This window comes from Engystomops pustulosus, chromosome 1 (genome assembly GCF_040894005.1).
Source record: "Engystomops pustulosus chromosome 1, aEngPut4.maternal, whole genome shotgun sequence".
NCBI classification, from domain to species: domain Eukaryota; kingdom Metazoa; phylum Chordata; class Amphibia; order Anura; family Leptodactylidae; genus Engystomops; species Engystomops pustulosus.
Window position 1 is genome coordinate 222340627 of NC_092411.1, and position 144179 is coordinate 222484805.

The window sequence follows — 144179 nt, forward strand, 5'->3', positions numbered from 1 at the left end:
AGCCGAAATTCAGAAAGACTGTGTCAACATTCCACCAGTAGTCTTGTACTGATGGCCCAGATTGTAAGGTAAAGATCAACTAAGGGCATGGAACATTATGGACATGCTGTGATCCTGTCCGGTGGGGAATCTGACGCTGGGAGGTCGCATTAGTAAAATAAAATTCAGACTTTAACCCCTAAACAACCTGGCCTTTTTTTGTTTTTTCATTTCCTTTTTTCACTCTCCACCTTCAGAAATCTATAACTTTTTATTTTTACACATAAAAGAGCTCTGTGATTACTTGTTTTCTGCGTAACAAATTGCACTTTGTAACAAATTCCAAATACAGAGAAAATGGTAAAAGAAATGCATTTGCACCGTTTTCTTGTGGGCTTGGATTTTATGGCCTTCACTGAGCATGTCTACTTTATTCTTTGGGTCGGTATGATCACAGGGATATTAAATATGTATAGGTTTTATAATGTTTTCATACACTTACAAAAATTAAAACCTCCTATACAAATTCTTTTTTTTTTATTTTGCCATATTCTAGCGCTAATAACTTTTTCATATTTCGGTGTACGGAGCTGTGGGTGATGTCAATTTTTCGACTTTTGATGAGGTTTTCAATGCTACCATTTTTAGGACTGTACAACCTTTTGATCACTTTTTATAGACTTTTATAGATATTTTTCAAAATGGCAAAAAGTGCCATTTTTTAATTTCGGGTGCTATTTTCCATTACGGGGTTAAACGCAGTGAAAAAACGTTAATATATTTTGATGTATGGGGCATCTTCAGACACCTACTGAGTATGATTTTTTACAGTTTATTTATATGAGATCCAGGAAGTTCTAGAAGGGGGGGGGGGGGGGTTTATAATTTTTTTTTTTTAATTTTTACTTTGACTATTTTTCAGACCCCCTAGAGTATTTTAACCCTAGGTTGTCTGATCGATCCTACCATATACTGCCATACTACGATATGGGGATTTCCCACCTCATTCATGAAAATGTGCAAATCGCACATTGTAATGAATGGGGTAAATCAAGACAGCCTCGGGTCTTTGGAAGACCCGAGGCTGTGATGGCAATGATTGACTCCCATGCACCACCATCTTTTTGAAGCCACCGGCAGCTTTGCCGATCGACTGGATAAAACCCGTGAGCTAGTGCCAATCGCGGGTGTTTCCGGTAAGTCTTTGCTGCATATTGCAGCAAAGACTTACTGGCTATGGAGAGGCCTCAGCCCATGAGCCCTCTCCATGCAGCAGGACCCAATGTCGGGAAGGGGTTAAAAGCATTGATAAATTTCCCCAGTTGTGTAAAGTAATGTTAAAGCATAAACAGAAATAGAAACCTTAGATTTCTGGTACTTGCTGTAAAGGGTCACTGAAGTAGGAAACAACCTGTGTAGCATAATCCAGTGATATCTATTGTACTAATAAACACAGTCCTCAGATATCCAAGCGACTTCACACAAATATAATGGAGAATTTATTAAAGGGTTTATTTTGAGTGCTGAACAGTTTATACAAGAATCCATCACAATAGGAAAGTTTTAGCATCCATCTGAAAGAAGAAGAAAAAAAAATTAAATAAATAATACATATAATTAACAAACACAAAAATATCAGGTTCGCTGGCTTCTTTATTATTATGATTTTTTTTTTGTGTATTTCACTCCCCAAACAATTTTAGACTCTCACAATGTTTAAAAGGCTGCAGTTTTTTGGGAAAAAGAGTGATATATTAAAAGCCAAGAAAAAAACTGTGCCTTTTTATATAATTTATGCAAAGTTCAGGGGATTTGTAAAAATCTATAATTTCACTTGTGCCTTTTTCATAAATAAACACCAGCAATCTACCAGTGCCAAGAAATCATGGAAACAGGGACAACATGAAAACGGTACAAAACAAAAGTTGCTAACAGTCGGTACAGTCTGGCTCAGCAAACATACGCCAGTGAAATATTGGAAATCTAATATATAAATCCGAGTGTATGTATGCATGCATGTATGTCCGCTAAAGGAATCTGCAGCATCGCTTTTACAATCACCAAATTTTGCACAGCCGCTCTCTAATGACTACAATGCATTAGAGCAATAGGAAGAGTATTTTTTTTACTTACAATATTATGATCACACTGATTTATTCTATCCCATTTCTCTTTTTATACTCTGCCACATCTTCATTGTGTTGTTTAATAAGCTGTAAAAAGAAACAGACATATAACAATATCAATCTACAGGAAAAGAACAGGTGCTAACTTCACTAAAATGGTCACTGACTCCCAAATCCTGTTTTCCCGGTCACTCTAGCAGTGCTGAAATAAATACAGACATTCCTTCCCAGTGCCTTATTCCTCTAATCTGTAGTGGAGAGCATATACATAAAGTGCAGCCACATTCATCTTAACTAAACGCCTAGAAGAGGCTGCAAAACCTGCTCCACCAGGCCCCTAACAGTCCAAGTCTAATGAGATGCTTACTGCTAAGGCTCATTTGTCACTTGCGTGTGTTTCCACTACACTCTTCGTTTTAGCAGAGTGTAAGGGAAACTAAAAAGAGAAGGTTTCCATTCACCTTCCATTCTCCATAGACTTAACTTTCACTAACATAATACCTAACAAAACTATCCTGTACGTAACCCAGGGACTGTTTGTACACGAATGACAATGTTGGTCCTGGCCTGAACTACAAATACAGCTTAAAGGGAACCTATCACCAGGGACCTCATTTGCCCATAACCTGTCTTTAGTGAAAATGAGGTCCGTGCTGACAGGTTCCCTTTCATCCATTATTGCTAGAGGATCATTGCATATAAAAATCAATATATACCTTATCCAATAGTGTTTGCAGGCAGGCTCAGCCATAAATTTGCAATATATTACCACCAGAGGCCATACTGTCCAACATCCCAACGTACGTTTCGCACCTTGTTTTGTCAATGAATGTTCACACACCTGCTAGAACTAAAACTGAACCACAGTAGAAAAGCAGCTTACTGGAGAATAGACTGGTGGGAGGGGTGTAATAAATCAACCCAACCCAACCGAACCTCCGACCCTTCCCTGCCTGCTCAATGCACATGACAAGAAGTGGGGAGGGGAGATGGGAGGTAGTTGGATAAGTGTGGAGGAGAGGAGACTGACAAGGGCACACACAGGCTGTAGTTGCCCCTCCCTGGGACTCATCACATTCTGCTGGTAGGGAGCCAGGTAATGTGAATTAAACTTATATAAACTAATGAAATTATTTAGAATGCTGACAAAGACATGTCAACAGGTTCGCTTTAAGGGAGGAAATAGTAGCCAATGGGAGACAAATGCTACTTTATGGCATCCATCATCAACCCTTGTTATCAAAGGTCATGGGAGTACTTAACTGTCTAAATATGGTCAATTACAGCAGAGACCCTCAAGACCACACTTGAGTACTGTCAATTTACAGTCCTCCCCCTGCTGTCCAAAGGAGAGAGGCTGGATAAGAAGATATATCTGACTGTATGTCTACACACAGGACAATTTGTACCCTTTTGATGCAAGTATAGGTCAGGAATAAACCCAACGTATACTTACAACAGAAGTAAGGAAATAGCTACCTCTATGATTTTGTCTCTGTATAATACTCACCAAACCCCAGAGAGCTGCAGAAGTTCCAAATGCAAGTGTGACTACTAACCAGTTCGGCTGTGTAGGATCACGAGGTCTTGCTGTAAACATAGACCGTGAAAGAACTGAAATGACAAAAGGAATACTATGACTTAAGTGTTCTAGCTGTGCAAACAATTTATGTGGACTGACCAAAAGAGATGAGTGGACCGGACATTCCGGTTCAGGGTTTGGCCACTGGACGCAAAATTATTGCCGGGCTGGTGGCTGAACAGCCAATGTGGCACATTAACCCCTTATCACCGACACTAGTTTTCAGCTCAATGACCAGACTCGATTTTTCAAATCTGACATGTCTCACGATAATTGGTTATAACTTCGGAACGCTTTAACATATCCTGGTGATTTTGAGAATGTTTTCTCGTGACACATTGTACTTCATGTTAGTTATAAAATTTAAGTGATAAGTTTTGCGTTTCGTTCTGAAAAAAAGTGAAAATTTGGCAAAAGTTTGTAAAAATTCTTCATTTTCCAAGTTTGAAATGTTCTGGTTTCCAGACAGGAAGTAAAACTACCCAAAAAGTTTGATAATTAACATTTACAGAATATCTGCTTTATGTTGGGATGATATTTTATGCTTCCGGTCATTTTTCTAGGATGTTATGAGGTGCAGAACTTTAGGTGCGATTTTTCTTATTTTCATGAAAATTGCCATAACTCACATTTTGAGGGACAACTCAGCTTTCAAGTGACTTTGAGAGGCCTAAATAATAGTAAAACCTCATAAATTACCCCACTATAGAAAGTTCACCCCTCAACATATGTAAAACAACTTCTATTAAGTCCATTAACCCTTTAAGTGTTTCACATGGGTTAAAAAATATGGACCTGCGATTTAGAAACTATGGAATTTTTTTGGAAATACATTCATTTAGGCCAAAACTGACATTTTCAGAATAAATTAAATGATGAAACGCACTGCAACGCTTGATGCCCAATTCCTCCCGAGTGTACTGATACCACATATGTGGTGGTAAACTGCTGTACGGGCGCACGGCCGAGCATAGAATGAATGGAGGCGCCGTCCACAGCAGATTTGTATTGTCACATTGTACGACCTATAAATTTTTATTTTTTTTGGTAATGCGATCATATGAGGGCTTATTTTTTATGGGATGAGATACAATGTATAAATAATTTATTTTGGGAGTTTAAAGCTTATTCATGAGATTTTATTAACTATTTCAAGGGGGACACAAACAAAATCATCAATTTTTATTTTGGATTGTGAGCATTTCCGCCCCCCGCCCCCCCCCCCCCCGCTCACCGTAACGTAAAAATAATATTTTATCTTTATTCTCTGGTTCACTACGATTGCGGTGATACCTCATTTATATAGTTTTTCTTATTTTGCTCAATTTTCCTGAGCAAAACCAATATTGGAGAAAATCGCATTGTTTTTACTATTGACAACTTTTCAGGGCCATAACTTCTGTATTTTTCTGTTGTCAGATCTGGTTGAGGGCTTATTTTTTGCGAAAACAGTTGTTCTTTTCAGTCGTATCATATTAGGTACCGTAACTTTTTTTGATCACTTTTTAGAACATTTTTTGTGATGGTGTTTGATGAAAAATTGTATATTATGGGAAGTTTTTCGAGTTTTTTTTTTACGTAGTTCACCGAGCGGGTTCAATATTGATTTAGATTTATTGTACAGATTAATATGGACGCGGTGATACCAAATATGTACGTGTTTTGTGTTTTATATACTTTATTTGCATTTTATGTGTTACTGGGGAGATTATGGGACTTTTATTTTATTTATTTATTTAATTATATTATAAAAAGATTTAATTTTTTTTTTTTTACTTTTTTACATTTTCTACTTCTTGGCTTGAATAAGCGATCATCCGATCGCTTATTCAAGCCTTTACACTGCAATACACTTGTATTGCAGTGTATAGTGAAAGTAACTGAGCATGCTGCGCATGCTCAGTTACTTACAGCCGGGTCCTGCCAGGAAGGCAGGACCCGGTGAAAAGAGGAGCCGACAGCCCCGGGTCACTCGTCGGAACCCGGGGCAGCGGCAGGAGGGATCGGATCCCCCGGTAAGCACACCGGGGGGGTCCGATCCACGGGGGACACACTTGCACGCCGCGGTCATGCTTGACCGCGGCGTGCAAGGGGTTAAACACCCGGGATCGGAGTTTTTCCGATCCCGGGTGTTAGTGCCGGGTCTGGGCTGTGATATCACAGCCCGACACCGGCACCAGCGAGACCCGGTGTCCCGAAAACTTCTTCTGATGCGCCGCCGTAGAAAGGCGTCGCATCAGAAGAAGTACCCTTAATGACCGCCGTAAAAACCCGATAGGGCGGTCATTAAGGGGTTAATGCCCTAGCTACTAGCAATGGCTTTGATTGGCCAGGGAAAGTTCCCAAACCAGAACATCAGGTCCATTAATCTCTACTGAACAACAACAAAAAAAACATGTTTGTACATACTCCCACAGTGTAGGACAGTGATGGCCAACCTATGACACGCGTGTCAGTGCTGACACGCATAGCCATTTTCAGTGACACGCGGCCGCCGGAGAGTTGAGTTTCATCCTCTGCTCCTACACTGCCAGGTGCAGTAGCCGGAGGCTGAGAGATTGTCCAGCACATTGTAATAAATAGAGGTAGTATGGCAGTACATGGTAGGATCAATCACACAACCTTGGATTAAAGTACCCTAGAAGTTAAATAATTATACATATTTGTTATTTAAACTATAAATATCACAAAATTATGTTTCTTTGTCAAGGTGACACACCACCCGAGTTATGCTTGGTTTTTTGGCGAATTTTGACACACCAAGCTCATAAGGTTGCCCATCACTGGTGTAGGACATGTAGTATGTGCAATACGTCAGGCCCAGATAAGATGTTACTCACAGCTTGTAAGCCTAAATCCTCATGACAGTCAAAGTGGTTCTACTTCTGTGTTAATGGTTCCATCTACTTTAGAGCACATCAAAAGTCATGACTAAGACAGCCCAAAATAATAGGACAGGACACTGTGTATATCCCCTCCATGCTGAGAGTAACATAACAAGGACAAATACCATCTGTCCCTGTGTGTCTATACCCCGTGTAACATGGAGCAGTGTGCACGGACACCCCCATAGAATAAAGCCGCATATACACCTCAGCCATTCACACTCTGACCTCTGCTAGCGGGGATCCTCAACATTGCGGTTACCGGGGACACCAACATGGCGCAGACAGGAGGGTAAGATCCAACTACTCGGCAATCTCTTCTCCAGTGACCAGACCTAAGTCATAGAGCGCCGACCTACACAGAAGATCGATCCGCCGAGCTGTAGAGTCTGGTCTAATTGATTGAGGACTGAAACAAGGCACTGATAGGGTTTCTATCTCTACATAGTCTAGTGGCAGTATTTGTGTCATTTATTACATTTTATTTCATTTTGTAAAATAAACCATTTTAACTGTAGCAGAATCATTCGTTTTTAACCTTCCAAGATTTACATTAGCGGTACATGGGGTGGGATTAATACAAATACCATCCACATACTGCAAAAGAGACATCCACAGGTCAATTATTAGTGTTGTGGATTCAAAGAGCAGAATTCAACTTTTGCATTGTAGAGGTTGAGCTCCTATTCTATGCAGAAGTCCGCTTTCTGTCTTCATCTGGTTTCCGCAATGTACATTCCAGCTGTTCTGCCATATCCTGGGGGAACCTATGGGTAAACAGATTCATAAAATTCTGTGTTTGGCAATTTTCTGGCTTACAAGCCTTGATATAGGCACAATTGTTGGTGCGCGGCCATGAATTGCACCTATTTTCCCTTCTACTCCTCCATAACTATAGCCTGCGAAGGCTTTAGTGCAATTCTACACCAGGGTGGACAGGCGTTGGACTGCCGCTCCAGCCACCAGATATATTAAGAGACTGGACCTCCTGATAGCTCTGGCGCATGCAGGGGAACTGCGGGTCCCATTTCCATTGGAGGTCTCACTGTATGATGTGACTGGAACTTTCTACATGTTACTGTAATCCACAGAGACTGAAGTCCCAAGCCATAAAGGGGAGAAATGGCACAAAAACTCACAAGTAGACTCCCGGATTTCACTGATCGCAATTTAAAGGCAGTGAGGAAGGGCTTGGCCTAATCGTAGATGCATATCTACTGAAACAATTGCAATCTGCAACAAACATCACTTGTTTTGCATTGTTAACATGTAAGCCGTTAACCCCTTAAGGACACACTTTTTCATTCATTTTTCGCTTTCCATCTTCAGAAATCAATAATGTTTTTATTTTTCTGTGTACGGAGCAATGTGAGGGCTTATTTTCTGTGTAACAAATTTTACTTCTCAGTGACATTATTTATTATTCCAAATGTGAAATAGGCAGAAAAAAAAACGCATTTGCGTCACTTTCTAGTGGGTTCAGTTTTTACAAATTTCATTGTGTGCTCCAAATTATACACTTCTTTATTCTTTGGTTCGGTACGATGATGGGGATAAAGAATTTATTGGTTTTATTGTTTTTTAATACATTTTCAAAAATTAAAATGAGGTGTAATTTTTTTTTTTTTGCAAAATGAGCTGACGTTTTCATTGCTACCATTTTGAGGACTGTGCAACCTTTTGATCACTTTTTATTACATTTTTTATGTGATGTAAAATGGTGTAAAATTAACATTTGGACGCAGGGCTCCCCCTGAATGTAGCATACATACATGTCTTTCTGCTGTACTGTGGATTCACACTGCGCCGCATGCTTCAGAACACCGACGTTCTGCGCACTACCGCGGGCTATGGCAGAGTGCCCTGCTCTGCCTCAGAGTAAAGAAAACTGGTGAATAGCTGGCTAAGGGGATTGCGCACACTTGGTGGGGGGCCCCCTTAAAGGCCAAGTGGCGTGCGCCCCCCCCTTTAATCCATCCCTGTTTGGGCGCTATTTTCTGTTATGGGGTTCACTGCCGGGAATAACTGCGGCAATACTAGCGTTCTGGTTACCGATCGCATGCTTATCCATTGAAACGCAACGGACCAAGGCCTACCCGCGTATGCTAACGCTGAGTTTGAAAAAGCACATAGGTATTACCACACCCTGTGGAGTTTGCAGAATGCACCAGATTCCTGAATTGTGGCGCACGTTATTCATGAATCTGGTGCTCCCTGCACTTCTCCAATAGAGTGCACCAACTTTAACCTAGAGTATACGACTCAATTCTATCAGACACTGCTTGATAAATGAAGTGCACGGTCCGCCTCTTTCAGTGGAGAATTTTGGGTCACATCAGGTATAGTGCAGCCTCTATACAAATGTGTCACTTTATAAATATGTACAAGCAGTTTGCACTAGAAATAATGTGCAAAGTCAGACAGGGCTTTAATAAATGTGGGCCTGCATTGTTGGTTTAGTTTACTCAGTATTCACCTTGACACCCAAGTCTGCACAATATTTAAATTCAGACTCATGAGTTTTCACGATTTATAAGACATATTGATAATTATATGAATATGTCTTGTCTGATAATACTGTTGTGTCAGACATCAGTATACTTTTCTGTGTGTTTCTTCTCATACTTTTTTTTCTGTAACTTCTTGGCCTCATGCACATGAATGTTGTTTTTTATAAGTTGCTTTATTGGTAGCAGGAATGCAGATAAAAGCCAAGAACGCAGTAGTCGTCACATCAAACAATATACATGAGGAAAAATGTACACAATATGTAAAATATGAAACATGAATAACAGCAAACATCATGTAAAGTCAATTTATACCATACACAAGGATCCACATTGCAGCCTCCACTGCCCACCAGCTTATTTTATATTTCAAGGGAATAGGACAATGGGAGAGCCCAGTGACCACCATCTCTAGAAAGTGTAGTGAAAAAAAAAACAGTTAAAAAGAAAACCAAAAAAAGATATGAAAGGCTAGAAATAAAAAAGTAATGGTGGAAGGAAAGAAGGAGAGAGCGGTAAAGAGAGGGAGGGGGTGAAAGAAAGAAAAAAAGAAGGTGGGAGAGAAAGGAGGTGGCCCGACTGGGGAGGGGGGTGAAGTACCCAGAAAAAGGAGGGGGGGTCCCTCAGCAGAGAGTTTGTCTATATCAGTGGGAAACTCAGAGCCCTCTCTATAGGCAACCAGGCCATCTGCCCAGAACGGAGTTTACCAGATAGGACTCAAAGAATCTTCCTGCAATGATAGACACATTTGCCCTCCTCCTTTCAACTGGTTTGGAGGCGCAAATGATTGAAAGTTGTAAAAGAATAGGGAGAAATAAACTACTGCTTAAATTGCTGTGCTGCCACTTTGCGTTTTTGGTTGAAGTTTAGGCACTCAGGCTCTAAAAGGTTTGTCATCACTGGTCTTTATTCAGCAGATTGCTGAAACAGAAGGCGAATGTTGTTTCCTAAGGTGTGCTCCTGTCTCACGGCTCCATGTATTGCTTAAGGGTAATGCCAGATGTCTCGTTTTTGGACCGGTTGAAAACGCATGCGTTTTTTACTGTTTACCATAAACAGAAAACGCATGCTTTAAAATGGTCCAAAAACGGGATGTGTGGCATCACCCTTAGGCTCATACACACTGGTGAGGATTCCTCAGCCCCATGTCTCAGCCTAGTGCCCCTGAGAACACCCCCCCCCCCCCTCCCGAGCAGGTCCTACTCTGCCATAGAAGTCTATGCGTCTGACTGGGGGGGATGTAATAACGCACTTGCGCCACAATTCTGGTGGTTTTGCACCTAAAACACTGTCTAAAATGCCTTGCACCACAGTTATCAAGTCTTTTAGACCATTTTTTGTAAGCTTTGTCTGAATAAGGGGCGTGGTCTCGCAAGAAAGGGACGTGGCTTATGGGAAATCGTTTGTGGGCCCAAAATTCTGGAGCACAGTTTAGACCAACTAAAAGTAGGTCTAAAGTAGGAACCAACAGTCTTATACTGCACCAGAATTCATCATGACTGTGATAAATCTGGCGCAGCAAAAGACGTGTTTTCCAGCTAGAAATTGGTGGAACCTGAGAGACATTGATAAATCCCCCCCACGGTGTATCATTTTTGTGTTGTCCCTTATTTGCGGTGGGTTGCTAGGTAGCCTTCTGTTACCTTTAAGGTTCCGCAAAATAAGCCCCTAAACTAAATATATTTTCATAACCTGCCATTAGAAAGCATTGCCTCTATCCCTTCATTGTCCCTCTACATGCCTGTAAACCTAAGCAATGAGGTCCTAAAGCTGTATGCAAATGACCTGTGAAATGCATGATGAGTCATTAGCATATTCAAGCTGTTCAGCTTATTCATGATTGGGAGGCGCAGCCACACCCCCAGTGCTTGACTGACAGCCTGTGTAATGGTGTGAGGTATAATGGTGTAATGGCTCCTCCATGTGCTTCCTAGTGCTGGCGCCCTCTGCAGCCTGTGTGTATTAGATACTCCTATACACATGACTGACCGTCTGTATAATGGTGTAATGTCTCCTCCATGTGCTTCCTGGTGCTGGCGCCCCCTGCAGCCTGTGTGTGTATGAGATCCTCCTATACACATGACTGACAGCCATGTGCTTCCTGGTGCCCCCTGCAGCCTGTGTGTGTATAAGAGAGATACAACAGCTCCAGGCAGCCATGTTATAGCAGAATATGTCAGGTACTTGTGTAGCTGATGTCTGTGTCTCACATGTGTATTAGGAGGGAGAGCATGTCAGCAGATAAAGCACAGACACCAGCAATGCTTTACTATACATTACACGCAGACATGTGCAGGGGGAGGAGAGGAGTAACAGCGGTGTCATCACTGCCTCTGACCATGTGACCAGCCTCATTTACATAATAAAGAAAGTATGGTTTTAGAATGATTAATGTATGAAATGACAAGATAAAGACTGGGATGGAATCCTTGTGAGCTGCTCCAACAGGTAGTGGTGACAGGACTAGTGACAGGTGTGCTTTAAAGTATTACAATCAAATGTGAAGCTTTTTTAATTTCTCCTCCTCTTTTTGTGCATCGTTTTGAATTGGGCCTAAACAGACAAATAAATACTTTTTAGCTTTTGGAAGGCCAAGAGTAAAGAATAGAAAAGTGAGTTTTTTATTGTGGTATACAAGATACTATTTTCATACAAGATAATTTGGAGTAAACAATAATGTTCTGGTTCTTACTAGTGATATTGTTCCATATACAGTGTCTTGCAAATATATTTGTCCCTACCTTTTTCCACAGTTCAGGCTTTAACCTGTTAACGCTCAGCGTCCGATATATCGGACGCTGAGCTCAATGACTTAGCGCTCAGCGTCCGATATATCGGACGCTGAGCCCATGCCGGTTCAGCTCAAGATCTGAGCCGAACCGGCATCGGGAAACACGGGGTGCCGGCTGTGACTGATAGCCGGCACCCCAGTGTAACACCCGCGATCGGAGTTCACTCCGATCGCGGGTGCTTAACCCGTTAAATGCCGCGGTCAGCGCGACCGCGGCATCTAACATGCCTCTGGGGGGTCTTTCCCCCACGATCGGCCCCCCCGAACCGTTTTCGGGGGGTGCTGATCGTTGCTATAGCAACTCTGGGGTCCGATCTGGACCCCAGAGTTACCTGCAAGAATTGCCGGTAAGATGGCGTCTGTGACGTCATCTTACTGGCACAGTGCCAGCCTATGCAAGTGTATAGGCTGACACTGATAATACTCTGCAATACATCAGTATTGCAGAATATTATCATGAAGAAGCAATCAGAGGATTTCTTGTTCATGTCCCATGGTATAAAAGTGAAAAAGTAAAAAAAAAAATGTTATTCAATAAAAAAATAAAGTAATAAATCACTAAAAATGCCCAAAACCCCCAAAACATATAAAGAGACATATAACTAAAAGAAAAGTCTAAATCATAACACAAACCCCACATATATAGTATCACTGCGTCCGTAACAACCCGTAGAATAAAAGTAAATCATTATTGAACCCCCACGATAAACGCCGTAAAAAAAACTGCTATAAACCTTCCAAAAATTATGATTTTTAGCTATTCAATCCCACAAAAAATGCTATAAAATGTGATCAAAAAACCATGTGTACTCCGACATGATACTGGTGTAAAGTACAACATGTCCCGCAAAAAATAAGCCATCAACCAGCTCCGTAGCTAAAAAAGTAACAATGTTATGCCACTTGGAAGACGGCAATACATAAATGATAGATTTTTCCCCACATTAGGGTTTTGTTTGACAAATTTAGTAAAACGTAAGAAAATATATTCAAGTCTGGTATCCCCGTAATCGTATCAACCCATAGAATAAAGATAACATGATTATTAGTCTATACGGTGAACACCAAAAAAAAAAAGAGTAAAAAATCCAGTACAGAATTGATGCTTTTCTACTCCTGCCCTCAAAAAAAGTTCCTAAATTTTCAACAATAGGTGATACCAACCCCAAAATGGTAACAATGGAAAAAGCATCTCATCGCGCAAAAAAAATGGCATCACATGGCCCAAATAACGAAAAAGCGAAAATTTTATAGCCTTCAAAAGGGGCCAATGAGGAAACTAAAATCCTGGCAGCTGCAGCGCCCTCCTTCCCTTCTGCGTCTCGCTGTGCGCCCATAAAACAAGTAATGGCCACATGTGGGGGGTCTTTGTACTCAGGAGAAATTGCAGAACAAATTGTATGGTGGGTTTTCTCTTTTTATATTTTGGAAATGTGTAAATTTTAGTGCTAAATGAACGTATAAGGGAACAATTTGACCATTCTAAATTTCACCTCCATTTTGATTCAATTACTATGAAGATCTCAAGGGGTTAACAATCTTCGTAAAAGTGGTTTCTGATAGCTTGAGGGGTGCAGATTTGAAAATGGGTTGGTTATATAGGGGGTTTTGATGCCAAATATGTAAAATTTCATTCAAAACTGTATTTATCCCCAAAATAGTCAATTCTGAAAATCCGGAAAAGCGATATTCTTTTTGTAAGCCGCGTGACATCAAAATAAATTATCCAGACATTTCAGAAATTATGAAAATGTAAAGTAGACAAATGGGAAATGTTATTCAGCAACTTATTTAGGTGGTAAATCTATCTGCCTGAAAACGCAATGATTTTGAATTTCGAAAATGGCAAATTTTTCAAAAAATTTATCATATTTTCTTTTTTTTTGTAAATAAACGCAAAACTTATCAGCCAAAATTTACCACTAAAATGAAGTACAACATGTGGGGAAAAAACTATCTCAGAATCGTTTTGATAAGTAACAGTGTTCAAAAGTTATAACCATATAAAGCGACGCAGGTCAGAATCCAAAAAATCGGGCTGAGCCTTAAGCTACAAAATGGCTGTGTCCTTAAGGGGTTAAAGGGGTTATCCGGCTTTTAAAAAATACTTATGGCAGGGCTATTTAAACATAATAAACTTGTACTTACCTCCTCCGGCGCTGCCGACGTCCCGCGCCGCGGTCCCTTCGATCCGTGCCCCTGTTTGTTTACATGGGCACAGAAGCTGCGCACAGGGAACTTCTGGTCCGCGATGTGGCCGGCTCCTCCCATCCGTCCCCATCTCTCAGCATTGTAAGCGCTGGGAGATGGTGTCGGATGGGAGCTTCCGGCTGGCCGGCAGCTACCTGTTCGCCCTTGTAATGAGACCGGCGCACAGAGAAGACCGGCCGCGGCGCGGGACATCGGCAGTACCGGACGAGGTAAGTACATGTTTATTAAGTTTAAATAGCCCTCCCCAGCCCGGCCAGAAGAAATTTTTAAAACCCGGATAACCCCTTTAAACATAAAGATATAAAATTGTAATTTTGGTGAAGAATCAACAAGTGTGACACAATTGTGAAGTGGAAAGAAATTTATTGGATATTTTGAAAATGGAGACTTTTTTTCTGAATTGGCCAAATTTCCATTTTAATAATTAATTTGAATAAATGCAAAACAGATCACTGCAATTTTTCACCTAACTTGAAGTACAAGGTGTACAAAATCACCCGCATATTTTAAAACGTTCCAAAAGTTAGAACCACTTGGCAAGTCAGATTTTAAAAACACGACCGGACATGTGCGGAAGGTAAAATGCGGCTTCGGAACAAGGGGTTTAAAAAAAATAAATAAATCTAGTTCCTAATTCAGAGCCATAATAGGTTTCTGCCCACTTTGACCACAACCACCTGGGGCCACGCCGAAGTGCTGTTGGCCAATGGTCCATGTGTGATTGTGGTGTCATGCTGGGTGCCCATTATATTGTAGCTAATTCTGCCACACTCTGCAATGTCCTGTATTACTGTGGATTTCTCCCCTTGGCCCCAGCACATTTACCTATAAATCACATAAATGACCTGCGAACAACCAGTGTCAGAGAGACGGACAGCCGGGTGTAATCCCCGCAGCGGGCGCTAGAGGTCCCTCCTCCGCGGGCAGTACGGGATGACAGTGACTCCTGGTATAAGTCTCATTGCTGCCCCATAGTCGCTGGTGTAAGCGGGCACCGCACACCACGGCCTCTGCGCGCCCGCAGTGTAGTGTGGGCGTAGTCAGGACTAAGCGGAAGGAGGCCCGCAGCGGGTCATGGCGCAGGCGCACATCTCTCCGTGACCCGGGAAGCCGTCCCTCCTCCTTCCGCCATTTTGGCCTCTGCTTCTTGTCGGGTCTGTTCTGTTACCACGTGAAGCGCCCGGCCGGGGCCCTGACAGGCCAGGGAGGAGGAGAGGAAGCAGTCGGGCGGGTCAAGCTGTGAGTCCTAGTCGCCCATCCTGAGACCCCGGTAGAGAACACGGCGAGTGGACGCGGGGGGAGCGGGTGCCGCAGCTCGTACGAGTCCGTGTGGACGGGTGAGGAGCGGCCGCGAAATGCCGAGTGTCAGCCTCCCGCCCAAGGAGAACGCGCTCTTCAAGAGGATCCTGGTGAGGAGGGGCGGCCATCACACTGGGGAGGGGGCACTGCTCACACTACAATGGAGACCACCAGGAGACATGGGCCGGTGCCGGTACAATGGCGCTGTCATCTGCACCGGCTGTAGCGCTGTGCGGCCACACAGGTCTCACAGAGGTGATAGCCCTGCACTCATCAGCACAGTCTATGGAGGAGGAGGTGTCCTGGCAAATGAATGGAAACTGCAGTACCACAGCGCTGCCACTACCTTGTGTATGGCGCTGCCTGCTCTGCACGCTGCAGTGTCTGACCCTATAGTATTACAGATGTTTATTGGTATTTACATGGCATCCAGTTCCATGTTTGATTTTTGACAAAAAAAGAGTTTGTGACTGGATTAAAGGCTGCCCTGACACCTAATGCTGTAGATGGCAGCTGTGTGCAGAGGAGATGTAGGGCAGATGACACAATGGTAACACTAATTTCCCCTCATCTGACTGCAGTGATCTATTCTAGCAGGTGATATCAGTGGCCTATCCTAAGCAATATTAAAATCCCGGAATACACGTCTCTGGTTCCTGAGATATTGTCTATACGCTAAGGTTTACACATGGCAGTATTGTGTGTCAAAGCTGTTATCTGTCATCCATCTTTGGACATCCACAAAAAAATAAACCCCAAGAGGATGGCAGATTTCACTAGCTTGTTTCAACTTCTTAAAGGGGTATTCCCACGAAGGCAAGATTCTTAAATGTACTCAGGATAACAGAATAACACATTCTCAAATTCACTGTTATTAACAAAAATACAGCATTTCACAGATATTATTCCAAACTGTCCCTGTCAGTTCTCGTGTATATAATTTTGGTTGCCCCTGGATACGTCTGTAAATCTTCTGACTATTGTCAGATTCCTCTGCCCTTCCCCCCTGCCTTCCTTCTGCCCCTACCCCCTGCATTACCAGACCAGATCCAACACAGACACTTCCTGCCAGTAAGCAGTAGTGTGCAGAGACTTATTGTACTAACTATAGACAGAAGTTCTTTTTTTTTTTTTAGCAGAGTTGACTGTATTTTATGGATTAGGAGAGCAGAGCTGAGAATATCATTGTTTTATATCTCCTCTGTCTCATTTCTCTATGTCAATGTTCAGAGGCTAAATAAAAGTGTAGATAAACCCTGTATACTGATAATCTAAGCACATTGTCAGCACAGAGGGACCATGAAGTGTCTGCTTAGAGTTCCCACCCACACTCTGGAATTGTATACTGAGTGATAGGAGCTATTACAGCAATAAAACTGAGTAAAATTGTAAAGTAAGGGGTTGAAATGACATTATTGTGTAAACATCAGTAGGGGATTAAATATGAGAACTTTCTTTCATGGCAAACCCCCTTAAGTCATACGATTGTTACCTAGCAGATGATCCACAAATTGTCTGTTATCTGTGTGGCGTCCGTACTTTACACGTTTTCCATAGATTTCCATAGGGAAACCTGAGGCGCAGACATGCAGGTTAAGAACCTGCATTGATTTCTCATAAGCCACCTCTTCGATCTACAGAAAAAAAGGTGTATGTGTGGGTTCAATGAAATGTGTCACTGTGTCCCCTGTGAAATAAACGGAGATCGCACAAAGTTTGTGTGCATGAGGGCTGAGGCTGACAGATTCATACCCTCATGATCTGCCTGCAGAATACTCCTTCCAATTGTTCCTTACAATAACCATGTTTTTAGTATGAGAATACAGTCCCACAGTCTGGCAGTGAGTCCTAGCATGTGTCCTGTGCCCACACATGAATGCAGGAGATGGTCTTAATGTGAGGCCATCTGTTTGTAATGGCTGTACGTTTTCTAAACTCTTTTAGATAAATAAGGATAAGAAGTTTTAAAGTATTTAGCCTTGAGTGGGATTGTCCCGGGATACTATTGTCAGTGTGTAGACTATGGGGATCATTCCTAATTCCCAGTAAGTAATAAAGTGACTGTAATGACCCAGTTCTGGCTATGGTTGGTATGTATCTGTAATACTACTGGCGCCTCACACACTATGGGGATTGTTCTTTTTATGCACAAGAAAATAAGCTGCTTGAGCGCTGCTTATTTAGAGGAAACTGCCTTGTATGTTTCTCTGCCATGTTCACCCCATCCTATATAACAAGGGTATATTGTGAGCTCAGCATATAACTTGTGCTGCTCGCAGGCTGTGACCTGTATTCATCACAAGTTGGCACTATTCATGAGCCTAAGCACATCATGCTTCCTGTTCATGTAACTCCCATGAGAGGCAGTAACAAGCCTTGTAGTGTTTGTAGAGGCTGGAATAATGCTGGTTCAGCATCTTTTCCCATCCACCCACATAGTAACTTGTATCTCTGCATTATGACATCAGCATGTACAGGTATGGGGTGTGTGAAGCGTTTGGGCCGTGCAGCACCATGCTTACTATACAGAATAAAATGTTATGTTTTGTATGGCCACCGCCAGCTAGGTTTCCTCTCTTCATTTGCTATTCAATAGGTTTAATAATTAAACATTTAGCACAAATTTCTAATCACGTCAGTACTTTGAAGTGATACATTTAGGCCCTGACCATATGACTTGGTCAAGGTTGTTTCTGTGGATCTCCCATCCCCACACCAGGAAATGCTAAGTGTTAAATCGATTTTCCAATTAAGGCCAGATTTACACCACCTACTTTTCCATCTGCCCGTATAAGTCTATAAGTACACTCTTGCAAGTTGAGCATATAAAAAAGGGTGTGAATCCAGTATAAAATGTTTCCCTGAGATTAGTGTCTGACTGCTAGTAGTGTCTCATACATACTCCAAAGTCTTTGGATGATCCCTCTACTACAGATTTAGTTGGACACCCTTTGGTCACGTTCTTAAAGGCAATTTATCCAGATACCTAGGATGAAGGAAGGACATACTGGTGAGTGCACCCCCATAATTTTAAAATCCTCTATTTCTGAAAAAAAATCAAGGAATATGAATCAAAAATAAGTGCAGATCCTGTCAGTGTGCTTAGTTTACAATCTTTGATCTTGTTTGTAGATGTTCTTTAGCTTGCATGGATGAGGTGCTAAAACGGCAACACAGATCGGCATACGTTGTACATTTCACCTTCAGTATATGTACGTAATAGTTTAATGGAAACAAAGTACTGGAGGTGAATGGAAGGTCTCTAGTCCCTTCCGTTCCCCATAAGGTTACTTGTAATGAAGGTTACCTTCTAGCATGCTTCTATTATTTATAGCAGAATAAATTGTGGGCTCCAGTAAGAAGGACAGGATGGATAAACCATAACATTGATGTATAGTTACTTGTAACATTGTATGATAGATATAGAATGTATCCTGGCAGCCTACAATCGTCACATTCACATACTGCTGCTATAGGCTTTTGGTGTTTGTTACTATTCTAGGTGTTCAGAAATCCTTGGGTCAGCACTATGTTTGTTTGGCACCATGTGCTATGATGGTGCGCGTGCCATACTGCCGTAGCACTGATCTCGCAGCACAGATCAGGCTGACTGCCTGATAACTTTTGATAAGGTGCAGTTTAACCAGCGCTGTAGCTCTGCACATATAATATCTGGAGCCAGCACTTGTGCGCTGTATTTTTAACCCTCCACCTGTTTCCTCTGTAAGCACTCACTGGCCATAACCGTCTCCTCTTACCACTTCCATGGCCATCCAACTATGTGTCATCAATTTGTGTAAATGTTAATAAATTTTTGTATTATTAAGATATTCAGTTACTACAATATAAAGATGTGATGTCGCTGAGGCCGAGCAATCATTCAAGGACAACCTGTTCTATGTGACATAGATGTACTGGTGTCCTGTACTGCTGAAGGTGAAATCTCCTTATCTCAAGCAATGTACCTGTGCAGAGCTGTTGTGTGAAGTCTTGTTTTAAGGTTACTAATATCGTCTAGTTTGGGATGGTAATCGTATGGCCACGACACTGAATGCAGTTTTGTAATTGTATAAGATTCTGCTGAATCGTGTGAAGCCTGTGTGCTGCCAGCGTAATAGTATCCCAATGAGCATTTATCTAAAGCTTGACCTATAGTGTTTAATCACTTGAAATGCAGACTAATACAGGATTCTTTTGCATTACTACATTGAAAATACTAATTTCCTCACGTTTACAGAGGAGCCATCAATGGCTTGTCCCAGTAATAGATGAGCTGATATGATTTATCCTTCCAGGTGATGTTTCAGCCGCCACTGTAGCCTTGGATTCATCTCAAGGGTCTGGACATTTATAACCAGAACTGAAAAGCTGAGGGAGCACAGTCTTATAATAGAGCAGGCAGATTATTCATATAAGATGATGAGATGTGTGCATACATTTCATGTAAGTCTGATGTCTTTGTATCTTTCTGTATTTTCAGAGATGTTATGAACACAAGCAATATCGAAATGGGTTGAAATTTTGCAAGCAGATATTGTCCAATCCCAAATTTGCTGAACATGGAGGTAACTATGAGCTGTATAATAAAAAATATACAAGACAGTGGTAGTGTTTCTATTCTGTATCATATCAGTGAATCTAAAAATAAAATTTGCTGATGTGTGCAAGTGAGTGACTCCTAACACATTGCATTGCACTACTATGACACTTCTCTGCCAGATTTTGTTATAGATTAATGGGGTTGTCCAGTTTTGGCATACAAATGTTGTTTGTGCGTCATCAGCCATAGTCTGAAGGTACTGTAGGTCGTAGTTTTGTTTTTTTTTCTCTTCCAAGTTTTTATTAATATCAACACATTTACAAAAAATAAAAAACATATCATAGAATAAGTGTACTTTACTAATACTAAGATTGTAAAAAATCTTACAATATTTTATTGCCTTTGTACATTCATTATCCAAATAATTACATTATACATAGATTTATACTTAGCACCCATCTTGTTTCCTTAAATTTCTTTTGACTTTCCCTGAGACCTATGTAGGCCATACCATTTTGTCCCCCGATAAAATAACATAAACATTTTTTTGATCCCTATTCCTCACCCCTCTCCTCTCTCTCCTAACATATCACGTAAAGTTTCTTCCTGCTCCTTACACCTTTTCTTATGAATCTTCACTAGACCTGTTGAAAAATCTCTTCCTCAGTGAAATATTTATATTTCCAGCTCTTCCAAATGTCTTCCAATATCCTCCTTCTATGCCATCCCAGCATAGTGGTAGGTTATAGTTTCTGATGAGGTGTATAAAGGATGCAAATGTTAATGCAACCCCTGACGACAAGTAAAGATTCTGAAATTATCCCAAGGCCATCAGTATCGGAGAGATGGCATTTGATATTCAGTGAGTTGGGAGCTGCATCTGGTATTGCACATCATAACCCTGATCTTTTGTAAGGGATGGGATTGTAGTAAGCAGCATGACTGGGTACACTGACTATGATCTAGAAGGCAACATACCTATTAAACAATGAGCTGGCCTCTTTACTTGCCATAGCTAATAAAAAGGGTGGCAGGATTCAATATAATGAAAGCCTGCCCAGAAAAATAGGGCTGGACAACCAAAAAGTTTTTTTTCCCTGTACAAGGAATGCTTTTGCCAGTGCTGTGCATATTGGGCTTTCTATGCACATGTGATCTGGTTTTTATCATTTTTTATATACCTGTGTATCCTGCAAAGTCTTTTCCATGATTCCTGAACTACTTCTGGGTGTAGGGACGTTGGTATTGGACTGTTAGACTATCATTGTTCTGTAATGTGTGATTTAAACGCTCTGCTGTAGAATTTATTGGCTGACATTCTTCTAACTAAGCACATATGAAACATCTGCAAGGGCACTAAGATTTAGGAGGATCTTGCTGTGTCATTGTTGACAAGGGCACCCACATTAAATTGTTGTCCTGGAGCTATCCGCATTGTCAGTGACTTCCTACAAGGTCTCACCGTCTCATCCTCTACATTGGATTTTACAAGTAGACAGAGATGCTACACACATACTCTGTAATGGGAATGGTCTTTTATAATTTTTTATAATAGTTTTTTTTTCTTCCATAACATTGGCTTGAAAGCTGCCATTCCTCACCTGCATTGTTAGCCCATTTTTTCCCCTCATTATATTTTCATACAACATTGAAATATTGTGCCAGATCTCATTTTTGTTTGTAAATTAGGTATATCTGTAGGTGGTGTTTCAGGAATCCAGATGAACTGTTTTCCTCTTTTACAGAAACTCTAGCAATGAAAGGACTGACATTAAATTGTCTGGGGAAGAAAGAAGATGCCTACGACCTTGTACGACGAGGACTAAGGAATGACCTCAAAAGTCATGTCTGTATCCTTTAATGCAATAATGTGTTACATTTGTGTCAAATAAATATAAAAAGGTGGTGACATAAATAATGTGTACACCTATATATTTTGTAGCAAAAATATTTTGCTACCAAATTTTTTTTCTGAATTTTGCTGCAGGGAATTTCAAGGCTTCCCTTATTTGACCCCTAAAACTAAATCTTGAAGCCTTCACTAAATTACAATGAAGGTTTTCTTCAGCAGTCTGCATTTATCTGTGTATGGATGGATGTCTTCTAGATTTGACGTGGATAACCTAAAATGGAATGGTAGTTACATTACTGAACTTAGTGACCCAATCGAAGCTAAATATGAGTTATTTTACTGAGAAACTCTCTGCATGGGTAAACCAGAAGCACTGTGATTGTAGTAATCTTATTTATCTATGGCCTCCTTCCCTCTAAAATAAACTTGTAACATTATGCTAATGCACCTGAGTGGTTCTGGTGGTTGTTTCCCTCTCACTGTTCTCTCCCTCTTTCCTCTGTGTATAATCTAGCAGCAACAGGGTAGAGGAGACCTTCTCTGACCAACCAGTGAAAAGACCTTACTGAGGGGCTCTGGAAACACCTCAGACTCATTAGCATAGTTTTAGAATAAGCCACTGATAACACACATAAGAAGATTACCACAGTCATGGTGCCTGGATCTATTAGGGTCCCTGGATAATTATGTTTGAATGAGGGAACCTAACTGTTGAAATAATAAACTACTATCAGAATATTGTGTAACACCTTCGTATTACTGTTTCTTTCATGGCACAGTGTGGTGGCATCAACCAGAATATCAACTTTGAAGTAAGATGTAAATTGGTTGCATAAAGTCAATGAAAATGAAATGCAAATGAAATCATTCATTAAGTTAAAGGGACATTCTGAGCCAGAGAGAGCTTGACTTCAGTGTTAAAATCTCCACATCTTTGACTTTGTAGGTTTTTGGCTACATGACAACATACTGGTAGTGGTTTATTAGGTCAATTTCTGCTGACAGTTTCCCTTTTAAAGGGACATTCGCCAGTTTTTTCTCCACTAAACTGCACCCTCAGGTGGAGTAGGAAATACGCTACTATCATTTCCTCAATTATTTACCTACAAAAAAATGTTGAGAGGTTGAAGGGGGAATAAGACATAAGAATCACAATTTATAGATCGCAAGGGGATTGTGTTATATAAGTGGAAATGCCTGCAGTTAAGACCTCGGATGATAATTGGATCACATTTAAACTACGCTATATACTGTGTGTGTATAACAATTTGTAGAGAACTACACCCTGACTCCTCTCTGCTCATTTGCATATGCCTGCAAATATGATCTGGTTTAATTTTTTCCCTGTGGGAGGTGGGTGACTGTTGTTTTGACAGCAGGATCACACAAATGCAACTTTTCTCTTTACTTGTAAGTCCCTACTTGTTAGTCTGTGTATGAGTCCTATTTGCCTTAACTTTGCTCATTCAGGCTGGCATGTGTACGGCTTATTGCAAAGATCTGATAAAAAATATGATGAAGCCATCAAGTGTTACAGGAATGCTCTGAAATGGGATAAAGACAATTTGCAGATCTTGCGGGACCTTTCTTTACTTCAGATTCAAATGAGGGACCTGGAAGGTTACCGGGTATGTCCAATTTTAATTCCCTACTATCAAGTCGCTTAGTTTCGGCTAGTTAAAGGGGTATATCCATTCTCATAAAATGCCATTTAATTACATGATCTGACCTCTGAGACTCAATAACTTGTGATAATGAAGGGGCCTAAGCGTTACATTCCTCGACTTCCTCCCCCCTTCATGTGCCTGACCTTTATGGTCGTGTCAATAAGGAGGCAGTGCGAGATTGTTTCTGTGGTATGGGTTTCAAAGCCTCTAATTTGTCATCACTTTGAGATGGAAATACCCTGTAAGAATACACCACAAATGAAAAGAATGTGATTAGTCCATTACAGAGGGTTATCTTTACGTCCGTGTTAATAGGGCATCTACACAGTACTATTCTGGCACAGGCTGAGGATCTGTGCTTTCCCCATCATTGCATCCACCAGCATTTTTTGATTAGTACATACATGTAATAAATGCATATATTGTGAGTATATTGTATATTGTATTTTTAAATTGCAAAAAAAATGTTTTCTAGGAAACAAGATACCAGTTGCTGCAGCTGAGGCCTGCACAGAGAGCTTCTTGGATTGGTTATGCTATTGCTTACCATTTGCTGGAAGATTATGAAATGGCAGCAAAGATCCTTGAGGAGTTCCGTAAGACTCAGCAGGTACATCTGTCTGTGCTTCCTATCCAGGTCACGAATCATGGCTGCAAGATTACTGCTAGAGTAAATCCAGCAGCCATTGTGCAACATGCGCAGATACAATACCTGGCTTTAGAGGCCTAAGGCCCTATTGATAAAGTTGCAGAAGGGTGGAGATGCTGTAGTGTGTGTGTATCGATATACTTAGCCTCAGTAACTTTGAGTGTCTGCAGCATATTTTGCATATTTGTCACAGAAATTGCTCTTTTGCCCTGTCCTCATGGCACCAGTAGCAGTCAGTAAAGCTAGATAGAAGATCTGTCGTCTTTCACAGGTGATTTCCAGTTTAGGAAAAGGCTCACTCCTGGCAGATGTGTGTGTGTGTGGTTTCACAAGTCAATAACCATAGTGGCATCCAGTTCCTCTATTCCAGTAATATTTTCCCATTCTTTAAATAAACCCACTATAGTCTGACAGCGGTTTGTGGGGAATGTATTCAATTGTTTCCTGCATGAAGAAACTGTCTACTGACTGTAGACCCTACCGCATTCAGGGATAAGTTTCCATGTTAGGGAGGACATCATTCCCGGAGGATTTTGCATTGTTTATTTATAGCAAAATTTGTTGCAGAGACGAGAGCAGAAAGTGAGTATCGGCAAACGTCACTTCACCCCTTAAAGGGAACCTGTCATCAGGAGCCCTTTTTCTGTTTCCCACGTGTCCCCATAGAGAATAGTGCACACGTTGCCAAAGCGTTTTTGTAGTAAAAATTGCTTTTTTTCCCCCCCAAAAAAAATATATACAGTAAGTTAGATGAAAGTTTACCTTTTTGTGTACAGATCTGTGTCCCTAGTCCCATGGGAGTGGGCAGTAAGGAGGGGCAAGCGATGGGGAGATATGGGAGGTTTTTTTAAATTATTTGAAATCAATGCATAATGGGAAACAAGTCCTCACTGGCCACTCCCACGGGACACTGCTGTACATACAAGGTACACTTTTCGAAAAAAAGATAAGTTAGATCAAAGTGAGTTTAACTATAAATAGTCTATGGCAATGTGTATACTATTCTCTATTTAGGGAGTTTGAATATCTAATTTATGAGATTTTATTAAGTTGTCTGGTTTAGCTTTTTTTTTTTTTTTTTTTTTTTTTGTTGGTCGTACACCATACCATAAAAATATGTTATAAAAATATCTTTATTCTATCGGTCAGCGCGATTATGTGGATACCCCATTTTTATAGCTTTGTCTTTTGGTTGACTTTTTTTGCAGAATATAGAGCTCATTTTTTTGACAAATTAGCTTTCTTTGCATCGCCATGTTCTTGGCATAACCTTTTTATGCAGTCTTGCTGGATGAGTACCCGGTACTGCCCCATAGACGCTGCGGTCACCTTGACAGCAGCCTATAGGGTTAAACAGCCAGTCGGGCTCCTGCAGCGATCGCACAAGCTCTGCTTATGAGCTCAGACGATTGTTGAGACGTAGATGAATTTCGGGAAGCGGCAATGAACTGCATTTGCCTACGAACATGACCGTCCTATTACATGTTCGTCCAAAGGAGACCCACAGATCTCCCTATTAAGGTAGATCCAGTGGCAGCTTCATCTAATGTATAGTAGGATAGCCCTTTTGGGGGCTAATCCTTTACTCTTTCGATCCTCCTTCTAAGTCCTCTTCTGTGTACAGCTCCTTGTAGCTTAATAGGTATGTCTGCAATGGTAGGTTTCCTATAATGTTACTGTTAAATTTATTTCAGGACACAGTATTATTCTAGAACTGTACATGCAGCTGGTAATATTGTATGTTAGTCATTGTTGTTTAAGCTTGCTTGTTTTCATGTACACTAGTCCTGTCATAACTTTCACTATACAGCTTCCAGGAGCAGGACATGTGGGGGTGTATACTGTGTTGGGTATTTAGTTGGAAGGCTGCATTGCTGAGCGCACTCGCTACACAGTGACTGCTTCATATTGATCTAACCACCAGTGTGCTCTGTCTGCCTTAGACCTCGCCAGACAAAGTGGACTATGAGTATAGTGAGCTACTGCTCTATCAGAACCAGGTTCTCCGGGAAGCTGAGCTCTACAAGGAGGCGCTGGATCATCTCTGCACCTATGAAAAACAGATATGTGATAAGCTGGCAGTAGAAGAAACTAAAGGTACTTGTATAGTGAGCAATGTGTCCCCTTCCTTTTCTCCTATAGCGTTGTCTGGCTTTGGATAGAGTAGATATTGGACAATTCAAATAAAAAGGTGACATGAAATCAGTATTGTATTAGTTGCTCCACTACTTTATACTCCAGTTTGTGTCTGATATATATATATATATATATATATATATATATATATATATATATATATATATTTTTTTTTTTCCTTGTTCAGGTGAATTATTGTTGCGCTTGGGCCGCCTTGAAGAGTCTTCAGATGTCTACAAGGCTTTGCTGGACCGGAGCCCAGAGAACTGGGCTTATTACAAGGGTTTGGAGAACGCTCTTAAACCTGGTAAGGCTATATCGGGATATAACTGGGGAAGATAATTTTTAGATGGTGTATATTCGCATACAAGCACTGTTGTCCAATCTAATGTGTGATTCAGATTTCCAGTTTTGAATTGTGATGCGTGTAAAGCCTCTCTAGGTCTTGTCACATCACAAGTTTTCTCTTGCCATCCTTTAGTTGATTTACTTGTCTGCTTTGGGCCATTTACATCTTGTAGTGGCTTGGATTGGAATATTCACTTGAATGTGTACACGTGAAAAGTATATGCCATTCATTTTAAAGTCTAGGATAACAACTAGACATGAAGATTTGGACTCTCAAACTGTTACCCTGCACATGGGATTGCGGTGATGTACATCTATAGTCCAAGGGATTTGGCATTATGGAGGAAAAGAACATGTACCACCTCATGAGCTTCCTTCAGCTGCTGACACTCTCTATGTGTGGTGATGTACCTATACTATGGCACCTTGATTACTCCAGGAGAAGATCTGTTTGTCATTACAGAGTCTCCTAGAATATAGAAGGACGTAATTCTGACCCTTTTCTGGGTAACAGGTTGTCATTTGTGAGCCTTAAAGGAAACCTACCACTGCTAATGGTAGGTATTAGCTATAAACACCGGGCACCAGCTCAGGATTAGCTGGTGCCAGAGCTTACCTTTGCTAGTGTTTTAAACCGATATATCGCTGTTTAAACCCATTTTGATGAACAGACCCGAGGTAACTTCGGCGCTGTGCGCGGCCAAAGCTGCTTCGGGCTGTTCATCAAAATGTGTTTAATGTGTTTAAACAGCGATACAGCGGTTTAAAGCACCAGCAAAGGTAAGCTCTGGCACCTGCTCACCCTGAGCTGGTGCCCGGTGTTTACAGCTAATACCTGCCATTACCAGTAGTAGGTTTCCTTTAATAAACATGACAGGTTCTCTTTAATAGTTTCTCAAAAAAATCCCCTGCTAGGCCAGGGCTAGAGAAAAATAAGAATGAATCGAACTTGTACTGCTCCAGCTCCCAGTCAGTCTGAAGGCAATGTTCTGTTTGTATTCTGTTGGTTCACAGGGTACCATGACTGCGGACTTTACTGGACCAGGGGCCAGAATGCTGCCAGTCATGGGACCCCAGCAGCCAGTTAAGAACTGCAGCAAGGCAATTGGGAGCAGAGTAAGTACTGCAGCCAGGATGTAAGCAATACTGACATTTTCAACTTGCGGTATACATTTTAACACAATAATGATTGGTGTCTTATTCAGCCACAATGGAAGAAAGGTTGAAGATCTACGAGGACAGTTGGACTAAATATCCCAGGGGTTTGGTGCCAAGACGATTGCCTTTAAACTTCTTGACAGGTGACAACAAATTTTTTTTTCTTCAGTTTTCTTTCCTTTTAGTGGTTGTCCGGAAGCTTTCCATGGACCAGACGGGTATTTTTAATTTTGACTATTCACTTCTATAGGAAGGGTCAAACTGATGGTTTAGTAGCGTGCTGTATCAGACGTGTATAAGTCACTTGTCTCCTATCCTGTGTAACTTGTGAGGCATTAATCTTTATGGCATTTTGCTTCAGTACTGGTTCATTGGATTGTAACTTTTGAAGGGGTTTGCCCATAAAAGAAAGTTCTCAAATTTTAATCCCCTTGTGATATCACAATAAAGATCATATTTAACCGTTTACTTTGCAATTTTACTCTTATCACTCAGTGATGGTCATGGTAAGTGTGGGCAGGCACTAGCTCAGTGGACACTTTGATTCCTCTGAGCAATGCTTGTGCATGAGATACTGTGTGCTGACAATGTACTTAGATTATCATGGTACAAGGTTTAGCTTCTGAACATTCTACTAATATCTGACACTTAGAAAAAGAGCAATGAGATATAGGTGTCATGAGATGGATATAAGACACAGTGACGCACTCAGTTCTGCTACCTCATCTAATCAATAAAACGTACAGTGAGCACTGCTATGCTCCCCTCTCCTCGGATGAAGACTTTATCTTGTTTGTAGAGCAGGTCTCATCTGCACGTTGCTAGACAGGAAATGCCTCTGTCTGTAGAGCTCTCTGCCTCATCCCTGGCCCCCTGCAGTACAAGACCAGCTATTCATGTGAGAGTAATGTGGCGCCCATAGTCAGGAATTGATGGTCATATCCAGGGGCAACGAAATGTAAACATCAGGACTAATGGACAAGTTGGAATTATATCTGTAAACTGCTGTACTTCTGTGAATTGGGCAATGTTATTTTGTTGTTCTGAGTATATTTAAAAATTTTGTCTTTGTGGGAATCCCCCTTTAAGTAAATAGTTGATGTTCTCCCTCAGGTGAAAAATTGCGAGTCTGTCTGGATAAGTATTTGAGGATGAATTTTAGTAAAGGATGCCCTCCAGTCTTCAACACTTTGCGATCACTGTACAGTGACAAAGAGAAGGTATGTACTTCATATATAGCCTATATGTTTTCTACTTATGACTTGTTAGAATGTAATTTATTTTACTATATGCAGGATTACTTTTGCTATGGTGTAAGTGTTCTATTATGCAGTCACAATATATAGTGATTTTGCTTCCAATAATCAAAATGTCAATCAAAAGACTAAGTCAGTACAATAGCTATAGTCCAGTCATGGCCAGGATGGAAATAAACGGCTTTTTATCCTTACCACTAAGTTTACAGTTAAAGGGGTTGTCCACTTTATATTTAGTTTTTATATAGCTCTCCTGATCTGTGTGTGTGTGTGTGTGTGTGTGTGTGTGTGTGTGTGTGTGTGTGTGTGTGTGTGTGTGTTTGTTTAGTACATGTATTTTAAATTCTGCTCCCATAAGAGTCTTGTACCAGTTGGTAATCCCAGTTTTGGGATTGCTATAGCTCACCAGTCAGTCTTCTCTAATGCATCCATGAAGTAATTAGATGGGACTACACATGGTGCTGGGTAGAAGACCCTTACATAAACACACATCTTCATCTAGCAGCCTTGTTACCTGATGTCCCTCACCACTACAATAAATGTATATCCATCTTGTAACGTCATTGCCTATCTGTAGCAGTCAAAGTTATCAGTGGAAAAAAAAAAATCACAACTTTCACGATTAGGAGAGGCTGTAGTAATCCTTTATATGTGTGAACACCCTTATTGATTTAGGAGTTGCTGAATCCTCTCAAATAAGACAGTTTGTTAATGGAAGATGTTTTGTACTTGTAGCCTTTTGAGATATACATATTAGTGTTACTAACGTTATACACCTCAAATAATGAAAATCTAATAGCAAGCTAGTTTGCAATTGGACTACTGCAGAAAAGCTACTTGAGATATTTACAGTATATACACTTGGATATATGAGTGTTTATTTTTTTATTTCTTTTATAATATGTTTACATTTGTGTTCCTTAGGTGGAGATAATTGAAGATCTTATTGTAGGATACGATACCTCTTTAAAAAGTTGCCGGCTGTTCAACATCAATGGTTTGTATGGTTCTTTTTTCTGTGCTCGTAAGCATGTACCAGACACGTTGCTATCTGTGTATACATATTTTGTTGCACATATGTACTTCAAGCAGCAAGTATGCTCTACCTATATATTGGCTGAATATTTAGAACAGGCAGTAGCTCTAAAATCTCTTCGAATTGTATGCATTAGTTGTTTCTTTTCTTCCTGGTAGATGATGGAAAAGAGGAACCTCCGACTACATTACTGTGGGTTCAGTACTACATGGCTCAGCACTATGACAAGATAGGACAGCCTTCTTTAGCTCTGGAATACATAAATGCAGCCATAGAGAGCACACCGACCCTAATAGAACTCTTCCTTGTGAAAGCTAAAATCTACAAGGTATGGGAACAAAATGAAAAATTCTAATGGAGTCTAATACAATTTTTATAGATACAATGATTGTTTCCAGCTCTGATGTATTGGCAGAATATGAGGCTTGTAGGTGCTTGCATTTTTCAAACTGTATTGTGGTTTCTCTAATCTTTTTTAGCATGCTGGCAACATCAAAGAGGCCGTACGGTGGATGGATGAAGCGCAGGCTCTGGACACAGCAGATAGGTTTATCAACTCAAAATGTGCAAAGTACATGCTAAAAGCCAACATGATTAAAGAGGCGGAGGAAATGTGCTCAAAGTTTACAAGGGTTTGTATTTTCAGGTGCTCAGAAATATTAATACGGACTGTAAAATGACTGAATATATAATGACCATGAAATAGAGAAGTAAAAATATTCTGCAAAAATCTCCCTTACTTTTGCAGGAGGGGACATCTGCAGTGGAAAATCTGAATGAGATGCAGTGTATGTGGTTCCAGACGGAGTGTGCACAAGCATACAGATCTATGAACAAGTTTGGTGAAGCACTTAAGAAATGCCATGAGATTGAACGAGTGAGTCTTTGTTGTAGTTGTTTTTGTGTGTTTTTTGTTTTGTTTTTAAGTTGGTCAGAATGATTTTAAGTCCCTTTAAGTTTTGACAGCAGTTTATGAAACCTCTGCCAAAATAAAGTGGTTTATTGCATTTTTTAAAATCTTCTGGCTGCAGTCAAATGTCTACTCCCCTGCAGCTCCACAGCTAACAATCTGCATCTGTAGAGCATCGGCAGTTCCTAACATGTACAGGCAGTCCCCGGGTTACATACAAGATAGGGTCTGTAGGTTTGTTCTTAAGTTTGTATGTAAGTCGGAACTGTATATTTATCATTGTAATCCCAGACAGAACTTTTTTGGTCTCTGTGACAATTGGATTTTAAAAATGTTGGGTTGTTATAAGAATCAATATTAACACTAAAGCTTCATTACAGACACCTGTGATAACTGTTATAGCTGATCATTGTAGCCTAGGACTAAAGTACAATAAATTACCAATATCCAGAGGTCCGTTTGTACCTAGGGGTCGTATGTAAGTCGAGTGTTCTTAAGTAGGGGACCGCCTGTATTCAGAGGCTTGCTTCCCGTGTCATGTGACTTGAGACGGTCACCTGTCAGGATGCCGGGAGAGGGAGAACAGTGCAGAGGCTTTTCTCTAAGGTTGATCGGGTGAAATGTTTTGTTAGCGCTTCACCCATCTCCACGATAGTCAGGAGGGTCTGGCAATACTGGATCCTCCTGACCATTGGTGTAAAAGACGCAGGTTTTTTTTGTTTTTTTTCTTGCTTAAAAGTCTATCTTCTAGTCTGAGAAATGTGTCATCATACTGTGCAACCTTCCTAGCATACAGAATTGATATATGCTGCAGGAAAAGGTCTTTCAGCAATATTGATATGTTAATTGCCATGAATGTCCTGCTGATAAATGTTGTCTGTTTTATTTCAGCATTTCGTGGAGATCACGGATGATCAATTTGATTTTCACACTTACTGTATGAGGAAAATTACTCTCAGGTCATACGTGGACTTGCTAAAGTTAGAAGACGTATTAAGACAACATCCATTTTACTTCAAAGCAGCACGGATCGCAATTGAAATTTACCTGAAGCTTCATGATAACCCCTTAGCGGACGAAAACAAGGAGCTGGAGGCAGACACTGGTATGAGCTGCTTACAACTTGTTTCTCTTCCTTAGTAATATTATCTTTACCATTAATTTCTTTCTTTCTTGCTTCGGCTATAATAAGTAGATTGTTCTTGTCGTCGTGGGACCAACTGTATATGACGGATATACAGTATATTATGTTGAACCAACTGTTTTTACCAACTAAGGCCCCTTTCACACAAACTTATGAAAATGGCTGTATGCTACTCATACTGTTTTTGTATGGATGGCCACATTAATTTCAATGGGCAATATGGCCGTACCAAAACGTAGCATGAGCAAGGCATAAAATAATAGAGCATGTCCTATTCTCTAGTAGTAAGTTTATGCCGTATAAACATGCAGTATACAAGGAGACCAGAACCAGTGCATTTTGTCAGCAAGCCATCAACTTGCCATTATTTGCTAGCTCAACATATTTATACTTTACGGCTACAGTGACATACATGCACATATGGAAGAAAATGTCACATTTTATACAGATTCATACAGCACAAATACAGGACAGGAGAAATCATACCTTTGGGTGAAAAGGAACTAAATAAAATTTTACTGTATCTGATGTAAAGAACAGGATTCCACTTCCTGTTTACCAGCCTGTAAAGTATAAACTTCTTTGTAATGGGTCAGTTCACACTGCATAGTGTACGTTGTAAAGACTCCTTGAGTAAGGCACAGATCTGTATAAAACACTTAGTTGTTTTTCTATTTTTATTTACAGCTTATTTTCCCCTTAGCAGACTAAGCTTTAACAATGGGAATTGTGTAATTATGTCTTTAGTTAATTCTGTACCTCAGTTACTTGTGTAATAGATCTGTGGTTATTTATGTCTCCTGTAGCCAATATGTCTGACAAAGAACTGAAGAAACTGCGCAATAAACAACGGAGGGCTCAGAAGAAAGCTCAGCTAGAGGAGGAGAAGAAGAATGCTGAGAAGGAGAAGCAGCAGAGGAACCAGAAGAAGAAAAAGGAGGATGATGATGAGGAAATTGGTGGCCCTAAAGAAGAGCTTATTCCCGAAAAGCTGGCCAAGGTATTTATAGGCTTAGTGGGGGAGGTTTATCCGTTCCGCTTATACGTTCATTTTCTTGGGGTGAAGCCGAGAAAAACTTGCGCAGTGCTTGAAATTGCAATTACAATAGCGAATAAGCCACCTCCACGCCGTGTGTGGCGGACTATTATAAGTCAGGCTAAATTATTGATTTGACTTGGAACAATGCTTACATAGAATTCTACTTCTCTGAACAGGTTGACAATCCATTGGAAGAAGCGATTAAATTTTTAACACCCTTAAAGAACTTGGTGAAGAACAAAATAGAAACCCATCTGTATGCCTTTGAAATTTACTTCAGGAAAGGTATGGAATCTAATCCTTGGCCCACAACTTTTACAACAAACATGAAATTGGATCTGTGGTGATGTAAACTAATTGGCAATTGACTTGTTTCCCTTTTCATACTTTTTAAGAAAAATTCCTTTTGATGTTGCAATCTGTGAAGAGAGCGTTTGCCATTGATCCCAATCATCCTTGGCTTCACCAATGTTTGGTCCGTTTCTTTAGTGCAGGTAATTGTGACACTGAAATTGTTTCACGTACGTTGTTGTAGTTTGTACCGCTGCATCTACTATTTACATGATTCTTCTAGGTCAGGGATGTTCAGCTCTACCCCCAAGGGTCATATCAACTCATTGATTGGGGCTGGTTGTACTTTTTTAGACAAATGTGTAACATTTTCTTCCTAAATTCTCCTTGCCTTGCTCCCAACCAGCCTCCCCCTACCATTGACTAACATTTTGGAGCATGAGGGGAGTACATTAGCTATATGTGCTAGGGCCATTTCAGACGCAGGAGCACTAATAAAATCTAGGTATAGCTGTTAAACATCTAAGCTGAATCCGATTTTTTTTTTTTTTTTCATGCTGAAAAATTAGTCAACTTTGTCTTTTTCCACCCTCTGACAGTATCTGAGAGCAAAGAACTAAATGAATCCGTTAGAACAGTGTTAAAGCAAGAGATGAACAGGCTTTTTGGTGAAACCAGCCCTGCAAACTTTAACAACACTTTCCTGAAAGACAATACTGGCTCTATACCACACAGATTAGCAGGTAGGTTTTCTATATTACAGATGTTCTTACAGGTAACTACGAAAGTTCTATTTAAAGTGGGATTTTTGCTGAAAATTGGAAGATGACAGAGAGCTCCAGAGCTCCAGTTCTTGCATGTCCTCACCCACTCGCTTCCATATGGGTACATTCACACTAACATGTGCTCAGGCGAGCAGACATCAGTGCTACACTAATGCGCTGCAGAGGAGGTGGGATGAGCACTGCTCACTCGTCCCCTCCTTATACTAAATGAGCTGCACGTCCGTTCTTACGGTCCAAGATAGAACCTGCTGTATCATTTTTGCGCCGACGGCACAGTATGAAGAGGATATATTTTGCTTACCATAGCACGCCATAGGCATCTATGTGGATGTATATCGGATAAAGTCCCCACAACATTCGGCTGAATGCAGCCTAAGCCTATTCTGTGTTGTAAGTTAATACTATATTCGGTTATATCTACCAGTATGAGAAGATAACCTGTGTGTACATTTGCAATGTATTAATAGGCTTTTTATGTTATTGAATAGCTGCCAAAATGATGTATTATCTGGAACCTTCAAGTCACAAGCGAGCAGTGGAGCTGGCCACCGCATTGGATGGATCCCTCTCAAACAGAAGCCTCCAGGTAAGAGATCTGACCTCCTGAACAATATGCTGTTATTAATATGGGCAGTCCCCAGGTTACATACAAGATAGGGTCTGTAGGTTTGTTATTAATGTAAGTCGGAACTGTATATTTTATCATTGTAATCGCAGCCAGAACTTTTTTGGTCTCTGGATTTTAAAAATGTTGGATTGTCATAAGAACCAGGATTAACAATAAAGCTTCATTACAGACGCCTCTGATAACTGTTACATCTGTTTATTGTAGCCTAGGACTAAATTACAATAAATTACCAATATCCAGTGGTCCGTTTGTAACTAGGGGTCGTATGTAAGTCGAGGGTTCTTAAGTAGGGGACTGCCTGTACATGGTTTTTGACAGGGATTCCCTTTTTTTTTTTTTTGTTTTTTTTTTTTATAAATACATCCCTAACGTTACATTCCTGGTTTTGCCTTAATAAAAGAAGCAACTGCACCAATTTGTGCAAACCTAACCATACAGCTTTATGCGCAAAACCGTATGCGTGTACTGTGAACCAGCTGCACAAACTGCAGCTAATCCGCAGCACGTTCACTCACTGCACCTGCATGTTTCCTTAATTGCTGACTTATTTATTATTGTATGGGCTCTTCAAATGCATAGCTATTTACAACTTTTATCCTAAAAAATTGTAAAGGTGCAAACACCCCCGCCCCCCCCCCCCCCCCAAACACAAATTTGGCAAGAAAGACTTATTTCACTATAGTCAAAGCCTGACTCATAGGAGCATGTCACGATGAGTCCTATTACTATATTAACTGGCCTAGTAGCAGTGTGTATAGACTTTCAGATTTACATTTTGTTTCCTAGAGATTTTTAAGAGTCTCCATTTTAAGAAGGGGGGAATATGTTTTTGTTATGCAAATTATGTTCTCTGTGCACTAGGGGTGGGAATGTGACAATTGGAACTTGTTTCCTCTAAAATGACTAATTCCTTGGTGCTGGCTCTGAAAGGTGATTAAATGCATTGCACTATGCTGATTTCACATGTAGGGTGCATGAGTAGACTCTATTAAATTTGGATTGTTGGTAACCTTTACACCATTAGAAAGGCTTTTATGCTTTCCTTTGATACGCAGACCTGTTCGGAGGTGCTGGAAGCCTTGCGTGATGGCAGCTTAGGAGACAACAAGGAAGCTGCGGAGTCGTACAGAGCAAGCTGCCACAAGCTGTACCCTTATGCTTTAGCTTTCATGCCGCCTGGATATGAAGACGACTTGAGTATCACCATTAACGGAGATAGTTCTGCCGAACCAGAGGAACTGGCAAATGAAATGTGAACAGCTGATATCGAACAGACATTGGACCATATCAACAATCTAATATTTTTGTCACGCACCTGCTGTATTGCTCTGTAACTTATGTGGAGATTGAAAGGAGTAAAAGAGTTGTTGCCTTTAAAGATTGTTTTACTTTTTTTTTTTTTTCCTTTTTAATGTTGTATATCCTGCTGCAGGAAAAAACCATACCATGTATGACAGGATATGGGTGGAGAGTTCTTAAAATTAACCTTTTGCTGCTAAAATTTGAAGAGGGAATAAAAGATGAATAAAAATACTGTTTTTAAATGAATAATTTATGGGCTGTGTAAGAGGGTGTTACAGTGGTCAGAGCAGGTGTGTGGCAGAAATATTATGTATCATCCCCCACCCCCTTATATAAGAGATGTCTGATCTTGGACAGCGCACTCCCTGCAATGTCAGAGGGGCCTGCAGCAAAGTCTACGCTCTGCAGTCACCTCAGACGTTGCTCAGGGTCATGTTGCTGTTTTAGCACTGGATTTTTTTTTATTATTGGCACAAGACATGGCCTGGGCTTTCCAGGTTATCTGAAATACTCCACATGCAGTTTTCTGATTCATAGGAAGTGTGATCTACATATGGCATATATAATAAAGTGCGAATCTAAGGACTTCCAGAAAAGTACAGTATGGTGACATTCTCTGGATACTTAATTTGTGCTTACACGATTTTTTTACCATTTTTAGAATAACCTATTTGCCAGAAACTTGAGTTTTATGGTTTGAAACGAAATCTAGGCCCAACCCAACAATTTTTTTTTTTTGCCAAACATGTCAGAACTGTATTGCAAGTACCAAAAGAAATCATGCACTGTGTTGTGACACCAACCGAGCAGGTTGTCAAGGACTCTGCCTGGTCTGTGTTTTAAAGGAAAAAAAAAATCTCCACGGGGGATGTGATCCATAGCTGGTGGATTGCCATTGTCTTTCGGAGACATGAACCGCAGAAGGCCTTGGTAATGATATGCAGGTTAAACAAAGTGACTGCAGTTTAGATACCTCTGGATTTTTCCATGGTGGCAGGTTTGTAATACTTGAAGCCCTTTATTTCTAACATGACTTTCTTGCTCAGTTTTCAGAGAGGCTCTTTGCTTTGTATTGGAGCAACAGATACTGAATTCCCTTCTTCCGGCAGCAGATCAGCTTCATATCTCTGCAGATACTTATGTCATTTCCTTTTTGTTGTCAAACATAAGGTACCAAATATAATGCAATAAAACCTTTTAAAAATAAAAAAAAACAATTGAGTTGAACCAATCGGTGCTAATTCTAAAAGTCTAAGGTATTGCTGTGACTATTGAACAATACAAAGTTATGTTTTTTTATGTGGCCACATTACCATAATGGTCACTCTGATTAAAGGGTTTTATTGGAAAGAGTTTAAGGTTTGGGGCTGGGGTATGGAGTGGCATTTAAATCTTAGCAATTCTGGTGCTGCACTCACATTGAAATTTCAGCTATAACCCTCGCTACTGCAGCTTATAATTTGGCCGGCCAATGCGTTCCTGCCCTAGAGCAGCTTGTTCCTTGTTGCAATTTAAAAAAAAAAAAAAACTTGGAACATGTTTACATTACAAAAGTCAATCACTTAAGGACTTTCAGAATAATTCCTACAAGATTGTATTGGAATGTTACATGACACATGCACTGAATGAATCAATGAGAAGTATATGTATACTATGAGTCAGTATCATGCTTATATTCTGCTATGGCTCAATGGAGACAGGTCTCCCACCAGGCCACCATCCATTATTCAGAACTTTCTGCGGAGGAATGTATGATCAAGATTTAGGTAGGTGGTGATGAATTCCGGGAAATCTCTTTTCAGAACAATTTCCATAAACAATTCAGCTGCTGTATGTAGTCTCTCCTGTCTGAGGGGAAAAAAAGCATACTGTAGTTATTTTACACTTGTACTAATGCCTTAACTGCCAATTTCAGAAGTTTTAAAATATATATATTTTTAATTCCCTATTATCATATAGGGCTTCCAACCTCATGTTACTTTTATTAATCTTCTAGCATGGAAAAATATTCTTGACACAGACTATTTGCAATAATCTCCATGTAGCAGCCCAAAATCCAGGTTTTAAAATCAACTGGTATTTTGATACAGAGCTGAACTTCCAAGAAATGGTTAATTTTATTCCAATATACTTTTAACTTCATTTTCATCATGCTGTGTGACTGCATATGATAAAACCCTGGCCCCTGCTGCTACAGTGGATATATCATGAGGTTTATACCTCATAATGTATCTATCGGCCGTGCAAGTGGACAAAACTACACCAAGTCAGATGAAGTAATTTTGAGTAAAAATTTGGAAACCTTCAGCGATTTAATGTTTGCAGGAAGTGTGCAGGCACGGGGCAGTAACGCCCAATACCAGCCTACTCCGCCAGCGGCCTCGCCCCTTCACACTCCCTACACGCCCACATGCCGTAGTCACCACAATACTTCTACAGAAACTGGCATATTAGCACTGATAAATCTCCCACAATGTATTTGTTCCTAGGCGTCTCCATCTAGTTCCTCCACATCTAGTCTCCATCAGGAGAAACATCAAAATTTCTCCTCTGCCATGGAAGATTTATAAGCTGTAGAATAAAGCCCTTCTTTGATTTGTATCCTTTATTTACATAACTATTGAGTGAATAGCCAACATTACACAGACGCAATTGGGATTCAGGGTGTTTAAACCCTAGACCAGTGATGGCAAACCTTTTAGACGCCGAGAGCCCAAACTACAACCAAAATCCACATATTTTTCGCAAAGTGCCGATGTGACAATTTAAGCAGTAACTTATTACTCCCTGCTCTGTCACATGTTTAAATTGTATAGGCACCTGAGGACACCAATACAGTAGAAAGAAGGTGTTTGGATTATCATTGTAGCTTCCTTCCAGGGTCCTTGGTGGCCTGGGATTGCAAGAGGCCTTGAGTCCTGTCTGGTGAACACTGTACTGGGGTGATGGCGCAGGTGCCCATAGTGAGGGCTCAGAGTGCCACCTCTGGCACCTGTGCAACCAGGGTCAGTATATGGCAATGCTATTGAGGAAATAACTGATTTTGTAAGAATTTGTGTATTGGTATATCACAAGTTTCTCTTTCCAGACATGCATATAATTTCCAGAAATAAGAGATAAAGTAAGACAGTTCTATTTTCTGCAAACTGATCACAGCTTGTATCCAGTTATATTTACTTACAGATCAGCGGACTGTGACTCATCCCCCAGCTGGCGCTCCACTTGCTGTACTAGGGCACGGACCAGACCCCTTGTGACCGTTCTGTCATCATCCTCTAATTTCACCTGGTGTCTTATCCACTGCCAGACCTGGAGACCAGGAGGAAACAATGCATGAGCTATCACCACTGCTGGGCTCTGCATGTCCTATCTGGTAAAAACCTGATGAGGATATTTTCTACAACCTTACACATATGAAGTTAGGGAAACGCAAAGCAGCCACATAGGATATAGCTTTCTCTCTGAGCTGCCATGATATTCATATTTCTTTTTTAATAGCATGTCCATTTTCAGATGCTGCAAAAACCTAATGTTTTAATTACTTTTTGTAATCTCTCAAGGGGGATGATTAGAATTTGTTTTTGCATATTTAAATATTTCCATCTGCTATTGAAAGAGCGCCACTTTATTTGTCTGTACTGTAAGCAGTATCTTCTTACTATCATTAACAAACTTACAGTCTTACCCCTTGCTCATACTAATGTGTGATTTGGGTTTTTTCTCCATAGACTCCTGTATAAGCCTAGTTAGGGTTTTTACAAATTCTCTATTTTGAGACTCGTTTGATATATAATATTTATACTCTCATCAAACAGGGTGACGATGGTGATCCTTTTTTTAAGGATTGTTTTTGCAATCATTGGGAAATATTAATGGGCATTTTATTTTGTGGGTGTTTTATTACTTTATATGTCCCCAATACCTTTATAAGAGCCCCAGCTACAGGGGAAAACAACCCCCTGTGGAGGCAGGTGTAGTGATCAGAGTTCTACTGGGTCTGATTAGACCCAACAAGTCTGTTTAACTGTAAGCTACCCAGTATTCACATGCCAAGTCTACAAATTCATCAGCGCGGCCGCCACCTCCTCCAGTCACTGCGGAGGGCTCATTCAGCACTGTGTAGTGAGTAAATGAGAAGGCAGAAGTGGTAATAAACAGCTTTTTACCTTCTCCATAGATTCTCACTTGGTTCTGCGACCTGAGTAGGAGAACCTGCCATGACTGCAAAAGACATGCATGAAATATGCACCTGTATTACACACCTGAGATCGAGATATTTCAGCCGTGGCGGAGTCTTCCACTTTCCCACTATAATAGAAATGGCCTTCCCCTAAAAATGACAATATTATACTGTAAAAGACATCAATATTTTAGGTTGGAGATTTAGGCAGGTTCATGATTATGAAAAAAAACTACCTTTGAGCCAGGCATCAATGAAAAGTATGCCAACAGCAATATTATACTTCAGGCCAAACAGGGTGACACCTCCCTGCACACAAAGCAGTAATAGAGATGAGAAAGCGTGATATTTGGATTAGGATTGTAACATAGAAGTTGCATAAAGAACATGGGATAACACAGCTCATCTATACTTACAGCAGGCATGACAAGCAAGTCAGACTGGGAGATTTTCATAGATGGAATAACATCTAGCTGGTTTGGACCACTTGAATGTTCCTGGAAAAGCTAGAGGACAGGTTTACAGAGTAAATAACTATTTGATCATCTACTTAATCTCCAATATATAAAAAGAAAGTATTTCAATGTTTTACTCACTACATTCAAAAATCTACTGTTTTTTTTGCAAATTATAAATTTAAGATTCCATGCCGTATACTGGGAAATGGGAGAAATTACTTGGAACTCTCAATGGGAGCAGGGGAAGTTGGTAATGTTCGGGATACAGGGGATTTTGTTGGGTCTGATGGCACAGAAACCATAATCCTATGACCTCCCATTGAGAGTTCTGTGAATCTCCTCATCCAAAGCCTTCAGGATAGATTGAGATCCAGGTGTGCGTCCGCCCAGTTGTCTCCATCCCAGAAATGTGCCCAGTATCTTCCTGGGGTACACTATAAATCCATAACTTGCATATTCATCTTACATTTAGTTCTATCTTTTCATCACACTCTCCCCTTTTAGAGGGCACTGAGGGATAGCACTTTTGTGTTTCCCCATGTGCCAGCTTGGAAACGCTCTATGCCTGAATGACCACCAGCTTCAGCATTCTGTCAATTTCCTGGCTCTTGTGCTGTCACACTTCTGAGGAGGCCCAATATGCTGAATGCCAGGTTAGGGTTTGGTCCCCGGGATCCACGCGATGGACTGGCAGCATATTCCTCGGGGGTTGGTTGCTGAGCAACTCCCTTAAAGTGTGTAGGGTTGCCCATAGATGGGACCGTTGGTCCACTCAGAGGTCATGGCAAACCTCAAGATCAGTGATGGATTTCTCTGTTCTGACCAGACAGGATACCATTATCTGTGAGTCCTTGGACCACACTTCTGCTGAACCCTGATGGATCGTCACCTAGTGCAGCTGCCCTCGATCCCGGACCATACCACCTCCTCCTGAAAAGCTTTTAGGCTAGCGTAGAGCCTGACACTGAAACTCCTGACTGGATGTGACGAGAATAGAAGTAACTCCCAAGTCTTCTGTCAGTTGCCCTGGATCTGTCTCCTGGCCTCCGTCAGACCTGGCAGTCTCTTGTTTGGAAGAGAGGAAGTTGCGGGCCCCTGAGGGGTCCTAACGCTCTGACTGCACGTGAGTGTAGTAGCAGTACTATACTTCCTCTCCGCCTCTGACCTAGTCGCCAAGATGGACAGGCCCCATTCTGAGACTGTACCATGATTCTTGGTACTTTGCTGTCCTCACCAGTAGGCAGCTATTTGGCCCCTGTCTCTCTCTACACTGGAAGTCTCAGCAGACACCTATTCAGGATTGTGATTTGCTGTACCGAAGGTTGTGTGGATAACTCTGTCCATATGTTGCAGATTCCATTAAAGGGCATTTACCACCAGGATGAAGGACTATATGCAAATGAGTCTGAGGGGCTCCAGGCTCTATAGGTGTTATTGGAGCCTGGAGCCCCTCAGGCTCATTTACATACAATCTTTCATACTGGTGGTAGATGTCCTTTGTCACATCATCTGATACATTATTTAATCTTCAATTACCTTTTGCATTGGTGCAACCAGATCAACGTCATATACCATAAATCCATCGACTCCAGCATTTATTTCAAACAGTTTTAACCTAAAATTCCAAAAATATAACTGAAATAAAATCTTCTTACCTGGGATATAGAGATGAGATAAAATAATTATCGTTACAGACATTGGTCTACGCTGCAGAGTACTATGTCAACATAGTGAGGATCGATGTGACTGGTATTTGATCAACAAAAAAATGTTAAAAACCAAGGATTATCTACCCGCTAATATGAAGTGGAAGATAAGCTGAAATGTGTGGGCACTCTGCAGCTCTGCCACGTTGGAATATACTAACAGACAGGAACCAAACTCATTTTTTTTCTGAAATAAAAAATCATATATATTGTCTGGAATTTCTTCAAGAACATTGGGGGACATTTACTATGGTGTTTCCTCCAGTTTTGTGGCGCTTTCACCGCATCTTCTGCTCTCCTATCTATTTATTAGCTGTCAGGGACAGAAAAAATGACTTTTTCCGCCTGCTCCGACTCTTCTCCGAAAAGGGGCGTGGCTTTGGCGGAGTGGAAACTCAGACACAATTTATATGTGTCACAGCCCTTTTTGGGCGCTGTAAACTGGCGGAAAGTAGACCAAAAGAAAACTGGTCTAGCAGGGACTGTTGGACACATTTCTGGCGCTCGGGACAGATTTTGGTCCCAGGGACAGAAAATGGTCTCGGGGACAGAAATGTCTCTGCACAGCTCCACAATATTAAATGTGTGTCTTCTTTCCGAGAGCAGGTCGGTAACAAAGCCAATGCAGACACCGACACTTTAAGTAAATGTCCCCCATTATGTTTTATACAGTGTGGCACATATTTTATCAACCCACCTAGTAACAGCTGCAATAACACTTTCATACTCGGTGCTGTTCTTATCTTTCGGAAGAAGGAGGGCAGCCATGCCCCCTGTAGCTAAGGCTTCTCTTCGATGGCATGTTTGCACCAGTAAATCCATGTAACTTTTTAAAAAATGTTTTTCCATATTCACATACTTGCTGCGATCTGGTAACAAAAATTCTGGACGATGGCCTAAAATATTTTTTAAAAAATTACAAAAAAAGCAGCAAGTTCTTAACAGTGATGTATCTCACAATGAAAGATATTGCTTAATTATATAAGGCTACATTCAGACGAATTTCAAATACGTCCCCCATAGACAGCAATGGGCGCACGGCACCCAAACGGAGCGGCAGGGTGCTGCACACATGCGGCTCCGTAGCCCTAGAAAGATAGGACATGTCCTATCTTTCAACGGAATACGGCACCGTGCACCATATATTCCTATGGAGAGGGGCGGGGGTGAGCAGCGCTCACCTCCTCCTTCTTCTCCCCGCACGCTGCCGTGTGTCTGCCGTGCTATGGTATGAGGTTTTTCAACCTCGGGAGATCTCCTTTAAACCTTCATTCAGACAAACATATGAACGAGGAATCTATGGACAGTTATGGGAAGGTAGATATCAATTTGGTCCAACAACCATTTAACATAGCAGCTTTCATGCTATGGAGGATTATGCCATTTAACAAATATTTTTTTTATATATTGGTATATTTCTATAATACTTGTGGACTATTTTTAAGCTATGTTTTTAAATGTTAATCATTGCTTCCAATGATACCAATGCTAACTATTTAAAGGAAAACTATTATAAAAATCAAGCATGATAAACTAGGGACACTTACACATAGATCCAGACACTGTAACATGTTATCCAATGCCTCCTTCCGTCTAAAAGCAACTTTTAAAATTATGCTAGTAAACCCAAAGGGCTACCCTAGTGCCACTGGGATCTGGCTTTACAGGCTGTTATACTTCTCGCTGCACAAGTGCTGAAGAAGCAGGGGGGCTAGGGTAGCCCCCCAGCCTCATTAGCATAATTTTAAAAGCTGATTTTAGGAGAAAGGAGGCAAACATGGGTAACAAATATAAAAACTACCACAGTCACAGTACCTGGATCTATGAGTACGTTTCCTTGGTTTATCATGATTGATTTTTATGGTAAAGTCATGAAAATTTTTAGCCTGTGTTATAGCTAAATTGTAAAGCTGGTAATAGAGGAGGAACCATTTAATGTGTTTGTGCCCAGACAGTAGATGAGTAATGGGCAATTTCTTTCTGATATATATGATATGAAAACGTTAACTTCCCTCATTTCTTGCTATTACTCCATGTTAAAAGAACAAAGCAAGGAAGATTACAGAAATTACACACCATTAGACTATGGTAATTTTTCGCTCTCTTTGGCTTTAATGAAGGTATTGAATGTAAATTTACCAAACTTGTTGACAAATGAGGCAGAGTAATCCCAAATGCCACAGTTCAAACCAGCTGAGTGTTCCTTCAGTTCATAGAGGATTTCTTCCATCTCAAATGATGCCAGCACACTCTCTATCAGCACAGTGGCTTTTATGCTTCCAAGTGGGAGACCCAACTATGTGGTCAATGAAAAACATACAGTCAATAGCCAGCGTACTCACATAATACATACTAAATAATAGGCATCAAGAAGTACTGTCAGATGCCTTGGGACACAGTAGGAAATATTAGTAACTATTTCACAAAATAATTCTGGAGCCCTTTTCTTAGACTTATGTATTGAGAATTGTTCCTAACCAAGAAAAATTATGGAAAATGTCCCTTCAAAGGAAACTGATTGTCAGACAAAGTTTAAAGTAAATCTATAAAAATTAAATAAACCAGGAATACTTGCTTGTAGATCCAGGCACCGTGACTGTGCTAATTTTCTGTGCCATTTGTTATCCATGGCCTTCTTCCTTTTAAAATTAACTTTTACAATTATGCTAATGAGGGGTGTGAACAGGGCCCCTCAGTGCTGAAGATTCACAGGCTGTTACACTGTCTCCCCCCTCAGTGCTTCCTCAGTGCTTCTCCCTCTGCCTGATGTAATCTCACTGCAGCAGAGGAAGTGGTTTCAGCACACAGTGGGAGGGGGAAAGTGCTCCTTGAATACTGTAACAGCCTCTGAACGGAAGGGCTTTGGTAGCACTCAAAGAATTAAGGCATGGATAACAAATGGCACAGAATATTAGAACTGTCACGGTGCCTGGATCTATGAGTAAGTGTCCCTGGTTTATCATGCTGGATTCCGATGATAGATTAACCTCATATTATTAAGGGATTTGTCCGAGACTATAAAAAAAACAGAGGTGGCCGGAAGGGGGCTGCTTAAAAAAATAAACATGTACTTACCTACCGGGGCCCTCTGGGTGTCTCGCGCTGCTATTGCTCTGGTCCGTTCCCCATGTAAACAAACATGGCCGTGGAAGCAGCGATGCATTCAGCCTCCGGCTGCGCCCACCTGTTCCTATTCACAGTATTGTATATGCTGGACAGATGGGTGTCAAGTCCGGCAGGAAGCTGAATGCAGGGTTACGGGAGGTAAGTACATGTTTATTTTTTTAAGCAGCCCCCTCCCGGACACCTTTGTTTTTTTGTAAAGTCTCAGAAAACCCCTTTAATAGCAGGATTTTTCTTACTATTAAAATTACTATCTTTCAGTGCTCACTCTGAACACACAAGCTGATACTCCCGATACACAGCATGTTTACTCTAAAATAGGTTTTCTAATGACATATTCCCTTAAATAAGCCTTCTTGAAATAGGCTTGGATATTCCGGTAAAATGGGTCTTCTTGGATAAGGCTTGGATATTCCGGTAAAATGGTTTTTCTTGGATGAGGTTTTTTTTTTTTGCTTACACAGTGTGAAAGTTTTACTGCCTCCAAGTTAATGACCCAAGTGTCTCCGATGACCCCACTATCTAGGAGTAGATTTGTTCTCTTCTTCTAGTTTTGTTTCTCAACTCTATCTTTTTGCATCTCCACTAATTACATATTCATGGAATATTACCATGGATATTACCAATCCTATGGAAAGTCTATTAATAAACTGGGCAATCCAATGTAAAATAAGTTGCATCATTGTGGAAGGTGTTAATGAGTGCTTTGTTGTCCTCCTTTAACTAAATAGAGATGGGTCCTCTTTCTGTAAGCAGAGACCCCACCAACGAGTAGTGGGCTGATTTTCCTTTGCCAATATTATGCATACAAACTCAATAGAAACTAATTTTAGAACAAAGAACCTAATCTCACCTCTCTCCTGTGTTCTGGTCCGTTGTGGCACCTCTCGTCACCGCTGTATACAGAGGCTCAGCAGTAAAAACATACATCCACCACAGCCTCTGGCTGCGACCTGTATAAGGCTATAATGGTTGCACGTCGATGTGACGCCACCGCTGAGTCTCTGTATGGAAACGGAAACCAGTGGTGATGGCTGGTACTGTACTGGCCCGGAGCGCTGGAGGGATTAGAGCCAATATAAAAAAGCCCCCATCCCGAACAACCCATTTACATGTTTCTGTATCAAGAGAATTTGAACATAACACGATCCTTAAAGACTGGACCACATCACCTTTTCTTCTGTCCAGATAAATATCTGATTCCACAGTCTGGCCTCTATGAAGCTTTCTACCTGCAAGAAAATATGTTTCTATTTATCAGAAATACTATGTCCAATAAATATTGGTTCAAATTTCCAAAGTTTGCTCAGCCTATTGTTATTCACGAAACACAACTATAGCAATGATTTCACATCATCAGAGAATAAGAGAACACATAATGTTTAGGGATCTAGCTGCTGTACAGCTGTCTATACACCAAACAATTAGAGATTTTATAATATGGCACATCTGTTATTAGGGAGATTCATCATGCCTTTTATGCTTAAGAGGTATGACAGTACTACTGTAACCAGAAGGCTCAGCTAACATTAATGTATACATGTTTAGTTTAATGTATACACTTACTTGGGACACAACTAGTTGTACAATGGTACAGTGGTGCAAAAATGTTAATAGTAAACCTAATTTTACATATTATTGTGGCTGGGCATGATATAGATCAGGTCCACTAATTTAACCCCTTAAGGACGCAGCCATTTTGTAGCTTAAAGGACACCTGTCATCAGGTCTGTGTCACTGGTCTTGTCACTACTACCTGTTGGAGCAGCTCACACGGATTCCATCCCAGCCTTTATCTAGTTATTTCATACATTATTCATTGTAAAATCATCTATTTTTTATCATGTAAATGAGGCTGGTCACATGGTCAGAGGCAGTGATGTCACCCCTGTTACTCCTCCCCCTGCTCATGTCTGTGTGTAATGTATAGTAAAGCATGGCTAGTGTGTGTGCTGCATCTGCTGACATGCTGCATCCTCCTAATATACAGGTGAGAGACACAGACATCAGCTACACATGAATCTGACATGTTCTGCTGTAACATGGCTGCAGCCTGGAGCTGTTGTATCTCTCCTATACACACACACATGCCCACACAGGCTGCAGGGGGCGTGGCCACCAGCACCAGGAAGCACATCATTATACAGCCTCACTCCATTATACAGGCTGTCAGTCATGCACTGGGGGTGTGGCTGTGCCTCCCACTCATGAATATGCCGGACAGCTTGAATATGCTAATGACTCATTGGACATTTCACAGGTCATTTGCATACAGCTTTAGGACCTCATTGCTTAGGTTTACAGGCATGTAGAGGGACAATAAAGGGATAGAGGCAATGCTCTCTAATGGCAGTTTATGAAAATATATTTAGTTTAGGGGGGTTATTTTGCCTGACGGGTTCTCTTTAAGGCTCAGCCCGATTTTTTGGATTCTGATCTGCGTCGCTTTATATGGTTATAACTTTTGAACACTGTTACTTATCAAAACGATTCTGAGATTGTTTTTTCCCCACATGTTGTACTTCATTTTAGTGGTAAATTTTGGCTGATAAGTTTTGCATTTATTTACAAAAAAAAAAGAAAATATGATAAATTTTTTGAAAAATTTGCCATTTTCGAAATTCAAAATCATTGTGTTTTCAGGCAGATAGATTTACCACCTAAATAAGTTGCTGAATAACATTTCCCATTTGTCTACTTTACATTTTCATAATTTCTGAAATGTCTGGATAATTTATTTTGATGTCACGCGGCTTACAAATCGAATAGCGCTTTTCCGGATTTTCAGAATTCACTATTTTGGGGATAAATACAGTTTTGAATGAAATTTTACATATTTAGCATCAAAACCCCCTATATAACCAACCCATTTTCAGATCTGCACCCCTCAAGCTATCAGAAACCGCTTTTACGAAGATTGTTAACCCCTTGAGATCTTCATAGTAATTGAATCAAAATGGAGGTGAAATTTAGAATGGTCAAATTGTTCCCTTATACGTTCATTTAGCACTAAAATTTACACATTTCCAAAATATAAAAAGAGAAAACCCACCATACAATTTGTTCTGCAATTTCTCCTGAGTACAAAGACCCCCCACATGTGGCCATTACTTGTTTTATGGGCGCACAGCGAGGTGCAGAAGGGAAGGAGAGCCCTGCAGCTGCCAGGATTTTAGTTTCCTCATTGGCCCCTTTTGAAGGCTATAAAATTTTCGCTTTTTCGTTATTGGGGCCATGTGATGCCATTTTTTTTGCGCGATGAGATGCTTTTTCCATTGTTACCATTTTGGGGTTGGTATCACCTATTGTTGAAAATTTAGGAACTTTTTTTGAGGGCAGGAGTAGAAAAGCATCAATTCTGTACTGGATTTTTTACTCTTTTTTTTTTGGTGTTCACCGTATAGACTAATAATCATGTTATCTTTATTCTATGGGTCGATACGATTACGGGGATACCAGACTTGAATATATTTTCTTACGTTTTACTAAATTTGTCAAACAAAACCCTAATGTGGGGAAAAATCTATCATTTATGTATTGCCGTCTTCCAAGTGGCATAACATTGTTACTTTTTTGGCTACGGAGCTGGTTGATGGCTTGTTTTTTGCGGGACATGTTGTACTTTGCACCAGTATCATGTCGGAGTACACATGGTTTTTTGATCACATTTTATAGCATTTTTTGTGGGATTGAATAGCTAAAAATCATAATTTTTGGAAGGTTTATAGCAGTTTTTTTTTACGGCGTTTATCGTGGGGGTTCAATAATGATTTACTTTTATTCTACGGGTTGTTACGGACGCGGTGATACTATATATGTGGGGTTTGTGTTATGATTTAGACTTTTTTTTTAGTTATATGTCTCTTTATATGTTTTGGGGGTTTTGGGCATTTTTTGTGATTTATTACTTTATTTTTTTATTGAATAACATTTTTTTTTTTACTTTTTCACTTTTATACCATGGGAAATGAACAAGCAATCATCTGATTGCTTGTTCATGATAATATTCTGCAATACTGATGTATTGCAGAGTATTATCAGTGTCAGCCTATACACTTGCATAGGCTGGCACTGTGCCAGTAAGATGACGTCACAGACGCCATCTTACCGGCAATTCTTGCAGGTAACTCTGGGGTCCAGATCGGACCCCAGAGTTGCTATAGCAACGATCGGCGCCCCCCGAAAACAGTTCGGGGGGGCCGATCGTGGGGGAAAGAACCCCCAGAGGCATGTTAGATGCCGCGGTCGCGCTGACCGCGGCAGTTAACGGGTTGAGCACCCGCGATCGGAGTCAACTCCGATCGCGGGTGTTACACTGGGGTGCCGGCTATCAGTCACAGCCGGCACCCCGTGTTTCCCGATGCCGGTTCGGCTCAGATCTTGAGCTGAACCGGCATGGGCTCAGCGTCCGATATATCGGACGCTGAGCGCTAAGTCATTGAGCTCAGCGTCCGATATATCGGACGCTGAGCGTTAAGAGGTTAAAGGGAACCTGTCATCAGAAATTGGCCCAATTAACACTGAAGTCAATCTCCCCCTGCCTTAGAACGCCACCTCCACTGTAATTGATGGTCCTGCACCCAGGGACATCATTGACCATATCTTTTAAAATCCAGCCATTAGTGGGTTATAATATAGGCGGTTTAAGCAGTAGCCAGGGGCCCTAAGCCTTCTAGGGGGCCAATGGCCACCCAACCTACCCACCAAATTTCATACTGAGAAGGACCTTCATTCATAAGATCCTTGTACATCTGTCCACACTCTCAATACATGCCCTCTAAAGGTCCTGAAACTTCAGACTGAAAATAGACATAAGTGATGCATTATCCATTCTCCATGGATTTGAGTACCATATATAGGAAGTGAATTCTTAACTAGGGGGCTATAATATTCATACAGCCCAGGGGCCATGGCACCTTAATCTGCTCCTGAGTCCTGCACATGATGTCAATCACATGATGAGGCATTTAGAGGCAGGGAGAGCTTGACTTCATTGTTAAACTCTCCCCGACTTTATACAATCAATTAACACCTCACTTTAAAGTTGATTTTCTGGTGATGATGCCACAAAATTGGGCCACAAAACAAACAACAAACTAGTAGTGGTCCTAAGTCTCAGAAAAGCCCTTATTGATAGTAAAAGTAACAATTAAACATACCTTAGATAAATAGAAAAATGGTCCAGATTCATTTTCATAAAGTCTTCTTCCAATATGGTACATAAGTAGACCAAAATCAAAGAGAGGACCTGGAATCTCTCTGCCGTTTATCTGTGATAAAAATTAACTTCCAGATTTATCACATTTTTATTGTTAATAGGAACCTGTAACCAGTACATTCGCCACTAAACACATGTCATATGCTAAATAGCTGAAAATTATCAGTTATCTGGGAAGATAAATCATGCTGATCAGGAGAAAAGATCTGTATATGCCTCTATCTATGGCTTCTTAGCATTTAGAATCTTAAAAGCAGTTCTCTGTGCTGTAGTATTGGAAATCAGCACAATTACATACAATGGGGAGCCAAAGCTGCAGAAACGGATTTCATTTTAAATTATGTCTGTAATTGGCAGTATCTTAAGTGCCGCAGAACGCAGAGCCACCTTGCTGATGAGAGTCTCATCTTTAAAGTCTACAATTAACAGCGTTGATTTATAATCATTATAATAGTTTGGTGCTGCTGTTCAGTGGGGAAGCAGGGACTCCTTGCATGATATATTACTATGATGTACATATCCTGGCACATCCTGGCACTGTGTTTGGTCCATTAAAGTCTACTCTTCTGCTTTGTGGTCAGTACATGAAATCGTTCCAGACGAGGGTCTGTTTTTCACAGACAGTCTACAGCCGTGTGCCAACAGCCTAATACTGAAAATTATATACAATATATATTTAATTTGCATTGTTCCTGAAGAAAACATTGCATAAGTATCCACATACATATGTAATCTGTTAGTTCATCAGGATGCATTGCAGCTAAGAAGCGATGTGTCGACTTGCATTCACAGTGATTAAGAAATAGAGTCAGAAACATCACACCACGGTCTACTGTAGTTCACAAAACATCCGAGCTTATATTGAGAACAAAGATTGTGGTATATTACCAGCATATTGTGCTCCACCATATTCCATGCCCTCGGTCTAAGCATTAATATGGGTGCCTGAGAGACTGGAGGTAAACCTGCAAATGATGAGTAAAACATGGCATAGTGTATAAGAGTTATCCTGCATATCATTCTTATTCATTTCACCCCAGCAACTTGCTGTACATTTTCTCTTTATTACCGTGTATTTTTTCATGAACAACTTGGTAGACATTGAAAATCCCTTTGATTTGATTGTAGAATGTTGGACAGTTCCCATCATCAAAATCCACCTATGTGCTCAAAAATGACTTATTAGAGAAGATGAATACTACAATATAGTTATCACACTGTACAAAGTGGTTTATAGGGAAGCCAATACCTGATGTATATAAGAAGTATATTTTCTACCTGTATTCCTTGAGCAGAAGACACCAATGCTTGATGAAATCTCTCAGTTTGGCATGGTGCTGTATCTCCTATATCCACATGTCTGTTCTGAAGTCTGTGGGGTACAGGTGCTACTCTCCAAGTTGTGTCATTTCGAATATGTGCAGTGGCCAGGGAAAAATCCGGATAACTATTAGTTAAGTCAAGATTAACTTTTCTTGCTGTCCGATTCCACAAAATCTGTGAACATGTTCCAAAAATTTACAATGCATAAAATGAATTTGTCGCATTAATTTGAGGCTGCTGCTCTAGATTCAACATCTATGATAGTGAACCCAACCCCCCTTCCATACATACAGTATTTTGTGCTTTATAAAACACCAGGGTTCACATGTCATTGCCGAGCTGCTATAGAGACCAAAAATTGTGACTTCTAAAGTGAAAGCTCTCAGCCTCCACCCATTCCTAATATATTATCCCTGGAAGTTTTTATGTGAATTAGCTCCACTAGTAAAGGGAGTGGAATCCTTTTATTATCATACAACACATAAATAAATAAATTAAAATAAATAAGTAAATAAAAATATTAAAAGTTTATCTCCCCATCATCTAATGTGAACTCTTTTGAAAATAAACTTCCAGGGACTGGAGTGAAACAAACAAACATCACGCTGAGAGAAAGTGACACAGAAGCAAAACCTTTGATAACTTTACCACAAATTACACCAATATATGCTCCAGGAAGCAGATTTAGAAAATTCTACTTATGATGAGTCTCCCTATATGACTCAATATTAAAATGAGGAACTTCAGCAGCTGGGTGCGTCTCTTACTAGACCGTCAACATGGCATGTGGAAAACAATATATTATGATGTGCAATGTCCCAATTATATATTTGAATACTTACAATATATACAATTTTTGATTAGTTTATTAGATTAGTTTGATTAGATATTTCTCACCTTGTCAACATCATTATTGAATGTAGAAGTGAGCAGAGAGAGAAAGTGGATGGCATCAGCAGTGAGTAGTGTATTGAACTCTTTTTCTAGGCCGTATGGAGGGTCGTTTAGTTCCACGTTATCCATTTCCTGAAAAAGATGTATTTTCCTAAATGTCCATAATTGGTTCAAAACCTAGAGAGTATACACCATTATGCACAACTACCCTACTCTCACTGTGAAAACATGTGTGGGGCGTAAAGGGGCGCGAAGGGGGGGGGGGGGCGCGTCCGGCCAGGAATGGGCTGGGGCGTTACTGTCCCCTCAGCGGCGCACTCGCTGCTGCCGGCGACTTTTCATATACGGCGTAGGAAAAACGCTGCACAGCCGGCTGCCCCGATACATCAAGAGGCTGCAAACATGCAGCGGCGGGGCTATCATACGCTGGCACACGAGCGCCAGCTTATGATAAATATGCCCCAATGACTAAATACCAATGGTCCAAAACGCTTAGATCTGTTTCTGGATATCATGCAAGACATGACCATGCTTTTTTAATTTTATGGAATAAAATGTATCATTTTTAAAGATGGAATGACGCGTGCTGGAATCCAATCCTTTTTTGTTTATCCTGTGAATTTTCCAGTCATCTGACAGGACTGCCCTGATTCCTTGCATTGGGGGCTGCAAGTGATACATCAACTCAACCTTGGCTGTGAACAAAATCGTGAGTAAGTGGATGCCCATTTGATAAAAACATTGTGGGTGAGATGGCCAGCATCATAAGCACGCCTATCTCTTCATAAGCACGCCTATCTCTTCATAAGCACGCCTGTCTCTTCATAAGCACGCCTGAATGCTGACACCACTGATTGTGTTTACTAACGGCGGGTGTCAGCAGTGTAAAACACATGTGTGGAGAGGACAATTTTTTTATGGCCCTTTGGAAACATGTTGTAAATTGTAGTGAAAGGAAACTTACGGTATTACCGGAGTCTGTATTTATGAGTCACCCACTCTCTTTCCTGAATATTCATTTAAGTTCTACTTTAGGACACCTTGACCCTTCCACACAAGAATTTTTTCATGCACAGGTCCTCCACAAGTAGAGGACATTGACCCATTATATTCAGTGTCATTTTAACCTGTTTTAACTTTTGTTAAGGGAAAGTTTTACCATTCAATTCAATGGCAACACAACAAAAATACATGGCGCTCAGACACAACGCCATTATTATGTGCATATACCGCATTCATAACATTTTGGTTTTGACACACCAGAAAAACACATTGAAAACTGATCAACATCATGCATAAAAAACTAAAACGCTGAAGAAAATCTGACACAACCCTGAGCAGTGTAGGATCCATGTAGTCTCCATTACAATTGTCCTGTACAGTACTCTTCTAGTACATCAGATATTAAACACAAATACACAGAGGAATAAACCTGTGTAGCAATGTGATCCCAACAATAGTATAAGAATTGCAGGCTGATAATACACATGACACATCATTATATGGCAGAAGAAACTTTTCAAAAGATACAAGCTACAATTCCTGTTTCGTCCAGGTCTGAATTGTAGCCTATACTCCCATCAGTGGAAACATACCGTACCGGTTATAAAGTAATTATCAGGTAGATACTCACACAATTTCTTGAGGAAACACCTGTAGTGTGGTGTTATTTCAGCAGCCTGTAGACTGATACTGTGACACATAAGTACTTCCTATCAATATTTAACAGTTATGTCCTCAGACTTTGATCTGTCACTTCAAACATCCACTAGATTAGCAAAAATTTGGACAAGAATAGCCTTGTGGAAAGCTAAACTGGTGAATATTTATAGGTTGTACAACAAATGATTTGGTCAAAAGCGGCATGGATGCAGCGTAGCCAGGAAGGGTGCCCTCACATACAGAAATGTATCTGCCCCTATTTATGTCAAGTCAGGGAACAAAATATTCTATGGGAAGTTTACAAATAGCAGCCACTCTGTAGGTGTACATGTAACGGCCATGCATGCTCCTCTGGGGAGTACGTTTTCATGGGTAGGGTGAGGAAAACTTTGCCTCAAAGCTATTTTGAAAGCAAAGCATAACTTTTTTGGTGGTTCTCTTGTACCAGAAGTCACTGGCAACACTCTGGATGTTTGGTTAACATTTTCTACAATGTCACTGTTTATAGCACATTGTAATGGAGATAAGACCAGATGTAGTCCTGAAGACTGTAGACAACATTGTTCATCTGTGCACTGGAGAGAAATGATATGGCAACAAGGGATCCTGCTTCCAAGGAATCATCTAGAACTTCAAATAGTGGGGTGAAGACTTCACTTACCACAATAGAACTGGTGGAATGTCCATCTATGGAGCCAACTTTCCCACTGAGAACTTCATCTTGAAGAACACAGGACCTGGCATCTTTTATATGTCAAACGCCAAACCCAAGACAAATGTTTTCCAGTGCTTTGATTGCACTTCTAAAACTGAATGGCTGGATGGAAATCATGTGGTGTTCAGCAAAGTCCTTGATGGGTATGAGGTTGTAAATAAAATGAAACTGTGCTATCAGAACCCAACGAAGAAAGTTGTCATTGTTGACTGTCACATCCACACACTTTTGTCCTATTCATGGTTACAACAGTCGGGGCGCATCAGCCTGGATGGAATTCTCCTCTGGATAACCACCGCACTCACAAATACATCCAGCACCACTGGATGACCTACTGTAAGTTATACATACTGTACATCTGAATGGTAAGCTCGCATGTGTATCCTGGTAGATATATACGTTTCTATGGCAATTTTAGTGATCAAGACATAGTTACTGATCAACTATTGTGACTAGTCTGAATGATCACTAAGCTTTGATTGCTACCGTTTGAGTGGGTCTTTTTTAGTATTATGTGTTTTGTGTGTCTTGGGTCTTTTTATATAGCGCCATCAAATTCCACAGCACTTTACATATCATAGGGGGCATTTACAAATATAATATTGCATTACATAGTACCATTATAGATTTTAGAGATTATGTGAAAAGTTTTAAAACTTTCATCATTTGGATTCTTGGTTGAAGGAGAATAGAGATGTTTCCTTTTTGAAATTCATTTTTGGTACATTGTTGACTGTGGCTTACTGCTGTATTGATTAAAGTAGTCGTGATCTATGTTGCGTGATCGTGCGCCACAAAATTTGGCAAATATTGTTCCATTAAGTGGTATAAAGCTTAGCCAACTAATAGAAGGTGAAAAGTTAGACTAGAAAGATATAACTAAGCTACAGTTTTTTTGTCATTTTTTTGAGCATCAGTAATTTTGAGCAAAAAACATTTAGATCTAGCAGAAGTCAAGAGAGGCCTCCAGGGGCTGAATCCAGCAGCTTCTCCCCATGCGTTCTTAGCATCAGCAATTAATATCAGGGTGACATCATCTAAGGTCATTTTGCCTCCTAACATTTGCAAACTGCACCACATGCATGTATGTAACCCAATGAAATCATGCTTCCCTGGATGCCTCCCTGGAGGATTGAGAAAAGTCCATGGATGCATTCTTAGATTTCATGTGATCACATATATACATGTGGTACAGTTTGTAAATGTTAGGAGGCAAAGGGACCTTAGCTGATGTCACCCTGGTCACATGACATTAATTGCTGAAGATAAAAAGGCATGGGGAGGAACAGCTGGATTCAGCCATAGAAGGCCATGCCACCCTCAACTTCTGCTAGAGTGTACGCAACATTACAAAGTAGATTTTTATGGTGATATGAAGGAAACAATTTTAGCTACAAAAAAGGTGTCATTTATTCAATAGGGCTCTACGGGAACCTGTCACAAGCTGTATTTGGGAAAAATGTGGTGACAGGTTCCCTTTAATCTATTCATAGACACATACTTTCAGACAGGCGTCAAAAGTGTATCCTTTTGGCCTATGTCTGGTCTGGACAAGTTGTCATAGAGCAGGACAAAGGATGAAAAAGCATAGTAAACAAAGGGAGACAGGTGCCACCGTACGTCATCCATCCCCTGCTAAATGTAGACTTTGGGTGTGCCTTTGGTAACCATCTATATATGACAACAGCAGCCTTAAGTCACTGCCTTCTGCTGACATTAGCCTGCTTTAAGCAGGGGCTAAATGTGATGACATATCCCACTGTGTCCTCCTGCTGCATCCTTACAACAGAGGTAAAAAACAAGATGTGAATGTAGCCTAAGCTGTTTTATTTTTTAGGCATTAATTTCTAAAAGCAGGAAAAGTTTAAAAAAAATAGTGTGATACCAGCGCCAACCAACTTTCTTATGTAAGGCCTAAAATATTTCTTTTAGATAAATCCGGACTTTTAGAAAAAGTTTCAGACTTCAATCCTAATTCTTTTTTAAGTTCAATTTAAAAGTCCCATTTACTTTCTACAGACAGATCTTATAATCCTTACCTTAATATCATCTCTTGAAAAGTATTAAAGCTGATGATTAAATATTCATTAGAAATGAGTTATGCATACATACCTCAGGGATTTCACAGCTAATGACAGGTTGCCTAAGTACAATGGGCATGGACGAAGACAAATCTGCCAGTCTCCTGATCCTGATTGTCAAATAACTTCTAACAGCTAAAGGACATTGAGTTGTGTTCTCAATGCTCCATGCAGAATTTTATTTGTTATGGTCATATATTGGGGAAAGATAAGCAGATCAGGGTGCATATCCTAATGATGGTCGCAACAGATGAAGTGACGTGACACTTGTGAAGATGTCCTTGGCCCATTAATGACTCTTCTCTAGCCCTGTAACTCCTATTAGGTCATTTGAATACAGGGGGAGAATTTATCACTACTTCTACACTGCTTTCAAGTGTAGTGCAAGAAATTGTGATTATTTTTACAGCTACACCGCCTCCATTACTTGTGGGCGTGGAGGAGCAAGATTGCTTGGATAGTAATTGGGCATGGGGCGTTCCTACCCTGTGCCTCAGTACTTTTTAACCCCTTAAGGACGCAGCCATTTTGCAGGTTAAGGCTCAGCCCGATTTTTTGGATTCTGACCTGCGTCGCTTTATATGGTTATAACTTTTGAACACTGTTACTTATCAAAACGATTCTGAGATTGTTTTTTCCCCACATGTTGTACTTCATTTTAGTGGCAAATTTTGGCTGATAAGTTTTGCGTTTATTTACAAAAAAAAAGAAAATATGATAAATTTTTTGAAAAATTTGCCATTTTCGAAATTCAAAATCATTGCGTTTCCAGGCAGATAGATTTACCACCTAAATAAGTTGCTGAATAACATTTCCCATTTGTCTACTTTACATTTTCATAATTTCTGAAATGTCTGGATAATTTATTTTGATGTCACGCGGCTTACAAAAAGAATATCGCTTTTCTGGATTTTCAGAATTGACTATTTTGGGGATAAATACAGTTTTGAATGAAATTTTACATATTTAGCATCAAAACCCCTATATAACCAACCCATTTTCAAATCTGCACCCCTCAAGCTATCAGAAACCGCTTTTACAAAGATTGTTAACCCCTTGAGATCTTCATAGTAATTGAATCAAAATGGAGGTGAAATTTAGAATGGTCAAATTGTGCCGGTTATACGTTCATTTAGCACTAAAATTTACACATTTCCAAAATATAAAAAGAGAAAACTCACCATACAATTTGTTCTGCAATTTCTCCTGAGTACAAAGACCCCCCACATGTGGCCGTTACTTGTTTTATGGGCGCACAGCGAGACGCAGAAGGGAAGGAGGGTCCTGCAGCTGCCAGGATTTTAGTTTCCTCATTGGCCCCTTTTGAAGGCTATAAAATTTTCGCTTTTGCGCTATTAGGGCCATGTGATGCCATTTTTTTTGCGCGATGAGATGCTTTTTCCATTGTTACCATTTTGGGGTTGGTATCACCTATTGTTGAAAATTTAGGAACTTTTTTTGAGGGCAGGAGTAGAAAAGCATCAATTCTCTACTGGTTTTTTTACTCTTTTTTTTTTGGTGTTCACCGTATAGACTAATAATCCTGTTATCTTTATTCTATGGGTCGATACGATTACGGAGATACCAGACTTGAATATATTTTCTTACGTTTTACTAAATTTGTCAAACAAAACCCTAATGTGGGGAAAAATCTATCATTTATGTATTGCCGTCTTCCAACTGGCATAACTTTGTTACTTTTTTGGCTACGGAGCTGGTTGATGGCTTGTTTTTTGCGGGACATGTTGTACTTTGCACCAGTATCATGTCGGAGTACACATGGTTTTTTTATCGCATTTTATAGCATTTTTTGTAGGATTGAATAGCTAAAAATCATAATTTTTGGAAGGTTTATAGCAGTTTTTTTTTACGGCGTTTATCGTGGGGGTTCAATAATGATTTACTTTTATTCTACGGGTTGTTACGGACGCGGTGATACTATATATGTGGGGTTTGTGTTATGATTTAGACTTTTTTTTTAGTTATATGTCTCTTTTTATGTTTTGGGGGTTTTGGGCATTTTTAGTGATTTATTACTTTATTTTTTTATTGAATAACATTTTTTTTTTTACTTTTTCACTTTTATACCATGGGACATGAACAAGAAATCCTCTGATTGCTTGTTCATGATAATATTCTGCAATACTCATGTATTGCAGAGTATTATCAGTGTCAGCCTATACACTTGCATAGGCTGGCACTGTGCCAGTAAGATGACGTCACAGACGCCATCTTACTGGCAATTCTTGCTAGTAACTCTGGGGTCCAGATCGGACCCCAGAGTTGCTATAGCAACGATCGGCGCCCCCCGAAAACGGTTCGGGGGGGCCGATCGTGGGGGAAAGACCCCCCAGAGGCATGTTAGATGCCGCGGTCGCGCTGACCGCGGCATTTAATGGGTTAAACACCCGCGATCGGAGTCAACTCCGATCACGGGTGTTACACTGGGGTGCCGGCTATCAGTCACAGCCGGCACCCCGTGTTTCCCGATGCCGGTTCGGCTCAGATCTTGAGCTGAACCGGCATCGGCTCAGCGTCCGATATATCGGACGCTGAGCGCTAAGTCATTGAGCTCAGCGTCCGATATATCGGACGCTGAGCGTTAACGGGTTAAAGACCTGCAAAAGTTTGTTTGTGCGCAGGTTTTTACGGAAAGCTATGTTAGGTGAGTTTAGCTGTTTATGTTATGTTGCAGTTTAACCCCTAGGCGCACCACAACGTTATACTACGTTCCTGGGGCTACATGCTGAGCGCACCGGGACATAATATAACGTCCTGCTTCTGGTACCGACTCACGTACGGAGCCGGCACCAGAAGCAGCGGCTGTCAGCTGTCTATCAGCTGCGCAAAAACACCCTGGATTTATTTTAAGCACTGCTTGGGGAACCAGGAAACAGGACTATAGAGTCCTGCTGTTAGTGACTATTTTGGTGGTCTCAGAATTAGGGAAATTGAGCAGTCAAAGTTAGGAGCTTACCTACTCCAAAGCCCTGGGTTAAACACAACAAAATTTAACCCAAACAGCTAATGCCTTAAAGGTGTTTTCCCACAAAACAAGTTAGGCCTTAACCACAGGATAGCACCGCGCTTGGCAATCTCCATCATAGAAATGAATGGAGCAGAATGGACATGCACGTCTCATCTCATCTCGGGGATTGAGGAGGGGCCCGACAGAGGGTCCCTCGGAACCCCTCATTCTCGTGATCTGTGAAGACCTCATCACTGAGACCCCCACCGATCAGCAAGTTAGGTTCTATCCTGAGGATCGGGCCTAACATGTTTAATGGGAAAACCCCTTTGACAGAAAAGAACATCCAAATGAAAACATCAGCTTATCCCGCAAAAATGACAACGTATGAACAATTTATGACTGTCAAAAAATTAGGATATAGAGAAATTTATTAAAGTTATAAAGACACACTAAAACTTTATCATTTTGGTATCTTAATGATCGGAATGACCAGCAAAGATATTAAAAATGTGGTTTGCCATTTAGACCACACAGTAAACGTTTGTTTCCAGCATCCCAGTAAATTACATTGATTATTACTATATGTCTCTTAAAACTGAAAAATAAACATAATTTAGGTTTTGGAAGGTGGAGAATAAAAAATGAAAACACAAAAATGAAAAACAGACGAGTTGAGTAAGGGTTAAACGATTGCCCCCATCATAACACAGCATCGCAGCACATCCCGCTCTCATTGCCTCAGGGCTGGAGTTTGTAAAGAGGCCACGCCCTGCACATGGGTAGCACGCTGATGACATCATTCCCAGAACGGCCATCTTTGTTTTGGGAAAAGTCAACCAAAAGCTTTTCAGCAATGCCCATTTCCGAAATGGCGACATTGTTTATTCTGTCCCCGTAGGGTGGAGGCTGGGACGGTGACGAGGTCCTGGTAGGAGGAGCGAGTAAATGCCTAAGCAGCCGGCCGCTAAGCTAGAGGCAGCAGGGGCAGGTGTGGAGAGATACGCCGGCTTTACCTTGTCTTTTCCCTGTAAGCCCGTGTGGTGAGCGCCTTCTGCTCCGTGCCGGCCTCAGCGGCTATTTGTCGGGGTACAGGCGGACCCCCGTTAGGTGAGTATCTGTGCGCGCGCTCCCGGGGTGTAGACGTGGACGCGCGCTCCCTCCATCTGTTCCCCGGGGTCGTGCACCGGGTGTAGCTGTAGCATCTGCTGGTAACATGTACCTGGCACCCAGGATGCATGGAGGAGGAAGCATGTTATCAACTGGTGGCAGCACCATTCCTGTGTGTAAGTGCTCGCCCAGGAGGAGGTGATGCCCGGGCACTGCAGTGTGGTGGGCATTGTACCAGCAATCCTCTGACCCCACAACATGGAGGTGCACGGGTGTGCTGTGCCTGGGATAACATGTCTAGGAGTAGAAAACATGGCCGCCAGGACATCACTACAGTTATCTCCATTCACATCAATGGAAAAGTAGGCTTAAAGAGGTTGTCCCATTTTATCCTGTTATCCCCGCTCCACAGAATTGGGGGTCGGATTGCCGGCTGCTCCTGCCACTCCATTCATTGTAAGATTGGCGAAAGAGACCAAAAAAGCTTTTGTCTCACTCCAGATCTCCAACATTAAATGGAGCAGCAGAACACATGCTCAACCTGCCACAACATCAGGACAGCGGACAACCCCTTTAACTCATGGACAGGGGTGACATTGTTTCTAATCTTGAGCACCTCAGTTTATGTGCCAACATTATGTGTAATGTAAGGTCATGTTTACACGGTACGTTTTCTGAAACAATACAAAGGCTCCAACCGACTGCTCCCGTACTATGAATGGAGAACAGGCCGAGCATGCTGTATTTTACTATATGAGGGGAAAACCTTTTCCACTTCCTACTGATTAGTACAAGCACATTAAAAGTTTGAACAGTTTCTTAGTTTTAGGTTCTTTGCATAAAGAACATGGCTGCTGGATGGCAGAAATAGGGTTGGGGGGGGGAGGGAAGAGTTCTGGTCAGTATTTAGGTCATTTAGACTTCAGCTTCTTTGTACGTTTATAGCACATTTATATTGGATTTGCTGTGTAGCCTTTAAAGGACATCTACCACCAGGATGAAGGATTGTAAACCAAGCACAATGACATACTGTTGTGTGCACCCTCTGGAAGGATCTGCTTCTCTTTTATCTTCTTATGCCCCTGTTTTTATGCAAATGAGCCTGAGAGGCTCCGGACTCCATAGGTGTTAACGGAGCCTTTAAGACTCATTTGCAAAGTTTTGAAAGCCTTTTTTTCTTAAAGAGGAGCAGATACTGCCAGAGGGGGCACACACCAGTATGTCAGGATGCTTGATTTACAATCCTTCATCCTAGTGGTAGATGCCCTTTAAAGAGATTGGGGACAGTATAATGTCTTAATGGGGTCTCATGCACAATGATCTGGCCACACAAATTGTGACCATATCACGTAGGAGTCTGTGACACCCGGTCACAGTGCAGTGAGCATACAGTGTGACTTGCCCCCTCCCTTCTTTGTGCTCTGGCCAGGTTCCGTACACAAACAGTCGCGTACATGAGGCAGTCTCTCTCTTTAATGAATTGATTAGTATGTGGCTGTCCTCGCTGTAATGCACTTATAAAAATGATGCGGCTCAGTTCATACAAGCAAAGCTGTAGTTCTAGCAATAGCATCCGCTATACAGCTATGGTCACTGCTAAACCTTACCATGAAAACATGTCGTCAATCATTAGGATTCATTCCAAGTGCTACTAGCTGATTATATTCAGCATTTATTACACACAGATTCTTTATCCCTATCTAACTTGGCTTGTTTTTTTTTTTTCTTCTCTTTTAGCATTTGCCCGTGGATAAATATGTCTTCAGCCACTGGTGGAGACAGAGGACTGGAATCATCCCTAGAAGCCAGTATCAACAGCACCTGTTCTTATGGGTCTACCCGTGCCAGAATTTTTAAGATCATTGTGATTGGTGATTCCAATGTAGGAAAAACTTGCCTGACTTACCGCTTCTGTACAAGCTATTTCCCTGAACGGACAGAGGCCACTATTGGTGTGGACTTTAGGGAGAGGTGTGTGGAAATAGATGGAGAAAGAATAAAGGTAATGATAACATTCATTGCATATGTGCATGTGTGAATGGAGAAAGAGAGCTGAAAAGGAAGTTTCTGATGTTAAAGGGGTTTTCCCTATCCATAGAAGAGGGGCATAAGAGTCCAGCTACTGGGATCCCATTCTCACTAATGGGTGGAGTGGCAGGATGTGCATGCACCATGCTTCTCCATTCTATTCTATGCACGTAAATGGAGCAGCAGGATGCATCCTCATCCTTCAGTTCCACCCGTGAGAATGGGATCCCTGTTCTCGTTATCTTTGGGGGTCCTAGTAGTAACAATGAAATTGTTATCCCCTATGTGGGAAACCCCCTTTAAGTCTGGATTCGGCTCAAAACTCTGTCCAACGTTTTCTCACAACTAAATCTAAGCACACATTTTTTTTGTTGGCAATGTTTAAAGCTATCTGCAGATGCAGTGGGATATACTGCTTTACTTTCACTGCGGAATAGACCTGCTGCATTTGACATTTTAGTGTATAAATCCCATCCCTTTATGCTATATTACCATGTGACATGCATCACTTGCTGGAAGGGCCAAAGGGAATGTGATCCTTAAATAAGTTGCACACGATAGAAAAAAAAAAACAAATGGTCCATGCACTGGACTTGTAGCCTCCTACTGCATTTCTAGTCTAATTCATGCAATATATTCAATTTTTGGCTTATTTTGCAGATTCAGTTATGGGACACTGCCGGACAAGAACGTTTCCGCAAGAGTATGGTACAGCATTACTATAGGAATGTACATGCTGTGGTTTTTGTGTATGATATCACCAACATGGCTAGTTTCCAGAGCCTACCAGCCTGGATAGAGGAGTGCAAGCGGCATTTACTTACAAATGATGTGCCACGAATTTTAGTTGGCAATAAGTGTGACTTAAAGGACTCCATTCAAGTACCCACTGACTTAGCGCAAAAGTTTGCTGATTTGCATAGCATGCCAATGTTTGAAACCTCTGCCAAGAATACCAATGATCATGTTGAGGCTATATTTATGACATTGGCGCACAAGCTCAAGAGTCACAAGCCACTGGTTTTGAGCCAACCTCCGGAGAATACAGTGGAGTTAAATTCTGGAGCCAAGACCTCCTTTCCATGCGGTTGTTAGGTTTTCATTTTATCAGACTAAATGTAGACAGCCCTTAACAAGCTCAGTTGAAGCAGTAGCCCGCTTGGTTACATGGCCGCCAGGAAGATGCATGGGTTATGGAGGTCAACCTTAGGCATGTGTAATTCAGTGGTTTCGCATTAAGCCTTATGTTACCCATTATTGTAGCGTGGACTGTCCAGAAATCCGGTCATTTGAAGTGCTTTACGCCACCAAACTGTTTTTTTGTTTGTTTGTTTTTTTTTTGTGTGTGTATGTTTCCATCACTTTTGTCTGTTATGTTTTTTTTTTTTTTTTTGTCTTTCAAGCGGCCCTTGCATCCCATGATGTTGGACTGTGAATAGGAAGCTGGTAGTGCCTTGCTGGATTCAGACCTGACAAATAGCAGGTTTATCCATGTGCCTGTGACCGTGTTGCTGCAGTCAGGGCAGGCTAGAATTGCATCCAGTTATATATTTGAAGTCACTGTGAGTAATGTTGAGTGATTGGAGTCAGACAAGGTCATTTCCTTCCTCTTATGTAGCCAGACAAGCTGAACTGATTCTTGAATCGAGACTAGGTGAACTACTACACATTGCCGGACCTGAGGATTGAGGCGTTGCTACGACTAGCACAATCGTTTTATGGTTTCTTATCTTAACAATTGTTTACTGTATTCATAATCCACCCTAAAGGGAGTAAAGTATGTCAACTCTTGGCACAACCATTTTAATGGTCATTTTAACAGCTTAAAAGAACTTTCTGCATGTCTACTATTCATGTCAAGTATTTTGCTGTGTACTTGTGATAGGACATGCACTTAATATTTTATATGTAATGTTCAAAACAGGGAATACTGGATTCTTCCCTCCAGGTCTTACAGGGAAGAATATATGTCTGCCTATATTGTCAACTTAACAAATAACACAATACATTTTACTATATCCTTAACATATTGATATTTCATTGAGGATACTTTCACATGACTGTATTTTATTTTTCTTTGATTCATGCTATTGCTACAAGGTGTTAAATTTGCAAATATCATGTATCTGCTGGCATCTAATGTTTGAGGATGCAGTCAGAGATTTTCTGCTGTTGGGTTGTAGCACCTCAACATGAGCTTCTGATGCTAGTAAAAAAAAAAAAAGCCTGATCTTTCATAAAAAAAAACATGCTAAAATGCCCAAGTAGGTTTGTATTCAGATTATGTGCAATTGTTATATAGCCTATGCTGGACGTGCTCCTTTTTATAGACATATACAGGCAGTCCCCTACTTAAGGACCCCGATTTGCAGACGAACCCCAGTGGTGAAGCTCTCTGGATGCTTTACTTTAATCCCATGCTGCAATGATCAGCTGTTAAGTGTCTATAATGAGGGTTTATTGAAAATCCTTGGTCACATTCCAGCAAAAAAATTTTGAGACTCCAATTGTCATTGGGGCAAAAAGAAATTTTGTCTGGATCGACAATTATAAAATATACAATTTTGACTTGCATACAAATTCAACTTAAGAAGAAACCTATGGCACCTATCTTGTATGTAACCCGGGGACTGCCTGTACTCCTTTATGTGTATACCGGCTCAGTTTCTCAGCACAATTTTGGCCAGTTTGCCTCTACTGTGTCCTATGACTACCTGATCACTGCAGTAATAACATTGTGAGATAATAACATAAGTACTAGATTCCTGCCCTAGCTATGTGGCTGTGACTACCAATATTGTGTGTTTTTATGTATGTGATTGTATATGTAATCTATGACAAAAGGGAATCCCATGAAAAGAAAATGAGCCCTTTAGATTGTACAAGGTCAAACTATTTTTGTGGCCAAAATGTTTTACCCTCAAATGGTTAGTGACAGCTGCTGCAACCATATGGAAGTCATGTCATCTGCAGTTGGACTTCTTTGTATTTGCAATGGCATCATCCTATTATTTTAAATAGCTGATTTTTTTTTTTTTTTGTTTTTTTTTTTATGAGACAGTTTCATCTTTATGCCAAGGAGGTTGTTCTGGGTCTGTACATTTTTTTTTTTTTAATGTTCTCCAAAATCTTTAAGAAGTTAGCGTAGTGTCATAAGCCTGTATGAAATAAGGACATTCTTTTAATACATTGAGTTAGTAGGGATAAGCCTTCATTTTGTGTTGGCTCAAATACTTGAAATATTGTGTTTCTGCACTTTTTGTATCTGGTTAAGCTTTTTCTCCTTAAAACAGTTTAAGATTCCAGTTTGATTTTGGGGTTTTAACAATTATTTCTATTTTAAGAATGTGATATTCCGTAAAGAAAATCATTTAAAAATGACTATTATACATCTATACTATCAGAACAGACCAAAAGTATATATAAAAAAGAGCCCTATGTGTTGATTTAAAAGGGAATTGTAAAAATGCATTTGATATTTATTTTCTAGGGCCCCTTACACAGTTTCAAGTGTGATGGGGGTTAGCACCTCCAGCCCAAACACTGAAGACTGGAACTGAGCGCAATGTAACTTCAGTTCTGGTCTTCAGCATTTGGGCCGGCGGTTCTAGCAAGCACATGCGAGTTTGATGTATCACACTCCACAAGTGTGTAAGGGGCCAACCGTTCATAAACTATGCAATGTCTTTATAGTTTGTTTGTATGTCTTCTAGTGTTGATTTTTGACTGTATCTAGCGTCAGTGGGTTACAAAGGCCCTCTCACCAACTCCACAATCTGCAACTCTTTCCATCCTGTAGTGTGTAAACCTCGACAGATCCAGGCTGTCTGGTCCAGCGAAGGACTGCCCATTTGACAGTTAAATTGGCAAATTTAGTGCCAAAATAGCTCTGATTGCTTGGGAACAAATGTACCAGAATCGATGTAGCAGGATGAAAGTGGTGAAAGATCCTCTTTAAGTTGTCTCCTTCTAATACCTTACTTATTGAACCATTGAAGTGCTGCTTTAAAAAAATGAACATTACTCTAAGTCATTGTTTCTTCTGCCTCATTTCTTTTTTTACCTAACCGTAAATTTAGATTCCAGTAAAAATGCTATTAAATGGTATTTTGTTTTTCTTTAAAGTGTAACTGACCTTTAGAAACCATTTTAGATATAGTGCAATAAATAAACTGAAATCTGCTCTGAGGTCTTTATAGAGTAGGATGATAAGGCGAGGAGACTAAGGCGCGTGGGTGTTTTTGTTGTGGTTTTTTCATAGCATTTTTTTTTATTCCTTAACCCCTTAAGGACGCAGCCTGTTTGCAGGTTAAGGCTCGCAACTTTTTTTTGAAATTTGACCAGTGTCTCTTCCTGTGGTAATAACTTTTGAACACTGTTACTTATCAAAGCGATTCTGGGATTGTTTTTTCCCCACATGTTGTACTTCATTTTAGTGGTAAATTTTGGCTGATAAGTTTTGCGTTTATTTACAAAAAAAAGAAAAAAATGATGAATTTTTAGAAAAATTTGCCATTTTCGAAATTCAAAATCACCGCGTTTTCAGGCAGATAAATTTACCACCTAAATAACTTGCAGAATAACATTTCCCATTTGTCTACTTTACATTTTCATAATTTTTGAAATGTTTGGATAATTTATTTTGACGTCACGCGGCCTACAAATCGAATAGCGATTTTCCGTATTTTCGGAATTGACTATTTTGGGGATAAATACTGTTTGAAATCAAATTTTACATATTTAGCAACAAAACCCCCTATATAACCAACCCATTTTCAAATCTGCACCCCTCAAGCTATCAGAAACAGCATTTACAAAGATTGTTAACCCCTTGAGATCTTCATAGTAATTGAATCAAAGTGGCGGTGAAATTTAGAATGGTCAAATTTTGTCGGTTATACGTTCATTTAGCCCTAAAATTTACACATTTCCAAAAGATAAAAAGAGAAAACTCACCAGAAAATTTGTTCCACAATTTCTCCTGAGTGCAGCGACCCCCCACACGTGGACATTACTTGTGTTATGGGGGCACAGCGAGGCACAGAAGGGAAGGAGCACCCTGCAGCTGCCAGGATTTTAGTTTTCTGGTTGCCCCCTTTTGAAGGCTATAAAATTTTCGCTTTTCCGTTATTGGGGTCATGTGATGGCATTTTTTTTGCGGGACGAGATGCTTTTTCCAGTGTTACCATTTTGGGGCTGGTATCACCTATTGTTGAAAATTTTGGAACTTTTTTTGAGGTCATGAGTAGAAAAGCATCAATTCTGTACTGGATTTTTTACTTTTTTTTTTTTCGTGTTCACCGTATAGCCTAATAATCATGTTATCTTTATTCTATGGGTCGATACGATTACGGGGATACCAGACATGAATATTTTTTCTTATGTTTTACTAAATTTGCCAAATAAAACCCTAATGTGGGGAAAAATCTATAATTTTTGCATCGCCGTCTTCCAAGTGGCATAACATTGTTACGTTTTTGGCTACAGAGCTGGTTGATGGCTTGTTTTTTGCGGGACATGTTGTTCTTTACAACAATATCATTCTGGAGTACATATGTTTTGTTGATCACTTTTTATTGCATTTTTAGTGGGATATAATAGGTAAAAATCATAATTTTTGGCGGGTTTTTGGCGTTTTTTTTTTACGGCGTTCATCATATGGGTTCAATAGTTATTCAGTTTTATTCTATGGATTGTTACGGACGCGGTGATACTATATATGTGGGGTTTGTGTTATGATTTAGACTTTTTTGAGCATTATATGTCTCTTTATATGTTTTGGGGCTTATGGGCATTTTTAGTGATTTATAAAGTAATTTTTTATTGAAAAACATTATTTTGTACATTTTTTACATGATCCACCATGGGATATGAACAAGCAATCATCTGATTGCTTGTTCTTGATAATACTCTGCAATACTAATGTATTGCAGGGTATTATCAGTGCCAGCCTATGCAGATGCATAGGCTGACACTTTGCCTTTAAGATGACGTCACAGACGCCATCTTAAAGGTAAACCCTCCAGGCTTTTCTGGGGTCCCGATCGGACCCCAGAGGAGCCAAAACAGCGATCGGCCCCCCCGAAAACGGTGCGGGGGGGCCGATCGTGGGGTAAAGACCCCCAGAAGGCAGGTTAAATGCCGCGGTCGCGTTGACCGCGGCATTTAACGGGTTAAACACCCGCGATCGGAGCCCACTCCGACCGCGGGTGTTAGCCGGGGATGTCAGCGGTAAATTACCGCTGAAATCCCGCGGCTAACGATGCCGGTTCGGCTGCTATACAGCGCTGAACCGGCATCGGCTCTGCGCAGTAGCTGTACTGCGCTGAGCGCTAATCGCGGGACTCAGCGCAGTACAGCTACGGCGCAGAGCGCTAAGGTGTTAAAAAAAAAAAAAACGCACCATATTTGCATAGTGGCTTTTTCAATGGGTCTTAACTTCTCATTATGCAGCTGGATTATTATAAATTGACTAAGCAGTTAAAGGGAGTCCACCACCAAGGTCCCTTCTTCTAAATACCTGGCATTGCCATACAAACTCCCTCACAGTGAAACCAAACATTACTTTTTTTTTCAGGAAAAGGATCTTGAAAACTTCATGTAAATTAGACTGCCTGCGGATTTCAATGCTTCTCTGTCCCTTATCCCACTCCCCTTCCTCCGCTGGGATTCCACAATATTTCCATCCAGTGAAGTGTAGAGTTGGCTTGTAGTAGTTTTCATAAAAGTACATTTAACATACATTCACCGGCCACTTTATTAGGTACACCTGTCCAACTGCTCGTTAACACTTAATTTCTAATCAGCCAATCACATGGCGGCAACTCAGTGCATTTAGGCATGTAGACTTGGTCAAGACAATCTCCTGCAGTTCAAACCGAGCATCCGTATGGGGAAGAAAGGCAACTTGAGTGCCTTTGAACGTGGCATGGTTGTTGGTGCCAGAAGGGCTGGTCTGAGCATTTCAGAAACTGCTGATCTACTGGGATTTTCACGCACAACCATCTCTAGGTCCGAAAAATAAAAAACATCCAGTGAGCGGCAGTTCTGTGGGCAGAAATGCCTTGTTGATGCCAGAGGTCAGAGGAGAATGGGCAGACTGGTTCGAGCTGATAGAAAGGCAACAGTGACTAAAATCGCCACCCGTTACAACCAAGGTAGGCAGAAGAGCATCTCTGAACGCACAGTACGTCGAACTTTGAGGCAGATGGGCTACAGCAGCAGAAGACCACACCGGGTGCCACTCCTTTCAGCTAAGAACAGGAAACTGAGGATACAATTTGCACAAGCTCATCGAAATTGGACAGTAGAAGATTGGAAAAACATTGCCTGGTCTGATGAGTCTCGATTTCTGCTGCGACATTCGGATGGTAGGGTCAGAATTTGGCGTCAACAACATGAAAGCATGGATCCATCCTGCCTTGTATCAACGGTTCAGGCTGGTGGTGGTGGTGGTGGTGGTGTCATGGTGTGGGGAATATTTTCTTGGCACTCTTTGGGCCCCTTGGTACCAATTGAGCATCGTTGCAACGCCACAGCCTACCTGAGTATTGTTGCTGACCATGTCCATCCCTTTATGACCACAATGTACCCAACATCTGATGGCTACTTTCAGCAGGATAATGTGCCATGTCATAAAGCTGGAATCATCTCAGACTGGTTTCTTGAACATGACAATGAGTTCACTGTACTCAAATGGCCTCCACAGTCACCAGATCTCAATCCAATAGAGCATCTTTGGGATGTGGTGGAACGGGAGATTCGCATCATGGATGTGCAGCAGACAAATCTGCGGCAACTGTGTGATACCATCATGTCAATATGGACCAAAATCTCTGAGGAATGTTTCCAGCCCCTTTGTGAATCTATGACACTTAGAATTGAGGCAGTTCTGAAGGCAAAAGGGGGTCCAACCCGTTACTAGCATGGTGTACCTAATAAAGTGGCCGGTGAGTGTATGTCCTTGGTTTAGTTATAACATTTAAAGGGAGTCTACCAGCAGTATTGACCATGCAAAGCTGCAGCCTGTGTTTGGTAACAACCCTTTAGATCTGTCACTATACCTTTTGTGAGTGCTATTAGTAGCACCAGTACTGGATTAATATTCCAGTGTTGTAGCTGGACATTCTGTACTTCTGAGTGAGCTTTCATGCACTTGAACCTTGTTTCAGCAGCTACTACATATCCTCATGTATAAGCTTAGGTACAAAATTGATGAAACGCTGACCGCAAAAAAACAAAACAAAAGATCTGTGGTTTGTCACTGGGAATACAAGTGTGGAGTAAAAGAAGGTTACCCTACAATACCCTACTAGACCATTGAATGTAAGATGTGGACCAGAGATGGGATCAAGAGCCACAGCCGAAGCTCCTATCATGGATTAGGTTGACCACCTTTATTCATCTTCTCTGAAAAACATAAAAGAGGTACATAAATACATAGGTGTGAATTGTAGAAGTTTACTATAAAAGTCACATTAAGTAGACTTAAAGGGGTATTCCAACAAAGACAAGATTCTTAAATGTACTCAGGATAGCAAGATAACACATTCTCTAATTCACTGTTATTAACAAAAATACAGCATTAAACAGATATAATTCCAACTTGTCTCTATAATTCCTGGTGTATACAATTTTGGTTGCCCCAGAATCTGACCGTAAATCTTCTGTCTAGGACCAGGAATGGAAAATTTTTCTGCTCACTGGAGTCTCACTGCGCTCCAGCTCCGCCCCCTGCAATCCAAAACAAGCTCACACAGACACACTTCCTGCCAGCATGCAGCGTGAGGAGACTAAATCTAAAAACTACAGGCAAGATCAATTCTTGTGTTTTTTATAGCTAAGATGTAGCAGAGCTGAAGTGTGTTATATTCATCTCATCTTTCTTTTTCTATGTGTCCAATACTAGTAATGTTCAAAGGGTAAATAAAGGTGTAGCTAAATCCGGGACCCTAATAATCTTAGCACATTGTCAGCATACAGCACCTTGCAGCACTAGGGGGATTGTAAAGTTTCTAATTAGAGTCCCCGCCCACACTCTTACAATGACCATCACTTTGTTATATTAGTTAAAACTGAGGAAAATTGTAAAGTAATGGGTTAAAAATGATCTTTATTGTGTAAACATCACTAAGGGATTAAAATTTGAGAACTTTTTTTTCATGGGAAAACCACTTTATAAGGGTATTTCCCTTAGAGAAAGTGTTATTTTGCCATCGTGAGTATATTTAAGATTTTTTTTCTTTAATTCAATGTTATCAACACAAACATTGCAGGAAGGCTGCCGATTTGTAGCGAGAAACGCAACATCTCTTGGGAAATTTAGTTCGTGTGCTAGAAAATGAATTGGTGGCTAACACTCAGTCTTGGTTAAAGTACAAATTTGGACAAGCGAGATGCACGATATGCATACATATGCAGAAAACAATGGAATATACTTCTACTGTTACAAATCACTACAATACATACGTAGCACCATCAGAACATTAAACACTAGAATTAGAGAACTCAATCATGGGGCTATACCTACCGACATACCCAAATCTCTATCGGGTGCATCTAAACATTTTAGAGACGCCTCTGATCTATGGGTTGTTGCTATAGAGAAAGTCTTCCACCCAAAAAGAAGCAGAGACTGGACCCGTGTCCTACGGCCATGAGAAACATTTTGGATTCTAAATCTTTAAATCCTAAATCCTTTAGGGTTGCGCTATAAAACCGATTTGATGTATTTCTAGGTTGTGTCACGTTTTTTCTGTAATAAATATATTTGTGTAACTGATTTGCTCAAAAGCTAAACTATTAAAATAAATGCATCACTTGTTAAGCAAAGTTTCTTCTATACATTCCATCCATATATTTCTTATGTGAATTGGTACATCAAGGAACAGTTCATGCTTACCCTCAATCAGGTCTTTTGCCTGGAGGGGTGTGTCCTTCTGGGTAGCAGGAAACATCTTTGATGAATGACTATATGGGTTTTTCTTAAACAGGTCCAATATAGAATGGATATTGTCTAGTAACTATCTGATGAACTACCATGTCAGCTGAGAGTCTGTCCACTGTAGGGCAACTCTAGAAGTATCTGTGGAAACATCTAGGAGACATTATGGGTTATTACATTTTCCAGACACCAGAAGTCATAAAGATGTCCAGCCCCGGACATAGCGATTCTTTACCTCATGAGCCTGTATGGAAGGGTAAAGCTGCTCAAGATCATTGATTTCTGCCTTGGAGGAGTTGCTGGCCACAAGTGATTTCTGCTGAAAATAATATGGAGACAGAAACAGGGAAAACATTAACATACAATATTTCATGCATTAAGCTACAAGACGAGTAAGGACAACAATAATGATCATCTACATCTCATACCTCCATGTCTAGTTACCTGATGACTGACATGGACACTGGGCTGTTGGCCATCATGAAATTACATAGGTCTCCTACAGCAAGGTACTCTATGAAAAAGAAAATGTAGCACTGGGGGAAAGAAGCGTTGTGGGGATTATTGTATCTACTACTCATTGGCACTAGCATTACTCAAAACACACATGTGGGATTTAAACACAATAGACAGACTATTGAAGAGCAGCAACCTTCAGTAAGTCATGTATACTGTTTATGGAAGTCAGGATACAAGGGTGCACAGATTGTACAATTAGGAGGATCGGAAAATATTTACTATAGTCTGGTATTCATAAAGAAAGATACATAGATGTCCAGATGATGAATAAGGAGTCTTGCCTAGATATGGATAATGGTGTGAGCTCAGGTTAAGAGGACTCTTTCCAGCCAACTTCAGGACCTTCTGCTCTAGGATGTTTGCTGTTGGTAAGACATCTCTTTCTCACCATCTTTACTGCCAGTTGCTTTTGGAAGGAGGGGCATGTGGCCAACATGACCTGGAGGAGTCAAAGCGTTAGATGAGACATGATGAGGAGACATGGGGCAGTGATATTCCTTTATTCATATTACTGCTCCATATCACACACCTGGGAGACAGCACCACAATTCCTAATACTTAGGCCTCTTGCACACGACCATGTGCTTGCCAGACTAGATTCTGTAGCACACAGCCGGGTGGAGGAGGGAACGGGGGTAAGCATTCTCCATAGAAAGTCCAGCGTGGCAAGATGCCGTTTGATCACTGGGACTGGGTGATACAGACCTCTATGGGCCATATCACAGGCCTTCACACAGTCGTGTGCATGAGGCCTTACTTTGAGACAAACCAGCAGAGAGCATTGGGTCCTCCTATTACTACTAGGGGTGACAAACTGTTCTATGCCATAGGTCTTCACATCATCACACCACCAGGGGGGCAGTGTGCCACTTGTATCACTATTAGGGGTAACCAACTGTCCTATACCATGGCCTTCTGGTTCATCACAGCAACACAAAGGGAAGGGTTTCCCTCGGTCAATACTAGGGGTGACCGGGAAGAATCTCCTTGGTTTGAATACTAAGGGTGACAGAATATTGCAAGTTATGGCTCCCCTGATAATCACAACAGCTGGAGGCAGTGTTTGCCTCTATCAATATCAGAGGTGCACCTGACAAAGCCACGAGTTACCAACCACCTGATATTTTAGGTGCCTGGCAGTAAAAACCACATCACTCTTTGATGGTTTTCTTTTTAAATGATTTTAAGGTATACCAATAAATGTATTAAGATTATATATATACACTCACCGGCCACTTTATTAGGTACACCTGTCCAACTGCTCGTTAACACTTAATTTCTAATCAGCCAATCACATGGCGGCAACTCAGTGCATTTAGGCATGTAGACATGGTCAAGACAATCTCCTGCAGTTCAAACCAAGCATCAGTATGGGGAAGAAAGGCGACTTGAGTGCCTTTGAACGTGGTTGTTGGTGCCAGAAGGGCTGGTCTGAGTATTTCAGAAACTGCTGATCTACTGGGATTTTCACGCACAACCATCTCAAGGTCCGAAAAAGAAAAAACATCCAGCGAGTGGCAGTTCTGTGGGCAGAAATGCCTTGTTGAGGTCAGAGGAGAATGGGCAGACTGGTTCGAGCTGATAGAAAGGCAACAGTGACTCAAATCGCCACCAGTTACAATCAAGGTAGGCAGAAGAGCATCTCTGAACGCACAGTACATCGAACTTTGAGGCAGATGGGCTACAGCAGCAGAAGACCACACCGGGTGCCATTCCTTTCAGCTAAGAACAGGAAACTGAGGCTACAATTTGCACAAGCTCATCGAAATTGGACAGTAGAAGATTGGAAAAACGTTGCCTGTTCTGATGAGTCTCGATTTCTGCTGCGACATTTGGATGGTAGGGTCAGAATTTGGCGTCAACAACATGAAAGCATGGATCCATCCTGCCTTGTATCAACGGTTCAGGCTGGTGGTGGTGGTGTCATGGTGTGGGGAATATTTTCTTGGCACTCTTTGGGCCCCTTGGTACCAATTGAGCATCGTTGCAACACCACAGCCTACCTGAGTATTGTTGCTGACCATGTCCATCCCTTTATGACCACAATGTACCCAACATCTGATGGCTACTTTCAGCAGGATAATGCGCCATGTCATAAAGCTGGAATCATCTCAGACTGGTTTCTTGAACATGACAATGAGTTCACTGTACTCAAATGGCCTCCACAGTCACCAGATCTCAATCCAATAGAGCATCTTTGGGATATGGTGGAACGGGAGATTCGCATCATGGATGTGCAGCCGACAAATCTGCGGCAACTGTGTGATGTCATCACGTCAATATGGACCAAAATCTCTGAGGAATGCTTCCAGCACCTTGTTGAATCTATGCCACAAGGAATTGAGGCAGTTCTGAAGGCAAAAGGGGGTCCAACCCGTTACTAGCATGGTGTACCTAATAAAGTGGCCGGTGAGCGTATATATATATATATATATATATATATATATATGAGAGAGAGTACTTTATTTGCATAAGGCCTCATAACACCAGATTGTTTTTGTTTTTTGTTTACAGTTGGGAATCTGTTCCTTCTGGAATACATATATTAATCCCAGATCATGTCATTAAGCTTCCTGAAAGCCATGCTTGATGACAAGGTAACTAAAAGAGGCGTGTTTTCCTTATCCAATCCTGGAAAACGTATTTACATATTTTGCTAGTGGTGATCAGGTAATCTGGGCTATATGAAATTAGATCTGTTGCCTCTGACAACCCCTGGGATATGAAGACTGCCCGACAGTGGGTGTATCTTATATATGTGAGTTCATAAAGCGTATGGTGTGTATATACTGTATGTCTGTATATAGCACTATATATACACAAACACTGTATATTTGTACATGGTGTGTATATATTTCAGTTGCATTTGATAAGGCAAATAAAATCTGTTCTCTTATAAACAATGGCTCATATACTGTAAGGGCCCTCACTCCTATTGTTCCATATGCCTGTTTGCACTCTAATGTAGTATTTTATTCATATATATGGCTCCTATGATTTGTAATGTGCTACTGATTATTATTTAAAAGACTGTAGTACCAAGGAAAAAAAAGAACTGTATCATTCTCATTTCCATACATCTACAGCAGCTTCTTCTACAATACTGCAAAAATCCATGTTAAAGATCTGCACCTGCTGCATTAATATAATTAAGGTTGGATTTGCCGTACAGCTTTTCTGCGTGGTAAATGTGCTACAGAATACATTAGCAGTAAATGTTTTCTCTGGTCTATGTTTCTGGCCTCTCCCACACTTCTGGCTCGTGCCTGATGTTATATATAAAAAACACAAGTAATGGTATAAAAATAAGTATGATAATACAAAAATTGTACAATATTGTTATTCCTATTGAGCCCTTTTATCAACCTTGAAAAGCCTTTGCTTGTGATGGTCACATTTTACTACAGGATTAGACTACACAGAATTTGTTTTCAGTCTTCATTCAAGACACAGATTGGCTTGTATGCCGCCATAAACAGCTCTGACATTCCTATGTTCTAGTATGACAAACTAAAAGATCCTCAAACCGCTCAAAGTACTGTTAATTTTTTACAATTATTGTTATTTTTATTGCTTAAAAAGTTTAAGTTATGCCCCCATTCTCACCAATGGGTGGAGCTGGAGGACCATGCATCCTGCAGCTCCATCCAATAGTATGGTAATGTTGATTAATGCAGATCACAGTCCTTAGCTATATCCGGCACTGCCATCACAGTCACAACAAAAACAAACAAACAGCATTATATAAACATACAGAACACAAACCTCCACAGATTTGTATTAAAATTTTTATTACATTTCAGTTAAAACATGTGAGATGAAACAATTTAAAAAAAAAAAAAACAACATTTAAAAATTTCTTGTAATAAGAATATAAAAAAAAAGGGTAAAAGAGGTCTACCGTAATAACTATCACTTTAAAACTGCAGGCACTGCTATACAAAGCACCTAAGTGACACCAAAGCACACGACCTCAAAGCGAATCTGTCAATAGAAATGTCATTTTTAACTGGTGACAGGTTCCAATACCCTAAAATTACAGATTTTTAAAAATGCCTTTGTCAGTATTCTGAATACTGCCACTACTTTACGAAACATTATTTCAGATCTAGCTCCCTGCCAGCAGCATGCGGAGAGTCCCGTAGAAGGGGAGGGACAGCTCCCATCCTCCACACTCAACCAGCTCCCTACGCCCCAGCCCTCTTGTCATGTGTATTGAGCCGGCAGGGGAGGGAGTGTGGGGGAGACGAATGTATATATAAAGAAGTGGTAGTATTTAGAATGCTGACAAAGGCATTTTTAAAATCAGCATAGCATACGCTATTGGAACCTGACATCATCTAAAAATCATATCCCTAGTGACAAGTTCACTTTAACGATCAATAGATGCTCAGTTTTTAAGAAAATCATCTTGTAAAAGATACATGTAAACAAGGCTGTTGATGCACCTGGGGCTTTACTCCAAAGAGATTCGCTTGCTTCCCCCTACCATCATTGGAGTTGCTGTGAAAAGCTTGGTGTGGCAGTGCTTGCAATTTTAAGTGGTTGGTGGTGGTCTCAAAACAAACTTATTCAGAAAATAGAGGATAATTTTCAGACCAAAAGTCACCTATTAGTTGACCCTAGGAATTAAGGCCCAGTATTGCATATGTGACAGGCATTTTGTTTTCTATTGGATGGTGCAGTTCCATAAACAGAGCAGCAGTCAGGCATGTGTAACCCATTTTCACTGGGGTCCAAGTGATCAGAACCTCAGTGTTAGGGATTAACAGTCCTTTATGGAACAACCCCTTTAAATCAATTGTAGGCATTTGGTGCTCAGTTTTTAATGTCCAGCGTGCAGATTTTAAAAATGAACCAGTACATGATGTATACAAGCATAAGTTGAGAGAGGCAATAGAGTGTGCTACCTGAATATCTACAGCATTTTTTTTATTCCATCATATTGTTGCGTTTATAGACCCATGAAGTCCCTGAGAAAACTTACCATAAGAAAAAGAGTAGCAAGGATTTGCTACCACTGCAAGAGGCTTATAGATGTGACCCCCAAGTTCCAGTCACTAGGCTTTCCCTTATCGCTGGAAGTGGTTTAGCTGCCTAGTGTCCAAGATTAGGAAACCTTTGGCTAAAAAGCTAATATAGCCAAGCACAAATATAGTTTGCACAAAATTTTCAACCTGGATGTAAATAGCTTAATATACCTCCAATGCAGAACAATATAAAATTGCACACGATTGTTATCCTGTAGGGAAAAGCATGGAAATTAGAACTACTTACAGGAGCCATCACCAATAGAAGCAGATGTATGTAAGGAGGCCACTGAAAATAATGGAACCAAAGCACAGAACATCATAATTATACAATGATGTAAGGAATGTAGAGCTAAAAAGGTTTCCCGTTACAAAAAACATAACATTTGCGCAAACAGACAAAACATGCATTAAAAAGGCACATCAAAACGACACATTCAAGTAGTCTACAATTTAGGATGGTGCACGATAGCTTAACCGACCTAAAAAGTCATAATAAAAACAAGTCCTTATAATTATAAAGCTTCAGAGGAGATTCATGAAAATCTGACATATGGAGGTGGCCGCGAAATCTCGTCATCCGTTTCCATATAGGATTCTGTAAACTGCACAGGAGAATTAAAAATCCGCTCATCGCCTCCTAGAAGAGGTAAAATCCAATATGAAAACTATTATTGTACAGGCTGGGTACATATTGCATCAAACACCTTGTAAGGTGAAAGTGGCTTTCTGTCATGTAATATGGTTTGTAGGTAAAGGAAAGTAAAACCTTCTCACCATGGAAGGTGCACACCAGTTCCACAGTCTGCGGCTGCTCATGGTTGGGGTGTAGCCATTCCTAAATATAAATGAGCTTAGATTAAAAAAAAAGGCAAGTATGGTACACACAAAACATAAGTTACAATTGCAGCACGATTAAAGCTCCGCTGCCTAACAGCACTGGTACAGCAGAGTTAGGAAAAACAAGGTCTGAACATAGCCCGATACACTTATCATATACCCAGCTTATACGCTGAGCGTACCCATAGAGATATACAGGCAGACAAAGGCATCCTGTGTGCCTCTGCTTTCTCAGTATACTTCTCATACCGTGGGAAATATGCAGAATGGAAAGACATAGCAAGCTGTCCTCCTGCTGGGCAACACTCAGTACAGACCAAAAGTTTGGACACATCACATTCAAAAGTTTTCTGTATTTTCAAAACTATAAAAATTGTAGATTCACACTGAAGGCACCAAAACACCTGTGGGGATTATATACTTAAAAAAAAAAAAAAAAAAAAAAAAAAAGTGTGAAACAACTGAAAATTTGTCTTATATTCTAGGTCAGTGATGGCGAACCTATGGCACTGGTGCCAGAGGCGGCACTCGGAGCCCTCTCTGTGGGCACCCAGGCCATCACCCCAGCATGAAGTTCACCAGACAGGACTCAAAGAATCTTCCTATAGAATCTTCCTACAATGACAGGCGAATTTGCCCTCCTCCTTTCAACTGCATTGGTGTCTTTAGGAGGCTGAAGGATTGAAAGTTGTCAAAGAAAAAGGAGAAATAAATTACTGCTTACCGTATTTTCCGGACTATAAAGCGCACATAAAAGCCTTGGATTTCCTTGGAAATCCAAAGTGCGCCTTATAGTCCGGTGCGCCCTATAGGAGGGCAGGGGACCCTACTTACATAGGTCCCCGCTACCGGAGACAGCAGATCTCCAGCGGGAACTGCAGACCACGCGGCACGAACAACTTCTGCCGCGTCGGTCTGCAGTTCCCGCTGGAGATCTGCTGTCTCTGGTAGCGGGGACCTATGTAAGTATGCCATTCTCCACCTCCCCCTCACCTTCCCCGCGTTCCGCGCCTCGTCTCGGCGTCGCGTCTCGTCCCGTCCCGTCGGGTCTCCGCTCCGCCCCCGGACCTCCGCCACACCCCCGGACCCTGCGCCTTATAGTCCAATGCGCCTTATATATGGAATTATTACATATATAAGGCGCATCGGACTGATGCGCCTTATATTCCGGTGCGCCTAATGGCCCGGAAAATACGGTAAATTGTTGTGTTGGCACTTTGCAATAAATAAGTGGCTTTTGGTTGAAGTTTGGGCACTCAGGCTCTAAAAGGTTTGCCATCACTGTTCTAGGTTCTTCAATGTAGCCACCTTTTGCTTTGATTACTGCTTTGCACTCTTGGCATTCTCTTGATGAGCTTAAAGAGGTAGTCATCAGAAAAGGTGCCCGGTCAGGTTTAATAAGTGGGATTTCTTGCCTTATAAATGGCGTTGGGACAATCACTAGATGTACTCACCATTCCAGTGATGTTGTCATAGCACATACACTGTGGTAGACTTCTGCATCCCATAAATGCTATGCACAGGACCACAGAAAGACTGAAGAATGAGGACACAAGCATAGCTATATTTGCTCCTTGAACAAGCTGACCAAGTATGAACCTCTAAAGAAAAAAAAAAACTGTTAAATTCCATCAACATATCTAGTATAGAATTTCCATCTGTGTCACACAGTTTTATGGAAAAATTACTGCCAAAGGAACAATTCCCTTATTGGCTAACCAGGAAGTTTATATGTGAAGATTTCAGAGCACGGAGGCCCCAAAATTACAAATGAGGCAGAGAAGACAACCTGAAAGCGATATTATACAAAGACAATTAGTAGATGTGCAACATCCCCCACTGGGGCCCTGGAGGCAGCCGGGCCCAGAATACTGGAGTGGCTGGAAAGTGCGGCCTTGGGTACGTTGTGGACATGGTGCTTGGTATGGGGACCAAAGGGCCGACCTACAGCAGGTGGTGTGTGCAAGAAATATGGAGGGAGAGGCTGATGCAATGGTTTCTCCCTGGGGCAACCTCTGAGGTGTCTGTAGGAGGAATCCCTGGGTAACGGATGGGGAGCCCGTGGTGGTAAACAGCCATTACCAGGGATCAGATGGAGGAAACGTTGTGCAGATCAACTTAAAGCTCTTTATTGAACAGCAGGCAATGGCCAAAACATTTAACAGCAGATTCTGGAAGAGTCATGGAGAGCCGCTCCACAGGATGATTACACATAGCTTGGTAGTAGGTTCAGGCTGGTCTGGTGCAGATGGAACCGAGTCCGGGTGATGGAGCTCAGTTCTGGGCTTAAGTCTCTGGACTTGCCCTGGGTGCTAGGCAGTAGGCCCGAGGCACTTGAGTTTCCTGGGAGGAGGATGCTGGCTGCAGCAGACAGAACCAGACCTCGGGTCAGTCTGCAGACTAAGACCATGTGCTTCTGCCCAGGAGGGGTTTACTGTATATACTCCCTGGTCAGGTGGTTGCACCTCTCCAAGCTTGTGTGAGAGTAACATCATTGGACAATCACACATCACAATGTTAATTGTTGACTTACCAGGCAGTAGCCACAGCTGCAATTACACAATATACCAAGTTCTAGAAACTTCCTAGAGAGATGATCAGTCCCCCTAACAGCTCCTGAACTGGAGAGGGTGCTATTCGCAACTACCAGCCTGCATTGGAAGGGATCTTTCATATCAATAACCCCTTAGTGGCCACCCATAGGAGTATCTAAGTCACCCATTAGGGGTCTTAGGCTAGGCTTGAGTTCAGTTCCAGACTGTTTAACTCCTTAAATCTCATGGCCAATGCTGTGACTGAGGGATCTGTATACCTTGTGAGGGAGGGACTGACTCCCTCATCCTATTGGCATCCCACAATACAACCACTGGATGCCTTCTTCTCTGAAAGACAGCCAGTTTGTCCTGAGCATAAGATTTCCCTACACTAGGGAGTCCTGTAATTTACAACATAAAGCCCTGTCCACCTATGCAAGATGGAGTCTTTCAGCACCCGGATAACATACTGCCACCACCCAGGAATTACTTAAAGAAGGTAATATCTGTGCATCTACCCCCTGCGTGGAGAAAACCTGGCGTATTGTGCCGTATATATAAAACTTGGTGTTCACTATATACCCCAAGTAATAAGTGTATTTGACGTGTCAGTACGATTACCACAATACCGAATTTCTTCATTTTTGCTTACGTTTTACCAATTTTGTACAATAAAACCTCATGTGGAAAATAATAATAATAATAATAGCCTCACCATATTCCATGTAGCATAACTTTTAATTTTTGTTCTATACAGCTGGATTAGAGCTCGTTTTTTGCAGGACATGTGCTTTAAAACAGTACCATTTTTGTATTGATATGGTTTTTTGAACATGTTTCATAAAATTTTATGTGGGACAAAATAGTCCCATAATAATTTTACAGTGTTCATCGTGCGGGTATAATAATAACTGTACTTTCCGATGCTCTATATATGCAGAGTCATGTATTGTATTCTTATCCTATGACAGTACACTTACCGTGTGAATAATGTGAATAGGTGTATGGGAGAACACATCGTCGTCATCCTCACCATACGATAGAGTTAGACTCGCATAGACGATAATAATTAAAGTAGTGAAACAGGAAAAAACTGCAGATGCAATAAGTGTATTCACCTAAGGATAGAAAAAAGTTAGGGCAGTCATTTGTAAGTAAAATGACTCAACTGTGACCTATAGAGACAAAAAGGTCTTACAAGAATAGGATTTTTCTTCTGGGATGAAAATAAGGCCAGCACACCAGGAACAGCCATGATCTAGAAGCATAAAACTTGGTTTCAATTACACATTCTTATAAAAAAAACTGTGGTGTGTTCTTCATATCCCACGTGTACACCCATTTAATATGAGTTTGATGCAGCTAAAGCCGATCATATACAGTACAGCGATCAAACCTGGAAATTGTAGCCAACTCAGTGGTGGCAACCGATATAATATTGCTACTACTAGAAATAAGGCCAATCAGGTGAAGCCTAATATTATTTAGAATACATATAATAGCATTTCCCAACATTGACAACTGTAATAACACCCCATTGTGACAGGCAATAAACACCCTCAAGTAAAGAGACTAAAAGGTGACAAAGAACACTTAAAACATGACAAACTTCTGTTTCTATAACTTGTGCATCTACATTTGTATTCTACCAAACTTAAAGGGGGGAGGGAGGTGGTTTCCAGCCAGTGACCTACTAAACTTCCAACCACATGATAGAACATAAGTGTGCCAGCAGCTAGACTCCCAGCAATCACAAAGTGCCAAAAATGTGAAGAAGTGATGACATATGCACCACTGCCCTATTCACATGGAGAACTGGAGGCCCACAGTTGTCAGGTCCAGCCACAGGTCTCAGACCAGACATTTTTTCCCTATTCCGTGGATAGAGCACAAATGATTAGTGGTTTACCACATACAAAGCCTTTTTGCCCCCAAACTCGCTATGTGCATTTGTGGGACTTACCAGACCACACTAAATGGAGGAGACATGCTTATCTTAGTTCAGCAGTTGTAGGCTTGGTCCAGTAAAGCCAACAAGTGTTTAGAGCAAGTTTGTAGAACCAAACTCACCTGTGGACAACAGGTTATAAACCACTTTGTGGATTTATATTGAGTTCCTGAAATATCTGTATTGATTTAGTGTCTCATCTCTCTACATACCTAGGTAATAGTGTGCAGAGGTTTATTGTTTAAAGGGATTGGCTTTTTAGTTTGCTTGCCAGGAGCCGTTCAAAACACATAAAAACTTTGAAAAATAACTGGAGGTTCCACACAAAAACAAAAATAGATTAAATATCCTTTTTGAGCCAGAGTGCATTACCATTCCAGCCCACAAGGGCGCTCTAGTTTTCCCCAATGTAGATTCCCTACGAAAGGCTCCATCCATGAAGCCAGATACCACACATACACCAGCACATGCGATCTGGAGGATTCCCAGCACCACCATGCTCCTTTGGTTGAATATAAAGTAACGGTAACGATCCATGACAAGAAACAGAATATTGTTCCGATGAGGATGATGTCCTTGATGACCAGGAGCTTCTTACTTCTGTAAAAGAAGAAAGATAATCAATAATTCTATGTCCAGTGAACGTACATCTGACTTGTCCTATCTTGCTACGGAGCGGTACGGTGCAGCACCGTACGGCAATTACGATGTATGGGGAACGTATATAGGCGGCATATACGTTGGCCGTATATACGTCCCCCATACATTCGTGTGAATGTAGCCTTAGACTTTTCACAAAAAAACAAACAAACGCAAAGTAATATGAAAACGCATGCATCTGAATACCATGTGTACCAGTATTTTAGGGTTCAAGCCATTAAATAATCACAATTACTAGCAAACCACAAGTAGTTGCGTTTATTTCCTACTTTACACCACATGGGTGTGCAGCGGGGCGTGGCTGGTGGCAGAGTGAGCGGCTTGCAGCATCCTGTCCCGTGCACTCTATAGCCTGTAAAATTGCACTGTGCAGCTGGAGCGTCCTGATGTATCCAGCGATTCTGGAGGGGCAGAGACTTTAAGAACCAGCACACAATAAATCCCCCCCCCCCCCCAATCATTTCTGAGCGTGAATTTGAAATGAAGTAAACCTGGTGTGTGCAATTTTATCCATAGATGCGAGTATTAATGGCATTGAGTCCACCATGAAGGCTTCAGGAGGTTGCACCTTGGTAGGGACAGGAAGTTGCAAAGATAAGACAAAAGATGGACCAAAACAATAAAATATTAATATAACAGGGTAGGGAAAATTATGGCTGTCATGGTGGACTCATGGAAACAGAATTACCGGTTAGTCCGATTCATATTTTCCATAACGCACCCGATGCTGGCACCCAGAGACTTACCAGATTAAATATTTAGGGAGGGATCACAGCCTGGAGTACTTTCCTCTCGGAGCTCATATGAAGCCTTGGAGACAGAGGACCAGGTAGCTCCTTTGCATATTTGGGAGATAGAGGCTCCTCTTTTTTCAGCCTTTGAAGCAGCAATATCTGGTGGAATGAGCTCTGATGTTTTTAGGGGAATCTCTGTTGTCCGATTCATAGGCATTGGTGGATCTAATCTGATGACAGTAAGTGTCAAGGCTTTTTGCCCTTTGTTTTTCCCAACAAACCGGATGAATAGATTGCAAAAGGATTTAGTTCTATTAAGATATTCAAGCACTACTCTTCTCACATGGAGAGTATGCCATACTGATTCTCAATGTTACTGGGATTATTGGCACAATTTCCTTGTTACGATAAAATTCTGTGACCACCTTTGGGAGGAAGGAAGTATCCAACCTCAATAAGCATTGGGGTCCTGGGTTCAAGATCCATCCAGGTCAACATCTGCAAAGAGTATGTTTTCTGGGTTTCCTCCGATTTCCTCCCACACTCCAGAAACATGCTAGTAGGTTGATTAGCACCCAGGATTTTCTCCTGGTCTCCTATGAAGGAAGCATTAAGGGTTAAACGTTTGATGTCACAATTTGAGATAGTTAAATAATATAAGGGTCCTGATGAACCCAAGACTAATATTAAGTCTCATCTAGGAATCGGTCCAGATAGTTGGGCGAAGTCTTACTATGTTCCTGAAAAATCTTGGGATCCATTTATGCTCAGCAAGTGGCTAGTAAAAACAAGCCACGAGCACCAAAATCTGTATTTTAAAATGTTCTTTAGTCTTAACCCCTTTGAGAACCCCAAGAGTTTGGATATATTAGGGTTTCTGGGGTCGGGTGGGGAATTCACACACTAAGACACAAACTTCTTCCAGATTTTAGTGTAAATTTTGGCAGTAACGGGTTTGCGTGAGACACATAGGGGGTTCATTTATCTTTATTTTTCTTCCTGCCCCAGACATTTTTTGGTGCATTGCAATTTTTGCACCCATTTGGGACATTTTGTTTGTCTACTGGACATTTGTTTTTCCATCAATAAGACATATTTATCTTCTATTCCGGATGTGCTAAATGTCGCAAATGACATTTATTTCAAATTGTCTAAAAATTAGCTTCATGTTTTGGCACAAAAAACTCCAAATGAAGCCATACAAAAGGAAAGCTTAGAAAATAGGAAAAAAAATTGTAACAAATGACTCAAAAAGAGATCTAGGAAGCAGACGGAAAAAAAAAAAAAAAAAAAAAAAAGACAGGCAAAATCTAGCCAAAACAAACAGAGATAAGATATTACCCCCCCCCCCCATAAAGTCTGGGTGACCTCTTCAGAAATGCCTTGGGTTAAGAGGAGGCACCTGTCAGGAGCCAAGCAGAAAGCTTCAGATGTTCTGAGGAACAGTAAAATAGTGGACCCTGTTGAAGAAGGTCCTCCCTTGGTGACAGGTGGATAGGTTCTGCTATGGCCAATTTTTGAAGTAGGTGGAAACCAAAACCTTTTGGGCCAGTAGGGAGGGATCAAAATTGGATCAACCATTGCCCTGCTTGACTTTAATTTTTTGAGAACCGTGGGTATCAGTGGAAGAGGTGGGAACGCATAAGCTAGTTCCACATCCGGAATTGGCTTAGAGCATCTAGGCCTGCGGAATTGTCTGAGGGAGAGGGAGAAAGTGTCCCGGGTTTTGGAATTTTTCCTGAAATCAAAGAGGAAAATCCACCACCTAAAAATATGCTGAGGAAACCCGCCACCTGGTTTTCTGATCCCTTGAATACTGGAGTCAAGGAATCTAGATGAAGTTTCGCCCAACTGAAGATTTTGGGATGTTGTATTGATATCAGGAAGTGTTGGAGGGGCGCAGAATTCTATTGGTTTGATGATGTTTAGAACACAATCACTTGTGTGATGTTCTTCCACAGATCAAGAAGAAAAATAGAGTTGGCGTCACTATTTTTAGTGTTGAATATTGGAAAAGCCTTTTCCTCAGCCACTTTTTCTAGAAGATTGTCCAATTTAGCTACAAATATGTAGTCAACTGAATGTAGTGTACTGAATTGTATTGTGCACTTTCTTTAGCTGAGATCTAATATTTTCTGTAGAGACGTCTGCAAGAAAACCTGTAGCAGATTTAAGACAGCGAATGGTATGTAGGAGTAAATTCCTGTCTGTCGGATTCTTCTGAGAAGACTCGGATTTCCAATCCATTGGGTCTGTGACTGAGGCATCTTCCAATGGAAGTTTTGTCTTTTTAACAACTTTGGATATTTAAAATTCCACCTTGGGTGTTCTGTCCCATATATCAGTCTCGTTGGGGTCATAGAGAATTCTATTCCTAAATTCCTTAGAAACATTAGCTCTACTTTCTGGGTTATTCCATTCTAATTGGATAGTATCCTTGACTGTTTGGTTAGTTGGAAAACCCCTTTTCGGTTTGGCTTCAAGACCCCCAAAAGCAGAGAGCATAAGGCTGTATTCACACATGGCGTTTAAGTTGCATTTTGAAAAACAATACAACAACTGGGGAGTGGAGATTTGCCCAAATGGATTGCACAAACATATTTACAAAATGCAAATGTTAACATATCTTAACACCAGGTCAACTTTGTATTTTGTAAATATAACATTTGTGTGATGCAATTAGGCCGATCTCCTCGCAGTTGTATTGGGTTTCAAAACACAATGTAAACACCATGTGTGAATACAGCCTTATGGCAACTCACAAGGTAGGTGTGATCTGGCCCTTATGCGACCTTCACCTTGGTTTATTCACCCAATATTAATACCTTCTAAGAATTAAATATTTTTATGTCCCGATACCTTAAAGGGAACCTACCACCACGAATCTACCTATAAAGGTAGATCGGGTGGTAGGTGGATGTATGGGACGTGAGGATAGCCCTTTTTAGAGCTAATCCTCACGTCCCCGCTAGCCTAGCATAAACTTTATTGACTGAATATGTTAATTTAATTAAGCGGCTACCGGGGCGTGGAGTAGCCGGACACGAGGCTACACGGCGCGGCTACTCCACGCCCCAGTAGCTGCTTTCCCCGCCTACCCTGTGATCTTCGGCGCGTAGCTCCTGGCGCGCCCTCGTCCGAGAAGCCGGAGTTCTGCGCATGCGCAGTAACTCCGGCCAAGATGCGCGATCTCGGGAACGAGGCCGGAGTTACTGCGCATGCGCAGAACTCCGGCTTCTCGGACGAGGGCGCGCAGCTGCCAGGAGCTGCGCGCAGAAGATCACAGGGTAGGCGGGGGAAAGCAGCTACTGGGGCGTGGAGTAGCCGCGCCGTGTAGCCTCGTGTCTGGCTACTCCACGCCCCGGTAGCCGCTTAATTAAATTAACATATTCAGTCAATAAAGTTTATGCTAGTCTAGCGGGGACGTGAGGATTAGCTCTAAAAAGGGCTAATCCTCACGTCCCATACATCCACCTACCACCCGATCTACCTTTATAGGTAGATTCGTGGTGGTAGGTGCCCTTTAAACCATAGAATGCAAAGAGCTCACCATTCTCTCTCTCTCTTCTCCAAGAGGCTGAAAAAAGGTTTGTGACAGCGAGATATTGAGATTGCTGCCTAAGCAATCTGTTTTACAAAGAGGACTCTGCATGGAGCTAATACGTGTTAATAGAGTGGAGATGTTTAACAGATCAATAATGCTACACTATACATGACGACTTCAAAACAAAGTTTACAAGTTACTAATAGATTTATTAGGCATCCGGAAATACATAAACACTGACAATGGACAACAGACAGGGCTATAAATTATCTTTGTAGGTATAACATCTTGTCTATTAGAAGCAATTAAAAACAAGTAAAAAAAAAAAAAAACCAACATGTCCAGGCCCTTTTACATCATAGCGTTTATGCAGCTCCATAAACTGTTTGAGGTCAGCCCGTTGCTCTGTGTCAAGTAATGCCATGGTACTTCTGTCTTTCGTATGTAGCCAATGCCCGTTCATAACCCCTTATATGACATGCCAACCATTGACTTTGGCATCCAAGGAGTTGGCTAGGATCAGAGTGAGGGCGCTTTCATACGATGAGTCTTGTTTTTGATGCGTTTTTGACGCATTCCAAAGGCTTCAGCCTTGATCACATGCTAAGGTTACATTGCGTTTCCACTGCATCTGCAAAAACACAGTGTAACCTCAGCATGTAATCAAGGCTGAAGCCTTTGGAATGCGTCAAAAACAAGACACATCGTGTGAAAGCGCCCTTAAGCTAACGGCACATGGATATGCGTTTTTCACACCCACAAACAATTTGCCTTATTACAAAGCTGTCAACATTGCGTTACAAAATGCATGCATTTGTAATCCAACAAAAAAAGGCAAGCACTATAATCACAAAAATGAATAAAGTGGTCATACATCAATGAATAGTACCAAAAATTCAAGAACAGAGGGAAGCAATAATGACCCATATAAACAAATCTTTATTAAATATACACAACATACAAAAGATAAAATCATCTAAAAAATGTAACCCATATGTTACATTAAACACTGTGCTCCTGAGCGTACAAAGCAGGGCTACAGTGGTACCCCCTCCAAACTGCCTAAATATACTGCAATAGCTCAAATGAAAGCCAAGAGAAAAAGATAACTCAGAAGAAACAAAGGTATGCACGGGTCCCCAAACTATTGCTATAATGACAATGACATAATAACAGATACATGAATAGCAGCAATGTTCAGCAATAATGGCGGAAAACAAAGTGCAACGTGTAGCAGCAATAAATGGAGACACGTGGAGGAATACTCCACATGAATGTAGTGAACCGTGATAGATCAAAAAGAGTTAAGAGCAGCCAAATCTCACAACTGGTAGAAGGCCAAATAACATGTATCTGTTATTATGTCATTGCCATTATAGCAATAGTTTGGGGACCCGTGCATACCTTTGTTTGTTTCTTCTTTGAGTTAGCTCAAATGAAAGCCAAGAGAAAAAGCTATTGCATTCAAGTATATTTAGGCAGTTTGGAGGGGGTACCACTGTAGCCCTGCTTTTTACGCTCAGGAACACAATGATTAATGTAACATATGGGTTGCATTTAAAATGCATGCATTTGTTAACACATGTTAAGACTAACATGTGGTTTGTAAACACAAAGTTGACAGCTATGTAATTAGGCAAATCTCTTCTCAGCTGTTGTGATGAGTTTGAAAACGCATGCGTTAACGCAAACAAAACGCAACATGTGAACGCACCCGTTGGGTTATCCCCTGGCCAATCATAGCCACAACTAGTAGTAAGGGGCGTCAATCAGCTCGATTGACTGTTCAGCTGCCAATATGTCCGGGTCGCACAGCCAAACACAAACATCGGGTTTGCTCATTCCTATTTTGCACAACTTGGATGTGGAGATAAACAAAAAAAAAATCAAAACATGTTGGGTGTTTTTTTTTTTTTTTTTTTTAGGGAAAGGGGAGGTAGGCGATTTGGACATTGAGGTCTCGTTCACACATTACATATGTGAAACACATTTGCAATCAAGCAAACCCTTCCAGGTGCCGTCAGAAGGTGTGAATGTAGCCTTACAGATCTGCATAAATGACAGGTCTTGTATAGACTCCTGGCTGTCATAGATAGTTGCTTGCTGATGATGTCACAAGGACGCACAATCTCTGTCAATATAGAGATGTCCACCCTCCAGCTGCATTTAACAGGTTCACAACCCTACAGGTTTTAGCAATGGGTGTTTCCTGCAATATGCAGCAAATACCTCAGCTGTATAGAGTGTTCACCATACTCCCCTTGTTGCCTTCCAACATACAAACAAGAAAAAGAAAGTAAAACTGGAGTTACTAAGAAAGGCAGGGCCCCATAGGAAATTTTTGGTGGGCCTGCCCTGTGGTGTAAGACACATGACCATGGTGGAACCACGTGCAGCGGATGGGACTCCATTCCTCATAGTGATAGGATCATGATTAGCCTGGTGATGCTGTTACACAGGGCAGGAGGGACTCCATGCATCACACTGATAAATGATCATGATTAGTCGGGCAATGCTGTTTCATGGGCAGCAGGGACTCCCTACATACCAGTAGGATGCAGAGTCCTGTCCTCTGATCAGTCCCTGAACTCCAGCAAGTGCATGGCACGTTTACCACAGACCGGCCACTGTCATGTGTGTCAAGCCTTATGGAGAGCGCTCGGTTTTGTTGTATAGACTGCCATAGTACCTGACTGTCAAATCTGTGTATAAAAGACAGAAACCACCTCAATATGAATCATATTTATCATTTGTGTCATAAGACATGGCTGCAGGCCAAGTAAGGCAAATGCCCCAGCAGAAAGTTCTCAGCTCCTTCTCCAGGTAACACTGCAGTCCTGGTCAGTGCAGGGACACGCAGTTTATCCTTTCTCTGACACATTTCTGCAGCTATCCCACAGCTGACACAGCTCTCCTCCTCACACATAGAGCTCAGCACAACACGAGCAGGAAGCGGGGACATGACAAAGAAATCACATCACATGAAGCCGGTACAGAGCACACATCTCCTCACACAGGCAACGGAGGGGCCGCTCACACAAACTTCCCACAGAACCATCTCCTCCGCCTCAGGAGACACCTACAGGTATCACTTACCGCGGCTTCACCACCATCAAAGCTCTGTCCCTGAAGTTACTACAAGCCACCTTCAAGCTGTTAATCGCTGAGAAACACCCCCCGAACAGGTGAATGGAACCTCCCTCGCCAATACCTGTATCCTACTGGAGGGCTCCTCCCACTGTGTGTACAGGTGTGTGTCCGCGCCTTCTCTTTTATTTAGCAAGGGAAGTGTGTGAGCTATGTCCCATCACATACAGAGGGTCTCCTGTCCTGAAAAGAGATTGGTGCAGTTCACTATATAACAACAACAGCAGCAGCAGCAGGAAGACATGTCGGTGCAATCCTGCTACATTCTGGCATAAGTCAGACGCTACAGTTCATTATGGATCATTGAACTTTTTTGCCATTGTGTTATATGCTTTTTTTGCATTTTAGAAAATTATTTTCTTTTATCAGTGAAAGCAATAACCTCTTCAATAAAAAAAAAACTATCTCTAATTGTATTTTAAGGTTTTTAACAGCACACTTAATGAGAATCTTATTTTACCTACTTCCTTATATGGCGATAATTTATTCAGCAGAGCTGATTTACAACTTTTTGTTATATTCATAATCAAAAATAAAAGTGACCACCACCATTATTACAAGGACTATCCATATTTCCCCACTTGCACATATCACTCCTTCAGTCTTCATAACTGAACACCAATAATATATACAAATAGAAGCTTGTATTCCTGATAACAAATTGTACTTCTAAGGCTATATTCACACGACCGTATGGGGGACGTATATATATACGTCCCCCAAAGACGGCAAATGGGAGCAACGCGCCGCACGTTACAATATACTGCAATACAACTGTTACATACTATTAGTACATACTAATGCAGTATATTGTAGATATACTGATTCTATATATTACAGTCTATAATTACCTATTCAAAATGGGAGAATTTCTTTTGTACATAGTGTTCTGGCAACTGTAACAAACAGTTACAGGACTTTGCGATACAGGTTAACATGACCACATTACATATGGGGAGAGACAAGAATATGAGTCACTACGGTAGGGGTTACGGAGCCCTTTAAAGAGCGGCAAAATTTGCCACACTAACGTGGACGATTTGGGCGCCCGTTGCTGCCCGAATCGCTCACCAGTTAAATAAATCGCACCTGTCTCTTCAGCACCTTTCCGGCTGCTTATGTCGCTCCATTGAATGCAGCGTTACAGGCGGCGGGAAGATTTTGCTGCCTGGAAACCTAGGGGTGTAACGGGTCATTGTGATCCAACACTGGATCAGCACCAGCCACTACATGGACTTCACTGTCAGCCGCTCTCCACATCCTCCCCGAAGCTGCCTAAGCCGCCGGGGGCCCTTGAGCTGGACGAGTGCTGGCCGGGGACCCCAGAGCTGGACGGTGCTGCTCTCCGTCATCTGTCAGGAGAGAGATCTACTGCTGGAGAGGAGCCCAGAGAGAAGATGTATAAGGAGCTGACAACGGCTAAAGGTCAGAGCTGCTCTATAAGGCGTGTTTTATATACATGAGTGCCCAGTGTCTGCATATGTCTGCGCAGGGTCCAGGGCCGCATTTGCCAAGTTTAATAAAACTGATATGGGGCAATCCATATTTTGGGCCAGGTAGTAATTAAACTGGGGGGCACTATATGGGAGGCTGTATATAATTTAACTGAGGGGGTAGGCTATATATTGGGGCCAGATAGTAATTCAACTGGGCTGGTGGACTATATTCAGGAGCTGGATTTTCAATAAAACTAGTGGGCAGCTGTATTTGGGGGTGCAGAATACAACTAAGCTGGGAGGGCTGTGTATGTGGGGCCAGATTTTATATAAGATGGAGATCTGTATTTTGGAGCTGTATATAATTTAATAGGAGGTGGGTGTTTTATATTCATGCCTTTAAATACATTAAAGGGGGGATGTTTAGAGAAAATTACAGGAAATATATATTTATTAAGGAGTGCTGTATATATTGATTGGTCAGGGTGGCACTTTATATAAAATGATTAGGGGCTGTATATAACTTAATAATAAAAGGGTGGGATACATTAGTTTGAAACACACTAGGGGGGTGCTATATATATGTTATTGGGGCGCTGTGCATATTATAATTCCAATACTATATATATATTTACAGTATTTAATGAAGTGATGTTTTATATGTGTGGGTGCGTCTGGTCAGTTGTGTTGTGAGGGGTATATAATATTTAGGAGCACAGTGTTGTTATCCAGGTGACTTTATACTGTAAGTGACTGTGGTATTTTTAGTGATGCTGGGTGGAGATGTGCTGCATGGAGCGGAAGACGTCTGGCTGTGAATTCAGCATTGATACATCATGTATGGAAGAACCTGGCATAAAGTCCTTTCCGTATGGAAGAAATTGTCATCTATAAAGGTACTAAATGCAGCCACTGCTGTACAAAGAGTGTCAGTGACCTGCCTGTCGGAAATGTTAGTAAAGTTTTAAACATTTACTGAACAGGATGTGGAACCCTTTAAAAGATTTGTCAGATTTGTTCCCCTGCCACATATATAGCAGGGGAATGGAGGCAGGCTAGATTAAGGGGGGGGGGGCATTTTAATTTTCGCCTCAGGCAGCAAATGTGCTAGAATCGGCCCTGGGTGTGGCGCTAATGTTGTGGTGAAAGTTATGTGCTGCTGTTGGTTTGAAAGAAGACACACTGCCCTAGCTAAACTTTTGCCCAGTACCCGGGCTTAATGAACAATTCTTTTCAATGCACCTTTTCACGCTTCGCACCTGTCCATTTTGTGTTCACTGATAAAATTGGATCAATGGAAATAAACTGAAGTGTGAAAAAGTCCATTGAAAAGAAAGCCAGGAAGAGAAAATCAAAAAACAATCCGTTTGTGTCCATAAGCCAAAATGGCTTCAGTACAAAAATTACTAATGTGAAAAAAAGGCCATTGGGAATCTGCCCTAAGGTGTAATTGAAAGTTAATAATGGATTTCAAGCACCATGGCACATGGAAGTTGTAGAGAGGGCTTGAACCGCACTATGATTACATGTTAGATGCAGATCATCTATTTGTTGAGGTCCCCAGAAGTGCAGTTATCCATTTTCTGAAGAGGCTTGCTTTATTACATTAGACATTACTTGTTAAATGTTCAAATAGATCTTTTCCTAAATTACAGATGTTCCTCTATGTGGGTTCTGGACTGACCTTAGCTCTTCTGACTTGCAGGGGTGGAAAATACAATAAATATATTGAAATGTTTTGGTGCAAAAATACGTTCCTTCGCTTTAAAAAAAAAATATTTAACCAAATAAAATACTGACACTGTGGTGGCAGATGTATCTTAGTCTGAGGTGTATTTTTTTGTTGTTATATTTTAGTGACTTTTTGGGTGCATTGGGGTGTTTATGCAATTTTTGGCTAGTTTTACAAAAAGTGCGCTGGAGTAACCTGGTTTGTGCCTAATTTGTCTTTGTATCTCTCCTGCTTCCAGATGATTGTGCCTACTGGGGGGCGTGGAGTAGAATGGCTCAGTTTTGGGGAGCTAAGGCTACAACCAAGCACCTGTAGCCTCTGAAGTCTTACCTTCAGGCGCAGCCCTGCTGCGCTCTTCGGCTATTCAGCCTGTGCAGTAAATTCTTGCTCTTGGCAGAGAGCAGGGTTATTGCACATACATGGGCACAGCCTGAAGAGCGCTGCGGGGCCACAACAGGAAGTAAGACTTTAGAAGCTACAGGGGTGTGGGTGTAGCCTTAGCCCCCAAAGCTCAGCCAGACTACCCCACGCCCCCAGTAGTTCATTAGCATAAACAATAGGTAAAGTTTTTAGTTAGTTATGGTTAAAAGTTTAGGTAAAGGCAGTGTAGGGATTAGTAGGTTGAAAGGCATATACCATCAGGATTAACTCAGTGTATTCATGATGGTAGATTTCCTGCAAATAGTTAAGAATGATAGTTATGGATACAATTCACAACCTAATATGTACTTGAGATGATTTTACCATCAGTAATAACTCAGTGTATTCCTGATGGCACGTTTCCTCTAAGAAAGGATTACAAAAGAAAGTACAGTAGACAAAGGTGATACTTTAATGCATTCCAATACAGACAGAAGTATTAAACTGTAATGCCTTTTATTCACTACAAAATGATAACTGGTGGACAAATGTTTTTCACAGAGTGAAAATGGTTATTTTTCAGAGTCATACAAGCATAATTCACAAACTCAAAGTGGCAGTCCTGCAAGTTTCAAAAAGTAACCATATATTCAAGTCTTGATACAGTCTGCCAGCATTCTGAATTCCTGATATTGCTCTAGTCGAGAGAGAGACAGCCAACATGGAATAAAGAGTAATCCATTATACAAAATTAACAAACATTTTCTTGCACTCTTAGGGTTTGTACACAGAAAAAAAAAAAATAAAAAAATAAAATAAAAAAAAATCGCCATTTGTGAACATACCGCTATACGTTTTCATCTCTTTTCTGCAGATAAAAGTTTACAATAAAGTTCTCCAAGATATCGTCCTTGACTGCAAGACAACTCAAAAGTCAAACAACAATTTTATGTCCAAGTTAGTATGCGTACATATGAAACAAAAGCAGCAGTACACAAAAATGTACAGAATTGACCCAAGAAAACAAATAGATAATAGGGATCTGTTCGATTTTAAAGCCTGGGGTATAAATACACATAAAACATGTTATTTATGACAGGTTTAACATTACACTCTAGGAATCTCTCCATAATATATATATATTTAAGTAACCAAAAGCAGCAGTGTGCCAACTTCTATTGACTGCTGCCCTGTTTAATCCAGATTTAAAATCTTCAAATAATTTAGCCTCTAGCCAACAACAGAAATATAAGTAAATAGGTACTAACTGAAGAGACTTGGGCTCTTTTCACATGAATGTATTAAAAATGGCCCTGTGCTACCTGAACCTTTTTCATGCAGGTAGCCTACAGCCACGTTCACTACAATGGGCGTTACGGTCATCCATTTAAATGGCATTATTGCTCACCATACCGTACTGTACCGTGAAATGTAACATCGTGCATGTTCTATTTTTTCCTGTATTTCTGTTCTGTATGCCCCTTAGGCTACATTCACACGGACGTATGAAAACGCCCGTATACGTACTGTTTTTTTACGGGTTACATACGGCCACATTCATTTCAATGGACAATACGTCCAACCATTTATATTGCCGTTTTTTGACACTGGAGTGTACGTACCGTATACTGGCCGTATAAAAATATAGAGCATGTCCTATTTTCTCCCGTATTTCAGTTCTGTATGCCCTAAAAGTCTATGGGCATATATAAAATACGGGTTAAATACATGCTGCATACGGATGAAAAACGTCACGTATATACGGGCTCATGCGGCCCGTAAATACAGGACTGGAGAAATCATACGGTCGTGTGAATGTAGCCTTAGAAGTCTATGGGAATGCTTAAAAATGTGTTATATATGCTAACATGCAGTACACAACCATATTCATGTGTATTATTCAGGGACTTTAGCATTTTAGGGGTTTAGCATGCTAGTAACATTTGCCAACCCACTGTATTTATATGAATATATAATGGATACGTGACATACAGTTAAAAAAAAAAAAAGTGAGGCATATACAGCCAAATACGGCTCTGGAATACATAATGGAAAAAAGCATATATTCTTCTGAAAAGTAAAAGGTAACAATGACAGATATAACCAGCGGTAGACCTATAACGCATCCAACACAATTGCATGGGGCTCTGGAAACCAGGACAGCACCAATAGCACTGGGATGCTGGACTGGTTGTTAAAATAAGAGCCAGTTCAGGGAACCAATGTAGAGCACCCTCCTCCCGATCACCCTTTCGTGTGATGCAGATCTGCTCTCTTCCACCTACTTCTATCATCCTAGTGGAAGGGGGACAAATTGACACAAAGAGAAGGATAAGGATAGTAGGGCCAAGTCACTTGCCTGGGGTCCCCAAAATGCCAGGCCTGCTCCTGGATGTAACAAATCAGAACATGTATAAAATTGTTCATCCACAATAGGTGGCTGAAATGGTAAAAGTTGGTCATTTCTGCTGACTAAATATGCTTGGCACGTTACTTGTGGGATCATTCTAATGAATGATCTAATATATAATTAGCCATGCTCACATTCATAATCTTGTGTATGGTCACTTTAAATCATAATGACTAAATTCCAACATTAACTCAGCCACGAAAAACTGAGATTTTTTTCTATTTCCAATGAGCGATTTGGATCAGTCTAGCTATTGGATCAATAGCTCCTTACAAACTATAGTGCAAGGGTGCGGTCACACGTAGTGTTTAACACATGCATTTCACAACCCATTGCAACAGCTTTAAGGGAACCGGTCATCAGAAGTGTTTGTGCTTTAATACCTTCTTTCACAGTCCAGTATGATATCATCATCCAGAAAATCAGCTTTTAAGTGAGACATAACTGGTTGTTTAAAGTCATGTAGGCAGAGAGCTCATCGTTGATTTCCAGCTCTCCCACCTCAGTGAAGTTGGTCCCTCCACCTTGTTCAAATCTAACAAAATTGGTGTCAAACGTTTGTGCAGCAGAAATTTAATTTATTTTTTAAGATAAAGTTTTGAGAGGTCATCAGAGGTCAACCAGCCCCCCCCCCCCCCCCCACACACACAATACCCAAATCAAACACAACTGATGGCAATTAATTGTTAATTGTTTGTGCTGCTTTAGTTTTTAAATATTAATGAAATTGTAAAAAGGTCAAAAGGTCAGCTAGCCCCCCCACATTAACCGAATCAAACAAAACTGGTGTGAAACAATTGTGCTATGTTTGTGCAGCAAAAAATTCATTTGTATTTCATTTTCATTCCATAATTATGGTATGTTTAGGTGTGTAGTTAGATTAAAGATGTTAAGGATAAACTGCTAAAAAAAAACCAAAAAAAATAAACCTAGTGACACTTCTCCAGTTTGATCACCAGGAGTGCTAGCAAACACATTGTACTTTGGAAGTAAAAAACTCTGCTGACCTCTGGAAAAAATGATCAGTACATTAAAAATGATAGCAACACAAACTAAAATTTTTGCCACACATAAAAAAAAAAAATTTCTCAATGCACGACCATCAATTGTATTGAAGAGGGCTTTCTGAGGAAGAGAGAGCTTGACTTCAGTGTTAAACTCTCCGCCTCCTTGACTTCATATAACCAAATTACATCTCTCTGCCACCAGAGGTATCAGGCAGATCTAAATGATCTAGAAGGTGTACAACTGCTTGACAACATACGAGTAATGGTTTGGTCAATTTCTGTTGACAGGTTCCCTTTAAGAGAGATTTATCTGATTAAACAGCTGTTTACATTTGTCTTTATAAAACTCGATAGTTAACATAATGTTAGCATATGCATTAACAGTTGTATTTTCTATAGAAAATGTTAACAACTGTTTAATTAGGCAAATTTGTCTTCAGCTGTTGCAATGCGTTGTGAAACTTGTCTTAAATTGCACCCTAAGGGTGTGGTCACATGTGGCAGTAACGCATGTGTTTCACAACGCATCAGAACAGCAGAGGAGATTTACCAAGTTAACAAAAGCATGCGTTACTGCCACACGTGAATGCACTCTTAAAGTGATCTGTGAAAAATGGCTGTGACTAGGACATGCCATACTTTTGATCAGCCCATTAAGATAACAGGTGTGGGCAGTAATCCATTAAAGTGTATTGCATTTAGCGCAGGTCCCGGTCCAACCAAACGGACAGGTGCAAGCTCTGTGTATCTGCCCTTATATATTCAATACCAATAAGGCACATTTAAAACACACACACACACTACTCTGCAATGCAAACCTGAAGTTTAAATGTTCTTCTTATGGGCAATTATGATACTGAGTAAATTAAGTGTGATAATTATATACAGTATTATACATTAAAACAGTCAGTAATTTGCTAGATTAACCAAGTGTAAAAGGTTGCATCACATGAACTTCCCTTAGGCACTGCTCCTACATCCCAAGATATTTAAAGAGCTTGCGCAGATCGATGCTGAAGGCGCAGCTACGAGGAATTGCCTGACGTGAGGAGGCAGGGGCAGTTGATTGGAATGACATACAGATGGGAGAAGGTACATGGGCAGGTATTGTGAAACTGACTGATAGTGGAGCGGTTTCCATTGGGTGTAGGGGGAGCCTGCTCCTCACTGGACACTGCAGAAGAGAAAGAAGGGTAAACTAAACTAAAAAAAGCCTGATTATTAGAACACTTTGGGAGTGAAAAAGGGGTCCTGGTGACAGGTTCCCAGGAGTAAAGATAAAATTATGTGCATCTGTAGGACAATGTAGGTGTAAGCCGACCATCAATAGGCAGTGGAAATTGAAATGTAAGACAATAGATTTTAGGGCACGTTCAACTTATTATTCCTGCTGAAAAACAGGCGCCGAGTTTATATTTGCTTTGCAATAACCTCCATTTCCATGGGGAAACTGCCTTAAGATGTGGCACTTTTTTTTTCACTGCAAAACACAAATTGCATACATAAAAAAACAAAACATGCCAAAAAATTAAATATGAGCCATACATGATCACTTTCAAGCTTTTCAATATAAATATGGATTTTAAATATTTTGCAGCCCTAAGGCAAGAAACCAAAAGTTCCAGATTGGCAACAGATAGAGGATAAGACTTTTAGGGTCATTTTTTTTATTGCTTTACACATTTCAGGTAATATTTTTTTTTATAAAAGGTTTGAATATTTTTTCATATTTCCCACTGTTAACCACAAGAGGGAGCGTCAACTGTATATCATTTGTATAACAAATCTGTTCCTTTTCGAATAGATTTACCATTTTGGCTTTAATCCCGCATCATGTCATTAGGCTTCCTGCAATTGTCATGCTTGATGTTATGGGCAATGTTTTCCTTGTCCCAACCTAGAAAACATATTTGCATATTTCCCAGAATCCCCAGTGGAAAAATCTATGGCTGTAAGTCTCCATGCGGAGTCTCCCTGAAGAGTCTTCTCTGCATATTTAGATAATAGGTTTGGGATATAAGAAGACAGTCCATCTCCTATGCTGGAGAACTGAATCAGACCTATTGTGATCTTATGATTGGGGAGGAGTCAGAATCGTGGTCCAGCAGATGCAAGGTCTCATTCATAGCTGTGCCCAGTCACAGACGTCTGAACTGATCTATAGTTACCACATCAGCACGTACACTATACTTGCTTTTCAAGAATTAGCTTTCCTACCTTCAGGTTCACATGAACAAGACTAGTCTCTCTCCACCAATTCATGACATCAAAGGTGCTTAACCATCTAAAAATAATTTGTGTTCTTTGCCTTGCATTGATATAGTACATACAGTATATGCTGCTCTTTTCAGTATTTTTTTTTAGTATTTCCACTAGAAAAAGAAAATAAAATCCACCAAAATCCTATTCTATTTAATTATTATTTTGCCAAAAGATTCCCTTTAAGTATCTTACATTCCAACACAAGTGAGGAGTAACCAATGCAGTTTTGACACTTCCGGAATTTGCTGTTATTATGGAAAACACAGGGGATTTTATAAAGTTCTCAGAATTTAATCCCCTAATGACGTTTACACAAAGATCATTTTTAACTCCTTACTTGACTTAATGTTGATCAGTTTTATTACTGTTTTAGCTCCCATCACTTAGTGATGGTCAGTATAAAATTTCAGAGTGTGGGTGGGGACTCTCTAAACAATCACTTCATGATTCCTCTGTGCTATGAGATGCTGTGTGCTGACAATGTGCTTAGATTATCAGGGTGCAGGTTTATCTACACTTTCATTTAGCTTCTGAACATTCACTAGTATCTGAAACTTAGATGAGAAATGAGACAGATCAGAGATGATGAGATCCATTAGATGAATATAAAACACAATGACACTCAACTCTCTTCAGGATAAAGACCTTATCTTGCCTATAGCTTGTAGAGTAGGTCTCTGCACACTGCTGCTTGCAGGCAGGCAGTGAATGTATCTGAGCTGGTCTTGTAATGCGGGGGGGGGGGGGGGGGGAGATGAGAAGAACTTGACCATAGTCTGTAGATTTTCGGTTGGAGTAGGATCCAGGGGTAACCACATTTGTAAACACCAGGACTAATAGAGACAGGTTGGAATATCTGTGAAATACTATATTTTTTATTGTCTTTATTAGAATACCCCTTTCACTAAATATAAAGAAGCACTTCCGATGTGATGTGAAAGAGGAAGTCTGTCCACATATTATTAACACTTTCATTAACCAGCGTGTTTAGGAAGGGGTTGCCGATACAATACATGAACACAACGATTGTCAATAAGCACCATGTAATTCAGCCTTGAACAGGAAAAATGCACAGAAATTAAAATAAAGATACATTGTGTGATAGGGTTAATACTACACACTAAGGTTTACAATTGACAGGGTTTTTAAATTAAAATTTTGTCATCTATGGTGTAATTAAAAGTTAATATTAAATCGTTTGAATAATTCCACGCATACAAGGTTTGTATTGCTCTTACCAACTTATTTTATGTACTGGTTTTTTACTGACCCACACATATTTTGCCTTAAGAAATAATTTTTTTTTGTTCTGGAACTAGAGTACTTCACATCAGGATTATTCTGGATTTTTTTTTTTTTATTTACTATTTATTTTGTATGTTGTATTTTATCTTAATGATTATTTCAGGCGTATGTCACCTATACAATAACAACTTGTTCTGTTATACATTTACTGAGTGTAAACCCCTTATAGTTTGTGGTCAGGTAGAGTTGAGGATTAAGCCTTTTTTTGTACAAATAAAGTTTTTTACGTTCCTTTCTCTATGATGTTTCTTACGTATTTAAAGGGGTTGTCTCAGCCTAAAAAAAACCCATTGGTGTCTGAAAGCAGTGCAGGGGGTGCCAGATTCATGAATATTTATGAATCTGGTGCACTCTGCAACTTCTACAGGCAAAACTGCACATAGTGCAGTTTGCACTAGTTTTGATAAATGTGGGCCTTATTGTGTTATATGAGCTCAGTCAGCCAATGCATAGGCTTACAGAGAGGCCCACTTTTATAAAAAACTACACTTAGCGCAGTTTGGCTGTGAATTGTGCAGAGGGCACCAGATTCATGAATTGTGGCGCATGTACTTCATGAATCTGGTGCACCCTGCACTGCTCCGACAAAGTGAACTTTTTTTTATTTTTATTTGGTGCACCTTTGACCTAAGGAGCGCGACACTGCATGATAAACATGTTGCAAGTTCCGGCTGTGTGCCAGAACACCTCTTTCAGTGCAGAAATTTGTGCATGTCGGGAATAGTGCAGCCGCGAAACATGCATCACGGACACTTCTTAAAAACATGTGCAAAGTCTGACATAGAACTGGTGCAGGGGCTTTAATAAATCTGGGCCAGCGACTGTAAGATAATGTCTGTGTGACAGGATCTTGCGGGCTATGACAGCCAGAGCAGGGCATCAGGCGACATGTGCTTTATAATTTTCAGGATCCCACTTCCTTGACCCCTTCAGGACCACCATGGTTTTTAATCTCAAGAGAGATTAAAATAATAGTTCATAGCAAGGATTGACATCCCCTGAACTTTAAATCCAAGAGAGATTTGAGAATAGTTCATAGCAAGGAACTAGTCTGAATTATTCTCTAAATCTTGCTTGGATTTATCCCCTTACTGATGTGCAACATAATAGTACATCACACTTGGCTGCCGCTATATGGAGAGGGCTCACAGGCATGGAATATTATATGCCATCACACCACAGCATCTGGGCAGCTGTGCTGCAGTGTGAAGGGTTTGGGTGGGAAACTTTACTGGCTTCCCCAGCACTGTAGGAGTAAGTGTGTGCTTAAACACAGTCACTGAGCATTAGTTAGTAGAGCTCAGTGATCGATATATCCTGATACATACCACAACACTGAGCTTCACCATAGGTGAAGAGAAGAGCTTACACAGGTAGGGGCAGCACAGGAATCTTTATTACCTCAATCACTACCACAGTGACAGCACACAACTTTCTGCTTGTCTCGCTGACCACTCCTTGCCCGCGTTCACACCGCGCACATTCTTTCCCTCTGATTGGTGGAGTGGTGATCGTGTGGAGTATTGAACGGCAAGAAATCCTGATATTGGAACGTTCTGCCGAAAAGGTATAGTAAGTTTGATGCATTATGCAACCCCCAGCACACAGTACAGAAGTGAGCAACCAGAATGCTGAATCACTTGGTGAAGATTCAGGGATTAATCTACAAGACAGGAAAGGCACAAGGGCAATTTGTAAAAGAGTGACCAATCCCTTAGACCCTCATTTCCCCTCTATATTTGCATCTGGGGGAGGGTTAGATCACCACCATAAAGTAATTTACAATCCCACCAAAATAGTTTACATATAATGTGCATGGCATATTTAAATAATACTCCAAAAAGGAGTACACACATATATCTCATTCCTATTTCCGCATTTTCAAGTAAAAAAAAATATTACAGCATAGTAATTGTTTCCCCTGGCTTCATCAAAGCTCAGCCTCACAATTTATTAAGTTACAACGCATGACATTATAAAACCCCATTCATGTTCATAAATCCAATATAATACCTCAACCACATATTACAAAATGACACCCTCATTGGAGATCTCCAGCTTTGTTAAGCGCTTGCGCCAATAGCTAATCATGCGTTGATATCAGAAGAGCACTGCTGGCATATTCATAACCCGAGTGTGTGAACCTGGAGGGAAACAGCAGTATAAAGAATGTACAAGGACCAGCACATTCACTGAAGTTGGAGGAAGGAGACATCTTCATAGCACTGTCCTCAATATAAAAAGATATTTACCAGTAATAAGCAAGCATTAACAGGATAATAGAGATTTAAGGTGGCTACCCTCTGGAGATGCTGGTCTAGTCAATTGAAGTCAAAGGTCACAATAATCGTGCAAGTGTGATCATCACAAGCCACTTACATGTTCTATTCCAAGTCTAACAACTAAACAGGAGTTGTCATATTTGGTAAGTCATCAGGCTATCATCTGCTTCTTTATTGTACAGTTAGATTTTTCTTTTTATTGTAAAAAAGTGCATAAGGCGCTATTCACATATTATCTTTAAGTTCAGCACAAGTCAGGGGAATGGCCTGGTGATCAGAACTGCATGCCATATAGTGGAATTTACATGAGAAGCCACCCTAGGATTAAAATTGGTATACACCTTTTTGGTGGCTACTGTATAGAAGAATTGTTCATACATGGATACCAGATATACCTGCTGAGGGATACTACAAGGAAACATTTGTTAAAACCTAGGCCACCACAAAGAGAAGGTTACAATATTCAGTATATTTTTTCCCCTTTATAGTGAATGGCCAACGTATTAGGGGGATGTGAATATGACCTTAGAGATAACTTGCATAGCTCCAATGTTTTTGTAAGTGTAATGTCAAGTAATGACAATAAATGTAGCAACGAATCATAATGATAAGATTTGGTTGAGTTTTTTTTGTATCCATCACCCACACACATTCTACAGATAAAGGTATGATAAAAAAAACCAAAAGCCCTCAAGTCATCAGTTCTCCAAAGACATTTATCCACAAACTAATTGATATAGAAGTTTTATCTTTCTATAGCTTTTTTCTACAATGTCACATTGTAAAGACTATAATAGACACATTTTCCTTTCTCGATTTAACATTCAAGTTCCAACTTAACATATTGGAGTATTGCACAAAAAGCAGTTACTTTGTAACCATCATAAAGGCATATACACAAAAATTGTATACTTTATGCCCAAACATGTATGCCTTATTCCTCTCCAGCCTATACAAAAAAAAAAAAAAAAAAAAGTCATTAACTTCACACTCACAATATTTGCTTTGCAATCAAATAGCTTTGACTTTCTTTTTTTTTAAGTAAAAGATGTAGTATATTAATGTATAATATTGTTAGTTATTATTATACTAGTCATATCACAAGATGGAGATTTGTCTGATTCCAAGCGGCCTTCTGAACATAATAAATCTTCCGTAAACACAGAATGCATAGATCCAGTTACCCACAGCACACAAGAAAAGTGGCTGTTCAATTCTGCTGAGTCAGCTCAAATTCTTTCAGCTGCTGCTGATACCACTCCGGTGCCTCTGGGCCGTTCATCCCTGCTGAGTTGTGGTCGTAGCCATAGGCCACAGTAAGCTCCTCGTCCTTTTCCACTGCTCTAATGGTTCGGATACACTTGATAGGACCAAATCGTGGATGGACAAACCTTAAGGGAAAAACATGAAAAAAAAAAAAAAAATCCATTAAAACATGCATGGAGAAATTTGTATTTATACATCAATCTTCATACACAGTGAACCAGTGCAAACTGATCAAGTAACCCACTGAAAAGGTTTCCAGTGGGCCGTCTGGCTAAAATATTTTATTGGCATGGTCTCTGATGCAAATTATGTCAATGTGATGCAATCTTTTTTGTGCTGACCAGGGAATGGTGGAGGCCATGGAGAGTGCCATGAGGTGACTTTAGGATTTTACTTTGGCCAACAGAAAACATTGCATGGGTTTTTAGGTTAGGAAAACATTGCATTGCATATGTTTAGTTTATGATGGAGACACTCAGAGGTCACACTAACATTTTTCCAGAAGGGTAAGAATATGCCGCTCATCAGTATGAAAATTACATACATATAAATAACTGCTAGGTGTATATTTAGGCACAAAAACGATTACAGCCAGTGTTTTCAGTGCTTAAATAGCCAACGGAGACCAAGCATTTGCACAAGCTTTTTTTGTCATCCAGCGAAAAAAAGTTTCACGTGTAATATAAAATTTTTTAAAAGTTCATACTTACGTGTCATACATACAGTTGGGAGAAAAAGAGTGGTTGGCCTTATGTCCCAAAGATGCACAATATTTGTTAGTCATATAGTAGGGATCTGGTACATCAATAACCGTTTCATCATCTAAAGAAATGGTGTTGCCATTTTGTGACCAGTCTCTACTGTCAACCTGGTGGTAAAAAAAAATAGCACAGAGGGAACATTACATTATTTGTACTACTATTATGGATCTTATAGCAAGCTTTAGCAATGCAGAATTCGATGGCAATATAAAGATTATAAAATAAAAGGAAAAAAAACAAAAAACAAAACTGCTGCCGACTTTTTTTTTTAACACTTCCTTACTATTTTCTGAAAGGTTGACAAGGTGTTAAATTAAAGGGTATCTACCACCAGGATGAAAGACTGTATGCAAATAAGCCTGAGGGGCTCCAGGCTCCATTAACGCCTATGGAGCCCCTCAGGTTCATTTGCATACAGTCCTTCACCCCCATGGAAGGATGCCCTTTAGGCATCTACACTGGCAGATGGCCACATGATGATGATGCAACATTAATACTCCTATCATGTATGGGAATAGATTATGTATTTTACTTAAGTTCAGTAAGGTCATCTGAAATCATACCTCTTGATGTGTGATCCGTACTCCATTATAAAATGACATCACGGTACGGGGCTCTACACTTACTTTAGTGTATAGCCCTTCTCCAGCATTAGAAATCATAGAAACAGCCACATACACTCTAGAAGGGAAAAAAAACACACATATGAAGTTCATACACAGTCATCAGTTATACAGCACATCTTTCATTTACCAATATGAGATAGAAAGTCATCAGCCATCAATAAAAGGCTAAGAATGGGACTATTTGTATCCACTACATTCCAAAGTCAGTACAGTCCTAGGCTACATTCATACGTACATATGAAAATTGCCATATCCGTGCCGTACCGTGTTTTTTTTTTTTTTTCCGGGTTACATACGGCCATTCATTTCAATGGAAAATACGTCCAACCATTTATATTGCCGTTTTTGACACCGTAGCATACTGTACCGTATAAAAATATAGAGCATGTCCTATTTTCTCCCGTATTTCAGTTCCGTATGCCATAGAAGTCTATGGGGACGTATAAAATATGGGTTACATACGGATGAAAAACGTCACGTATATATGCACTCTCATATGGCCAGCAAATACGGGACTGGAGAAATCATACGGTCGTGTGAATGTATCTTTAGGCTACATAGGGGGGGACCAGGGGCGTTGCTAGGGTGGAAAAAGATCCGGGGCACGGGCCCCAATGCATGTGTATCGCACTTTCAGTAATGCCCCCCCTGTACATAACCCCCTCACATTTGGTTGTGCCAATAACAACTTTACTGAGGGTGTATACAGCTACAGAAACACCAGAGAAATCCCTACGTGTTACATCCAGTGACATGTCCACTTCACTATTAGGGTGGTGGCACACGTGCCGTTTTGAACCCGCTGTTAGTCCGGTTTTAGTCATGCGTTTTCAGTACATTACTTAAAAACGGGCCAAAAACGTGTTTAAAACGCCACGTGTAACATCACCCTAAGGTTGCGCTCACACGATTGCATTTAAACAAATACAAGACACCAGGCGCTCGTTATCCATCCCACGCATTTCACTGGAGATTCATGTGAGATCAAACCTAGGCCCTTCCTACTGCCATGTGTGAACACACCCAAAGGAATGTCCCCACACATCCATCCAGTAATATCACACACAGCCCCCTTGTAATCTCCCCCCGCAATGTGCCCCCCCACAGATCCCCCCGCAATGTGCCCCCCCACAGATCCCCCCGCAATGTGCCCCCACACAGATCCCCCCGCAATGTGCCCCCACACAGATCCCCCCGCAATGTGCCCCCACACAGATCCCCCCGCAATGTGCCCCCACACAGATCCCCCCGCAATGTGCCCCCACACAGATCCCCCCGCAATGTGCCCCCACACAGATCCCCCCGCAATGTGCCCCCACACAGATCCCCCCGCAATGTGCCCCCACACAGATCCCCCCGCAATGTGCCCCCACACAGATCCCCCCGCAATGTGCCCCCACACAGATCCCCCCGCAATGTGCCCCCACACAGATCCCCCCGCAATGTGCCCCCACACAGATCCCCCCGCAATGTGCCCCCACACAGATCCCCCCGCAATGTGCCCCCACACAGATCCCCCCGCAATGTGCCCCCACACAGATCCCCCCGCAATGTGCCCCCACACAGATCCCCCCGCAATGTGCCCCCACACAGATCCCCCCGCAATGTGCCCCCACACAGATCCCCCCGCAATGTGCCCCCACACAGATCCCCCCGCAATGTGCCCCCACACAGATCCCCCCGCAATGTGCCCCCACACAGATCCCCCCGCAATGTGCCCCCACACAGATCCCCCCGCAATGTGCCCCCACACAGATCCCCCCGCAATGTGCCCCCACACAGATCCCCCCGCAATGTGCCCCCACACAGATCCCCCCGCAATGTGCCCCCACACAGATCCCCCCGCAATGTGCCCCCACACAGATCCCCCCGCAATGTGCCCCCACACAGATCCCCCCGCAATGTGCCCCCACACAGATCCCCCCGCAATGTGCCCCCACACAGATCCCCCCGCAATGTGCCCCCACACAGATCCCCCCGCAATGTGCCCCCACACAGATCCCCCCGCAATGTGCCCCCACACAGATCCCCCCGCAATGTGCCCCCACACAGATCCCCCCGCAATGTGCCCCACACAGATCCCCCCGCAATGTGCCCCACACAGATCCCCCCGCAATGTGCCCCACACAGATCCCCCCGCAATGTGCCCCACACAGATCCCCCCGCAATGTGCCCCACACAGATCCCCCCGCAATGTGCCCCACACAGATCCCCCCGCAATGTGCCCCACACAGATCCCCCCGCAATGTGCCCCACACAGATCCCCCCGCAATGTGCCCCACACAGATCCCCCCGCAATGTGCCCCACACAGATCCCCCCGCAATGTGCCCCACACAGATCCCCCCGCAATGTGCCCCACACAGATCCCCCCGCAATGTGCCCCACACAGATCCCCCCGCAATGTGCCCCACACAGATCCCCCCGCAATGTGCCCCACACAGATCCCCCCGCAATGTGCCCCACACAGATCCCCCCGCAATGTGCCCCACACAGATCCCCCCGCAATGTGCCCCACACAGATCCCCCTGCAATGTGCCCCACACAGATCCCCCTGCAATGTGCCCCACACAGATCCCCCTGCAATGTGCCCCACACAGATCCCCCTGCAATGTGCCCCACACAGATCCCCCTGCAATGTGCCCCACACAGATCCCCCTGCAATGTGCCCCACACAGATCCCCCTGCAATGTGCCCCACACAGATCCCCCTGCAATGTGCCCCACACAGATCCCCCTGCAATGTGCCCCACACAGATCCCCCTGCAATGTGCCCCACACAGATCCCCCTGCAATGTGCCCCACACAGATCCCCCTGCAATGTGCCCCACACAGATCCCCCTGCAATGTGCCCCACACAGATCCCCCTGCAATGTGCCCCACACAGATCCCCCTGCAATGTGCCCCACACAGATCCCCCTGCAATGTGCCCCACACAGATCCCCCTGCAATGTGCCCCACACAGATCCCCCTGCAATGTGCCCCACACAGATCCCCCTGCAATGTGCCCCACACAGATCCCCCTGCAATGTGCCCCACACAGATCCCCCTGCAATGTGCCCCACACAGATCCCCCTGCAATGTGCCCCACACAGATCCCCCTGCAATGTGCCCCACACAGATCCCCCTGCAATGTGCCCCACACAGATCCCCCTGCAATGTGCCCCACACAGATCCCCCTGCAATGTGCCCCACACAGATCCCCCTGCAATGTGCCCCACACAGATCCCCCTGCAATGTGCCCCACACAGATCCCCCTGCAATGTGCCCCACACAGATCCCCCTGCAATGTGCCCCACACAGATCCCCCTGCAATGTGCCCCACACAGATCCCCCTGCAATGTGCCCCACACAGATCCCCCTGCAATGTGCCCCACACAGATCCCCCTGCAATGTGCCCCACACAGATCCCCCTGCAATGTGCCCCACACAGATCCCCCTGCAATGTGCCCCACACAGATCCCCCTGCAATGTGCCCCACACAGATCCCCCTGCAATGTGCCCCACACAGATCCCCCTGCAATGTGCCCCACACAGATCCCCCTGCAATGTGCCCCACACAGATCCCCCTGCAATGTGCCCCACACAGATCCCCCTGCAATGTGCCCCACACAGATCCCCCTGCAATGTGCCCCACACAGATCCCCCTGCAATGTGCCCCACACAGATCCCCCTGCAATGTGCCCCACACAGATCCCCCTGCAATGTGCCCCACACAGATCCCCCTGCAATGTGCCCCACACAGATCCCCCTGCAATGTGCCCCACACAGATCCCCCTGCAATGTGCCCCACACAGATCCCCCTGCAATGTGCCCCACACAGATCCCCCTGCAATGTGCCCCACACAGATCCCCCTGCAATGTGCCCCACACAGATCCCCCTGCAATGTGCCCCACACAGATCCCCCTGCAATGTGCCCCACACAGATCCCCCTGCAATGTGCCCCACACAGATCCCCCTGCAATGTGCCCCACACAGATCCCCCTGCAATGTGCCCCACACAGATCCCCCTGCAATGTGCCCCACACAGATCCCCCTGCAATGTGCCCCACACAGATCCCCCTGCAATGTGCCCCACACAGATCCCCCTGCAATGTGCCCCACACAGATCCCCCTGCAATGTGCCCCACACAGATCCCCCTGCAATGTGCCCCACACAGATCCCCCTGCAATGTGCCCCACACAGATCCCCCTGCAATGTGCCCCACACAGATCCCCCTGCAATGTGCCCCACACAGATCCCCCTGCAATGTGCCCCACACAGATCCCCCTGCAATGTGCCCCACACAGATCCCCCTGCAATGTGCCCCACACAGATCCCCCTGCAATGTGCCCCACACAGATCCCCCTGCAATGTGCCCCACACAGATCCCCCTGCAATGTGCCCCACACAGATCCCCCTGCAATGTGCCCCACACAGATCCCCCTGCAATGTGCCCCACACAGATCCCCCTGCAATGTGCCCCACACAGATCCCCCTGCAATGTGCCCCACACAGATCCCCCTGCAATGTGCCCCACACAGATCCCCCTGCAATGTGCCCCACACAGATCCCCCTGCAATGTGCCCCACACAGATCCCCCTGCAATGTGCCCCACACAGATCCCCCTGCAATGTGCCCCACACAGATCCCCCTGCAATGTGCCCCACACAGATCCCCCTGCAATGTGCCCCACACAGATCCCCCTGCAATGTGCCCCACACAGATCCCCCTGCAATGTGCCCCACACAGATCCCCCTGCAATGTGCCCCACACAGATCCCCCTGCAATGTGCCCCACACAGATCCCCCTGCAATGTGCCCCACACAGATCCCCCTGCAATGTGCCCCACACAGATCCCCCTGCAATGTGCCCCACACAGATCCCCCTGCAATGTGCCCCACACAGATCCCCCTGCAATGTGCCCCACACAGATCCCCCTGCAATGTGCCCCACACAGATCCCCCTGCAATGTGCCCCACACAGATCCCCCTGCAATGTGCCCCACACAGATCCCCCTGTAATGTGCCCCACACAGATCCCCCTGTAATGTGCCCCACACAGATCCCCCTGTAATGTGCCCCACACAGATCCCCCTGTAATGTGCCCCACACAGATCCCCCTGTAATGTGCCCCACACAGATCCCCCTGTAATGTGCCCCACACAGATCCCCCTGTAATGTGCCCCACACAGATCCCCCTGTAATGTGCCCCACACAGATCCCCCTGTAATGTGCCCCACACAGATCCCCCTGTAATGTGCCCCACACAGATCCCCCTGTAATGTGCCCCACACAGATCCCCCTGTAATGTGCCCCACACAGATCCCCCTGTAATGTGCCCCACACAGATCCCCCTGCTATGTGCCCCATATAGATCTCCCTGTAATGTGCCCCATATAGATCTCCATGTAATGTGCCCCATATAGATCCCCCTGCTATGTGCCCCATATACATCTTCCTATGTTCTCCCTCTCACCTCACTCACTCTTGCAGATCCGTGCACTGCCGCCCCCTGCAGGTCATGTGATCGTGACATCATCACAGGTCCTGCAGGCAAAGCAGTGAACACTGTGCCTGTCTCATCACGATCTATGTCCAGAGGACTTGGATCGTGAAGAGAGAGAGAGAGAGAGGAGATCCGGGGCACCGGCCAAAAGATCCGGGGCACGGGCCCCGGATCTTTTGACCTAGCAACGCCCCTGGGGGGGACGTATATACAGCATACATACGCCCACCATTGACCGTAATGGGCGCACGGCAGGCGTGGTATGGTGGAGCACACGTGCGGTACCATACCGTAGAAAGATAGGACATGTCATAGCTTTCCCAGAATATGGTGCCTTACGCTATATATTACTTTGGAGAGGGGCGGGGGTGAGCAGCGATGTATAGTGCACGGCGCTGTATTATGGGGAAAGAGGACATGACCTATTTTTCTCCCGGCTACGGAATGGTACGGTGCCACACGTGTGCTGCACATCATCGCTCCCGTACGGCGCCGCGAGCCCATTGCCATGTATGGGGAACGTATAAACGCCTTAAATACGTCGGCCGTATATACGTTCCCCATACGGCAGCGTGAATGTAGCTTTATATATTTGTCTATCTTTTTTATACAACATTCCAAGTAGTTTCCTCAAAGACCTTGAAAACCTAGATGCGGATTACTATGTTTAGAGAATTTGATAGCCTGTGATCTGATGGAAAAGCATATCTTCTTGTCTCTATGTAGAACAAGGACAAGTGAAGGATTTCTTACAGAGCATTTGCAGATCTGTTCATAGGTTTTGCACTGCACTGACTACTGAATAGTTTTTTTTTCTAATGATGTACTGTAGAATGTAATTGCAGTCAAAAGCAATTTAAAAGGTCTCTTTAGTACTAGAACATATTAAAAATGCTTGCTACAGGAATCTTACCATGATAAAGTGGGTTTCCAAATGTGGTTTTAGTTTTTTATAGATAGCCTATTCATTTATGTTTGATACCACAGACCTCCACTGATCAGCTAACTCCAGCTGCCTCCCTCACAGAAGCTCACTGATATTATATGGAAACACTTTATGGCACAGTGTCATCACTGGTGGCATCATTCAGAAAATACACTTTGAGAAGAGCTTGACTTCAATGGTAAACTCTACACCTCTGACTTTACATTCAGTTTACATCTCATTTCAGAGTGCCCCTTCTGCTGTGGTTGACATAAAGCACCCCACTTCGGGAAAACCAGTTTCCGTACTTGTCCCTGGAAGCAGGACCATCACAGTTTGGGGGGGTGTCCTGAGGCAGGGAGAACTTGACTTCAGTGCAAAACTCTTTACCCACCATTTTATACATCAAATTTACATATCACTTCAGAGATATTTTTTGGGGCACGGGCCCTGGATGTCCCTTGGCAGCATCACCTGATGTTGGGAGCATGGAGCTGATGCACTGGTGGTGAGGAGAGAGGTGTGTGCTTACAGCTGGCCCTGCCTCCACATCGGAGTCTGGCTGCATTCACACTGCCGCAAGGGGGACGTATATATACGGCCGATACACGTCCCCCATAGATGGCAATGGGCGCGCGGCGCCCTACAGGAGCGGTACGTTGTAGCACACGTGCGGCACCGTACCCGGGAAAAAATAGGACATGTCCTATCTTTTCCCGTATTATGGCGCTGTGCAGCGCTCACCCCCTCCTCCTCTCCCCGCACGCTGTCGTTGCCCGCCGTGCTACGGTACGGCAGACAACGGCAATGTGAATGTAGCCTCTGGGTGAATTGACAATAGGGAACTACAGCCCTTGGGGAGCAGAATCAGAAGATGTCTGGACTGGAAGTAGTGAGCGGAGCTAAGAATAAAGGCCAAGGAAAAAGCCAACAGATGAGCGACACCTGGACAGGTAAAACCAAAGAGGGTTCAGTAAAATTGTGTCAGTAAATGTGAGCAAGGGTCAGGAGGTGTTAGGAGAGGGGTCAGGTGTGAGCCAAGAGGTGAGCATTGGGCCGGCAGGCGTTAGAGGTGTGATCAGATGGGTCAGTAGTAGGGCTATCTGCACAAGTTGCGGATTCCCTGCAGAATTTACACGCAGATTTTGGTGTGGAAAATCTGCAGTGTAATACAGTAGCAGTAAAGTGAATGTGATTTTGAGAAAGTAATGTAGATGATGCTTTTATTTTTTCTTGTATGTTCTCACAGATTTATGCATGAAATTTGCATGAAAGACTCCTATTAAAATCGCACATATGTGTTTTTTCTGCTTAACAATTCACACCATGTGCAGTTAGACTTGTCCGTCTGCTCCATTAGTCTAACAGAGCGACAAAGGGTCTGACGGACCCCTCATTTTCGTAGGGGCCTCTGGATAGGGCCTAACTTTTGTTTGTGAGAAAACCAGTTATTGTGTGGGATTTGTTCCCTATTTGGGTCTATGGGAGTGCTAAAAATCGCAGTCTATACTCTTGTATTTTTGGCACACCCATAGACTCTCCATTCTGCACAACAGCGAGAAGGGGGGGAAGTGGGGGATCTCATTTTTTCATGATGGGTACAGGGCCTTCCTCTGGTCCTGTGGAAAGATAACATGTGCATGAGAATATTCCATTAATTGTTGGGGCACTAGATGGGTAATATTGCTGATGTTGGCCTTATGAAGTGTTGGATCACGAAAAGCCATCACGAAAACAACTACAATCCGCGGACACGTCACCTGCAGTCACGGGATGTAACAGGTAGGGATTTCATATAATTAGTACTTTTGTTGTTTTTTGTGTAAGAGAGTGCATGTGGGGGTAGAGCATATAGGTTAGAGGACAATACTGAGAATTTGGTAGTTATACATTGGGGCCCGTGCCCCAAATCTTTAATGAAGCTGGCAACGCCCTGCTGACAACATACTATCAATCAGAGCTCACATTAATGCCTGTACAAGAATTTTATACATAGGCATCTATTAACATGATATATGCTTAGGAGTTTTTTAGAATTACTGGAAATTTTATACTACTCTACTCCCAAACTAAAAATACTCAAAAATGGGAAGGGTATTATTTTATTCTCCTGGAATTCTGTTAGTGCAGCCTCTGGTGGTAATGGTTTACTAGAATATTTTCTGTTGACAGATTCCCTTTAAAAGGGAACCTGTCACCAGAGACCTCATTTTCACTAAAGACTTAAAGATTTTTGCTTTCTCTGAGCATTTGCATTACGATGTAATGCAGAGTCCCTTCAAGTAGTTTTTCTGGGTAGCTTTCGAACCAGTCTACCTCTGTTGCTTGGTATAGTTAAAGGACTTTATAAGGAACCTACCTGTCCAATTCATATGGATCTGGAAGCAAAGGACTTGTAGAAATACAGGATGAAGTGGATTTATCAAATGAATAAACTTTACCTACAAAAAATAAATAAGAGGAACAATTGTGTACATTTACGTGTAATGAGGTCCCCATGAGCAATAATTAGCCGTAAAAAGTTTATCTAACAAATTAACGTACTGCCAGGTGAGAGTATGGGGAATAACTGTAATTCATGATTGACTAGAAGGAGCACAAAGCAATCTTCATCCAGAGAAGGATGAAGACCATATATAAAACAAAACTTGTTTCCCCACCACAATGACCACTGGAGCAGAGACAATTGGCTGTATAGAAGGGATGGGATAAGCAGAATCATTAATATGAATATTGGTAATAAACAGGTGGAAAAGAAATTCGTAGGTGATAAATACTTGGGAGTATGATCATTGGAACCACCAAGCAATACTTACAGCCCCCTGTAGGAATGGAGTAGACATGTGGAAGCATTTCTCCATTCAGTTCTAAGGGCGCATTCACACGATGCGTTGCGTCACATTTTAGGGTGCGTTTTTGACGCATTCCAAAGGCTTTAGACTTGATCACATGCTGAGGTTACATTGAGTTTGAGTTGAAAACGCAATGTAACCTCAGCATGTGATTAAGGCTGAAGCCTTTGGAATGCCTCAAAAACGCACCATAAAATGTGACGCAACGCATCGTGTGAATGCACCCTAAGTGACTGACTGAGAACATTACTGTGTGCAGCCAATTTTAGGACTGAACATGCCATGCAACTCCACTCTGGCTAACAGATCATGGCCCCTGAAGGGGATTTCACCCATTTTCATATACTAGTGCACCTACTCCAGAGTTAAAAAAAAAAATGGTAGGGATTTAAAACTTATTGAGTGATTTACACTACTTGGCTAGAATTAAAAAGCTGTAATTTTGGCAAATTCTTACTTGCACAATTTTTAGGAAACTTTGAGGTAACATCCCATTGACACTGCAATATTATAGGAGGTAATGAAAGCATTCCATATTAATCATAATGTACGCCATAACTGTGAATCAGCTCATTACTGGCACAGATTTCAGTTTCTGGCACATAGACTGCCAGAATATGTGCCAAATTTAGTAAGAGGCTTGTGCCGCCTAATAAACTTGGCACATTGTCATTCAAGCCCTAATAAGATGTGCATTGGTATAAAGAATTTCTACAGATAGAAGGCAAAAGATGTTATTAATACGTGTTGTGGGCTTATTTAGCCTCAATATTAGAGAGGTACCAGTGTGTGTATATATATATTATATATACACACACACATTTTATAATATATAAAGCTGAGAGTGAGTATGTGAGCAGGGGTGTACACAGCCTCTCTGCTGCCAGAGGCGAATTATAGAAAGCCACCCCCCCCCACCTGAACGGTCAAAGAGTTATATACTGTGCTTAGTGGCAATAATGACTTGGGGAACCCACGGATCACAGAATTGCTGGAGAAGCTAGTGACATATGCTCTCCGCCATATAATGTGCCATTTCCAGCAGCTCTCAGTCTAAGATGCCTGCAGCTGCCCCCTTTTCTGTATCCCCTCCTGATACTGCTCCTTTTTCTGTATGTATATAAATATAATATATTGTACAGAAAAGGGGGACACTATAATACCCCTATTTTCTATAGCACAAAGCATCTACAATGTCCCCTGGTCTTTGGCCTCTTTATTATGAGGAAAAAACTATACATACTGTATATACCTACTACATATACATACTGTATATTCCTACTACTATAAGTATAAGCCAAGGCGCCTAAATTTACCACAAGAAAAATGGGAAAACTTATTGACTGGCATATAAGTGTTTAGTGAGGGAAATACAGCCGCTACTCATTAATAAAAGGTCCCCTGCAGAGCCCCCCCGTTTAATGTAATGTCCACAGCAGAGCCCCCTGTAATGGAATATCCCCTGCAGAGCCCCTTTTAATGTAATGGCCAAAGCAGGCCAAAACTAAACAAAAAAAAAAAAAAAAAAAAAAAAAACACACACAATATTCTTCTTCACAGCCAGCGAGCACGTAATTATGACGCCATCTGGCCGTGACACAGCATGAAGTCATACTTGGTGCGCCAAGGCCAGAAAGAAGACGGAGCCTCGGGGAGAAGAAGCCGAAGGTGAGGATATTGTGTGTGTGTGTTTTTTTTAAACGTGTAAATTCACTGGCCATGGCTCGGGATCGGGTGTTCCTGGGTTGCGGCCAGACAGGGAGGGGCAGCACTGCCCGAGATGCCGCCCTCTGCGTCATGCAGCAGTACTGCCGCACGAGGAGACTTGCTCAAGTTGCCTCATGGGTGGTGTGTGCGTGTGTCTCTCCGCTAAAGGAATCTGCACTGTTGCGTTTACTATCACTAAATTTTGCACAGCTGCTCTCTCGTACTATGGTTTTGAGCTAAAATCTTTACCCCGCGCTTTCCAAAATACACTTATCCACCATATACAGGAGCCATTGTCTGCTGCTGCTGTGGCAGTTGGAAGCTGAGCTGTGATTGGTTGCTATTCTGCCACAGGTCATTAATATGAGCTCTGATTGCCTATAGTAACCAATGAGTATAAGATGCTAATGTGCGAGGTAAGATGGAGAGAGACAGAAAGAGACAGAGACAGATAGGAAGAGTAAGTGAGTGAGAGAGACAGACAGGAAGAGTTAGATGCATAGATAGATATATAATTTTTTTTGTTTACCAATTCTATTTTGTTATAGCTTAGAGCAGTTATTCACTTTCCTGGGCAAAGCCGGGATCTACAGCTAGTATGTATATTTTACATGCTTTCACTGTGATTTCCTTATATATTAACACAGTTTTGCAGTTCAGGAAATACTTACTGCCAGGGATAATCTCAAAGTATGGCTTTCCTTCCTCCACAGAAACAAGTGAAGCCAATTTTGCCTCTAACATTTCTCCATCAATAAACTTTCCATAAAGGGCAGTTTTTCCATCTGGGTAAACATAGGAAATCTTCTCACCAGTCATCTCCCCTTCTTCATTCACTTCTCCTACCAAGCTTCCACCATCCTGCAAAATAACACAACAAACACCAGATTGAAAGAAATTCAATAAAGCAGTCACATGTATTGGATTTTCTACTGCAGGATCTCTATCCATGGGATTAGAGCCACCATTTTTTTTTTAAAATATAGACTCTTATTGATGTCCTATGTTCCAGTCATGGAGGCAGGAAGCTGCTATAGGCAGTCTTTATACCCCACCTCCTCACTGACACTGCTAACCTAGCCCCCCTCATGAATGAGAGAGACATGAGACTCCCTGAAGCAAGATATTTATTTTTCTTCCTCTCTCAGTGAATTACAGCCCCTGTGCGAGTCTCTCTCAAGGTTCCAGCAAGGGATTGTGTTCAAGTTCCTACTGCCCCAGAAGGTAAAATTAAAGGGAGCTGTAGTTAAATACTGGCAGAGGGTTGCCAAGTACTAGTTCCATACGGCAGCATGTCCTGATTGAGACCTGTCAATCAGGAACAAGCAAGCAGGGCTATGCACTGAACACTGCATATACCTGACCCCATTACCATCATTGGACTCAATTCAGGCGAATTGCAAACAAGTTTAAAAAGCGATTTTTTAAAAATTGCCGCCATAAAAGGAACCATTGTTATCAGATATTTTAATGAAGTATTTATTTTGGGTGGGTTAATTTGCAGGGTAGGTTCTCTTTATGCTAAAATAACCAAAATATGCAATTATATGCGTTTTGATCATCAGTCATAATAGTTAAAAGAAAATCAGAAAACTGCTTTCTCAGTAGTTCCAGAGGTAGATTTCACATGTGTGGATCATACCTGCACATTTTTTTTCATAATTTATTAGAATGCTGCCCTTCAGGTTATAAACTTTATAATCCATATACTCAAGCTGCATCTGTAGTGCTGCCCCTCTGTGTGTCCATGCTGCCTGTGAGTGTGACACAGCTCTTGCAGGCAGGGTGCAGTAGCCCTAGCCCCTGGAGCTCACAGTAGGTACTCCACTCCCCGAGTAGCTTCTGCAACCAATTTGAATATCTAGATTATTAGAATGCTGCCCATCAGGTTAGAAAGTTTATGAATTTATAAAAAGATGTGCAGGTATGAGCCACAGATCTGAAATCTACAAACTTTTTAAACTGTAGATTTCCTTTATAGGACATCTACCACCAGGATTTTCTCCAAATTTATAAACTCTTTCAAACCCACATCTCTGTGTGCAATGCTGTGATACAGCAAATATTTATGAAAATTTGCTTACTGGATAGTAAATCCAACAGACTCCATGCCGTATGTTGTCTCTATATTGACCTTTAAATATTAATTTTCCATCTGCATCATATTCTTGTGCTGGTCCATTAAGTTCTCCATCAACGTAGGTACCATGCAGAGCTCCACCATCCTCATAAGTGTACACCCCTTGTCCTTGTAAGGCATCATCAACATAGAAGCCTTCCAAAGTACTGAGATATAGAAAGATTTAAAACAATTATTTGAGTAACAGTTCATCTGTACAATTTATCAAGAAATATGTAGTCATACATCCCCAGGTGTAGCCACATTGCACAATCTTGGCTTCATTTTTGCTCATAGATTCAGGCAGTGTGACTGTGGTAATCTTGTTATATTTGTTATCCATGGCCTTGTTTCTTCTAAAAACAATTTTAAAAAATATGTTTATAAGCCAAAGGGGTTCTTCGACGATTTTTAGCTTCACATTAAAGCACTACATATCAAATATAGACAACTATAACCCAATGCAGAACAAAATGGGTCAGATTTAGGTACTCTGAAGCTGTACAGACAGTTGCATAATTTTTGCTGCAACTTAAGCCGTTTCTAAATACTTGTTGAATGTGGCACCTGGCATTTAACTAGTATAGATTTTTGCAGTAAATCTGATAAATATGTCCCACACAGGAAAGAGAAGCCAACAGCAAAGGTAGTATCTGCTTAGAAGCAGAATATGATAAGCTACATAAGAAGCATGTTAAATATGATAGGAATATGATAAGCTACATGGTTGTACATGTTAAAACACATGAGCTCTATTTGGTGAAATGTTTCCGCTACAAATGGGCATAAAATATCTCAACAAAATTCGAAGCTTCCGATTTTGCAAATGTTCCAGTTTAGGTTTATATTAAGTCACACTATATTTTGTCTTCACAGTGTTAATGTTATGGAGGCATTTATCTGCACAATGTCTGCTTTTTACCAAACTCAGCTGTGCAGGCAGCGATCCAGACAACAGCTCAGTGTTCAGACAAGCAAACACTTGACGAGTTCCATGACTACCAATGTTCTCTGTGCCAAGTCTATTAGCACATTCCCTTTTAATATCATTTCATAAAGTATTGTTCATTAATTGGGACATCTTGTTTTTTGTTATATATACACACACAAACAAACTTTATGTATGGAACACAATACAAGTTCATTTTTATTCTAATACAGTGAAACCTCTATGAAGAGGCTGCCCAAATTTTGCCCAGAAAGGGAGGGGGGTCTTCTGTAAAGGGTGGTCTTTTGGAGAGCTTTCAGTGTATAGAGTTTATTTTCAGTCTTTATGGAATGGATAATAACAGTTATAAAATACCATTTTTAGGTCTTCTTAAAAATCTATATTCACCCCTACAGACGCCAGCCAGTATTGGCCTTTAGGATGTGCACATTGGGGGAGATTTATTATGCAGAATAGCGAGACGCATAAATCTCACCATCTCTGTCAGTTCGGAGAAACTACGGCCCGCAGGTTTGGGGACCCCTGGCTAGAGCCTCATAGAACATATGTGACGTCAGGGAAGGTGTTTAAAGCACCATTTTTAATCATTTCCCCCCATTATGTGGTAATAGCTGTAACTCATTTTCCCCCATGCATGCTGCTGGTAAAGTGCTTTTTTTTTTCTTTTTTGCTAAAAAGTTGCGATTTAGTATTTTGTCCATTTGGAGTACCTAGAACTTTTCGACTGTATATTTTCTTCCTCTCGAGAAACGGAAGACAAAATTCAATTTACCTTCCATCAAAGAAAAAGAATTTCCCACGGCCGTTCTTCTCCCCATGTACAAAGTGTCCTTCAAAGCGGTCTGTGGAGCTGTAGCTAACAGTGCAGAACCCATGAGGCAAACCATCATCATCCAGCTGGCCTGCAACATACAGAACAACAAGAAACAAAAAAACAGTGGTTCAATGTGATGAAACGGCTTTCTTTTTTATTAAATTGCACAAATGTACAGAATGATGGTATTGCTCACATATTAACCCCCTCCATCAGAATCTGCCTTTTAGCTTAATTATGCATGCCAATATATATATATATATATATATATATATATATATATATATATATATATATATTTTATTTGCACCTAATAACGTAATGGCCTTTCACTAGAAATTGCACCACTTTATAAATGGTGGTGGTTTTGGGGGGGGGGGGGGGTCACCCCTATTCATAATGAGAATAAATGAAGAATGGGAATGTAGAGCACATTCGGTGGTGTCCCTTTGTGGTTTTACTCTGTACAATGATGCACCAGTACCTAGCAAGGCAGTAATCTGCAATTAAGTTAGGTATTGTTATGGTGTAAGGAGATGGAGCTCCAGTGTCTCTCCCATTCCTACGGTCACTGGGAAAAAAAAATTTCATGCAGCCGACCCAGGTGTACAAAACCAATGTGGAACCGACGCTTTGAAAGGGGCTGATCATAAATTGTTGTGATGGTGCCAACAGATGGACCCTAAACCAATTGGCCGATTTAGAGTACGAAGCAGACGGCTCCATGTGCCTGTAGCAGCAACTACAGCTTCAGTCCGACCCTCACCAATCACCTGTTATACAGCTGTATAACAGTTCTTTAACATCTACACTTTACACTCTATGCAACCACTGAGAGCTTAAGGGTGCATTCACACGTTGCAGTTAAAACCTCATCGCAATCAGCTTTGAGGTGGCTTTAGGTGCAGTTTTGTAAATTGAACACAAACGCAGACAAAGTCGCACCCACCGGGGCGGGCCTCGGCCCGATCGCATCGGCGTTTCTATGGAAACGCCTGCGATCGGGAACGAGCCGCCGGTGTTTTGCGTTAATTTAACGCGAAACACCGGCGGCTCGTTCCCGATCGCAGGCGTTTCCATAGAAACGCCGATGCGATCGGGCCGAGGCCCGCCCCGGTGGGCGCGACTTTGTCTGCGTTTGCAAGCGCAGACAAAGCGCCCTGTGTGTCTTCACCCTAAGGGTGAAGACACACGTGGCGTTTGGGCCGTTTTTAGTTGCGTTTTTGACCAGTTTGAATTAAGATAATTGTTCAAACCTGTCAAAAACGCATGCGTTTTTTAACGATGTGAAAACTAAAAACGGCCCAAAAACGCCACGTGTGTCTTCACCCTAAGAGAGTTCATTTGTGGCAATGGTATTGGTAATGTTGCCAACTTAGGAAAATGCAATGCCAGCATACATAGATAATATTGGAAATTTAGGTTACTAGCCATATTCAGCTGCTGTTTGGAGACCCCGGAGATAACAGTAGATTACATTTTTTTTCCTCGAGTTTTCCAGTATCATGAAACTGATTTATAAGATAGGAGATGGAATGTGACACTTAGGACCCACACTGATCAGCCTGGGAACTGCAGCTCGGATCTACCATCAAAATCAAGAATGATAAACCAGGGACACTTACTCATAGATCCAGGCACTGTGACTTTTGTTATGTTATATTTCTTATCCATGGGCTTCTTCCTTGCAAAATCAAATCAATAATTATGCTAATGAGCCCTAAGAGCTACTCTAGCTTCTCTGATCTGGCTTTACAGGCTGTAACACTGTCTCACCCTCCACCACCTTCAGGAAGTCCTGATGAAGCAGATCTTGCATTTGTTATCCATGGCCTCCTTCTAAAATTAGGCTAACAAACCTGAAGGCCTCCACGGCTTCACCAGCATGTTCACAAAAACATTGGAAAGTTAATATTCGGTGTATCAACACATGTCTATCGTCCACTGTTCTTATCAGTATTTTACAGCCTAAGCCCTTTATCTCGCACTCCTAATCTTTCTTATCTGTCTGCTGTCACAGCACAGTAGTAGATCCCTGCTGTCTAGCTGTAAAGAAGATTATTGTCACCACTTCAGTTTGTCTGGGGGAGCAGTAATTCTGGGCTAATGGAGTGTCAGCATCTCTAGAAAACAAGCGCTTGTTTACCAGACTATAGACAGACATTTCTCATGGTTCAGAACATTCAAAATTTGATTTTGCAGGAAAGACCAGCCAGATTCATTAACATACAGATGTCTATTGCTGTGGATTGCTTATTTTGTTTCTTGACTTGTTACATTGAATTGTATCCTGTGCTGCAATGTACCTTGCTAGTTACTATCCTTATGCTTAGGAAAAATCTGATTAATGTTTTGTAATACTTCCTTTATTTTGCCTTGAAAAGAACAAAATAAAAATCAAAGTTAAAAAAACAAACAAAAATGCACTCAGTCAATATGCCCCCCAAATAATATGACAGCACTACATAAAGATTTCTTATTATATCAAGATGTGACGTATTAGTATAAGGCTGATTTAATGTGTTGTGGTGTCTAGCGCTTTAAGTCACATCTGGATGAAACCAGAATTTTTATTGTTTTGCAACTAAGTTTTCAAATCGTCATTTTCCCTTTAGGATTGCCGTGTTTACCTAAAATTCAGCAGGCTGTAAACCTGTCTTGGGTAAATATTGACATATAGACATGTAGTGTATATAAAGTTATCACCAGGGGTTTATGTAAGCAGGTGTAGATATACATAACAGTGAATATTTCACATATAGAAGTGACCACGGCCATGTGCTTATTGTATCATGCAAGTTTATAGTGGAGTGAAGCTGGTACTTAATTATTAGTGCCCTCTTCTCTTCCCCCACCCCAGTCTGGCGGGATGCCCTCTTCTCTTCCCCCACCCCAGTCTGACGGCATACCCTCTTCTCTTCCCCCATCTGGCGGCATACCCTCTTCTCTTCCCCCATCTGGCGGCATACCCTCTTCTCCCCCTCACCCCTCTGGAGGCATGCCCTCTCCCCCCCCCCCGACCCCACTGGGGGCATGCCCTCTCTCCCCCCCCCCCCGACCCCACTGGGGGCATGCCCTCTCTCCCCCCCCCCCCGACCCCACTGGGGGCATGCCCTCTCTCCCCCCCCCCCGACCCCACTGGGGGCATGCCCTCTCTCCCCCCCCCCCGACCCCACTGGGGGCATGCCCTCTCTCCCCCCCCCCCCGACCACACTGGGGGCATGCCCTCTCTCCCCCCCCCCCCGACCCCACTGGGGGCATGCCCTCTCTCCCCCGACCACTCTGGGTGCATGCCCTCTTCTCTCTCCGACCCCTCCGGGGGCATTCCCTCTTCTCTCTCCCACCCCCCACTAGGGACATGCCCTCTTCTTCTCCCCCTCTGGGGGGCATGCCCTCTTCATTGTGGCTGCCCCTTCCCTTCTGTGGGTGAGCTATCTATAGCTCCTGGATATACAGAAGCCCCCAATGATCAGAGCAATGTGCTGCACTCCTCCTCTCCTCAGTCACTTCCTTTTTGGGGAGTCCTCTTTTAGCCTGCACGTTACTGTGTACAAGCCAGACACAGATCTACAGCAGACAGAACCGGCCTGTAGCCCGGGCACCGAGCACCTACCTTCTACCGTCTCCTCCACGTTCTCATCATCGCTCTCCATGGCTTCCTCTGCCACTGACAGCCGCGAAGTTATCCGGTGTGCGCGTGACTCTCTAGCGCCCCCTGCCTCCACCATGTGACAGAGCGCTGTACGCCTGGACAGCAGCGCCCCCTACAGCAACAGGGAGCATCACTCCTCTGATCTCAGCTCCCTACGCAGGGATTGTAGGGGTTAATGGTGGAAGAGAAGCCGCAGGATTGGCTATAAGGGGTTGGAGGGGCGGGCACTAGGTTTAGAGTTAGAATACGTTCATGTTACAGGGGGTGGGACCTCCTTGTCTACATTTTGGCTGTTATGAGAAGTCTCCGCAGCGGTGCGCAGACTCCTCCACATCAGCGACAAATTGGAAAAGAGAAGCATGATGGCTGCATGTGCTGCGAAGCCATGCGCAGGTCCTGTATCACAGGCAGCCGACTCCTGTCACACATTCTCCCCGTACACGGGGCCTCCCCAGTACACACGTGGCTCCGCAGCAGCGCCACCTACTGGTCCTGCACTGACCATACAAGCGTCCCAGTTTTCCAGGATGGAGTTCTCCTTATGGGGACTGCCAATTTTTTTGTAAATGTAATGTGATGAACATAGAAGTATAAAGCAAAGGAGTTGCCTGCCAGGTCTCTTCATGTACATCAGTGCATTACATGGAACAATCCCTCACCCCCCATCAGCCTGATTTTGAACACAAGCTTGATAGGGTAATTATCTCCATGGGGGTGCAAGGGGTTGTAGATCCGTAGCACCAAAATCTTCATAAAGTTCCAAAATTTCAAAAGGGTATTTGGCCAATATCTTTAAATAAAAGTTATGGACTTATAAATGAAAAGAGGATCCAGCACTCACAATTTAGGTGAAGAAATCCTTCTCTTTATTGGTTAAAATCCAACATAGCCTTCACAAATACAGGTACATCATAATATTAGCGATCAACACGTTTCGGCGTATAGCCTTAGTCATAAGATCATGACTAAGGCTATACACCAAAACGCATTGATTGCTAATATTACGATGTACCTGTATTTGTGATCGCTATGTCGGATTTTAACCAATAAAGAAAAGGATTTCTTCACCTAAATTGTGAGTGCCGGATCATCTTTCCATTTGAAGTTGCTGTAGCAGCCTGTAGTAGCCTCAGGCTTTTACTGTGCACCAGGTGAGGATAATCATCACCCTCTGTGAGCCGGATCAACCACGGATGTTAAAGTTATGGAATTATGGGCTACCCCAGCCAGATACATTTCTGGGATTGGGGTAGCGGGGTAAATGCACAACTGGGTCTCTGGTGTATTCTGGAGGACCCAGTTGTAAAGATATCCAGAACTCTAAGGGTGATGCCACACATGCCTTTTTGAACGCGTTTTGGCCCGTTTTTAAGCAGTCCGTTAAAAACCGCATGCGTTATTGACAGCTTTGACCAATTATCTTAATTCAAACTGGTCAAAAACACATTAGTTTTCAAAAGACACATGCGGTTTTTAACGCACTCAAACGCGCTCAAAACACCACGTGTGCGATCACCCTAAATGGGAGCATAGTTAGTGGGTCATGTGCAGTTTGCTGGAACTGAAACAGTAGTCCTATGACCTCGCTTTGAGAGGTTGGAATTCATCTGAGGTTCTGGATAAGACACAGGCAGGAGGTTTTCTGGTGTTCTTTTACCCACTTAGGGGCGAGGGTTAGTGTGTATTTAAGCAACATGAGCCTTGTGCCCATTGTTCTTTTTCTGGGGGAATTATCACAACAAGAATACTTCAAAGGCAGGAAGAATCTGGAAGTGCTGGTCCTGCCCATCATTGACTTTGCTTATGATTGTTGTTCCCAACTTTGTCCACACTGCATATATTCTCTTGTGTGTATGGCATGGTCTAGTGTGCCCTTATAGCAATTAAATATTTTAATTTAATCCGGGTTGATCTTTTATCTCAATCCACAAATTCCTGCATCTGTATCTTGGATAGAGAAATTTATAAATACACGCGCACTACCTGGGTTGACTTCTGGCCCATTGTAAGCCTGTTAAGGATGAAGCTAACATCTCACAAGAGCTGGTGGCAGACTACCATACTGACAGGCCTCTGTTTCCCTGAGGTAAGTGAAAAGGGACTTTTGGCCATTCTGGATGGTGGGCCACAGCGGAGGTTGTGTGGACAACTCTCTCTCGCTTCCTGTGCCTCCTGGAACCTGTGTGTTCAGGGAAGGGGGGGTTGTGAAAATCAATAGCTAATTGACCTTTTGTACCTTAAAGAGGTTGTCCAGTTTAAGCATATTACGACAGATAGTTAATAGATATTGTTTGTGTAATGAAAAATAATTACATTTTCCAATATACTTTCTATATCAATTCTTTGCTGTTTTCTAGATCTCTGCTTTCTGCCTTTCTATAGGAAGCTTTTATGTATACTTCCTGTTGAAGAAGAGTGAAGAAATCAGGCGATACCTTTTTGAGTATATTTGATGGTGAGCTTTCGAGAATACTAGTTCTCTTCATCAGACATGATGTTATGCATGAAACAGAAAATTCACAGCATTTTATACACACTTAACAGTGATAATAAAAGGATATTTAAAAAACTCTAAACAACAGATTGATAAATACAGGGACATCTTATCTACGACGGGACAGCAATAAAAACCTGTGAGGCAAGACACAAGAGCCCTGGCTCTTATCTGCTTGTAGCGTCCAGGTCAGAGGTAGGAGGTCATGAAGCTGGCATGAATGTTAAGACCACTTTGTAAGGTGTTGAATCTCCTCATTAATTTATACTCCCATTCTTTCCTTTCCCTCTGTGTCTTAAAATGTCCCATTAAAATAGTAATCTGCAAATCTTCCATAGTGTGGGGTTACTTCTCAGCCAAGGGAATCGGCTCTCTCACAGTCTTGCCTAAAAACACATCCATGAATAAAGAATGGTACCAGAATGTCCTCCAAGAGGAACTACTCCCAACTGTCCAAGAGCAGTTTGGTGATGAACAATGCCTTTTCCAGCATGATGGAGCACCTTGCCATAAAGCAAAGGTGATAACTAAATGGCTCAGGGAACAAAACAGAGATTTTGGGTCCATGGCCTGGAAGCTCCCCAGATCTTAATCCCATTGAGAACTTGTGGTCAATTTTCAAGAGACGGATGGATAAACAAAAAACAACAAATTGTGACAAAATGCAAGCATTGATTGTGCAAGAATGGACTGCTATCAGTCAGGATTTGGTCCAGAAGTTGATTGAGAGCTGCCAGGGAGAATTGCAGAAGTCCTGAAGAAGAAGGGACAACACTGCAAATATTGACTTGCTGCATTAACTCATTCTAACTGTGAATAAAAGCTTTTGTTCCTCATAATATGATTGCACTTGTATTTCTGTATGTGATAAAAACATCTGACAAACACACATAAAAACCAGAGGGCAACAGATCATGAGAAAATATAATATTAGTGTCATGCTCAAAACTTTTGGCCATGACTGTAAGTAATATCAATTATTTGCGGGACTGTGTTTAAAGTGGACAACCCCTTTAAGGGGTCCATAATGTCACAGTAATGATGATATATGTGAGTATTATTAGCATAAAAGAGTATGTGTATTTGGGAAAACTTTACAGTTGAAAGAAAATTTTCATACCCAATACAATACAATCTCAGTCTAAAGTAATTTTCCAGCACACAATTTTTTGCATAAAATCCACAGCAAATCTTGTTTGTATACGGGACCAGGTATCAAAATATTTGTATCTGCCGAGCAAACCTTGTTTTCCATCAAGGCAACAGTAACAAACAATTTCAAGTTTTTCAACAAAGCTGCATACCGTATATACTCGAGAAACCTGGGAAAACCTATTGACTCGAGTATAAGCTGAGGGTGGGAAATGCATTGGTCACACCCCCCCCTCAGTATATAGCCAGCAGCCCCCCAGTATATAGCCAGCCAGCCCCTGCTCCCCAGTATATATCCTGCCAGCCCCTGTGCCCCAGTATATAGCCTGCCAGCCCCTATGCCCCAGTTTACAGCCTGCCAGCCCATGTGCCCCAGTATACAGCCTGCCAGCCCCTGTGCCCCAGTATATAGCCTGCCTGCCCCTGTGCCCCAATATATAGCCTGCCAGCCCCTGTGCCCCAGAATATAACCAGCATGCCCCTGTGCCCTGGTATATAGCCTTCCAGCCTTTGTGCCGAAATATATATCCTGCCAGCCCCTGTGCCCCGGTATTTAGACTGCCATCCACTGTGCCCCGCTATATAGCCCTACAGCCACTGTGCCCCGATATATAGCCTGCCAGCCCGTGCCCCGGTATATAGCCTTCCAGCCCCTGTGCCCCGTTGATTTAAAAAAAAAAAAAAAAAATCTAAACTCTGTGCGATCCGTCGGTCAGCGGCAGGTTCGTGCGGCGCACAGCACCGACGTCAGCCGCAGCCACTGACATCGCAGTGTGTGCCGGCTGCCGGCACACACAATACTATTGCAGCTGCGACGGCTGACTTCAGTGCCTGTTACGTGGCACGGACCTGCCCCTGACCGATGCATCGCACAGAAGACCCGAGGGGGCCGCCGGAAAGGTGAGTTTTGATTTTTTCTTTTTGTTTTTGAGTCTAGTTTTTTTTTTTACTCGAGTATAGGTCAAGTTTGTGTTTTTCAGCACAATTTTGAGTATATTGTGTCTGTAAAATTTTAGAACGTATTTCCATATGTAAATGTATTATTAAACAGCTGTTAGATGTCACAACACACATATAGAGTGATACTACAGAACGAAGTCCATCAAAGATGACATCATTATACATCTCTGCATACGACTCCCTTACCAAAGTAGAATTGATGCTGTTTAGAAATAAAGCAATCGTTTAATATAGGTTGGTCCAAGTTTAGAAATTATACCCACATGATGGTCGATAACATGTATGTTTATGTTGTATTAACATTATTTTAACCTTACATTTACAAAATGCAATGTTATGTCAACACATTACATTAACAGTGTTTTATACACAAATGTTAACACAATTAGGCAAATCTCCTCTCCACAGCTGTTGTATCTTGTTTTAAAACATAATGTAAACACCACATGTATGTTTCTCTAGGTAGGCTAGAGAAGGCATCCGTTTGGTGCGAAACGGCCCGTCGCGGTTTGCTGTATGTCCGTATTCCAACTCTTCCAAATTAATAAATTGTGATAACGCATCTGGTGTGTGCCGCTTCACTGTTGTAAATGTCATCTTGCCATCTAACTCTATAGGACTGCTGGAGACAGTTGTGTATAGCTCCCTGTATCATTCTTTACAACTATGTAAGTAATGAAATAATAAACTAAATTAAAGTGTGTTAGTTACTCTTATTTTCCCTTTCTTTTTTGATAACTTTAGTAAATAATTAGGGTTCACAACTAGGAGTATAATATGCAGTATCAGTAATGAAACAACACATGAGAATCTTACTGGTAATGTGATATCACCCAGTTATGAAGACCTTCCCAGCAATTATATGAATTTACCTACATACAGTTAATTATTTGTATCACTGCCTTTAACTCTTGTCTCAAATGTCCCCCAAACCATAATTTAATGTATTTTGGAAATTCAGGCTTCAAATAGAAATAGGCTTCATGAGCAATGGCTGGAGGAATATGGCAACACATAGGGGCAGATTTACTAAGGGTCCACGGACCACATTTCCGTCGGGTTTTTGGCGCACACAATAGGATTTTGTTCACCCGCTGCCTGGGACTACAGGAAGAGCCAGGAGGTGCAGACAAAGCTGCGTTATCATTGGAGCTCCTGCTCTGGGCCCCGCAATTCTTCCTGTTCAGGGGCCCCTGGAATGAAGCTACAACTATCTGAATTTCTCCTCTTTTAACTGTATTGGTGTCCTCAGGACACCGATACAATTAAAAGCTGTGACAAAACAGGTCGCAACATGTTACTGCTTAAATTGCCATTTTGGCACTTTACCTTTTAATAAGTGGATTGGGTTGTAGTTTGGTCACTCTGTCTCTAAAAGGTTTGCCATCACTGCACTAGGCAGTGATCATCAAAGGATCTTACAAAATAAAAAGAAAAACAACACTAAAGCACATGTCAGTCCTGTAGAGTCCATACTGTATTGAGTTAGGTTCAGTTCACACCTGCAATTTCTGTTACATCCTCCTTTAGGAGGAGCACCATCAGGCTCCACAGTAATATAATGCCAGCCGCGTTGTGAGAGCCGATGATGTCATTGTCTCTTTTCAAATCTCAGAATGCAGCTGGCACGGCCCTGGGACGAGCATATTATATTACAGTGGAGCCTGAGTGGGACACAGGCTAATTTGCATATCTTATAAACTTATTTTTTACAAAAATGTGGCAATGAAAATATATAAGAAATGAAGCTTGGAACACACGGGGACAGAACGGGGATGTACGTAATAGTCATCAGGTAATCTGATGGTAGATGTCCTTTAATACAGTCGATATAGGGCTTTTTCATAAATATAGCTACCTGTAAAGCGATAACAACAGCCACCTGCTCATACAAAGGCCAACAGTGATTCCGAATTTATTGTTATTACAGCCCCCCAGCACTATATGATTTATTTTTCTTATTCCTGGACATCCCCATTAAAGAACTTAATTAATGGGGTCATTTACTAAGGGCCCGATTCGCGTTTTCCCGACGTGTTACCCGAATATTTCCGATTTGCGCCGATTTCCCCTGAATTGCCCCAGGATTTTAGCGCACGCGATCGGATTGTGGCGCATCGGCGCTGGCATGCACGCGACGGAAATCGGGGGGCGTGGCCGAACAAAAACCCGACGGATTCGGAAAAACCGCCGCATTTAAAAAAAAAAATCTGTTGCGGAGCTTGCACTTACCTTCACTCATCCCGGCTCGGTGAACTCCAGTGCGTTCCGATGCTTTTCAGCACAGCAGCGCCACCTGGTGGAAGGCGGAGGAACTACCTTAATGAGTCCCGGCCGGACCCGAATCCAGCGTAGAGAACGCGCCGCTGCATCACGAATGGACCGGGTAAGTAAATCTGCCTCAATGAATCACAATTATCCCCAATCCACGGGATTATAAATAAATATTGAGATTGAGAGGGGGACCTTGTAGGATAGGGGATAATTCTTATTAATAAAAAAAACCTTTAACAGTTTTACCTTAAACTTTATTTTAATGAGTGGTTTCTGTGGTTAACAGAATCCCCCTTACAGATTTTAAAAATTGTGTATAATAAATGACAGAAAAGCAAGAATTCTTGACCATCTGTAGGGACTGTGATTCAGAAAAACAATGACTAGCATCTTATGTCTAGGCACACAGTCATCCCTGGCTGCTGATTTCATCTAGTTACACTAGTGGGATGCCAGGAAGTCATTCTTATCATAAATTACAAGCATATCTTTTACCTGTCTCTTAGTCAGGGGTTAGCCTAGTCTCATTGCTTTTGGACGCAAACTATAGAAATGTGTCCCCAAATAATCAATTGGGGTTCCCACGGATCACAAGATCAGGAGTCTGTTGTACCGCAAATGAACAGAGTACAACATGTTGTCTGCTGCTCTATTCATATCTGTACTCGGCTATCTCCGTCAGTGACATAGACAGTATATGTATCTGCAGCGTGCATGTCTATCCTGCCACTCCATTAATTTGTGGTACAACAGTTCTTGTGCCCCTCTAAACCCTTCCAGAAGTGCGCCGTAATAGTACGGTGCACGACAGGTTCGGGTGCAGGGAGAGGGCTCACGGGCTGAGCCCTCTCCATAGCCGGTCAGTCTTTGCTGCATATTGCATAAGTCTTACTGAAGCCAGCAAAGCTGCCGGTGGCTTCAAAAAAGATGGAGGCGCATGGCTGCGTACCGCCATGTAGTATAAAATGCATACAGCGTACCGCCATGTAGTATAAAATGCATACAGCGTACCGCCATGTAGTATAAAAAATGCATACAGCCTACCTCCATGTAGTATAAAAATGAATACAGCATACCGCCATGTAGTATAAAAATGCATACAGCATACCGCCATGTAGTATAAAAATACATACAGCATACCGCCATGTAGTATAAAAATGCATACAGCATACCATCATGTAGTATAAAATGCATACAGCATACTGCCATGTTGTATAAAATGCATACAGCGTGCTGCCATGTAGTATAAAATGCATACAGCATACCTCCATGTAGTATAAAATGATTACAGAATGCTGCCATGTAGTATAAAAATACATACAGCATACCGCCATGTAGTATAAAATGATTACAGAATGCCCCCATGTAGTATAAAAATACATACAGCATACCGCCATGTAGTATAAAAATGCATACAGCATACTATCATGTAGTATAAAAAATGCATACAGCCTACCTCCATGTAGTATAAAAATGAATACAGCATACCGCCATGTAGTATAAAAATACATACAGCATACCGCCATGTAGTATAAAAATGCATACAGCATACCATCATGTAGTATAAAAATGCATACAGCATACTGCCATGTAGTATAAAATGCATACAGCATGCTACCATGTAATATAAAATGCATACAGCGTGCTGCCATGTAGTATTAAATGCATACAGTGTGCCACCATATATTATAAAATTCACACAGAATACCGCCATGTAGTATAAAATGCATACAGCGTGTCGACATATATTATAAAATTCATTCAGAGTACCGCCATGTAGTACAAAATAGAAGCCCTGATAAATATCACAAATACTGCATATACATACAGCATATATACACATATACAAACAGTATATACAGCATATACCACACTGCACATACATACAGCAAATATACACACACACACCATATACAGAATATACATAAAGACTCATACATGCACATACACACAAATATAATATATGGGAGCAGGGGGCAGCGGAGCAGCGGGGGCAGAGATCAAGAGCTGAGAAGGGGCCCGGGAGAGCCGAGAGCAGAGTGGGGCCGAGGGGGAAAACCAGGAGCTAATGTATGCAGGGAGTGAGGAATGACCGGTAGGCCGGGCGGGGCTGGAGCACAGTGCCGGAGGCAGCCCGGATACTCGGTGCCGGCTGGCGGGAGCACGGTGACAGCCCCCTCGCCCAGCCCCTTGTCCCCCCCTCGAGTTGAGCGAGATGCTCAACTAGCCTCATGGCAGATGCGCCCCTGCTTACTGTGTGTAAACTAAAAAAGGTCACTGTATGGGATAGACATCTAACATTTATGATTTGAGTGGTGCACCTCTGGTTCTGTCATTTGGTGTTAGATCATTTCTGCAACGCAACATGAGGCAATACATTTATGTTTAATCTCCCCCATGTTTACCCCTCACATCACATAGACCCCCATACTCATTCATTTAGCCCTCCTCATGTTCTCCTTTTTATTCAGTTAACACCCTTATATTCTCCTTCTACCTCATGTTCTCTTAATTCATTGAGCCCCCTCATTCAGTAAGGCCACGGTTCAATTAGTGAGCCCCCTTATGTTATTCTCCCCCCTCATGCCGCCCCATGTTCTCTTCATTCAGGGAGCCCCCTTCATGCCCCCCTTATGCCCCCCTTTCACTCATGCCCTGGCTTCAGTCAGCACTTCCCCCAGTCAGCTCTCCTTCCCCTCTCATTCAGTTCCCACAATCAAAATTGTGTCTCCCACTTCCCTCTCACCTCACAGCAGCCATGTTATCATCTATAGGCTGATACTGTACACTACTTTTTCCTGTGGGTCATGAGATCATGACATCATCACAGGTCCTGCAGGGAAATTGCTTTCTATTTACTGAAAAGGTTGTAAAGCATTTTTGTCCAAATCACAACAAAAATGCGATAAAAATGCAATAATGAAACCCAGCCTCAGGTGGCAGAATGTGGACCCTTTTTAGGGGCAGCAAATCGCTGGTAGTATGGACTTGCCAAATGTTGGCAAGTCTATACTACCTGAAAAAGCAATGCTATTAATGCCTTTAAGGCACCAATGTAATTGACAGGCAGAGTGGTGCAGCATGAGGAGCTGCAGGGCTGGATGCAATTACCTGGTTTGTTATGTTTTGGGGTGTCATGGCTGTATATGTTACTTCTGGGGAGCTGTGTATATACATGGTGGAGGCTGTGTATATACTGGGGGTAAGGCTGTGTATATACTGGGGGCGAGGTTGTGTATATACTGGTGGAGCTGTGTATATATTGGGGTTGAGGTTGTGTATATACTGGGGGAGCAGTGTATATAGAGGGGGAAGGCCATGTATACTGAGGAGGAGGCCATGTATACGAGGGGGCGTATATACTGTGGTGGTGGTGGGGTGCTGCTGTTGGAGGCTGTCTATACTGTGTGAGCGGTGGCTCTATATACTGTCTTTGGGGGATCTGGATATAGGGGTTGGATTTTAATTAAACTAGGTGGCCTTATATGCAGAACTGTATACAATTTAATTTGGTTGTATGTATATGTGGCTGTTATAAATAAATTAGGGGAACTGAAAAAGAAAAAGTGGGGCTACTCAAAGCATACCTTCTCAACCAATTGGGAATGTATATATTGTGCTCATGGATAGTTTAGACTAGAGTATCAAAAACCCAATATTCAAACCCTATTACTGTTGCATGGACTGATTACCAGGGTTATAGTAGGCAGTATAGTATTTATTATTTCCCCTATATTTATGTAAGTACAATATAAAACACAATGCTAAATTAAAAAATACTAAATTAAAAATACATCAAATACATCAAAAAATCCATCATAAAGAGCATAATATATACAACAACAACAAAACCTTTTTTGTTTTTTAAATCAGAAAAGCCTGTAAACCAACATTCGTCTCACACAAACTTCAGTAGATATATCTGCCATGGAATGTCTCTACTGTATAGCGAAATGTCTCTGTAGAGGAGTCTTCACACTGATCGTGCCTAAATGGCAGCGTTAGATGGAATTTATCAGAGTATCTCTAAGCATGTAACCAGATATTTAGCAAGATAGCAGCTGAAGAGTGATTTGCCTAGTTAAACAGCTGTTAACATGTGTGTTTTCAAAATGCAACAGTCAACACATTGTTAACACACACTTTAACATCACGTCAATGCATGCGTTAATGCATGTGTTAAAACACTTGTTAACTTTAATGTTTTGTAAACGCAAGTGTTAACAGCGGTTTAATTAGACAAATCTCTCTTCAGCTGTTGCAATGCGTTTTTAAACACATGCATTAACCCCTTCCCGACGGCGCGCGCCGGGTCCCGGTGCATTGAGAGGGCTCGCGGGCCGAGCCCTCTCCATAGCCGGTAAGTCTTTGCTGCATATTGCAGCAAAGGCTTACCGGTAACACCCGCTATCGGTGCTAGCACCGATCGCGGGTGCTTTCACGGCGATCGCCGCCGGCAATGCTGCCGCCATCTTGCCGCGGATCGCCGCTCCCCCATGACGTCACGGGGAGCGGTGATCCGTTGCCATGACAGCTTCGCGTCTCACGAAGGCCCGAAGCTGTCTCGTTTTAACCCATTCATTACAATCAGCACATTGTAATGAATGAGGAGTAATTGCAGTAATTGCAGTATGGCAGTATATGGTAGGATCAATCAGACAACCTAGGGTTAAAGTACCCTAGGGAGTCTGAAAAATGGTAAAAGTAAAAAAAAGTAAAAAAAAAAAAAAAATTATAATAAAAAAACCTAAAAATTCAAATCACCCCCCTTTCCCTAGAACTGATATTAATATTAATAAAAAATCATAAACACATTAGGTATCGCCGCGTCCGAAAATATCTGATCTATCAAAATATAATAACGGTTTTTCACTGCGTTTAACCCCGTAACGGATAATAGCGTCCAAAATCAAAAATGACATTTTTTTGCCATTTTGGAAAATATAAAAAAATTAATAAAAAGTGATCAAAAGGTCGCACAGTCCTAAAAATGATAGCAATGAAAACGCCATCAAAAGTCGCAAAAAATGACACCACCCACAGCTCCGTACACCAAAGTATGAAAAAGTTATTGCCGCCAGAAGATGACAAAATCAAAAAAAAATTTTGTACAGGAGGTTTTAATTTTTTTAAATGTATGAAAACATTATAAAACCTATACAAATTTGGTATCCCCTTAATCGTACCGACCCAAAGAATAAAGTAGACATGTCATTTGTGGCACACAGTGAAAGCTGTTAAATCCAAGCCCACAAGAAAACGTTGCAAATGTGTTTTTTCACCATTTTCACTGCATTTGGAATTTTTTTCCTGCTTCCCAGTACGCGCCATGGAATATTGAATCACGTCACTACGAAGTGCAATTTGATACGCAGAAAATAAGCCATAACAGAGCTCTTTATGTGGAAAAATAAAAAAAGTTATAGATTTTTGAAGGTGGGGAGTGAAAAATGGAAGTGAAAAAACTAAAAAAGGCCAAGTCGTTAAGGGGTTAAACACAACGTGTGATTGCGCCCTGAACAATGAGATCCAGAGGGTGCAGTCATGCAGAGAAGAGAGATTTGCCTAATATTCTAGGTGCCAGGGATTCGAAGTTATAGCCCTCTGAAGGATGCTCCTCCTTCTTAGCCAGCAAGCAGAATGAAGGAGAATGAGATAGGTGTACGGAGGAGCTTCTCACACTCACTAATAAAGTAAATATTGATTTATAGCTAAAATTTTGAAGGGTATAACATGAAATAATATTCATGTTATTAACCCTCCTCTACCCAGTACACTCTTGCTCACTGATCTTCATATGTTGAATTTTTTTTTTTTTTTTACATAATTGAGAGAGAAAGAGGATATCCACTTCTCCTAATGTGTCTACATATTAACACTGCAACTCAGAACTTGTCCATGAAATTACATGTAACACTAAAAACATAAACTCTTTATTGAGTAAAGTTTTTATTACACACCATTCCTCCATTATTTATACCGAAGTTATGGCATTCACACTGAAATTCTTATGTATTGTGTCAGTTTCCGTTATTGAGCTACAAATACAATGGTGCACATTCACATCCATCTAAAAGTAAACCTTTGTTATCTCAGCTTAGCTTGATTTATAGATATTTTTTTTATTTGGGTTACCGTTGTGTAAGCAAGTGTTTAATAATATATCTGTGTGCAATTTTCTACAAAAAATTTACTTTCCCTCAGCTGCATATTTTGATCAATTAACACACAATGTACATATATTTTTGGAAATTTTGAAGGCCGAGCAGCCTATCAACCAGCCTGCACCCCCTTAGCCACGGCAGGCATGGATGTGATTCTTGTGACTCTGCTATATTTTCGAAGGGTCACATGTCCAGACACCATTACAGACAGGAGACAGATATATGTAGAGGTTCCTGCTCTTCATAGTGTCAGTCAGGCAGTCAGGGAGTTCTCAAATACCAGTGATTGACCCTTTCAGGGCACTTTGGTAGGAACAGGAGGCTTCTTTGATTGGGGCAAGTGGAAATCTGAAATAATTGCACCTTTTAGGACACTTTAAAGAACTGCATTAAGTTAATGATACGCTGCCATAGTTCAGTGCCAGACTTAGTATTATTAGTATTTCCAGCATCTTACGATACGATACAACTTTATTGATCTCCTGGGGGGAAATTATTTTGTACATAGTATTCCAGCGATTGTTACACAGGTAGAGACAGTTTTAACAATACAAATACATAAATACTTCAAGAGGCTATTGTTACTATATTGCTATTTGTAGCTAGTTCCTTGGTTACATACAAACATAGTTACAGGACATTGCAATACAGCACAATGCAGGTTACATGAACACATTACATTACATATGGGGATGCAATTACGGTATAAAAATATAACAATATCAATAACAAATAGACAGGGACTACAGATATGTAAAGGGGCTAGTACAGTAGGGGTGCCAATGCTTCGCTAACAGTGTTGTGATGAACTGGTGGTGTGCTGCTGTTGGTTTGACAGAAGAGACACTGCCCGTAGCTCCACTTTTGCCAAGGACAGGCGTTAAGCCTGGTTATGGCTACCACTGGAGCCTTAGTGCAGCTTTCATCCTGACTTGAGGTAAGGCCCTTGTTGTGATCACTTACATTTCAGGTGCTCCGATGAAGCTTTTACTGGTGCTCTTGGCTGCCAGGATCCGGTTCCGGCGCTCTGTTGCAACCAGGTACAATCTCAGAACAGTTTGTAGTTCCATCAAAATAGGCGCTGTCAGAGAATAGATTGCAGTTCCATTAAAATCTAAAAGGTGCTGTCACAGTATAGTTTGCAATTCTAGCATAATTCAGCAATACCTCAATGCACAATGTCAGTATGGTTTGCATTTTGGCATCATCCAGTGTTGATTTAAAATGCCAGTCTTAGGGTCCTTGCATACAAATTTTTCCTCTCCTGGCCAATAAGCTGGGCAGGTATGCGGCCGGTTGCAGGAGAGCGGAAGGGAGAGCTCTTCTCACCCCTCCCCTCTCCATAGAAAACCGAACAGTTGCAGCCGTGAAACGCAACATATAGGACATGCCCGCCTCCATCAGAGTGCAGTGAAACACAGTGGGGGTCATTTACTAAGGGCCCGATTCGCGTTTTCCCTACATGTTACCCGAATATTTTCAATTTGCGCCAATTTCCCCTGAATTGCCCCGGGATTTTGGCGCATGCGATCGGATTGTGGCGCATCGGGGCTGGCATGCGGAGTGTTGTGGAGCTTGCACTTACCTTCACTAGGAATAGGACGGTGAACTTGAGTGCGTTCCGATGTTCTTCAGGCAGCAGCGCCACCTGGTGGACGTTGGAGGAACTGCCTTAATGAATCCCGGAAAACCTCTACAGGAGCCATGCTCTGACTACAAAGTTTGGGGCCAGATCATGGCCTCCATAATGGTCATGTGAATGAGGACTTAGACCTATTTGCATCACTATTACTTCAGACTACCAGTCTTACATCCCTTGCGTCAGGGTTAAATTACACTATCACTCTTAGACCTATTTGCATCATACAGTAAAACATTGTAGTGCCATTGTTATTATTTCATCTATATCCTCAAATGGTACTGTAGGTTTTTTTAAATGAGGAAGGCAGGACTTAAGTGACAGGGGCGTGGCCGTGGTGGTGCTGATGTTGGTGATGGAGCTGGTACTGCAGGGAGACGAAAAAATTCTTTCTCTGCCTGCTCTAAATTCCTCTGGTGTAAGCAGGTGCCATGGTGTGCAGCGTATACTGGTCACATATTTGCATTGATCAATTACATGGCAGATAGTGCCTCAAACTTCATGGGATTATTTTTGCTACACTCAACCTCTGTTGAAAGTGCAGTGCCCTACTTACCGCCCTTTAAAACAGAAAAGTCATCTCAGACAGAAGTAATGGAGCGTTGACTCTTGCTGTATGATGATTCTCCTAGCTGGAAATTTGAGCCCCATCCAACCTGCTCCAGACAAAGAATTACAAGATTCCCAATACCTTGTGTCGGAAGATGCAGATGTGGATGGTGAACCATCAGAAGGTATCTACGATGATAATAAAAGGATGGCAGAGAAGGAGGGCATTGGTGGGAGTCTCTGTGGTAGAAGAAGCAAAGGGGCGATGATGTTAAGGCCATAGCCTTAACCCCTTCCCGCTGCAGCCCTTTTTCGATTTTGCGTTTTCATTTTTCACTCCCCACATTCAAAGATCTGTAACTTTTTTATTTTTCCATGTACAGAGCTGTGCGGCTTATTTTCTGCGTAACAAATTACAAAATGGTGGTATTTTATATTCCATGCCGTGTACTGGGAAGCGGGAAAAAAATTCCAAATGCAGTGAAATTGGTAAAAAAAAAGCTTTTGTGCCGTATTCTTGTGGGCTTGGATTTTACGGATTTCACTGTGCACCCCAAATGACATGTCTACTTTATTCTTTGGGTCGGTACGATTACGGGGATACCAAATTTGTATAGGTTTTATAATGTTTTCATACATTTAACAAAATTAAAACCTCCTGGATTTTGATGACGTTTACAATGTTATCATTTTTAGGACTGTACTACCTTGTGATCACTTTTTATAGAATTTTAAATTTTTTTTAAATGGCAAAAAAGTGCCATTTTCGACTTTGGGCGCGATTTTCCGTTACGGGATTAATCACAGTGAAAAAACGTTATCATATTTTGATAGATCGGGCATTTTCTGACACGATGATACCTAATATGTTTATGAATTTTACTGTTTATTTATATTTATATCAGTTCTAGGGAAAGGGGGGTGATTTGAATTTTTAGGTTTTTTTATTATAATTGTTTTATTTTAACTTTTTTTTTATTTTTATTTTTACTATTTTTCAGACTCCCTAGGGTGTCTCTACGATCCTATCATATACTGCCATACTACAGTATGGCAGTAAATGTGGATTTTACTACTCATACATTACAATGTGCTGACAGCACATTGTAATGAATGGGTTAATCCGAAGTAGCTTCGGGACTTCGTGAGACCCGAAGCTACCATGGCGACGGATCGCCGCTCCCCGATGACGTCACGGGGAGCAGCGATCCACGGAAAGATGGCGGCGCCCGCGCGCTGCCGTCTTTTTTAAGCCGTCGGCACCTTTGCCGGCGGCGATCAGCAGTAAAACACCCGCGGCATAGCCGGCACCGATCGCGGGTGTTACCGGTAAGCCTTTGCTGCGATATGCAGCAAAGACTTACCGGCTATGGAGAGGGCTCGGCCCGCGAGCCCTCTCCATGTACCGGGACCCGACATGTGGCGTACTATTACGTCACATGTCGGAAAGGGGTTAACAATTTAAGCGTTCATGCATGACATCTGAAGCTCCCTCTGCTGCTTCGGTTGGCTCAGCCTGTCCCACGAAGTCACAAGGCCATCTGCCTCCATGTAACAGGAGGTTTAAATTTCTTTCGCCCATATATGGCATAAATCTTACTATATACATTTGCACAGTGTATATTGTATCACAGCAAAGACAAACACCCAATATGCAATAAATTAAAATTTACACTTAGTATTAACAGCACACAGAAGTATAAACCTCAACTATCGCATGAAAATGCTACACTTGCACACTGCTCAATGAACCTAACTAAACATGCATGGCCTTTCAATTATGGCGATGACCTAGTGTGAATTTGGGAAAGGGTGTGGGGAGAAAGGGGAGAGGGTGGGGGGTGGGGATCACTGGCGTCAAGCTTTATTGATATACAGACACACAAGGGGGAAAAATAGGAAGGGGTACCTCCCAAAAGTCCACTTCCTGGTTTGCTCGATTTGCATAATATATGTGAAACCCACAAACCCCTACAAAAGTCCAAAACAAGTGCAAACTGGATGTTTTCCGGTGGGAGCGTGATGGCGCTGCTGCTGCTGGGGTTTTCCCCCGGGAGGTGTTGAGCTGCGGGGGTGGTGAGCCAGCTCACAGCAGGGGGTCCATCAAGTTAGACACAGCCTGACCTGTTCTCACTGCCTCCTTGCAGTAAAGACATAGACTCCTGCTTGGGCAGGGGAGTGTTGTCATTGCTGCTGCCCTTTAAATAAGTAGAAAGGGAGGGCTCCCGCCATAGGGTTCCACTTCTTCTTTGTCTCACTGTTTACCTGCTGTTGCACAATCCTGCAGGTTGCTGAGGACCAATCTGCAGCAATCCAATATTGTGAAGGTTGTCCTGTTCCAAGTGAGGGGTCTCCTAGTGTACCAGATGGTGTCCTTAAAACAATTTATAAGGAGCCAGGCATCCTGGATATCCTCAATGGCATGAGATCCCTGGAACAGACCATAATGTACCGCATGGTATGTCAAGGAGCTCCTGGACACAGAGTCCTCTAATTGCTATTCCAGGTCG

At 41.9% G+C, this 144179-nt stretch overlaps 5 protein-coding genes and 1 long non-coding RNA gene across 9 annotated transcripts; 2 read left to right on the forward strand and 4 right to left on the reverse strand.

The window, feature by feature from the left end:
- Positions 1-2156: 2156 nt before the first annotated feature.
- On the reverse strand, positions 2157-6959 carry LOC140074279 (uncharacterized). Its single transcript, XR_011849204.1, has 3 exons — positions 6801-6959; positions 3616-3719; positions 2157-2192 (listed from the first exon to the last, which is right to left on the reverse strand). It is a non-coding gene; the product is annotated as an uncharacterized lncRNA (long non-coding RNA).
- An 8133-nt stretch (positions 6960-15092) lies between these two features.
- NAA15 (N-alpha-acetyltransferase 15, NatA auxiliary subunit) lies at positions 15093-36197 on the forward strand. Its single transcript, XM_072119426.1, has 20 exons — positions 15093-15490; positions 19861-19945; positions 21666-21770; positions 23243-23400; positions 23915-24049; positions 26032-26185; positions 26412-26531; positions 27778-27873; positions 28844-28950; positions 29911-29983; positions 30181-30350; positions 30502-30654; positions 30771-30899; positions 31824-32037; positions 32883-33076; positions 33292-33400; positions 33511-33609; positions 34006-34149; positions 34680-34777; positions 35875-36197. The coding sequence occupies exons 1-20, from the start codon at positions 15437-15439 to the stop codon at positions 36073-36075; spliced, it is 2598 nt and encodes an 865-aa protein (XP_071975527.1). The 5' UTR covers positions 15093-15436; the 3' UTR covers positions 36076-36197.
- Positions 36198-37034: 837 nt separating this feature from the next.
- Positions 37035-55875, reverse strand: LOC140074306 (uncharacterized). 2 transcript variants are annotated; one of them, XM_072119428.1, is made up of 15 exons: positions 55347-55875; positions 53027-53155; positions 52085-52303; positions 51876-51966; positions 51695-51771; positions 50748-50858; positions 46761-46820; positions 44605-44761; positions 43163-43361; positions 42296-42374; positions 40718-40807; positions 40538-40610; positions 40384-40451; positions 39303-39430; positions 37035-37969 (listed from the first exon to the last, which is right to left on the reverse strand). In XM_072119428.1, exons 2-15 carry the CDS (start codon positions 53150-53152, stop codon positions 37849-37851), a joined length of 1599 nt encoding a protein of 532 aa, XP_071975529.1. In that variant the 5' UTR covers positions 53153-53155; positions 55347-55875; the 3' UTR covers positions 37035-37848. The 2 variants fall into 2 exon arrangements, with proteins under 2 accessions (XP_071975529.1, XP_071975528.1); XM_072119427.1 differs by lacking the exon at positions 55347-55875 and adding an exon at positions 54657-54750.
- Positions 55876-63273: 7398 nt separating this feature from the next.
- Positions 63274-66632, forward strand: RAB33B (RAB33B, member RAS oncogene family). The gene is made up of 2 exons (XM_072119429.1): positions 63274-63561; positions 64248-66632. The coding sequence occupies exons 1-2, from the start codon at positions 63316-63318 to the stop codon at positions 64680-64682; spliced, it is 681 nt and encodes a 226-aa protein (XP_071975530.1). The 5' UTR covers positions 63274-63315; the 3' UTR covers positions 64683-66632.
- A 12280-nt stretch (positions 66633-78912) lies between these two features.
- On the reverse strand, positions 78913-93739 carry LOC140074348 (uncharacterized). Of its 3 annotated transcripts, none has more exons than XM_072119433.1 (7): positions 93576-93739; positions 84774-85001; positions 83652-83711; positions 83434-83571; positions 81374-81520; positions 79857-79917; positions 78913-79719 (listed from the first exon to the last, which is right to left on the reverse strand). In XM_072119433.1, the coding sequence occupies exons 2-7, from the start codon at positions 84936-84938 to the stop codon at positions 79616-79618; spliced, it is 675 nt and encodes a 224-aa protein (XP_071975534.1). In that variant the 5' UTR covers positions 84939-85001; positions 93576-93739; the 3' UTR covers positions 78913-79615. The 3 variants fall into 3 exon arrangements, with proteins under 3 accessions (XP_071975534.1, XP_071975532.1, XP_071975531.1); XM_072119431.1 differs by lacking the exon at positions 93576-93739 and adding an exon at positions 92551-92612; XM_072119430.1 differs by lacking the exon at positions 93576-93739 and adding an exon at positions 92436-92569.
- Positions 93740-105978: 12239 nt separating this feature from the next.
- Positions 105979-126607, reverse strand: SETD7 (SET domain containing 7, histone lysine methyltransferase). Its single transcript, XM_072119434.1, has 8 exons — positions 126399-126607; positions 122744-122873; positions 120988-121189; positions 119575-119764; positions 116704-116785; positions 107871-107988; positions 107257-107414; positions 105979-106671 (listed from the first exon to the last, which is right to left on the reverse strand). The coding sequence occupies exons 1-8, from the start codon at positions 126511-126513 to the stop codon at positions 106491-106493; spliced, it is 1176 nt and encodes a 391-aa protein (XP_071975535.1). The 5' UTR covers positions 126514-126607; the 3' UTR covers positions 105979-106490.
- Between the last annotated feature and the right edge of the window lie 17572 nt (positions 126608-144179).

Bases quoted from the DNA above. Each gene is read 5' to 3' on its own strand.
- NAA15 (XM_072119426.1), top strand. From the start codon at position 15,437: ATGCCGAGTGTCAGCCTCCCGCCCAAGGAGAACGCGCTCTTCAAGAGG. The intron at 28,951-29,910 runs GTATGTACTTCA...TGTGTTCCTTAG, and splicing joins TGTACAGTGACAAAGAGAAG to GTGGAGATAATTGAAGATCT. The intron at 33,610-34,005 runs GTAATTGTGACA...ACCCTCTGACAG, and splicing joins GGTCCGTTTCTTTAGTGCAG to TATCTGAGAGCAAAGAACTA.
- LOC140074306 (XM_072119428.1), bottom strand. From the start codon at position 53,152: ATGGATAACGTGGAACTAAACGACCCTCCATACGGCCTAGAAAAAGAG. The intron at 44,762-46,760 runs GTGATGTGGTCC...TTGACCACATAG, and splicing joins TTATCTGGACAGAAGAAAAG to TTGGGTCTCCCACTTGGAAG. The intron at 43,362-44,604 runs GTAAATTTACAT...AAAATATTTTAG, and splicing joins CTCATTTGTCAACAAGTTTG to GCCATCGTCCAGAATTTTTG.
- RAB33B (XM_072119429.1), top strand. From the start codon at position 63,316: ATGTCTTCAGCCACTGGTGGAGACAGAGGACTGGAATCATCCCTAGAA. The intron at 63,562-64,247 runs GTAATGATAACA...CTTATTTTGCAG, and splicing joins TAGATGGAGAAAGAATAAAG to ATTCAGTTATGGGACACTGC.
- LOC140074348 (XM_072119433.1), bottom strand. From the start codon at position 84,938: ATGGATCGTTACCGTTACTTTATATTCAACCAAAGGAGCATGGTGGTG. The intron at 83,712-84,773 runs GTAATGCACTCT...TTATGCTTCTAG, and splicing joins CGCCCTTGTGGGCTGGAATG to ATCATGGCTGTTCCTGGTGT. The intron at 79,720-79,856 runs GTGAGAAGGTTT...TACCTCTTCTAG, and splicing joins ACTGGTGTGCACCTTCCATG to GAGGCGATGAGCGGATTTTT.
- SETD7 (XM_072119434.1), bottom strand. From the start codon at position 126,513: ATGGTGGAGGCAGGGGGCGCTAGAGAGTCACGCGCACACCGGATAACT. The intron at 122,874-126,398 runs GTAGGTGCTCGG...TGTATGTTGCAG, and splicing joins CGTGGAGGAGACGGTAGAAG to GCCAGCTGGATGATGATGGT. The intron at 106,672-107,256 runs GTAAGTATGAAC...TTTTCCCTTAAG, and splicing joins CCCAACTGTATGTATGACAC to GTTTGTCCATCCACGATTTG.